Source organism: Lygodium microphyllum, chromosome 2 (assembly GCF_053477565.2).
Source record: "Lygodium microphyllum isolate KBCC chromosome 2, Lygodium_microphyllum_v1.1.10, whole genome shotgun sequence".
NCBI lineage: Eukaryota > Viridiplantae > Streptophyta > Polypodiopsida > Schizaeales > Lygodiaceae > Lygodium > Lygodium microphyllum.
Window position 1 is genome coordinate 109433401 of NC_141136.1, and position 144179 is coordinate 109577579.

Sequence of the window (144179 nt, forward strand, 5' to 3'; positions counted from 1 at the left end):
CTGAAAGGCTTTGTGCGACAATGAGCTCGGCCAGAAGGTAGCATGGCCAAAGGTTGGTTGGTGTCAGAGGCATCAGTGCATATCTCACAATGGCTACCAACGGTGGAACCAGACAATGAAATGCTATGGACGCTGAAGGACGATGATAGACTGACTGGAGATGTGGTGGTTGGAAATGGGGTAGAAAAAAAAATGGATGCCTCAATGGAAGAGAAGGTGAATCGCTTTTGTATGTTGCATCATGCCTCCATGGAGACGTGGCTCGCCATGTACCAGATTGCAAGGCAAGATCGAGAGGAAGCACGAGCTGAATTCTGACGTAGTACGCGTCATCGACCGATTCGATATCCCGAAGGCATGGAGGAGATGCCACGGTTTTTGTCAACACGATAGTTGCATGGAGCCTTGACCGCAGCATCCAGCGAAGGGACAGAGGTCTCAATGGAGGAGTGGGAATTCTCGAGGGGATGTAGTCCAAAGGTGATGAGGGGTTTAGAATCTGTCGTATCTAAATTTTATATGCGGCATCTAATTTGAGTGTTTCAATGTACAATACAAAATATATAGTGCAGCGTGGTCGCACGGACGGCATTTTCGCGTGGAGCATATTGACAAAATGTGCTTCACAATGGACTGTGGTGTCATGGTAAGGTTCGAGCAAGAGAGCCGACGACGAGCAACGGATCCGAACACGGTTGTGGATGAGATGGAGTATATTGGGAACTTGCAAAGTATTATTACGGTGGATTACCGCAGCTTTTCCATGATACTATTCGATGTGCAGTGGTTCAAAGTGGTACTTGGAGGAGCTGGAGCAACAGTTTGACGAGGTCCATCAGGATTTCTTGAAATAGATTCCGAAAAAAAATGGACGGATTTGCGCGACACCTTTGTGTTGCCGGCCCATTGTGAACAGGTGCATGGAGTCATTTGCTTGCTAATTGTAATACGACATGCACTACAAGATATAGACCTTATAGCGACGTTTAAAGCGACGAAAATACAAACAACAAAATTTGCCCCCGTCGTCGCAAAAAGCGTCGTTATTGACGACGCCATGGAATCGTCGCTATTTGCGTCGCTATATGCGTTCGCAAATGCGAACGCATATAGCGACGCAAATAGCGACATTTGCGAACGCATATAGCGACGCAAATAGCGACGTATATAGCGACGGTTGCAGAGAGTTTGCGACGCTGATAGCGACGACAATAGCGACGCCTGCAGTAAATTTGCGACGCAAATAGCGACGGTAACAGAGAAAAAAAAAATTTGTGGCAGGGCAGCAAGCTGCCTTGCCACATATAGCACTGTGTGCTGTATGAGAGCCATACAAAATAGTTTCTGCACTGCTGCATACAAAGCGTTTGCAAACAAAAAGAATCTATACTGAAATCATAAAACTGATAGATGAAATAAATACATGATATCGCATAAAATGCGATTGGTACAATCATAAAACAATATCACTAATACATAGAAAATGTCTACATAGATCGGGCGACTAAAAACTAAAGGTATGTGAGCGCTAAGGATCCGAGGGCGAGCTACAAATCGTCGTCCCCCGAAAGCTCTTCCCGCTGTAAAGGAGCATCAAACGGATTCTGCAGAAAAAGAAACAACATATCAATCCACCATACAATAATGCATTCAAATATCTCATGGTAACTACGGACATGAAAGATGAGAGACTTACTGGGCCGCCGCGTCTGTACAATCGGTCGATCAATGATCTGAGACCGTGCCTCTCTGCATATTGAGTCTCAAGGCCTTGCGGATCACGATTTGTAATGGAGTGCTGCAAAGAAAACAAAATGCTAACTGTTAGAAACATGATTGTCAGTACAAATAATATCTCAAAAAAACAAATAAGCAAAACAAAAGAGAAACTTACAAAGTCCTCCAAATATGTCCTGTGGCCGCCACTCCCAAGATGATGTACCGATCCGGCCTCGATTCGTGCCCTCGCCGCCTCCCGCTGCTGACTCCAACGTCCTAGCGAATTTGTAGCCTCCTCCCTCAGTCGGCGCCAGTCCTCTGCATCTAACCACTCGGGCTTTGGAGCCCCACTCTTGATTGCCTTGCGTGCGTCGGATCGTCTATGTGACATGTATGCACGCATGCAATCCATCATCCAGCCCGTAGAGAATCTATCCACTGCGGCTGGCACCGGGAACTCCTCGTGCAAGGATGCTACTATGTACTCCTTGCTCCCCTCCGGTATGTTCCTCCAATGATCCAGGACGTTGTGCCGAAAAACTTGTTGGCACAACTCCCTCATGCGAGCCATCACCCTCCTCCCCTCATCATTCATGATGATAGCTCCTGACCTGCCATCCACTAGGTATCCATAATCCCTAGGAGTGTGCCTCGTATGGGCCCTCTCCCATCCTCTCCGGAGTGCCACTGAAAGGGGTGCCACCAGAGGGGGTGCCACCAAAAGGAGTGCCACCAGAGGGGGTGCCACCAAAAGGAGTGCCACCAAAAGGCGTGACATCTGCCGACGGCTGCGCAAAAGCCGGAGTAACTGGAGTGGACGTCCCCACAGGTGTGACAAATCCTGGAGGTGACCGAGCTCCAGCTGAACGACGAGACGGAGACACCGCGTCCGTGTCTCCACAGCAGCACCCCCCTGATCCTCCTGCAGTCGCAGTCCCTCCCTCTGGCCCAAGTCGCGAGCATCGAGATCGTCTGCTCGAAGCTGAAGCATCTGATCGCACTGAAGCTGATCTAGCAGAGCGCCCTGACGAAGAACGAGACAGCTCCTGATCTGCTATCTCTCTGAATCTCGCGAGCTGATCTGGAGACATACGTGCCATCATCTCCTGAAACTCCTCATCGCTCATCCCTCGACTCATCCTGAAAATATCGATACCTGCAGAGATAAAAAATAATGTTAGAATAATCAATTGAAACTATACAAACCGCATTAATATAAATCATTTTTGAAAAATCCATCTTAAAATGCATATCTTATCTACCTTTATGGAAGATCTAAACAACGAATTGAGTAATACAATTCTCCAAGAATGATGTATTCTATGGTCCCATGTTAATCTCCTGACATAACTCTGCATACACTGGAAGGTCGATAGACATGTCACCACAAAAGAACGAGTCTGCCTCGTTCTCAAAAAATTCTACGACTTCTGTATTTCCATCATTGTTAGCCGATGCGGGCTCCAAGCTTGCGGTGGCCTCCACCCCTTGTAATTTCGATCCCTCTATTTGCATATATTCTTCATCTATGCCTGGAACATCGCTTTGATCGTATACTCTCGCACCTCGAGGAGTTGAAGGTATAACATACCACCATCGAGGTTGTCGGGGATTTGGATAGAAGATTACCTGTTCACAAACACTTACAAACCGTCTTCAAACCATTGTGACATAAAGCATGTCGTATTACAATTAGCAAGCAAATGACTAGAAGATTACCTGTTCACAATGTGCCGGCAACACAAAGGTGTCGCGCAAATCCATCCATTTTTTTTCGGAATCTATTTCGAGAAATCCAGATGGACCTCGTCGAACCGTTGCGCCAGCTCCTCCAAGTACCACTTTGAACCACTGCACATCGAATATTATCATGGAGAAGCTACGGTAATCCACCGTAATAATACTTTGCAAATTTCCAAAATACTCCATCTCATCCACAACCGTGTTCGGATCCGTTGCTCGTCGCCGGCTCTCTTGCTCAAACCTTGCCATGACACCCCAGTCCATTGTGGAGCGCATTTTGTCAATACGCTCCACCCGAAAATGCCGTCCACGCGACCACGCTGCACTATATATTTTGTACTGCACATTGAAACACTCAAATTAGATGTAGCAAACAAATTCAGATACGACACATTCTAAACCCCTCATTACCTTTGGACTACATCCCCTCGAGAACTCCCACTCCTCCATTGAGACCTCTGCCCCTTCGCTGGATGCTGCGATCAAGGCTCCATGCAACCATCGTGTTGACATAAACCGCGGCATCTCCTCCATGCCTTCGGGATATCGAATCGGTCGGTGACGCGTACTGCGTCGGAATTCAGCTCGCGCTTCCTCTCGATCTTGCCTTGCAATCTGGTACTTGGCGAGCCACGTCTCCATGGAGGCATGGTGCAACATACAAAAGCGATTCACCTTCTCTTCCATTGAGGCATCCATTATTTTTTCTACCCCATTTCCAACCACCACATCTCCAGTCAGCCTGTCATCGTCCTTGAGCGTCCATAGAATTTCATTGTCTGGTTCCACCGTTGGTAGCCATTGTGAGATATGCACTAATGCCTCTGACACCAACCAACCCTCCGCCATGCTACCTTCCGGACGAGCTCGTTGTCGCACAAAGCCTTTCAGGGTTTTCATGAAGCGCTCCAGGAAGAACATCCATCGCGTATGGACAGGTCCGGCAATCTCCACTTCGTCCACAAGATGCACAAGAAGGTGAACTTGTATCGTGAGCATGCTAGTGGGCAGGTATTTCTCAAAGAGACAGACCGTCTCAACTGCTCCCCGCCTTGCGGATTCAATAGAGGACGTCTTAATCTCTTTCTGTGAGATCCATTGCACCAAAGTCGACAGCTTGTAAATGGCCCCGCGAATTTCTGGAGTTAGGCATCCCGCGATCGCGATCGGTAGGACAAACTGCCACAAATGAGAAAGCATTAAGAATAATGGTCACTTTTCAAATTTCAAAATATCCACGCTAATTAAAATCCATTCTGTTCACAAACCTGACATATCTTATGCCAATCATGGGATTTTAGCCCAGACATTTGGTCATCTTTAGAAAATGCGGACCTGAGAGAACGCATCATACCCGTCGGAGTGCGGATAGACTTGATTACTTGCTTCACAATGCGCTCTTCTTTGGTAGACAAAACCCAGGGAGCGCGAGGAAGTTGCACTCCCCCTTCAGCACTCGACTGCGGCCAAAGCGCCTCCATCTTACCTACCTCATTTAAATCCATTCGTGACCCTATAGTGTCTCTCTTTCCTGTGATGTGGTCCCATAGCAAGCTGCCCACATTTTTGAAAATATGCATGGGATCCAACAAGTGGTTGACCTGTAAGTGGGTCCAATATGGCAACTCGTAGAAAACTGAGAACCGTCGCATTCCATTTGGATGTGATTCCAGGTTTACCATTTTCAGCTCGTACCAGCTTGCAGCGTTCATACGTGCTGGAGGTCGTCCAAGAAAACCTTCCCTGAGTTCATGATCCTCCGGCAAGAAAGTGGCGTGTCCTTGATATACCATCTTCTTCATGGTTCGCGACCTTCGGGAGTCTAACTGTGGCCCACACAATGGACATGCATGATAACCTGAGGTAACGAGACCTGCAAGGCGATCCACGACCTAGTGAATACTTGATTGAATGAAATAAAATATAGATATTACCGGCGTGAACAAAGGTTTGCTCACCTGAGCACTCTCCCAATCCCGGAAAGTCATGCATCGTCCACATGAGAATGGCTCGAATGTTGGCTGACCGCCGACCATCGCGCCTGCTCATATCTTGCACCGTGACCCCCTCCTCCCACAAAATCTTAAGCTCATCGACTAATGGACGAAGATACACGTCCATATTTTTTACTTTGTAGCGGCCCGGGACGAGCAAGCTAAGGATGAGATGTCCTTTCTTCGTAGAAAGCCATGGAGGAATGTTGTAGTTGACAAGCACTATAGGCCACACACTGTAAGAAGTCGAGCGCAAACCGAATGGGTTCACACCATCCATGGCGAGACCGAGCCGAAGATTCCTTGGCTCTCGTGCAAAGCCTGGGAAGGTAGAGTCAATGTGGCTCCATGCGCGCGAATCTGCTGATACTCGTTGCACTCCATCCGTAGACCTATTCTGCACATGCCACGTTGTCAAGCTTGCCATGGCAGACGTGCGAAACATGTGGTTTATGCGGGGGATGAGCGGAAAGTGTCTAAGGACTTTTTGAGGGATGGTCTGCCCTTGCAAGTCCTGTCGATACCTGTGAGCACCACACTTTGGACATGTCTCCATAGTCTCGTATTCATCTCGAAACAATATGCAGTCGTTGATACATGCATGGATGTTATTGTAGTCCATGCCAAGCTTCCGTAAAACATGTCGTGCATTATCACGAGACTCAGGCATGGTGTTTGCAGGTGGCAATATATGATATTTCAATAACCTGAAAAAATCATAAAACACCTTGAAAAATCCATCCATATTTATAATAATACTGTTTAAAAAAAAAACAATGAAGTCTGTGTGCAAGGTACCTGAATAACTCAGTCACACTCGTATCGCTCCAACCGTATTTTGCTTGCACACTTAAGAGTGCAAGCAATGTCTTCAATCGAGATACTCGGCACCCATCATATAATGGTATGGATGCTTCCTCTCTAAGCGGGTCAGATGTCTCAACATCCATGGGAATCAATGCATCGATCATTGCCTCCATCTCAGGCTCCAAGATTGTAGGCAAGTCGGGAAGGTTGTCTGTCTCCTCTGGCATTGACGATATAGATGGGCCTTGCGAGTGGTCTATTGGCTCCTGCCATCCATCCATCGCATGTCCACGAACTCTTCTAATTGGCCGCAAATGGTGCACTCCCCCTTGGGTCGAGACATCACCCCCCTGGACACAAAATTTGCCAACAAGACCCAATCTTATTGTGTATGGTTTTCAATTAGCTTGAGAGTACAATGCATGAAAAATGCTAACTTGAAAATACCGTTTGCTGAAAATCTGCAATCGCCTGATCAATAATCTCAGGTTGAAACTCGCCAAATCGTCGTACGTGTTCTATAGACAATCGGCGTTTTCGTCTAATTGCCAACTTGCATTGAGAGCAAGGACATGGGACACGCTGATTAAGATACGACTCGCGGTCTTGAACAATAGGACCTTCTTCGTTTGCCATCTTATCTACATTACAGCAAACGAGGCTTAAATGGATAGCTTTATGGAGATGTACGTCAACTTGCAAGTTGACCATAAACCTTGCATTGTATATAGTAGTCGAGAGATTTTCCGATGTTATATCTCGGCCTTGTATCATGCTCAACGATTTGTTTGTCCCGGTAGATAATTTTTTGTTATATCTCGGCTTTGAGTATAAGTAATCCATTTTAAAATTAATGCGCGCCATCTATGAAATTTTACAACTATAGTAATAAAATTTATTTCAATCAATTCTACTCATAGTCATAAGACCTGAGAGAAATTATCCTATACTCAATTTAAGGGATCTCCACTTCTATAACAATAATTTTGGGTTAATTTTGATGAAGTACGTGGCCGTATGCAAAGCACATTGCATACCATTATCGATACGTATATTATCTTAAATTTCATTCCCTTCCCTCTCCCTCTCCCTCTCTTCCTCTCTTTCTCTCACCCTCTCCCTCACCCTCTCGTTCTCTTTCTCTCCCTCTCTCATTTCCTCCCTCCTCCTCCCTCTCCCTCTCCCTCCCTCTTTCTCCCTCTCCCTCTCCCTCGCTCCCTCGCTCCCTCTCCCTCCCCCTCCCTCTTTCTCTCCCTCTCTCATTTCCTTCCCCTCCCCCTCCCTCTCCCTCTCCCTCTCCATCTCCCTCTCTTTCTCTTTTTCTCCCTCTCCCTCTCTATCTCTCTTTCTCTCTCATTTCCTAAACAAGCAAAAAATAAAGTGATTTAAACATCCTCCAAGCAAAAGGGAGAGGGAGAGATACAATGCACTCTCCCTCTCTTTCTCTTTCTATCCCTCTCTCATTTCCTTCCCCTTCCTCTCCCTCTCACTCTCTTTCTCTCTCATTTCCTCTCCTAAATAAGAAAAAAATAAAGTGATTCAAACATTAAACAAGCAAAAGGGAGAGGGAGGGAGAGAGAGAATGCACTCTCCCTCCTTCTCCCTCTCTTTCTCTTTCTCTCCCTCTCCTATTTCCTCCCCCTCCCTCTCCCTCTCCCTCTATTTCTCTTTCTCTTTCTTTCTCTTTCTTTCCCTTTCCCTCTCCCTCTCCCTCTGTTTCTCTCTTACTCTCTCGTTTCCTCTCCTAAACAAGCAAAGAAGAAAGTAATTTAAACATTAAACAAGCAAAAGGGAGAGAGAGATAGAGAATGCACTCTCACTCTCTTTCTCTCCCTCTCCCTCTCTTTCTCTCCCTCTCTCTCCCTCTCCCTCTCCTTCTCTTTCTTTTCCTCTCCTAAATAAACAAAAGAGAACGATTTAAACCTTCAACAAGTAAAAGAAAGAGAGAGGGAGACTCACCAATGAGATATGGCGAGCGTGGGCGGCTTCTCTTTGCAACGAGGGCTCCTCCTCTCCTTCGCGAATAACGACGGTGGCGGTGGCGGTGGCGGCGGCGGCGGCAGCAAGTCTCTTCCTCCTCTTCTCTCACAAAGCCTTGGCTCTCTCCCTCGCTCTCTCCCTCGCTCTCGCTCTCAAAAGGCGAAGAAAACAAAATGAAAACGGCGCTCTGGTTTCGGCCGCGCTTTTTTTCCCTGCGGCGTCGCTATTGGCGTCGCTATATGCATCGCTATTTGCGTCGCAAATGCGACGCAAATAGCGACGCATATAGCGACGCCAATAGCGACGCCGATAAACGCCGTCGCTAATCGGCGTCGCTATTGCCCCAGTCCCTTGTAGTGATGGTTTATGTCACAATGGTTTGAACTCACTTTGTACGTGTTTGTGAATAGGTAATCTTCTATCCAAACCCCCGACAATCTCGATGGTGGTATTTTATACCTTCAACTCCCCGAAGTGCGAGAGTATATGATCAAAGCGATGTTCCAAGCATAGATGAAGATAATATGTAAATAGAGAGGTCGATATTACAAGGGGTGAAGGCCATCGAAAGCTTGGAGCCCACATCGGCTAACAATGATGGAAATATAGGAGTCCAAGAATTTTTTGAGAACGAGTCGAACTCATTCTTTTGTGGTGACATGTCTATCGACCTTCCAGTGTATGCGAAGTTGTGTCAGGAGATTAACATGGGACCATAGGATACTTCATACTTGGAGCATCCACTTACTCAATTCGTTGTTTAGATCTCTTATAAAGGTACATATGATATGCATTTTAAGAGGGACTTTTTAAAAATGATTTATATTACTGGTGCTTTGTATAATTTAAATTGATTATTCTAACACCATTTTTTATCTGTGCAGGTGACATTTTCAGGATGAGTCGAGGGATGAGCGATGAGGAGTTGCAGGACATCTTCGCGTGCATGTCTCTAGACCAGCTCGCGAGATTCAGAGAGATAGCAGACCAGGAGCTGTCTCGTTCTTCGTCAGGGCGCTCTGCTAGATCTACTTCAGCGCAATTGGATGCTTCGGCTTCGAGCAGACGATCTCGACGCTCACGACTTGGGCCAGAGGCAGGGACTGCATCGGGATCAGGGGGATGCTGCTGTGGAGACACGGATGTGGTGTCTCCGTCACGTCGTTTAGCTGGAGCTACGTCACCTCTAGGATTTGTCACACCTGTGGGGATGTCTACTCCAGTTACTCCGGCTTTTGCGCAGCTGTCAGCATGGTACCCCTTTGGGTGCCACTCCGAGAGAGGTTACCCCCGTCAGTACACCGGATGTAGAGGGGTCTCCTAGATATGCCCAGGAGCGTGGACAGAGATGGGAGAGGATCCATCTTGGGAAGACTCCTAGGGGTTATGGATATCTGGTCGATAGTAGGTCAGGAGCCATCATCATGAATGATGAGGGGAGGAGGGTGATGGCTTGCATGAGAGAGTTGTGCCAACAAGTTTTTCAGCACAACGTCTTGGATCATTGGAAGAACATACCGGAGGGGAGCAAGGACTACATAGTAGCATCCTTGCACGAGGAGTTTCCGGTGCCAGCCGCAGTAGATAGATTCTCTACGGGCTGGATGATGGATTGCATGTATGCATACATGTCACATAGACGATTTGACGCACGCAAGGCAATCAAGAGTGGGGCTGCAAAGCCCGAGTGGTTAGATGCAGACGACTGGCGCCGACTGAGGGAGGAGGCTACAGATTCTCCAGGACGTTGGAGTCAGCAGTGCGAGGCGGTGAGGGCATGACTCGAGGCCGGAGTGGTCCATCATCTTGGGAGTGGCGGCCACAGGACATATTTGGAGGACTTTGTAAGTTTCTCTTTTGTTTTGCTTATTTGTTTTTTTGAAATATTCTTTGTACTGACAATCATGTTTCTAACAGTTAGCATTTTGTTTTCTTTGCAGCACTCCATTACAAATCGCGATCCGCAAGGCCTCGAGACTCGATATGCAGAGAGGCACGGTCTCAATGCATTGATCGACTGATTGTATAGATGTAGCGGCCCTGTAAGTCACTCATCTTTCTTGTCCGTAGTTACCATGAGATATTTGAATGCATTATTGTATGCTCGATTGATGTGTTGTTTCTTTTTTTTGCAGAATCCGTTCGATGCTCCTTTGCGGCGAGACGAATAGGCATGACAAAATATAGGCGTGGCACCTATCAGAATATAATCCATAAATCGAATACTCGCTATCCTCCAACGCTTTCCTCCGCCACTGCTGCTATCTCTACACATCAACTGAAGCATTCACAATCGTTAGTAAAATAATACAATTAAACCGACAAAAGTGAATATCTAGCAGTCTTCAGCTATATAAATAAATCAACTGGTTAGAAATAAATCCTAACCTTAATTTATTACGAGTGCACACTCAAAACTCATAAACGTTTATTAATTTAATATGCACTTTGCGGAATCACCCGCTATGGAATCACCCATGTACACACTAAATTAATGAAATGCCCGAAAGGACAGGCGTCCCCATCAACTTCTCGCACAAAGAATCCACTTTGTGTATGAGCCCCGATCATCAAAGTTTACGGAATCCACCGTAATTTCTAACCTTAATTTATTATGAGTGCGCACTCAAAACTCATAAACGTTTATTAATTTAATATGCATTTTGCGGAATCACCCGCTATGGAATCACCCATGTACACACTAAATTAATGAAACGCCCGAAAAGGACAGGCGCCCCCATCAACTTCTCGCACAAAGAATCCACTTTGTGTATGAGCCCCGGTCATCAAAGTTTACGAAATCCACCGTAAAACCTCACGGAATCCACCGTGGCATGGAATCCACCGTGAAATATGCCTCCTGGCATCAGAGGATCTATATATTCCTGGATCATACAAAACAAGAAAAGAGTGGAGTTTGTATGTTATGTTTAATATGTTGGAGCGATGCATCTTGGGGCCAATCCCAAGGTGTAGGAGAGTCCCAGTGGAGCCACAACAATCGAGAGGAGCTTCCTTATGTGTGTGATACGAGGTACTATCCCTATATGTTATGGGATCTCCCTCTGAGGACAAGGAAAGGTAACCGTTGGACTACATATCAGCTACAAATGCATAATTAAGTCTATCTAGTGTACATCGGTGTATTACAGATGCTCATGGCCTACAAGGCTGTGTGGTGGGATTTTCTATTGTGTGCATGAGGTCCGGCTAGTGCCATAGCGAGTGTCAGTCCATTTTGGGTCCCATCATCAGTTTAGGACTAAGAGAAAACTACAAGACTTTCCAGATCTTCTTAAGAACTATGTATCCCCTCTATAATTGAGGTAAACTGTTTAGAAGCCAGAGGGATGTCACTAAAATGATTGCTTATTACACTGTGAGACGGCTCTAGGATTCTTGTCTCACAGGTCGATTGCCGAAAGGCGCCGAGCCTCTGTTTACTCTAGATCGCAAGCTGAAAGGAAGGAAACACTCAAAGAACTCAAAAATATTTGATTCACAAAATTTGTTTACCCAAATTTGAATTTGTCCGGCTACTCAATGCTCGAAACAAATTCTAAACACAATTCAGAGCTGTGCTTGCACTCCATGATGCTCGCTCCAACTCTTTGACTACAGTGCACATACCATAGTAGTCCACTGCAGTCACACGATTATAATGCTTCAACTTGAAGCGATGAATCAACACATGATAGGCACTCAGAATCAGTACAATCAAAACCGGTGTGTATTGGAGGTAAACTCTATTCCAAACCCAATATGCTGAAGGCCCTTAACAATACCAAGACTTCAGAATGTATTCATGTTTAAGACAAGATGAAGAACACTTATGTAAGAGAATGCCAAAGTGATGATGTGCCAAAACTGCCCTTCTATTAGGACCGAGTCATAGCTCATTCCAATATCTGCTTACCCCAATGTTAACTTGCATTCTCTACATTTTTCTGCAAATCACCCTCATTATAGCATGTGCTACCTTATGGTTCATCAACATGAATGCGTTAAAGCTTTAAACGATTGTAAGAACTCGAAAGCCTTAAGGTTTAAAATTTAAAAGCCTTTCAAATAAGCTTCCGCTCCCTCTGGCTATAAATCATTCTCATCCACAAAACAATGAAACAACACGAAAGATGCAATCCATGCCATTTCTCATAATCAACTATGATGTTACCTATCAAAATGAAATCACAGCCCTCATGTCAACCTTCCTTAAAACACCTCTATGGACGTAAAATTCTTAGCACAAAGAATGCGATAAGCCATTCTGATTAATCTTCCATAGTCTCTTTACGGATAGAGGGTCGAGAAACTACGTGTCCAACTTCAAATCTTTTGACTCTTAACCCCTTAATTCCGACTATTGCCACCTGCATTCCTGGTTTCAAATACATAATCTAAATTTCCACCAGATGCAAAATCGTCGATGAGGATGACTTTGAAAACATAATCCAACTTCTGATTGTAATCGTTGTAGCTGGCCATGCTGCAGAACTGGTGGAGGACGATGCCACAGAACTGGTGGAAGACGATGAATGGAACCAAAAGCAGGGCCAACAAACTTTCTACTACAATTCGACCTCGAGAGCATGTCACTTTACAAAGAAGTTCCCTAGTTGATGAAAACGTAGATAGCCTTGCGGCTGTGTGACAGATGATGGATTTGAATGAAGGATCTCTCGGATGGCATTCGTTGCTAGCTCTTGGAAGAGAAGGAGAGAGACAAAGTGGAGTGGAAGATGAGCCTCAACTCATTGTTGTTCTTCTTCCATTATCCTTCCATCATACCAACTGAAAGAGACTTACACACATAGGTATGACTAACCAAGACTAATTGTGGTTAAGTCATTGACTACACTAACTTATTGAATGTCACACACGTGTATAGTTGTATCCAGCTAATGTTGGTCATACACATAAAGATAGACTGACTGAAGAGTAACGGGAGCTTGATATTCTAATCCCCCTCAAGCTCAAACCATCTGATAAACTCCAAGTAGTTGTCTGAAATATATGAACTTTTCTTTACCAAGAGACTTAGTAAATATATATGCTACTTGGTCTTCAGTCTTCACATGAATCAAGTCAATCTGCCTTGTAAGAACCATTTCTTTAATGAAATGGTAGTGAACCTCAATATTTTTGGACCTAGCATGGTAGACAAGATTGCTAGCCAACATAAATCCACGACCTAAGAAGGATTATTGAGAGTTATTATGAGAGAATTTTAGTGAGGATATGATGTACTATTGATAGAGAGAGAGAGAGAGAGAGTCAGAGATAGTCAATTCTATCAAAACAGTGTAACTATATATGAGAGATTGAGAGAGAGAACTATGAAGACATTGAAGATGAATATTATGTGATTTATTTCCATTCAAAGATAGTGTATTCTTTTGTGTTCATTGTTATATTGAATAATTCTATGAAGATGTTGAAGATTATGGTTGATTCTATCAAATCCGTGGGAGAAATCTACTATGATGCTGCGAGAAGAATTGTTGTTTTCTTTGTTTTGATGATCAAAAGAATGAAATAAAAGCTTGTTGATGTTACAAGATAGATTTTCTTGCAAGAGAATTCACTTTTCCTTGGTGTTCTTCTTGGGGCTCCATGTTTTTGGTGCACAGCCGGGGAAACTTGCCATCAACAAGCACCAAAAGAGGCTGAAAATGAAGGAAATGGCATTGCCAAGAAGAGAAGAATTCAATGGATATTTGTAAAGTTTCTTCTTCCACTGAAGAGTTGGAATTTCTCATAATCAAAGCCACTTTCCACAAGAATTTCATCCCACAATGGCGGAAACATATTACCATCATGATGCATGCTCTATGTGGTGGACTGTTTCCTCTTCTTGTTGAAGCAACATAAACTTGTATCTTAGTGGCAGACTGTTTGTGGTGCGCAGATCGGTCGCAGTATGCTCACGTAGTGAATCCCGGAAGGTCCCCAAGAACAATGAACTCTACCTTTTTGCACAAAAAACAATTTAAAAAGCATGAACGACAAGACCAAGAGACCAATTGGGTTCAATCTCCCCCCATGCCTTGTGTGAGCGCTTCACAAAGCATGTATTTTATGTATATTTCCATCTTCATGCTCAATAATAGCCCAATTTACAAAAATATGACAAGCTTTTAGCTTTTGAGTTTGCTTTTACAAAAATAGGAAATAAAGCTAATGGATGGTGCCCATGGAGTCTGGCATGCCCAACATAATGTCCAAATAGAAATAACATATCCGTGCGCATAGGCGCATACAAAATAATAATAAATAATCGATGCCTCAATAGACATGACAAAATATAGGCGTGGCGCCTATCAAAATATAATCCATAGGTCGAATACTCGCTAGACTCCAATGCTTTCCTCCGCCACTGCTGCTATCTCTACACATCAACTGAAGCATTCACAATCGTTAGTAAAATAATACAATTAAACCGACAAAAGTGAATACATAGCAGTCTTCAGCTACATAAATAAATCAACTGGTTAGAAATAAATCCTAACCTTAATTTATTACGAGTGCGCACTCTAAACTCATAAACGTTTATTAATTTAATATGCATTTTGCGGAATCACCCGCTATGGAATCACCCATGTACACACTAAATTAATGAAACGCCCGAAAAGGACAGGCGTCCCCATCAACTTCTCGCACAAAGAATCCACTTTGTGTATGAGCCCCGGTCATCAAAGTTTATGGAATCCACCGTAAAACCTCACGGAATCCACCGTGGAATATGCCTCCTGGCATCATACCCCCGGGGTGGGATAGCAATTGACCTCAATTGCTATTAGCTCAATGTGGAGCTAACAGAGTGGGGAAAGCATTTAAGTCTCTAGCGTGCATCCATTGTGCTTCCTCTACAGGATGGTCCTTAAATTTTACTAGATATCTAGAATACCTTCGGCCAGTTCTAGTGGTCATAAAATCAGTGTCTATGATAGCTTCTGGTTCAAGTATTTCAGTCTCTTCCTCTAATAAAGGTGGGTTTTCATAAACAGGGTGGACAGGTAATTGGCCTCTAAATGGTCTCAATAAACTAATGTGAAATGTATTGTGAATTTTTCAATGAGATGGTAATTCTAACTTGAATGCATTATCATTAATTTTATGAATGATTCTAAATGGTCCATAGAATCTGGGAGCTAATTTGACAACTGGATGTCTATCTACACTTTGCAGTCTACGTTTTTCTATTCTTAGCCAAACATAATCATCAACTTTGAAATTCATGGCTAGTCTTTTCTTGTTGGCTTGTTTGGTATATGATTGCTGGGCTTTAGCAATCATATCTTTAACCTCATCAAAAATAGTGTTATGCATACTAGCAATATCATCAGCACTCTGAATTCTATTAGACAAAGATGCAACAGGTGTAGATAATCTATATCCATAAATGACTTCAAACGGTGCTTTCTTTGTAGATGTGTGCGGTGTATTGTTATATGCAAACTGTAATAAATGCAAATGAGTGTCCCATGTCTGAGGTTTAGAGATAGTATATGCACGTAAAATATCTAGAATGGTATTGTTTGTGGCTTCTGTTTGTCCATTAGTTTCTGGATGAAATGCAGATGAGAAATCAATCTTTGTGCCTAGATTAGCAAATAGTGTAATCCAAAAATTGTTACAAAATCTAGAATCACGATCTGAAATGATAACTTTTGGCAATCCATGGTTAGTAAAAACAGTTTTCAAAAATAATTGTGCTGCTTGTGATGCTGTTAAAGTTTTCTTACATGGAATGAAATATGCTTGCTTACTAAATCTATCTACAACTGTCCAAATCATATTATGGTTAGATTTAGTATTTGGTAAACCAGTAATGAAATCCATAGAAATTTGTTCCCAAGGTTTAGATGGAATAGACAAAGGCATGAGTAATCCATACTGTTTACCATGATGTCTCTTAACTCTTTTACAAATCAAACATTCAAAAACGAAATTAGATACATCTGCATCCATATGCGGCCAATAAAAATCTTTAGTTAACATACGTAATGTAGATATGATACCTCTATGACCTTGATATGGGGGACAATGAATTTCATTCAAAACAAAAGATCGGAATGGAATAGTAACACACAGTCTCTTTTCATAAAACATAAATCCATCATTATATGACAATGAATCAACAGGAATGAAATTATTTTGTACTAATTTATTCCAATCAGAATGAAAAGTAATATCCTGGTGATATGTATCTTTCATAGCAATCAAAGAATCAAAAGATATGACAGAAATATTATGAATTGCAGGTCTTCTACTCAATGCATCAGCAACTACATTTTCTTTTCCAGGTTGGTATTGAATGATAGGATGAAAACTTTGAATAAAGGAAGCCCATTTGATATGACGGTCAGAGATTTGGGGTTGGCTAAGTAAATGTCTAATACTTTGCTGGTCGGTCTTTATCATAAATTCTGAATCCATTAAGTAGTGTTTCCACTGTCTTAATGCTTGTACAACTGCTAATAGTTCTTTGTCATATGTGGAATATTTTAGCTCAGAGGGTTTCAGCTTACAACTAGAATATGCTATAGGATGATTGTCTTGCATTAGTACGGCTCCTATTCCTGATCCGCTAGCATTGGTCACAACTAGAAAGAATGGTCTATTAAAGTCAGGCAACTGTAAAACAGGGGCATTGGTTAATGCATGTTTCAGTAAGTCAAAGGATTTATGTTGATTTTCGGTCCATTGATAAACAATTCCTTTCTTGAGAAGTTTGGTTAATGGTAAAGCAAGTAATGAAAAATTAAGTACAAACTTCCTATAGAAACTAGCAAGACCAAGGAATGAGCGTAACTCATGCACGTTTTTAGGAACAAGCCAATGCAATATTGCATCAATTTTCTTAGGATCAACTTTAATTCCTTCAGATGATACAATATGACCTAAATACTCAATTTCTGTCTTAAAGAATTCACTCTTTTCAGGATTTGCAAACAATTGATTTTCTTTCAATAATTGAAAAACTAATGACAAATGCTCATAATGCTCTTTCTCATTTTGACTAAACACCAAAATATCATCAAAGAAAACAATCACACAGTACTGATATTTCAAAAAGATACGGTTCATCATTCTACTAAAGGTAGCAGGTGCATTAGTCAATCCGAATGGCATGACTAAGAATTCGTAATGACCAAACTGGGTTCTGAATGCAGTCTTAAATATGTCAGATTTATCTAGCCTCACGTGATGATAACCAGACTTAAGGTCAATTTTACTAAATATAGAAGATCCTTGCAGTTTGTCGATAAGGTCATCAACTCTAGGTATAGGATACCTATTCTTTACAGTGATCTTATTTAAAGCTCGATAGTCAATGCACATACGATAGGTATTATTCTTTTTCTTAACTAAGAGTACAGGTGCACCGAATGGAGAACTGCTAGGTCGAATCAAACCTCTATTTAGTAATTCCTCAATTTGACTCTGGATTTCTTTTTGCTCTATCTGGTTGTGCCTATATGGTGCTTTGCAAGGTGGTTGCGTGCCAGGAATCAAATCAATCTTATGGTCTTCTGGACGTGAAGGAGGTAAACCTGATGGTAGGTCTTCTGCAAAACAATCCTTAAAATATGCAAGAAATTCCTTATGCCTAGGGTGCATATGATTTTCCTTTGCTTGCAATTCATTCACCCAAATGAGATAGGATTTACTACTCTTGCGTAGTGCACGTTTTGCTTGAGTATGTGAAAGTAGTGGAAAAACATTAGATGCATGCATACCATATAATATAATAGATTTTCCTTGAAAATTAATATTCATTGTGTGTGTGGAATAATCTATATCTGGGTTATGCTGGTGTCGCCAAGGCATTCCTAAAATAATGTCACTCGACTGTAATGGAACAACTAAGAAATTTCTTCTTTCAGTGTATGAACCAATTTGAATCTCTAAATCTTGCACTTCCTGTGTACCATTATACCTAATGCCTAAAAATGCAGCTTTTATGTGATAATGCGTAGGTACAGTCTGTAATTTCAATTCCTTTACCAATTTTGCTAAAATAAAGTCATGAGTACTACCATCATCATGCAAGATAGTCTTTTCCTTTCCATGCACCAAACATTTCATAGTCAATAATGAATGTGGAGTAGGCATACCTGGTAAAGTGTCGGAAGTAGTAGTAGTGTCGTCCTCATCTTCAGTGAAATCAGGCATATCCTCATGTTCGTCTTCGTCCATGGCTCCAAGATAGTTAATACGTGCTGGTGGCTTCTTTGAATGACAATTTGCTACGAGATGTCCAGGCTGGTGACATTTATAGCATACTATTGGCTTGGCTTTGGTTACATTATTTGCAATGGCGGGAAGTCTAGGTACATTTGGATTTGCTTGTAGAATAGGCTTAGGATTTGGATTGACATTGGATGGTAATACAGGTGGTTTAGCCCAATTCTTGCGGAAAGATGATGAAGAGAAACGACCTGGATTAAATCTTCTAAAATTGGAATTGAATTGTTTAGATCCATAATTACCATTGGCTTGGAATTGCTGTGGTCGTCTGTCTCTACCGTGTAGCTTATCTTTAGTGTCGTGAGCTAGTGAAATGGCGTCTTCAAGGGTGGTAGGCTTGAACATGTTCACTTCAGCGTAGTAATGCCCAAGAAGTCCAGACATATACTTCCGCTTATGTGTCGTCTCTGGTACGTCTTCAAGCATGCGTAGCTGTAGGAGTGCATTCCAAAAACGCTCTGTATACTGAGGTATAGGCTCACGATCCCGTTGTTGAAGTAGATCCCATTGCTTGATAGCCTTCTCATGAAATTGCGGTGGAAGGAAATTCTGCATGAACTTCTTCTTGAAATCTTCCCAAGTAGCAGGACATTCTATGCTCTTGCGTACTACAGTCCACCAAAGTGATGCTCTGTCTACCAAATGATTAGTAACACACTTGATTTTATCTTTTTCTGGATAGGTTTCCTCATGGAAATAGTCATCAAACTGACTAATGAATGATAAAACAGTCTTTCCTTCTCGTATACCATTGAAAGTTCGAAATTTGAAACTTCATTTACTTATCTTTGATTCCTTGCGAATGGTTTAAGCTTCAAGAGTGGCGTCGATGGTACGTCGAATCAAATCTTCAGCTTGAGGTTCTTCTTTGTCGGTAGAGGCTCTTTGTAATTTTGCCAATTGCGCTTGCAATACTTGCCTAGCCCTTCGTTCTTCTTCCAATTGCATCATGATTAGGTCCAGCTTTTGCTCCATCGCAGGCTCAGGTAGGTCGTCTTCAGCCATAGGATCATCCATATGTGGTTCCGTCATCCTGTAAAACTCAAAAGACCTTTCTCACTCAAAATCGGGTTAGCGGGATGAGCGTAGCTCAAGTTCGGGGTTACAAGGCTATGTATTTTTGGGTATTTCTTTCTCAATCTTTAGAAAATCTGCGATTTTTCCTTCTTCGTATGCTGAAAATGCTTCAGCAAAGCTGCATATGGGTAGAATACCTTGCCACGAACAACTTTGCAGTTCGGAGTTTCTGCGCAGGAACAGCCCTTCTAGGAGTTTTGAGCACAAGTCAGTTCTGACTCCAGTTGACTAGTCTGACTTGCAGAGTTGCAGACTTATGTGACTTGCAGAGTTGCAGACTTAGCCGACTTAGTGAACTTTTGATTACGGTTGACTTGCAGAACTTGATTTTTGGAGTGCAGGACCTGGAGTTGCTGACTTGGAGAGTTAGGAGCTTTGAATGACTTAGTGGATTAAGAAGCTTTTAGCTTCTTAATCCGTCGTTGATTTTTAGGACAAAAATATGTCCTTGACGGATTCACGCCGCCCTGAACAGCCTCACGCCGCGTTGATTTCGATTTGATTGGTAGAAGCCTTCTTAAGCTTCTAATCAAGTTGATTAAGTTTTAACTTGAAGCTTTGAAGCTTAATGAAAAAGGAAGTTACTCTTTTTGTCTGTTATCCACGATTTTGGTGAAGGAGATGAATGCGTAGTCCTCCGCCTGTACAGCCTGGTCCTTCGCGATCTGATAGCAGAAACAGGGGTTCTTGATCACCAGAAGTCTGCGTGTATCGACGGTTCGCGACGAGATTGACTGTAGAGCCCGATCGTTCCAGGAGCTCCGCCTTCGCACGAGATGGGTAGCGATTGGAAGCTCTTGATCTCAGCTCCGCTCTGATATCACTGGTGCGCAGATCGGTCGCAGTATACTCACGTAGTGAATCCCGGAAGGTCCCCAAGAACAATGAACTCTACCTTTTTGCACAAAAAACAATGTAAAAAGCATGAACCACAAGAGCAAGAGACCAATTGGGTTCAATCTCCCCCCATGCCTTGTGTGAGTGCTTCACAAAGCATGTATTTTATGTATATTTCCATCTTCATGCTCAATAATAGCCCAATTTACAAAAATATGACAAGCTTTTAGCTTTTGAGTTTGCTTTTACAAAAATAGGAAATAAAGCTAATGGACGGTGCCCATGGAGTCTGGCATGCCCAACACAATGTCCAAATAGAAATAACATATCCATGCGCATAGGCGCATACAAAATAATAATAAATAATCGATGCCTCAATAGACATGACAAAATATAGGCGTGGCACCTACCAAAATATAATCCATAGGTCGAATACTCGCTTGACTCCAATGCTTTCCTCCACCACTGCTGCTATCTCTACACATCAACTGAAGCTTCACAATCGTTAATAAAATAATACAATTAAACTGACAAAAGTGAAAACCTAGCAGTCTTCAGCTACATAAATAAATCAACTGGTTAGAAATAAATCCTAACCTTAATTTATTACGAGTGCGCACTCTAAACTCATAAACGTTTATTAATTTAATATGCATTTTGCGGAATTACCCGCTATGGAATCACCCATGTACACACTAAATTAATGAAACGCCCGAAAAGGACAGGCGTCCCCATCAACTTCTTGCACAAAGAATCCACTTTGTGTATGAGCCCGGTCATCAAAGTTTACGGAATCCACCGTAAAACCTCACGGAATCCACTGTGGAATATGCCTCCTGGCATCAGTTTGGGAACAAACTGAAGAGCAAAAACAGAGAGAATGACCATCCATGGAAGATTTGGCATTCATTGAGAATTTTCCAGACATCATCAAGTGGGAGATTGTGAAGAAGCTTCAGGAGTCTTGGTCTGTAGAGGTTCACGAAGACAAGAAGGAAAAGAGTTGGAATTTGTTCGTGGATGCTCAACAGCAAGATACATGGGATGCTTGGTGCACTGATAATCTTCTGTTTGTCCAATTAGCAACCCACTGGAAGTTGGTAGACAGAGTGTTTTTCACAACATACACTCTTGAAACCCTCAGAAGCTGACATTATTATAATGATGCAACAACAATCCTAAGAAGAATGAGTTTTGATACTTTCAGAACAGAATATCTTCCCCTCTGTAGTGGTTTGAAAGCTGAATTCAGAGATGTTGAAAAGAAGGAAGTAGAGGAGATGTTAGCCAAAGAATCTATCAAAGACTGAAGTCTCCCTCTGATACTATCCTATTGAGTCCATACCAACTGGTTGAATCCAACCCCCTGATGAATGGCGCAATAAAGAGACAAACGTTGGAACGAGTCCAGAGGTACGTGAGAAGAGAGAATGCAAAAATCAAAGCTGAGAACGAGCTCGCAGCAGAAGCCTCCTTTGACGCCCTAAAAGCACTCTTTACAGAAGTCCCTATGGCAACTCAAGGTCCCCTTCCTAGTCAGATTTATCCTAGAAATATTGATGATAGGCCAGCAAATGTAGTCCCATTGCCAGTTTTTAAGGGAGAGTACAATGAAGACTCTGATCTTCTTGTAGTAGAGTTCATGGTAGCATGTGTGGCTAACAATGCCAGAACCCCTGAGCATTGGTTAGCAATATTCCCCGCCACTTTCAAGGGCGTGGCGTTTCAGTGGTATGAGAGACAAGCAACATGAACTTTTGGCAAGTTGGCCTTCCTCACTAAATTCAGACGTGAAGGTTTTGAAGAGCGGATGCGAGAGGAGTTCATGAATTTAAGTCAGTCCTCTGGAGAAAGAGTAGAAGCTTATGTCTCGCGAATGGAATCCATCGTGAAGAGATGGACTAACCATCATTTGGACGAAGGTATCCAGAAAGGAGTATTTCTTAGGGGCCTACAATTAGAAGTTTGTAAGTTCATGGAATTGAGAAGACCAGCAAGCTGCAGTGGAAGGTGCAAGATTGTATGACGAAGCTGAAGCAAGGCTATCAATGACTCCAAGAAGAGGAGTCTTACCCCCTCATATTCTTGGAATGGTATACCCACCAAATGCAGTCCCAGGGATAGTTCCCTACCGCTATCCCTAAATGCAAACAGTGCCGCAGTATAGTGCACCTAATCCAGTGTGGTCACCGCAGACGACAGTGTCTCAAATGATGGTTCAACCACAACAACAGTGGCCTCAAGCAGTTTCTCCAATGGTGACTCAACAACAATGGAATCCTACCAACTGGAATCAACAACCCCAAGTCTCAACAGGAGCTCTGAATCAGAGCCAGAATAGAGGACCTTTTGGATCTACCCAACCAATGTATGCAATAATTACAGAAGCTTCCCAAAACCCTTCCACAAGCACTTCAAGAGGTGAAAATCTGAAGAACTACTTATCCAGCTCAGTTGCAAGTATCAAGAAAGAGCTTCTGGATGTGATTACAAAGCAGCTACAGATGCTGAAGGTGAATACTGCCAATATATCCACTCCTGTAGGAGCTGGAAGAGATGTGATAAGCTCTAATACCTGGTGTGGAAAGTGCCATCAAGCGGGACATTTAGCCACTGAATGTACCCGAAAACCAAACATTCCTGGGGCTTTCTATTCCTACTGTTTGCAGAAGAACCATACAGAGGATATTTGCTCTCTGAAAGAGATACATGAACGAAGACAGAAGGATGAAAATGCAAGATTCAACTTATTGGAATCCAAAATGACAACACAGGATATTGGACCAAAGCCTAGGGAATTTGGTCCTAATTTTGGTCCAAGGAGGTTTCCCTCTCAAAGTTACAGAGGACGACAGTCTAGCGGTGGTGGTCAGAGATCAGAGGTGGAATGTTATAGGTATGGAGAAAAGGGATATATCTCCCCAAATTGTCCAAATCCTAGAAGATCAGTGGATTATAAGCCCTTATGCAGCTGATGCAAAGGTGAAGACCACACCGCAAAGGACTGTCCCAGTCCAGCACCTGTAAAGGCCAATGCCATTGATAGCCAATAGAAGGTACAAAAACTTGCTTCCAATTTGGTAGAGTTGGAAGTTGCAGCTGTTACGCACACCAAGAACAAGGAACCAATGGTTCAGAATGGAAATGACTCTCCTGCAAAGACTGTGAAGTTCAACCTACCTACAGAGGGACAGAGCAGTATAGAACATAACAGTGCAGTACAGAGCACTACAGTGCCATAGAAGGCTACAGAGATAGTCCCAGAGAAAGGACCAGAGGCCCAAAAGATAGAAGATACAGAAGCACTTCCAGAAACAGAGGAAGTGCCGATGTTGCAATTGTTAGAAGAAAAAAGAAAGATGAAAATGGGTGTAGCCCCATTCCCCAGCCCATTGAAGAAGCCTATGGATCCTGTTAAAGATTATGACTTGGTCAAGGACCTAGACACTTTTAAACCAAACTTAACATTTCGGCAGTTGCTGATGCTGTCTCCCAGCTGTCGAAAGAGATTCAAAAGCATCTTGAAATGAAGGCGTGGACTAAGGATTGCTCCTTCAACAGCAGCCAAGACCAATAAGGCCCCGGAGCCTGTAAAGGAAGTAGATGTGGCTAATGCCTTCCTAGATCCTGGAACCCCAGAGATTAGTGTATGGATAGAAGGATGTTTCATTTCAGATGCATTGATTGATAGAGGCTCATTAGTAAACATAATAACGGATGTCACAATGAAGGACTTAGGATTGCAAGGAATTCAACCTACACAGTGGCTTATCAGATTGGCAGACCAAAGTAGAGTCAAATCGTTGGGCATCCTCCCATATGTAAAAACAACCCTTACAGGAAGAGACTATTGGCTGACATATTTGGTAGTCAAACCAAATTCTTATGGGACCTCATACCCTCTGCTGTTGGGAAGACCTGGGCTTTTTGAAGCAAGAGCCAGGCTGGACTGGTTCAAAGGAACTCTAACCCTAGGAAGAGGACCCAATAAAGTGGTGTTAAAGCTGTATGGATCGCAAAAAGGCAATGGATCCACATCCATTGAATTCATAACTGACTCCTCTAACAAGGTAATAGATGGTACATCAGGAGATGAAGAGGCTGTTAAGCAGACCTTTCCTAAGAAAACAAAGGCACAGTCCCTAATAGTGGACACTGTAAGCCAACTACCACGAGATGTAAAATCCTTGTTCATTGGTAAATACCTCCTACCTCAACTAGAATTAACTTCTGAAATCACCTCTGACAGTGAAATAGAAGCATGGATGTACTGTTCTCCCTATTATATGACAGTCGCAGAGACAGAGCAGAGTCAGTACAGATACAGAGCGACTACAGAATAGAGACAAAGCGGATACAGAGGCAGTTACAGAGACAGTAATATATACAGAGCCAGAGCCAGAGCCAGAAGCAGTGTCAGAACTGGTGACAAAAGCAGAAGTAGATGCAGAGGCAGAAGATCTGTTCTTCTCCTAACAGAGCCTCTATAGAAGCAGAGTCAGAGCCTCCAGAGGATGAGGATGAAAATGATGAGGAAGAAAATGAAGTAGGCTATGAAAGTGCAGATGAAGAATTCCCTCTGATAGAGAATGATCTTGTTGATGTCCCTACAGAGACCTTAGAGGCCGAATATCTCAGGGTACTGGATGAAATGACCATGATTCCATTTGGGTTGATCAATGGACCACAAAGTATGCAGAATTTGTATAAGCAATGGATTAAAAGCATAAAAATTAAGTTCACCAGTGGCTCCTGTCACCCTAACTGTTTAGTCCAAAGAGAATATGATGATGATGCCCCCTGCCAATAGAAGCCCAAGCCCTCAAAGCCACGGCCTCTAGCAAGTCCGTGCTATGTGACATTTCTGGACGCATCCTCTGAAGATGAAGCCTTGAGTCTTGAAGAAGTTACCACTCACAATGAAGCAAATAAAGCTCTGATACCCTTCCAGCAACTTAAATAAAAAAATGAGTCATCTGTTCAAAAGGAGGACACTGGTTCTAGTGGGACATCAGATGAGGATACAACTCTCTTGAAAGAGTCAGACCTCTACCTAGAAGCAATCCGTGGGACATTTATCTATGAAGTGGAGGGTGAAAGACAAGTAACGTTCCTGGATGTTGAGGGTACTGAACGTCACCTGAAAGTTTGTCTCAATCTTCCAGAAGAAGAATTAGTGGACTTGCAAGACCTGCTCAAGGAGAACTTAGACGTGTTTGCTTGGTAATATAAAGACCTAAAGGGGATTGATCCCACAGTATGTCAACATCACATTGATCTAGAGCCCGATGCCAAACCTGTAAGGCAAAGACAAAGACGGATGAATCCTAATTATTCCACTCTGGTGAAGGCCGAATTATTGAAATTGCTTGAAGCTGAGTTCATCTATCCCATGGCTAACAGTGAATGGGTTTCGCCCATTGTGGTAGTACCCAAGAAGAATGGGAAACTTCGAATATGTGTCGACTTTTGAAAGCTTAATTCGAAGACGAAGAAGGATCATTTCCCTATCCCTTTTACAGACCAACTATTGGACACAGTGGTAGGCCATGAGCTGTATTCCCTCTTGGATGGATTCAGTGGATATAACCAAGTCTAAATCGTAGAAGAGGACCAATCCAAAACAACCTTCACCATAGAATGGGGGACCTATGCCTATAGAGTGATGCCATTCGGACTCTGTAATGCTCCTACCACCTTCCAATGAGTAATGATGGCTACCTTCTAGAATCATCTGCATGATTTCATAGAGGTGTATCTTGATGACTTTTGTGTCTATAGCTTGATCTGTGAGCATTGGGGACACCTAGAGCAATGTTTTGATAGATGCCGAGAGTATGGGATTTCTCTCAACCCCGATAAATGTGTCTTTGGTGTCTCCTCAAGAGCTCTTTTGGGCCATATTGTCTCTGCACAAGGAATTGCAACAGACCCGACAAAGATTGAAAAGATTGCCGCCTTAACAGCACCAACAAACCTCAAGCAATTGAGAGGATTTCTTGGCCATGTGGGCTATTATAGAAGATTTATTGCACATTTTTCAACTAAAGTAGCCCCTCTGCACAAGCTCCTAAGGAAAGAGGTGGATTTCCTTTGGATGGATGACTGTGAAGAAGCCTTTAATACCCTAAAACAATGCCTGATCCAAGCACCTATTTTGCAGCCTCCTGATTGGACAAAGGAGTTCCATGTGCACACAGATGTATCAATTGAAGGGCTAGGTGCTATCCTATGTCAAAAGAGCACCTCTAAATTAGATCAACCAATATATTATACAAGTTGAAAGGTCACTGATAGGGAACGAAACTATACAGTGACAGAGCTTGAGTGCTTGGCGATGGTGTTTGCGCTGGAGAAGTTTGGACACTATCTATTGTCCACACATTTCAAGTTCTATGTGGATCATGAGGCCTTGTCCTTCCTGATGAACAAAGTAGATGTTAAAGGATGACTGATGAGATGGTTGCTCCTATTCCAGGAGTTCGACTTTGAAGTAGTGACTAAGCCTGGCCGCTTCCATGTTCTAACCGATCATCTATCACAGATTCCTCAAACAAAAGAAGAGGAACAGGATGATCCAGACCTTCCTGACGCTTCCTTGTTTCTAGTTGAAACAGTTACTCCCTGGTATGCAGACATAGCCAATATTCTAGCAACTCAACAATATCCTCCTGGCATCTAAGTTGTGAGCAGAAGAAGCTTCTCTTAGAATCAGCCCCCTACACTTTGCTAGGCGGTGGACTGTACAAAAGAGGCAAAGATGAAGTGCTGCGAAGATGTGTTGTAGGAGATGAAATCGGCATAGTATTGAAAGCATGCCATGACGAACCATGTGGTGGACACTTAGCAGGAGAAGTGACAGCCAAGAAGGCTCTATTAGCAGGATACTGGTGGCCGACCCTCCACAAGGATGCATATGATTACTGCAAGAGATGTGATGCTTGTTAGCGAATGGGAAAACCCACCAAAACAAGTGCCATGCCACTTCAACCCATTCTTCCCCTAAAGCCGTTTGAGAAGTGGGGGATTGATTTTGTGGGTCCCATTGATCCACCTACCAGACGGAAGCATAACAGATACATCTTAGTATGTAGGATTATGTCACAAAGTGGTGTGAAGCTAAAGCCCTGAAGCGGGATGATGGTAATAGTGTCGCACTGTTCATGTACGAGAATATTATCACCCGTTTTGGTAGTCCCCTTGAGCTGGTAAGTGACAGAGGGACTCATTTCCTTAACAAAATCATGGCGGAGCTAATGGAACTGTATAAGATCCACCATCGTAAGTCCACTCCCTATTACGCCAGAGCCAATGGCCAAGTTGAAGTCACCAATCGTATCCTTTGCTCAATTCTGACAAGAACAATTGCCGCACATCTTTGCGACTAGGACGATCAGCTTACAGAGGCCCTCTAGGCATACAGAACCTCCCATAAGGCAGCTACAGGATAGACCCCTTTCCAGCTAGTGTATGGTACAGAAGCCATCTTCCCTATTGAGCTGGAATCTCCCTCTTTGCGAGTGGTCGTTAAAGAATACTTGGGAGATAGTGAGTCACTGCAACGCCGTCTCCTGCACTTGGAATGCTTGGATGAGATCCGACGGATGGCCCTACAATGCATGGAAACCACTCAAGCACGATGCAAGGCCTATCATGACAGTTTCATCAAGCACAAGGAGTTCAAAGAAGGTGATCTTGTTCTAACCTATGATTCGAGATTTGGCAAGTTTCCTGGCAAGCTCCAACAATGGTGGATGGGCTCGTAAAAGGTACTGGCCATCAATCCTAACGGCTCTGTTCAGGTGCAGACCGTTGATGCCTCTAATGATCCTTTTCTGATCAATGGCTATCACCTGAAAAAGTACTTCCCTCCCTTAGGATCTTGACAATCACAGTCGACCTACCCTTTCCCTTTTGGGCGTTATCGTAGAGTTCGTGCAAGAGCTGCTGAACACGGGGTTCAAGATGTTGCAAGGCAAGAGGCTAACAAGAAGATCTCAATTTTTGATGCCAAAGATCACTATATTGCTTATCAGGTGAATTACAACAAAGAAGCTACCAACTATTCTTGACAAGAAGTTGCAGTTATAGGCATACCGCCTTAGAAAAATAACTTGTGATCTCCATGTATATCCAAGAAGACTGGCAAGTTCAGTTGAAAGGAAGCACTCTGGGTAACAAAGCCACTTTTGATTTCAATCACCATCACATTAACTCCATGTGAGAACCAACTCAAGGGACAATTTGCTTTATAATGAAGAAATCACCATGATCATCCAAGGTGTCCTCAGAAACGTGAGTAGATATCTGGATCTTCACAGGAGAGAACACCAATTGAGGAAGGTAAACTTGCTTCGCTGACCACCATGAAGGCGATCTTGCCAATGCCACGAGTGCTGTGACAGCATCCGCAAATCAGCACTGTCTGGTCCTTCAATTCCTTTGAGAGGTTTCGGATATCAGTCCAAGTACAGCCGCTCTTGCAAAGATTCTACAGCATCATTATGAGTGTCCATAACCATTCTCAAATTCAGAGGCGCAGTCGGTTGCATAATCCGGTAGCATAGCTATGACAAACCCATGTTGGTGCCAACTGTCTACATAACAGCCCCCAGGAAAATCTCCTCCCCTCTAATATCAGCGCTACATCTCTTAAGTTACCACCTTTGTTGCTTCATTGTCCCGCATGTTACGTTGGCCTTGTTCACGTGCAACCTTTGTCTTCGTAGCTTAAATATCGGCTTCTACATGGCTTCCTTTGATTCCACAGTTTCCTGCACTTTTCTTGGAGTTCTTCATTGAAATTGACAGCATGATAATATTCTTTGGCATCAATTTTTCATATTTTTCTGAACACACACAACAGGCACACAAACAGAAACACACGCAAACACAAACACACAAGTGGAGTATGTACATTGGATGCAGGTACAGAAAAGGACGGAAAGATAATGCAGCAATCAAACACAATGAAACACACGTGAAAAGATAACACAGATGCACAACAAAAATGGAGGTGTTTATGGCTCGGATGCGCAGCAGCACGACATCCACCCCCTCTAAACCTGCGCATCCTCCGGATGAGCCAACTATCCATGATCATCTAAGTCCACAAACAGGTTCAGTTCTTCATCAGTTTTCGGTAGACTTGTTTCTTCATCAGCTACTTCATCCATATTCTCTGCTTCTTCTGCTAGAATTTCTTCTGACTGCTCTTCTTCTGCCAATGCTTCAAGTGCATACTCTTCATCTTCTCTTCTCTTGAAAATCTTGACTCGTTTTCTAGCAATGGGCACCCTCAATACCGTCCCATCCAATTCAGCCAACTCATAGGTAGCATTGTCAAAAACCTGTTTCACTTCATACGGTCCAAACCATCTTTGAACCATTTTTCTCATGCTGTTATGCTGATTCTCTAGGCTACTGTCGTAGACTAGAACCCAATCTCCCTCTTTTATGGCTCTAGGCCACAAGCGATGCCTCAAATCAAACCTGTCCTTGTTTCTGAGTCGAGCTGCCTTCAAACGATCAACTGCTAACTGCACATCTTCTGCCCTTCTCTCTAGTTGATGAATCCGAAGAGCTAGAAGCTCCTCTCTTGATAAATTCTCATGCCAAGGAAGAGCACTCCAAGTGAGAGCACAAATTTCAGTAGGCATGACAGGTTTTTGCCCATACATCAACTCTGCAGGCGTATATCCAGTAGTGACGCTATGTGTAGAGCGGTCTGCCCACAATGCAAAAGGTAGTAATCTCGGCCAATCTCCATTACGACCTCTATAAGCTTTTGCCAATGCCTTAACTATCGGTGGATGCCCTCTTTCCCTCTTGCCATTCCCCTCTGGATTATAGGCAGTAGTAAGAGCCAACTTAATCCTAAGCCGTGAGAAAAATTCTCTAGCTTCATTTGCATCTAGCTCTCCACGATCAGCAGTAATCTTGCCTATACATCCATACCTGCAAAGTATTTCTTCCATCAAGAATTTACATACTGTAGTGGTGGTCTTTGTCCGCAAAGATCTGCCTTCAACATAGTTTGTAAGATCCTCCCTGGCCAAGACAAGATATCTCATCTGCCAAAGTCCCACTGGCAAAGTAAGCAAGTCAACCACCCACTTATAATGCATACATAGCAGATAGGTCGGATGCAACTCATCACGATGCTGCACTAAAGAGTAGAGCTGAGAGTCCCTGCAAGTCTCCACAAAGTGGGAAACATCCTTATACATCCCTTTCCACTAGTATCTTTCTTTGATTTTCTCATAGGTAGCCCACACACCTCTGTGTCCAGCCCAAGAACTCTCATGAAACTCTCGCATAATCTGTATCTGTGTCGCTGCCTCATAAACTACTCTCAAGGGTAGGCCGCCTCTCTTCTTTGGTTGCTTCCAAAGAAAACCATCTTTCAAGAAATAACCCATAAGATTTTCTTGTAATTTTCTTGAATGCATCATCTGAACAATCAGCTCTTTGAGTCAATGAACTCAGATACTGACCAATTTGCAGCCACTCGCCAACATAGAGTTCTTCAGTAAAGGCTTCAACAGTAGATACATGACAATCATGTGAACAAGGACAGAAGCTGCAAACTTTGTCTCATCATCTTCTGCAAGCAACGACTCCTCATCCTCATATCTCGCTCTAGATAGCATGTCAGCACTGGATTATCTTTTCCTGCTATGTGTCGAAATTCTGGATTCAATGATTTGATGTAGGCAATCCACCGAAGCATCGCTATATCTGGAGTCGAACAGCTAGTAATCATGCCAAGTAAAGGCAAGCAATCTGTTTTCACAAAAACTGGAGCACCAATACAATACTCTTTATCACACTTCCGTGCAGTGACTACTCCCCACAACTCTCTTTTAATCTGTGGATATCTTCTCTACCGCTCATTAAGAACTTTAGCTCCAAAGCGGATTGCATATCTGTTTCCATCAGCATCATCCTGTCCCACTACCCAACCTATGCCAATACGGCTGGTATCAACTATCAACATGATTGTCCGTCGACACTGATAATCCGCCTTGCAAAGAGTAGGAGCTGACTGCAATAGCTTCTTGAGTTTACGCATGGCTTTCGAATGCTTCTCATCCCAATGAAACTTCTGCCTCTTTCGAAGCAGCTGATAGAGAACATCTACTATGTGAGCAAAATGAGGAATCCAAATCATGTAAAATACACAAGCTCCCACAAATCTTCGCACCTTTGAAGTAGTCGAGCAATACTCTGCAATCCTGCTTATGGCATCCACCTTTGCAGGTGAAGGCTTCCTGCCATAATAACCAACCATATGCCCAACTATGATGACTTCATTAACACCAAAGACAGATTTCAGCCCTGAAAGAGTCAAATTCACCTCCTCTAATCGTGTCAATATTTTCTCACAAGCAACCAAATGTTTAGCCACAAACTGTCTACATCCTCGCAAATCAAGACTCTCATTCTTTTCTTCTTCTACATAGCCTTTAATAGGCACATCATCTAAGAAAGGCATGGTCTACTGTGGAATATAGACTCGCAGAACTTTATGCATAGCATTCATCATATGAGCAACTGAGTTGGTGGCACCTTGAGGCAAGGTACACATCCTCACAAGACCAATAGGTGTCCGCATAGTGGTGATATCCCTGCTTTCCAAGGCAAGTCACCTAGGGAATAGATGGCTCGTCCTGCAAAAGCCTTGGCAAACTCATCCACAATTGGTCCTGTTCCGACATTCCTGATTATCACTCTATTCACGGGCTGCATATCCTGAATAAATCTCAAGGTTCCATTCTTCTTTGGAACAGTAATCCACCTGTTAGAATAGGGCGCAAAAGAGGGTTCCAAAATCCCCATCTTAATTTTCTCATTCAGCAACTCTATCAGCTTTGGCAAGTGTGCTCTAGGCACAGGTATAGGACGTATATTCCATGGCACATGAGGAATGGTGAAGATGACCATAGGCGTAACCAATTCAGGACTAATGCAGCCAATTTCATGAGGAAAGAAAGCAAATGCCTTACCACGTCATCCAAGCATCTCTCTGAAACATTCTTTTTCCACTGGAAGCAAGAAATCATCATTTTCAATCTTCAATTCTGCAAGAGTTTCAGCTGTAAATTCATGGCCAATATTTGCAGGATCTCTCAACATAGGCTGCTTCATAGCTTTTTCCATCTGGTCATCACTATCAGGAGGAAGAGGCCCTGCAATCGGCTTAACCTTCTTATCAACTGTTTTATACTTTGTGTCAACCTTGGCATCAGTCAGGCACTCTCTTCTTTGCTGCAATTTCTGCAATTTTTCAGCAACTCTCAACTCTGTTGGCTGAAAGATTTCAGCCCTTTGCTCTATGGACTGCATGGGTGCAGCCTGAAACTCTGTATGCTGAAATTCTTCAGCATTAAACTGTGTTGGCTGAAAGGACTGCTAAGATGCAGCCTCATACTCTGTATGCTGAACTATTTTAGCATTTAACTCTGTTGGCTGAAAGGTTTCAGCCCTTTGCAACTCTGAAAGCTGATCAAGATCAGCCATAGACTCGGTTTGCTGAGTTTTCTTAGCCTCTGACTCTGTTTTCAGCATAAAATCAGAAATTTCCTGATACATATCCAAGGTTTGCACAGGTATGATCCTTGAACCCTTACATACATCAGTTTTCAGCATATTTTCCATCTCAGACAAAGTATCTGCATAAGACATTCCATCATACAGCCCATCCACATGCTCTTCTACTTGCAAAATACCTGCACTCTTCAACTCTTTCTCCTTACGACCAATGTACTGCCTGGCAGCTCTAGACAAATCTGAAATTTTCTGATAACTCACTGAACTATCTGAAGAAAAACCAAAAAAATTAGTGGAGAAAAACTGGCTGCCAGGAGGCGAGATCTCCTCTTTTCTCCGCTCTGTACCACTAGTGTCTCGCAAGACAGCGGTACCTAATGAAAATCCAGCTCCTTCGCAGGTAGTGGTGCCTCGCGCAAGGAGTCCCTGTTTCTCGGATGATTTACTCCAACAGTCATAAACTGAACAGCCCGCATACCATCCTTTTTGTGTATCCGTGCATAGGCTGAGCCATCATCCATCACTTTCGTCTCCATTCTTGCTTCTGTAATGAAAGGCTGTCCAAGAATAATCGGATAAGAGCAAGAATCCTGAACAAAGCAATGATAATCCTCTTCAACATTGCCAATAGAAATTCTGATGCTCGGACAAGCAGCATACATATCACCAGAAGTATTATTGGCTGCTCTCATGCGCCAGCCATGCTCCGCATCCATAGGCCACTTGCCACTCTCATAAACACCTCGAGCAATAAGATTAATCTTCGAACCATGATCGACTAAAGCGACCAAAGGAATCTGTTTCTCTCCAATCCTTACCACCGTCTCAGTGGTTGCTCTAGCCCAATGACTACGTGAAAAATGGTTGCGAGGAATGAGGATAGGGGTATCATCATCCTCATACTTCAACCATCACTGCATCATCTTGCTCTTCCCCAAGAGCTCCATGCCATAATCCCTGTAAAGCAGGTCCTTCAATTGCATGTCGTTTCCTCCGCAAAAGATCCTGCATTTGATCCTGTATTTCTCTTCTAGCAATCCCAAGAGCTTCACCAACAGTAAAAGTGACTTCATTATTTAGAATTCTTTTATGAAAAATCTTATTCATATCCGTCTGCATGTCAAGGTCTGACAAGAGCTTGAATCCTGGCTCCTTTCTTGGTTGACTCTTTTCTTTCATTTGTTTGTCTGCCATAGGTTGTTCAGGACCTGATTGTGCTGGAGAACTCATCATAGGTAGAGCTATAGCACGTGGTGAAACAAAGTCACCCCCTCTAGTCTTTTTGGAGGTGCTGAGACCCTCCTCATCTCTTCTTCTCTTTTCCTCAACCATGGCATCTAAACCCTGTGTTTTCACCATATAAGCAAAAATAGAATACCTGTCAACAGGAGAATCCCATCCCGTTTCTCCTCAGATACTGGAGCCCACACAAGTCATAGTGGATGCATGAACTTTCCCTCTTCTCGCTATCTCTAAGGCAGAGGACCATAAGGCAGAGTTTCCATCTGATTTCTACTCAAGCTGGACTCCATAAGCTGAAGCATCTCCTCTAGCACTCACATAAGCTGATTGCGCAGCCATATCATCAACGAGCTTCTTCATGCCTTCCTTACCAAAGTTCATGTCAAGAGGAGCACCAGTCTCTGTCAGCCATATCTTCCCATCTTGTCCCCAAAACACTACGTTCTTCTTACACGCTTCCTGAAAAGCATCACAATCTCTGCAGTGTTGGTGCTCTGTACTATCGCACCAAATACATCGTCTCCCTTTTCTTTGGCCAACTGGGAAATCAGTCACTGGAGCAGGTGCTACAGCAGGTACTGACATAAGTTGCTCTTTTAACTTCCCAACTTCAGCTTTGACTGCCTCTATCATCAAATCTACCAAGGCTTTACTAACATCATCTACTGAAAAGGGCACTGGAGCAGTAGGAATTGATGGATTTACAACAGGAGGAGTAGGCTTAGGCATAGAACTTGCAGCAGGGGTAGAAGTAGAGGTCTCCAAGGATTTTTCAGAAGCAAATCCTGTATTACGATGCAATCATACCCTCCTGCGCTGCTTCTTAACAAGCGCATTCACAGCATCAATGACATGTCTCCACTCAATCTTTAAGCCTGTATCTGTAGCTTGATCCTCCAAAAGATCATCCAACTTTTCCTGTAAATCAGCATCAACAGCTTGTAAAAATAATTCCACCTTCTGCATCTCCAAAGCTTGCTGCTCAGTCCCATCCAACTGATCATAGCGGCTCTCAAACTCTCGCAGAAGGGCGGTAGCTGAAAGTCCCTTATTAGGCATAGAAACCCATGCTAAGAAATTCCTGTGGTTCATAAGACCCGTATCCTCCAGGAAATATTCATCTTTTAATGCCTTCTTAAACTTTGTCCAACCAGCATGTGTTCCTTGAATTTCTGAAATTCGGACCTCAAGCGCGCGAACCACGATTCGCAAGAAGTAGCGGCTCCAAACATCTTGAGAAACCCCAAAAAACTTCATCTTTTCTTCATACAGATGCAGGTAACTTGAAACTTGTTGGCCGTTGAACTGCTTCATCTCCTGTTGGACAGCCTTCAAGGCATCCATGGCATCACTATCACGTTTCACGTGTGCTTGCTCCTGCATATAGGATGTAAACGACTGAAACAGATGCTGCATGACATTCTCGTCTGTCATCTCTTCTTGCGAGTCTCCCATCTTGCTGGAAATTGACACAGCACTTCACGTCGGGTTCACCAGAAATGTCGTAGAGTTCATGCAAGAGCTGCTGAACACGGGGTTCAAGATGTTGCAAGGCAAGAGGCTAACAAGAAGATCTCAATTTTTGATGCCAAAGATCACTATCTTTCTTATCAGGTGAATTACAACAAAGAAGCTGCCAACTACTCTTGACAAGAAGTTGCAATTATAGGCATACCGCCTTAGAAAAATAACTTGTGATCTCCATGTATATCCAAGAAGACTGGCAAGTTCAGTTGAAAGGAAGCACTCTGGGTAACAAAGCCTCTTTTGATTTCAATCACCATCACATTAACTCCATGTGAGAACCAACTCAAGGGACAATTTGCTTTATAATAAAGAAATCACCATGATCATCCAAGGTGTCCTCAGAAACGTGAGTAGATATCTGGATCTTCACACGAGAGAACACCAAGTCTGGTCCTTCAATTCCTTCGAGAGGTTTCGAACATCAGTCCAGGTACATCCACTCTTGCAAAGATTCTACAGCATCATTATGAGTGTCCATAACCATTCTCAAATTCAGAGGCGCAGTCGGTTGCATAATCCGGTAGCATAGCTATGACAAACCCATGTTGGTGCCAACTGTCTGCATATCCATCATCCCTGGAAGAGCAGCTCCCTGGTATGCTTCAGGAATACTAGTCATCAAACCCAGCATTGCAGAGCCTGAGTATGGTGCCGTACCAAGTGGAGCCATTGTGTTGAGAGGGTTGTTCTATACTCCACCTAAACTCCCTCTGTATGGTTGCCCTCCATTCAAAACAAATCCACCAGTTTGCAACCGATTGACAGAGTTAGCGCATCCATACTTCGGTGAGACATGTCTATTCAACTGCCCCAGTCCATCACAACTAGTAAACTAACTGCGATCACTCTTGATTAGGTATCTGAGGGAGCAATTCACCCCAGTAGCCGGAAGACAACATTTCCTTAGATTCCCTCACCATCGGCCTCGACAGAACACAAGCCGCCAAGATTTTCTACCACATCTATGGTACATCTCATATTAGTCATCCTCGGTATCTTCTTCAGTTGTTATGTTGTCACGTCCTCATTCATTCTTCCGTTATCGTGTAGTTTTGGCATCAAAACCAGTTCATCCGAGTGGAACAGGCGGAGCCCTATCGAAAACATTGCTCTGCGCCAAGGAGCCCCCGATGTAGACAGGTTCTCCCCCCATAAGCAGCTGCCAATCGGTCTAAAAAAAAACAGCCCCCAGGAAAATCTCCTCCCCTCCAATATCAGCGCGTCATTTTTCTCTAGAAGCTCTTGTAAGCTTCTTTTGAAGCTTTTACTCAATCATTGGAAATGATTTGATAAGGCTTGAGCTCTCTTCTTGCTTTCGGAGTTACTCACTAAGAGTGAGAGTGAGTAGAACTCGTTCTTGTGGATGTTCCCATCCCATATGATCTCCCAATGGTGTGGCCACTGTAGTAGCCACAACACGATGCTCCTTACTTGTTACAAAAAACTGAGCTACAGCTCTTAAGTTACCACCTTTGTTGCTTCATTGTCCCGCATGTTACGTTGGCCTTGTTCACGTGCAACCTTTGTCTTCGTAGCTTAAATGTCGGCTTCTACATGGCTTCCTTTGATTCCACAGTTTCCTGCACTTTTCTTGGAGTTCTTCATTGAAATTGACAGCATGATAATATTCTTTGGCATCAATTTTTCATATTTTTCTGACACACACACAACACGCACACAAACAGAAACACATGCAAACACAAACACATAAGTGGAGTATGTACATTGGATGCGCGTACAGAAAAGGACGGAAAGATAATGCAGCAATCAAACACAATGAAACACTTGTGAAAAGATAACAGAGATGCACAACAAAAATGGAGGTGTTTACGGCTTGGATGCACAGCAGCACGACAGCGTCGCACTGTCCTTTTTGTCGTGCTTCTGATAGCCATGATGATTCTCCTCATGAGGCGGTCTCATTTTGCTACCCCCTCGCAAAAACATCTCAACCCGACATTATTCTCTTCTCGTCTGATCTGACAACGGTGGCGAGGTGGGTCCTAATATATGGTATTTCTACCATTCCCTTTATTAAGAAAAAAAAAAGTAAAAGTAAAAAAAGTAAAAAAGAAAACAAAAGACAAAAACAAGGAGAAAAGAAAAAACAAAAGAAACAAAACAAAGAAAAACAAACAAAACTGTTATGGGAGAAAAGGAAGAAATTCCCTGTCATAACAGGCCTCGTTCCAAGAAAAGGTGGAAACACCCTTGGGTGAGAAGCTGACTATGGAAAAGGTGGTAACACCCTGCAATTCAGGATAGCTGACTCACCAGCAGAATCTCTTCAGCAAGTAATTTAAAGCCACCTCCATTGGTGCGCTATCTCTACAATATCAATCCGTCTGCCCTTCTTAACAGACGACTCTTCTTACCAATCATTGAAGTACGGGATTTGTAGGCTGCCTCCCTAGGTACGTCTCGGCTTTGAGATCCTGATGACACCAACAGTCGACATGATCTTCATCACCAATCCCTTGAGTGTTGTGAGCTTTCATCCTAATAGGATGGGGATGTGAGTATGGGCTCTCCTCTGTATCTATCAGAGAGTGAGACAGAGAGTGGGGTGAGTGACCAGTCTTTCCCTTCAGATCAAATGAGAGGTGAGATGTGTGAATGGAGTGTTGCACGCACGGGATAGGCCTCTCAATGCACAACGCACGATTTGTTCTTGTGCACTGCACTATAAGGTTCCCTGGCCTTCCTTCTTGCACTGTATGCCGGCATTGGGTGGGATATACAGTTGCACCATCAAATGTGCACAAGGCATACAACCTTTACACAAGTGACCGTGAGGATTACATCAACGGGTTTTAAGATATGTCTGCCCTCTGTATCTTTCAACAGAGCATGAGACACAGGGTAGGCTGAGTGTGACTGGAGTTTCTTCAATCAATTACCGAGAGGTGAGGATTGAGGGACGTTACGACCTTTGGAGTCAGATACGTTCCCGTTTCCCTATGCACCCATGGACTGGGTTTCTGCCATCAACAAATGATACATCATTCTGCTTTATACACTGCCCTACAAGGCTCCCTTGCCTTTCTTCTTGCACCTATGCCAGATGAGTTGAATGCACCGATGCACCATAATTGTGCACCCTGGCATACTCCCTCTGCACCCTTCCTTTGTCAATTCCTAAAATTGGGTGTGAGCTCTGGGTTTTCATCCTGATTTTCTCGAGTGATATTAGTCATGGGGTGAGTGACTGCTCTTTCATTCCATATGAGTGATTGTGAGTTGAATGCAATATTCCTCATCATCGACGAATTTCCTGTGATTCCTTCAACCAGCTACCTCCCTGGGTGCTGCCGCGTAGTCCCTGCCACGAAGGATGTGTGGTGTGAAGATATCTTGGTACCTCCTGCATTCGACAACGACAGTGGACGTGCCATCGACAGTCAACCTTGATTCTCGATAACATGGGCCAAGTTCTCTAACCCTACACCTTCTGTTGTCAGTGACGGTCATGTTTTAAGTGTGGGGACGTTAGCGGTTGGTCTGTTATGTGGTACTAGGTCCCTGTTGCTCGGTCAACCCTATCTGTTGAGGTTTTAAGTGTGGGGACGCGTCCCTGCACGTCTACATTGCATATCCCTCTGCATTTTCCTTAACCTGATAATGCATCTATGGCTGCCCTACTTTTACCTTGATGGGGTCCCTTCCCCACTCACCCATCCATTTTCAATCTACCCTTGGGGCCGTTTCCTTTGCAATTTTTCTTCATTCCCTGATTTTGCTGTCCTTCCATTTAAACGCACCCTACGATCACCAAAATTCCGATCCAAACTTATAACCCTGATCATCCCTTTGAACTGCCCATTTTTCCTTTTTACTGACCCCTATTCTGACAGATGATTTTCAAGTTATTAATTTTTGAAGTATTTTACATAAATTGGACCGTTTTCCATGTAAACGCGTCTTGCTTGCTTCGGAACGGTAATCTGACGTGATAGCCGGGTCCTACCCTTTCTCCCTGACATTTTTCCTTTTTACTCCGTGTCATTTTGATGCACGATTCATCCATTATTAATTTTTGCGGATTTTCGAGTCTTTTTCGTGCTTATTTTTCACAATTTTCCATGTGAACCTGCCCTATTTTCACCGGAATTCCAGTTTGATTTGACAACCGTGTACTTCCAGCCTTCCCCCCACTTTTTCCTTTTTTTCTTCCCCCTTTTTTGACTGCCGAATTTTTAGTTATTAATTTTTCCGAGTGTTTTTAATGCATTTTTGGAGTTTTTTGCATGTGAACCCCTCCTAATTCCCCCGGAACTCAGTTTTGATGTGACAGCCTTGTGCAACCCCTTTCCTTGCACATGTTTCCTTTTTCCTACCCTCTGTTCTAGTGAACCGATTTTTTGTTATTAATTTTCGACTTCATTTTCGTACGCCATTTTTTTGTTTCTCCCATGTGAACGTATCCTATCTCAGTCGAAACTGTGTTTTGACGTGATAGAGTTGTTGGAAACGTTCTTCTGGACCTTTTTCCTTCTTTTCTCCCTACATTCCGGCGAGCGGATTTTTCGATATTAATCCCCGTATGTGTTTTCCGGCTTTTTTTTTGCATTTTTCCCATGTGAACACCCTCATCTTCCTCCGGACACCCCGTCTTACTTTTCCATCATTTTCCCTCCTCTCTCGGCCCATTTTTCCTTTTTACGGATTCTCGTTTCGACGAACGGTTTATGAGTTATTAATTTTTCTTTGTTTTTTCGTATTCTCGCATGTGTTTTCGTTTTTCTGTATCTCGAGACGCTTCCGTCGCGTCCGCAACTTGCGTATCGACATCCCCGCTCTGTGGGATCCCACCACCGCAAATTTTTTTACCCCCGCCGCGCGTATGACGGGGGCGTGCCACCTTTCCCTCTTTTTTTATTCTTCATTAATTACTTTATTAATTAATTAATTAATTAATTAATTAATTTTTAAAATCCTACCCTCAACGGGCACCTCTCCGCCTTCTAACCACCCCCTCTCTCTTCTTCTTCTTCTTCTTCTTCTTCTTCTTTCTCTCTCCTACCCCTCTTTCTCTCTCCCCGACCCTCCCCCACCATCTCCCCCACCTTCACCTCCTCCCTCAACCCCCACCCCACCCTCCTCCTTCTGCGACCCTTCCACCATCTCCCCCACCTTCATCTCCTCCTACCCCCCCCTCCATCCCCTCCTCCCCCCCTCCCTTCCCCTTCCTCTCTTCTTCCTCCCCTCCCTCTCCTCTTCGGCCCCCCAGCGCTACCACTGTCGGCCCCCCAGCGCTACCGCTGTCCGCCCCCCAGCATTGCCCACAGCGCCTCCCCCCGACGCTCTCCTACGCAGGCTCCCCCAGCGCCGCGGGTGCTCTCTTATTTGGTCCCCCCAGTGCCGCGGGCGCTCTCTTACTCGGCCCCCCAGTGCCGCCCACAACTGCCTTCCCCCCTCGGCTGACTCCCCCCAGCACTCTCCCCCTTTCTACGGCACCACCGCCCATAGTCTTTCTCCCCTTCTCCACCGGCTCCCCTATTTTGAGCCCCAGCTCCACTCCGTCAACAGCCGCCACCGTCAAAATCCGCGCGCCTCGGCCAGTGCCACCCGCCGATTGACGCGCCGCCGCCCTCGCTGCAGCCACTCCCTCCCTCCTCCTCCTCCTCCTCCTCCTCCTCCTTCCTCCCTGTCACCACAGGTAGGTTAACTTAACCTAACCCTAATTATCATTAACTAATCCTAATTAACTTAACCTAACCATCATTAACTAAACCTAACCCTAATTGGCTTAACCTAATCCTAGTTAGGTTAAACTAACCTCCCTAGGTTGACCCCCCCAATTAACTAACCTTACTTAGATTAGGTTAACCCCCCTAGTCAACTAACCTTACTTAGGTTAGGCTAACCCCCCTAGGTCAACTAACCCCCCCCCCAGTTCACCTAACCCTACCCTAGGTTAGTTCCATTAACCCTACCTAGGTTAAACTAGCCTAGGTTACTTAACTCTACCCTAGGTTAACTCACCCTAGACTAGTTGACCTCACCCTAGGTTACTTAGGTTAACCCTACTTGGGTTAACTAACCCTACCCTAGTTACACTAACTTTAGCCTAGTTAAACTAACCCCCCTTAGGTTAGTCCCCATAGACTTGACTTAGCCTACCTACCAAACTTAGACTAACCAAGACTAACCTGATCTGACGGGACTTAGCATACTTACCTGACTTTGACTAACCTAGACTAACCTAGTTCCCTTTGACTAACTTGACTTGACTTAATATGACTTACATGATTTACACAGACTAGCAGGACTTAGCTGACTTGCCTTGACCCTACTTACCAAACTAAGCTGATTTTCCTGATTTAAGTGATTTAATTAATTTATAAATTCATTTCCACTCAGAAAAATTTCAAAAAAAATTCTAAAAATTCCCTTAGATTTTTGCCAATTTTTTGAAATTTGTGAGCTAGAAATTTCCACCTCCAAAATTACATAAAATTCCATATTTGCCAATTTATTCCAAAATTACCTAAAAATGCAAAAAATCATTTCAAATAAGTAAAAAAAATTAAAAAAATTAAAAATTTTCAAAAAATTTCACCCATCCCCTGACATTTTTCCATTTATTTTTCACTTTAAAATATTTTCATACCTGACACCCATATTTAAAAAAAAAAAAACAAAACACACAAAAAAACCCAACAAACAAAACTTACCCATAAAAATCCCCATCTTATTTTCATACCTAAACTGTGGATATTTCCTAATTGGCTGAAATTTTCTTTTTCCTTCATCCCATATCCATATTTAATTTATCTTCCTTTTGAAAAAACAAAAGAAACAACCAACCACATACAATTTATTTTTATTTTTTTAAACAAAAAAAACAAAACAATATAACTCCAACCACCACACATAATACCCCCTAAAATACCAAACAAAAAAAATATAAAATTCAAAAAAATACTAATATATCATAATAAAATAAAACATAATCATAAAAATCAACACATCCACTAAGGTTTTGTCTTTGTTGTTCAGTCAGTGGTCTTTCCTTTTGTTTTACTGGATTCATTACTTTTGGGAGACTCTTCCGTGCGCCTTCCGGCATTGCATACACACCCCTTTTAGGTATTTATTTTATGTGCTTTATTTATTTTTATTTTTTCCTTAATCACAAATTAATTGCTAAAATGAATTATTTATTCACCCACATTTTCCACGCGCATTCGCGCTAAACACACAATTTAAAAATCAACCAGTCGTTCACTTTGCATGTGATACGTGCACTTAAGAGGCACTTTAATTTGTAATAAAAATGAACCAGCCGTCCCTCACAAGAGCACGCGCTGGTAAAAAAGCGCTCCACATCACTCTTAATTTTTAATTAAGGAATTTTCATTTAGAGACCCAGTCTGGGCATCAAAATCCGAGTTGCGCTAAAGCACCGTTTCAACTTAATAATTTGTAATTAAAATTTTAAGAAGGAACCGCCGTTTTCTTATTAAGGTTTATCACCTAATAAAATGTCAACCATTGTTAATAATTTATTAAAATGAACCCTTCATTAACCTAATTCCCCCTCACTGCACTTTTTTTCCTCTTTTTAATAAACTCACTTCGTGGGATGGGCGCGTAACAGCCTACTAGTTGACACTGATGGCCATGTGTTACGATTACAGGTACGGTGTGTAGTTTTTTTTTCTTTATTGCTTGATACGGGGATTTGGGTGCTTGCATGTTGCTTCGCATGAAGCCTTCGGTCACATCTGTGTAGAGGTCATGCCAAAATTTTTCCAGGATGTGTATTGTCTGGGATGTTAACTAGGTTAGTTACGTCTATGTTTGTATGAGTGTCTTTCTTTTTTAATTGATTCCTTTTTGATAGCCCTTTGGTTATTTTGCAGGCATTCTTTGTGACTGTCTGTGTTGTGGTGTGTGTGTTTACCATCTGAATGGCGCCTCATGCTCCTCCCCCTATCCAGTATGTCCCACTGGTCAGTAGGGATTACTCTTCCCTACTCACTTTTGAGCCTCTCACGAAGGCAGGACTCGCGACTTTTGTGGCTGCCTCCTTTCCCTTGCTTCTAGAGGATCCATCCATGTGTGATGAGTTCCTGGCCTCCTACAGCAAGAAGTCGAGACTGATCCAAGGTACTTCCATGACTTTGACACCTCGAGGATTAGGGAAGGCTGTGTCTCTTTCCTACAAAGGTGAACCCTTCGTTACAGCTCACCAGCTATTCTCTAACGATGAGATTTTGAAGTTGTTAAAAAAACAGACCAAGGAAATTCTGGATGTCAAGAAGGTGATCAATACTTCAGGAGTCTCCTTTTCCATTATCACTAATCCTATGTGGAAGTTGGTCTGTTAGTTCCTCCAAGACAGGTTTATGCCTGCAAAAATGTCGTGACTGTCTGTGTTGTGGTGTGTGTGTTTACCATCTGAATGGCGCCTCATGCTCCTCCCCCTATCCAGTATGTCCCACTGGTCAGTAGGGATTACTCTTCCCTACTCACTTTTGAGCCTCTCACGAAGGCAGGACTCGCGATTTTTGTGGCTGCCTCCTTTCCCTTGCTTCCAGAGGATCCATCCATGTGTGATGAGTTCCTGGCCTCCTACAGCAAGAAGTCGAGACTGATCCAAGGTACTTCCATGACTTTGACACCTCGAGGATTAGGGAAGGCTGTGCCTCTTTCCTACAAAGGTGAACCCTTTGTTACAGCTCACCAGCTATTCTCTAACGATGAGATTTTGAAGTTGTTAAAAAAACAGACCAAGGAAATTCTGGATGTCAAGAAGGTGATCAATACTTCAGGAGTCTCCTTTTCCATTATCACTGATCCTATGTGGAAGTTGGTCTGTTAGTTCCTCCAAGATAGGTTTATGCCTGCAAAAATGTCATCCCATTACTTGTCAAAAGAGCTTTTCACAGCTTCAAGGATGGTGTTAAAAGGAGTAGCTATTGATTGGAGCACTTACCTACTCACTAAGATGGATCAACATTTTGTAAAAGTAACAAGGGCAATGTTACCAATGTCACGTATGGATCCTACTTGTCTGCCTTCTTGACCTACTCAGGTTTACAGAAGAGTGTGCCTCCACCTCCTCCATCTGATCCAATACCTCCTCCTCCACCTTCAGATGAGTCAGAACCAATTGATATAGAGGATCTGGATTCTCCTCCTCCCCTGGTCATACAGTGCAAACGCTTGAAGCGGATAGCAGATAAAGCTCCTTCAGTTCTTCCTTCAGTGCCCATTCCTGCTACATCTGGCAGTGATCTCCCTGCTTATCTCACCTATAACAACCTGTTCAGAGTACATAGAGAAGGTTCGTTGGACATATCAGTCCCCTCACTGAACAGTTTAGTCTCGGGAGATGCCATTCCTTTCCTATGTAAAGACATTCAGAGTTCCATTGAACTGTTAGTGACAACCTGTGTGTTCAACAACTGTATGCTTCCTTTTATGAGGAATTGATGCAGTCTAAAGACCAGTTGCATAAGGCAACATCCGAGTTAGCCTCTGCTAAAGATACCCTGGCAGATCTGTTTAAGCAGATGGAGCAACAAACCCAACTGATTGAAACCCAATGAGATGAGATATCTTCTTTGAAGATTCAGTTTACAGAGGATCAATCAGAGGTTACTAGAATCTCAGAGGAGAAAAAGAGGATATCCAAAGAAGCGCAAGAGTTTAACACTCTCTTAGATATCAAACTTTCAGCCTTACAGACTACTATTGACACAGTGGAATCACAAGCTTCCAAATCAAGCAGTTGCAAGACCAACTAGCAAAGTCACGGCCTGTTCCTCCAAGCCCTAATGTTCCTCTGATTCCTTCTCTCTCACCACAAGACTTGGCAGTTCTTCAAAAACAAGCTACCGTGTGTCCTCTCTTCCAAGATAAAGTGGAAAGATTGCAGTCCAGGATGGATCTGCTATGGTCTACATTTGAGCATTTCCAGGAATATGTTCCTCCGGACCATTCTTTCTTTGTCCACTATCAATTATAGAAGATGGCCTTTTACATGAAGCTTTCAACGATGGATCTTCCTCTTCCAGAGAATGGTTGGAGTGGGGCTTGGTCTCCTGTGTTGCTGACAGAAGTGGTCCGCATGGTGTTTGAAGATTCTATCACAACAGATACCATGTTGATGTCATATATGTATCTACGAGGAGACTTATTGATTCCAGATGAAGTGGATATGGCCTGGTATGTGGGAGACGTGGTTTTACAAGATTTTTTGTATGTCAACTATTTGGAGTTGCGAATAGATGACATGTTCCAGAGTTACTCCTCAAAAGTGGCTACTTGGCTTGATAATTCCTGGCATTCCATGATTGATTCTGTGATCCTGAATCAATGACAGAACACAACTTCTGTCTATGTACAGAGCACTAACCAACTGAGGGTGGATCTCTTATTTTACCTTTCCAAAAATAATACATTTGATTCTATTTTTTTTAATGCCTATCAGAGAAGATCTGTTCCTACCCTACTGTATTACCAACAACTGGCTCACTATTATGATACATATCTTTCCCTCTATCAAACCAATTCCACAGCCATCTTATCCCTTCTTTTCCAACCTCAATCTTTTCCTCAAATTTCCATATTTACATATTGCTCTTTTATCGAAGATAGAGCATTTTTCCCTTCTCCACCATGTCCTTCTCCATCCATTCATGTACCTTCTACCTTTCCTATTTATCAATTAACACCCTTTCTAAGTGATTCCCTAAAATTTTCAGCCACTCCTTCTTTAACCTATTCTTCCTTTTATGATTTTTCCTACCCATCTCTTCATCCACTTTTCCTTATTCCACTTCCATCTCCTGCCACTTCTATCTCTCAACCCCCTCAGTTGGTTAGTGAATATGATGGGTTTGATCAGCAGATTCCAAGAAGAAGAGGATGGAGCTCGAATGATTCTCTTAGAGGACCTCAGATCAACTGGCCAATTATTCCAGGAGATTGGACAACTGCCAGTTAAGCATACCAGAACTATATTCATTTTGCTCACCAATATTCACAGTTTCTGGATCCTTCGGTGAGATTGACAGCTCATTTTGCTTGGTATCTACCATACATGCATAGGCATTCCCATAATGATCAAAATGCCATTCCAAAACTTTGTATGAATGTCAATGTGAACATTTACTCCCACCAATTGGATGTCCTGTACTTTCATGCCCTATGTCTCCCTATAGCAGATACCTTGTCTTGCTAGAAAGGATGTGCTGCTTGCAGTTTTTTCAAAATCCTCCAAAGACATTTGTAGATGAATCCTTCTCCATGGATCGCTTCCGAAACCACCAAGCTTTTAAAAGGGATCATCTTCATTGATGCCTTTGCAATGTATCTTGGAAGCTTTTTAATGATATATCTCTTTTTGGAGGTGTCATTCAGATGGTTGTGTTAGTGTTAGTGTATGTGTTATCTTACTTGTATGTGATGAGTTCGTGTTGATTGCGCATACTTGTTCGAGAGCTCTTTTCAAAAGAATGCTGGTGGACGGAAAGCCTATGGTGGAAAGTTGAAGAGAAACTCTTATATCCTTTAAAAATTTGTTTTGGTTTTTTTAAAATGATTAATCAAATGAGTTAATGAATAATGGAGTTTTCCTTTAGTAGTAGTTTTTTTCTATCAGATACAGGTGATAAGTTGGGGTCCTGTTTTGGCAAGATTATTAAAGATCTGACGAAAGACAAAATTGAGCTCTTTAGTGAACTTATATTCTTATTTTCCTTGGGTTGCGAGGATGCTTCCTTTCTAAGTGTGGGGATATGTTGAGAGTGAAAAAAAACTGAATTTTTGATTGATTTTTGTTGTTTTTGAGGATTGAATGATTGATTTTTGATGGATTTAGAGTGATGTATGATTGTTAGTGGGAGTATTTGAGAGTGTTTTGAATTATATTAATTATTTTTGGAAGTTCATGATGATTCTCAGTGGAGATATGAGGTTCTGTGATGTTCTGATAGGTTCTGATTGGTTCTGTATACCTTCTGTATAGCTTCTGTTTTGTTCTGATTGTCTTCTGTATGAAGCATAGATTGATGATTGATGAAGATTGCGATCTTTTGAAATCTTATTGAATAGTTTTTGAGAGTTTGGAATGGTTTGAGTATGAGTTATGAGGTTTCTATGACCTTCTGTAGACCCTCTGTAGAGCCTCTGTCTCTGCTCTGTCTCTGTACTGTAACTGTACTGTAGTTGTTCTGGTGTTGTACTGTGACTGTTCTGTAGACCTTCTTTAGGTGTTCTGTAGAATGTATGTGTGACTTTGGGAAAGTTTTCTAACCTTTGGAAAGGATGAGTCTAAGTTAAAAGAGCTAAAACAAGTGGAAGAAGCAGCTGTGCTGAAGACTGAAGAGAAGACTAAGTGACAGTGACAGTAGCGAGCTGTGAAAAGACATTGTAGTGGCTCTAGTGACTCTTTATATCAGACATACCTCTTGGGAGGTGAATCCATAACCTAAGAAGGATTATTGAGAGTTATTATGAGAGCATTGTAGTGAGGATATGATGTATTATTGATAGAGAGAAAGAGAGAGAGTCAGAGATGGTCAATTCTATCAAAACAGTGTAACTGTATATGAGAGATTGAGAGAGAGAACTATGAAGACATTGAAGATGAATATTATGTGATTGATTTCCATTCAAAGATGGTGTATTCTTTTGTGTTCATTGTTATATTGAATAATTCTATGAAGATATTGAAGATTATGGTTGATTCTATCAAATCCGTGGGAGAAATCTACTATGATGCTGCATGAAGAATTGTTGTTTTCTTTGTTTTGATGATCAAAAGAATGAAATAAAAGCTTGTTGATGTTACAAGATAGATTTTCTTGCAAGAGAATTCCCTTTTCCTTGGTGTTCCTCTTGGGGCTCCAGACATTCTGATCAAGAGGTGTTTCCATAGGCTTGCATTCAGCCATACCATACTTCTATAACATGTCATGAGCATACTGCTTCTGTTAGTAGCAGCCATATACCTTGAGGCATAGAGATTACCTCAATCCCAAGAAAATACTTTAGTTCACTAAGGTCTTTGACTCTCAATTCAGCCTGTAAACACGATTTAATTTCAGCAATGCCCTCTTCATCATCTCCAGTGATGATAAGATCATCTACATATACCACTAGAAACACATATCCATGATTTGTCTTCTTCGTGAATAGACTGTGATCTGCATCACCCAATCTAAATCCCTATTGCTGTAAATAGATGTTGATCCGAGCATTCCATGCTCTAGGTGCATGTTTCAGTCCATATAAAGCCTTTTTCAACTTATATAGATGTGTAGGAAAGTCCAGGTGAACATAGCCTTTAGGCTACTCCATATATACTTCCTCAACCAAATCACCGTTCAAGAAAGCATTCTTGGCATCCATTTGCCATAATTTCTATCCTTTGCATGCTGCCAAAGCAACGTCAGTTTTGACTATTGCCATTTTAGCCACTAGACTGAAAATCTTCTCATAGTCAAGGCCATACTACTGCACATACCCTTTTGAAACCAGCCTAGCCTTATAGCATTCTAATGAACCATCTGACTTGCACTTAACCTTGTACAACCATTTGAAGCCAATGGGGACTTTGCCTTTAGGCAACCCAACCAAATTCCATGTCTCATTTTCAGCCAGGGTTGCATACTCCTCATCCATGACAACACACCAATTATCATCTGTAACTGCATCATCAAACTTTGTAGGTTCTTTGTAACCTGTCACACTAGCCATATGTGCATAATGGCAGGCTGAATAACCAGTGTATGTAAACCTATCAACTAGTTTTTTGACTCTCTCAGTTCTTCGTAACTATGGCTCACTCTGAGCTTGCCTCTCATGAGGCGGTACATAACAACTCTGCCTTGCTCTAGGAGTCATAATAGACGGAATGCCCAACTCATTATCCAAATTGTCACTGTTAGATGACTCATAACCTACTGTAAGTGGACCTATCACATCCTCAAGCATCTTTTCTTTTTCCTTATCCAATCTCCCCCTCACTGACATATCCGTGTCAGTGGACATAGGAGTACAACTCTGCAAGCATCCTGACCAAGGACTTACTGTAGGTGACCCATCACCTGTAGGACCACTCATAGATGTACTCACTGTAGGTGTATTTTTAGCATTACTAGTGCTCGTTGATCCACTAGTAGCCACTACAACAGGATTACCACACCACAATGCCAGCTCATAAAAAATAACATCTCTGCTAATCAATGTCTCATGTGTAGACAGTACATAACACTTGTAAGCTTTTCGGTCTTATGCATAACCAAGGAACACAATCTTGACAGCTTTAGGATCCAATTTCTTCCTTTTTTCATCAAGAACATGCACATATGCAATGCTTCCAAATACCTTCAAGTGTGAAATGTCAGGCTTATGACCATACAACCTCTCACATGGAGTTACATCATGAATCCCTACTGTAGGGGTTCTATTCAACACATAGATATCAATCATTACTGCTTCATCCCAATAACCATTTGGCAAACTCTTCTCATTCAGCATAGCTCTTGCCGATTCCATCAGTACCCTATTTTTCCTTTCTACTACACCATTTTGCTGCAGTGTATAGCTGCAAGTTAACTGTCTTCTAATCCCATGTTTAGCAAGGTACCTATCAAAGTAATTAGAGACATATTCTCCACCTCCATCTGATCTAAGACGTGAAATTTTACAGCTCAACTCATTTTCAACATGCTTCTTGAAGTCCTTGAATGCATCAAACACATCATCCTTATGTTTCAGTATGTAAAGCCAAGTATACCTGCTGAAATCATCAATGAAGGATACATAGTAACGAGGACCACCAAACAAAGCATTATGAGACGGACCCCATACATCTGAATGTACCAACTGTGAGCGTCATGAGCTATTCTGTACATGTCTCATAAATGGAAACCGTGCTTGCTTTCCAAACTGACATGCATCATATACATGTCCAAAGTCATGATACTTGAACTTAGGTAGTCCAAGCACAATCTCCTTCTGCTATATAGATTTCAGCTTTTGTATATTCACATGGCCAATCCACTTATGCCATATCTTAACATCCCATATAGCACCATCAACATGTGCAAACATGGTTGCTTTCAATTCTAGAATTGATGCATCAAGAGTAAACATTCTGCCATCTCTTCGGCCTCTAGCAATCAATTTGCAGCCATTACCATATTCTTCAACAAAACATCCATCTCTATTAAATCTCACCTACTACAGATTCTATTCTGCTATTTGTCCAACTAACAAAAGATTCTTGGTTATTGTATGTACATGTAGTACATCATGCAAGTTCTTTTTCTTGCCATCAGGCATCAACAACGGAACAATTCTTGTGTGTTGAATGTCATGTTGGGTGTCATCCCCAGTACACACATAAACATGTGAACCTGTAACCATCTCATCAAACCATTCTCCATGGGGTGCCATATGATTTGAAGCCCCTGAATCAATGTACCATCTCTCATCTGTGTTCTGCCTAGATGTATTCTTAGATACATGTTGCATGGCAAACAATCTGTCAACCTGCTCATCATGAGCACCGCTAGAAGATGCATAGTGCCCATGCTGTTTGCCATTTGCCTTCATATCTCCCTGCTTCTTGTAATAATCCCTTGCAATGTGTCCATATTTGCAACAATAATGATAGTCCTTATCTCTATTTGACTGATCATTTGACTGCCATGAACTAGATCCACTATCTCTACCATGGGGTGATCTCCTCCTACCTCTAAAGCCACCAGATCCATGCTGGTCATGTGTATTTGTGACATGCCAAGCATTCTGCTGATGCTATCCATAAGCATTTCAAGTGTCTACTCGACCTCAAAAAGAGCCACAGCCTCTACCACCTCTACCACGCTGGCTAGAGTAAAGAACAATGTCTCTGCTTTGAGACATACTAGAACCCGTATTCAAACCAAGCTTAACTTCCTCATGTAGTAGCAAAGCAATCAACTCATCCCACTTAGGGGATTCAGCTCTCACCAAAATAGAAATATCAAATGCTTTATACTCTTTGCCAAGTCCATTCAATATCGAGTCAATATCACTACAATTATATCATCCTCAAACACTGAAGATCCAATGGTGGCAAGTTGATCCGCTATGTTCTTGATCTCTATAGTGTAGGCCTAAATGCTTTTGCCATTCCTAGACATGTTATTGAATTGTTTCTTTAGCTGAATCTTTCTTGCATGTGTTACATTTCCATATTTTTTCATGAGTATGTCCCATGCATCCTTTGGGAACTTAGTCTAAGTGCTTAGTTATGCGACCAGAAAAAGGAACTCCTATTAGCACCACATCCGTGTCTTCCACTACTCTACCAACTTTCTCCTGTTTAGAGAGGCTTGCTCTGACTATTAACATTCGATTGCGACCTCTTCTTCCTCATTTGAGTATATAGGCTTATCACATATTGATGGTATTATTCCCCAATCCAAAAGCATCCAAAAACCCCAAAATGACGTGCATGGCCATAAAGATCCACTATGCATGTGTAATGCTCTAAAGTTGGAATAATCCCATAGGATGTGTTCATAGTTCCAAACTGTCATCCAAAAGATGTGAGTGATTACATGCATGTAGCATAACTGTGAGTGTGACAAGATTTGGCATTATACCTTCACTTATCATTTTATTGAAGAAATTAAAAAAAAAACATCATCCTTTCCAAACTGAACATACCCAGCAACTAGTGTATTCCATGAGATTATATCATGGATTGGAAGCTCATCAAACACTTCTTGAGCTCTTGCAATCATGCTTGCCACATTTGGCATACATATCCACTAACACATTGCCAATGAAACAATATTTATCTACCAAACCCTCTCTCACTATTTCAGCATGAATGACTTTTCCCTTTTTGTGCATATCCTGTAATTAATGCATTCCATATCACAAGGTATGGACTAAGCATTGCATCAAAAACCTTTTGAGAATCTTTCATATTGTGAAAGTTGCCATACATGTCTATTATAGTATTTACGAGAAGCAGTTTATCAAGATCCAAAGTTGGAATTTTTTTATAATCCTTTTCCATGTAATACCCGTGGAAATTTAAGAGGTCCCATTTCACAGCTTTGGCATGTATTTCCCAGCCTCTATCAATCATTCCTTTCGTAGTACAAGCTTTCAAGATAAAACATACATAAGTGCATCCACAATGTCATCTTCCAACTACATTTCTTTGAAAACCATGAGCACCTCATCATAAAAAACATGTTCAACATATCCTACAATCAATGTAGTCCATGAGACTGTATTTTGAATTGACAACCTCTCAAGCACACAGTTTGCTGCTTTAAGCAAACCACATTTGCAATACTTGTCTAATAATGAGCTTCCATATAAAGCTCTCTATCAACTCCTTTGCTGGATATTTTAGCATATAAAAGATGGCCTATCTCTAAATCTTTTGTAACACCAACAACTTTTAAGCACAAAAGAAAAGTGACAGAATTAGGAGACTTCAAAGTGACTTCACAATGGTGAATGCGCAGCGTCACGACAACACATTTTCTATTTAGTAAATTTATATCAATAAACTAATGAATTACTTTTCTTAAGTGTTGATGATGATCTAGCATGGCCATGATACTATTTAGAGACCAGTATTCCTAGTACATCACTTAATGGGGTGATCAAAGCACTTTGATGGGGATATCTGGTACATGCAATACAAGTTATGAAGGGGGAAGGAAGTGTCTGCCAAGTGTAAGAGTGTACACAAGAACCAAGGAGTTACACATAAATGAAGATGGATTGAGTTCTAAGAAGAGGAAGTGCATTAGCATTGAGTATATGTATTTATGCGTGCATCCAGGGATGCCTGGGAATGTTTACTTATGTGTAATGAGCATTTCATTCATTTGGGGTCATCCTCTCCCTTACAAGTCAAGGTTTAAGGTCAATTAAGAAAGACGAGAGAAGTAATTCTCTCACTAAGAAAAACGAGAGATGTGATCCTCTAGAAGTGAGGAGAGAAGTGATTTTCCCTTTCTAAGGTCTAAAATGACACAAGCTTTTATGTGGAAGTGAATCTTAAGGTTGAGGCCCAAGGAAATCAAATGAACTCTCCTTATCCATGGCTCAAGGTGGTTGCATGGACCATAAGTTAAGAATAGAGTTTGAAAAGGTGCTTTTCTTAAAATAGACATGGTGAATCCATTTTTTAAATATCTCACGATAGAAATCCAATCTCTAAAACGACCTGCGAAGATATCAGAAATGGTGAGATCTATAACTTTCGTATTGGACATTTTTTCCATCCGAGCAATGCACAAAGAGATTTTTCAAAATTGGTGTTGTAGAGTAGGTCTTGGAATAGCCACATCTTGCATGAAGATCAACCTTTCCAATCTTGGCACTCAAGTCTCTCTCCAGGAAGAGAAGTTTTTGGAGCCTATAAAAGGGGAGGCTCTCCTTGGGTGTGGGAGAGGTGAAGGAAGCATCACTTTGCATGCATGCAAGAGGAGGAGAGAAGGCGGTTCAAGTCTCACAAAGTGCTGCAGAAGCTCTGTTGAAATCAAGTTCCAAGAGGAGACCCCTACACATATTGTGTAGGAGAGAAGGTGCAAGTGCTGTGGAAGCTCTACTGAAATCAAGTTCCAAGAGGAGATCCCTACATATATTGTGTAGGAGAGAAAATGCAAGTGCTTCGGAAGCTTTGTTGAAATCAAGCTCCAAGAGGATATCCCTACACATATTGCATAGGAGAGACTCAAGAAATATCAAAAGATGTCAACTTCCAAGTTGTGCAAGTGTTAGCCGGTTGTAAACTGTGCAAGGAACTACAAGTTTAGAACTCGTTTATGTGTAACGGAGGATCTTGCTCCTTGTCAATAATATAACTCCACAAGGAGGGGGGTTTGTTTGGCCCATCTTCCAGTACCTAGTGTGTTGTCAATCTCTCTCTCTCTCTCTCTCTCTCTCTCTCTCTCTCTCTCTCTCTCTCTCTACATCTTTCTTTTCTCTCATCGGTTCTCTCTCTGTGCTAGCATAATATTCACCATATATCTTTTAAGTGTATAAGAAGGTCGAATGTTTATCTCGGATCTTATAGCATGTAGCAAGGCCCATGTCTTTCTCTTCTAATATCAACATAGATATTAGATCCAAATAATCAATGATAGTGCCTCTTTCATTGGAGGTTCAAAACCTCGTGTTTGAAGTCTAGGGTTTGTTTAATGTATTGTGAACACATAATAATTTTCTTTAATAAATAAAAGGAACTATTTTTTTTTTAAGATTGATCACCTAATAAAATAATTCATCCCCATTGATAATAACCTGTAAAATTTACCTACCATTAAATTTGAATCTATCTACACTACACATCCATCACCTCATTAATGAATGCACTACATGGATATGAGGGCAACACAATCTCTTAATGAGTCCCTGTTTTCATGTGCAATCTGGTCTTGGTTTTGTGATGTCAATGTGGTGAAGTTTGTTCTATTTCTAGTATTTTGATAGTTATGCTAATGTAGTCTGGGGTATGATGTATATTTTTTTAATTTTCTTGCTTGATATACGGTGATCAAGATGCATATATGTTTGCATCTCACAAAGCTATTGGTCGCATGTGTGGAAAGGTCATGTCAAATTTTTTCTAGATGTGGTTTGCTTGGGGTAGTCATTTATGTTGTGTACGAGTTGATACTTTGTCGATTTTTGTTTTTTTGTTTTGCAGGCCTCATTTGTTTCTATCTATGTGGTATATGTTTTGTTTTCACCTGAATGGCACCTATCAAACTCCTCCCCTAGTCCAATATCTTTCCCTCATCTGAATGGCACCTATCAAACTCCTCCCCTAGTCCAATATGTTTCTTTCGTCAGGCATGTCTATTCTCAATTATCATAATCAGACCTTATTACTAAGGCCAGCCTATGCCATTTTGTGACTCTCTCATTGCCACTCATTCCTCATGATCCTACTGTATGTGATGAATTTCTAACCTCTTATAGCAACAAGTGGTTTTCTTCTATCTATGTGGTACCACTATCTTGATGACACCTCAAGGGTTGGGGAAGGCTTTGTCTCTTCCCTACCATGGAGAAACCTTGAAACTATCTCACCAGCTCTTTTCCAATGCAGACATTATGAAGCTCCTACAGAGATAGACCAAGGACTTTTTGGATGCTAAATGGGTCATCACTACATCTAGAGTTTGTGTTTCCATGATCTCTTATCCCTTTTGGAAACAATTATGTTAGTTTCTTCAGTAAAGGTTTATGCCTACCAAAACTCTATTTAATTACATGTCCAAAGAATTATTCACTGCTTCCACAATGGTGCTCAAGGGCATGACCATTGATTGGAGTTCCTATCTCCTTGTTGCCAAAATGGTTCAACACTTTATCAGGGTTACTAGGGAGAATGTTACTAGCGTCACTTTTAGTTCTTATTTTTATGTTTTCATGACATAATCTTCCCCTACAAAGGACATTCCACCACCTCCTAAAAATTCTCCAATGGTTCCCCCTCCTTCTATTGAATATCTTGAACTTATCCCTGAAGATCATGACTCTCCTCCTCCTTTGGTCCTTCAAAGGAAGTGCTTAAAGCATGTGATTGACTGCCTCAGTTCCTCTAGTGTCAATCCCTACTATATTAGATAACACCCTTTTTGCATGCCTAACATCTACAAATTTATTTAAGGCACACAAAGATGGTAATTTAGACATATTAGTTCCTTTTTTGCATCTCCTATTATAGGAGACACCATTCCTTTAATCTTGTATAAGGACATTTAGAGTTTTATGGAAATATCAGTTATAGCTTGTGTTTAGTAGTTGTAGTCTCCTCTCTATGAGGAGATGTAGCAATCTAAGTAGGAGTTACATGAGGCAAATACTGACCTTTCCTCTACTAAGGAAACCCTTGTTTATATTTATGCAATCACACTCCTAAGACAACCTCTATGTATGGATCACTAAGGCAAGGAACATACAACGGTCTAGAAGAACTGTCCTTTATCCCATAGACACAGTGAGAAAAAGTGGTACTATCTTGCAACTATAAAAGAGTGTGCTTGAAAATAATTTGAATAAGAATGCTATTTGTACTTTGTACTTTCAATATTTTCCATGTCTACTCAAGATCATGTTTATGACTCCAAGCTAATCTACATTGGAACCCAATTCACTTGAGTAACAATAAGTGTGTCTAGTCTCAGTCATCATGCTTCTTATCATTGACTTTCGTCCTCCATAGCTAAACCTTGCTCAAGGATCCGTGTTTCTCAACATGGTATCAGAGCCATGGTGAGCTTGGTTTAGCTTAGTTCAATGTTCTTCAAGCTCTCCTCAATCTCAACTCAGATCAACTCCACCAAAACTCTTCACTCCATCTTCACTCTACTCTCTTGACTGCAATAGCTAGCAATACATACTTGTCTTGGAGCTCCTAGATATCTCCATCCAAGTAGGATATTAAGTAGCTTTCTTCTAGGGATTTGTTTCTTGACTTCATTGCATTGACCACTTTTAACAGCCCGGCATTGCGTGATCTTCTGGTTACTATTCAAATTGTACCTATTGTTGGTTGTATAGGAGCATGTACTATCTACATGCACTACAATTAGTCTAGCTACCTTAGGTATTTTCAAGGTAATGCTATGGGCTCTCAATTGATGGATTTTGAGCTCAAATAGCCCACTGTGGGAGCTGCCATAAGTAAAAAACCACCTAGGCCCAGGAAACCCTTAAGGGCAGCCATAGTTAGTTTTACCTAAGCTCATATTTCACTCTATTTTCTCACTCCTCTTAGTTCAACCAACTCATCGTCACTCTGATCTACTATATCACTCAATATCTAGCAAGAATAGCGCACCAAATCAACAACAAGGAGGGAAGATTCAACCATCAAAGTTCAACATCAAGTGCAACAAGCATTGTACCTGTTAATACTCATTAGTACTTCTTGGCACTTGTGTCTCTTGATACATCCAAGAAACTCATTTGCTAGTCTAATTATCTAAGATTTTTTGTACTGATTTGTTGTTGCTCCTACCATCGAGTATGGGGAAAGATTCAGCATCATGCCACTTCAAAGGAATAGGCTTCCACACTTGGCAAACAAGGATCAAGTTGATCATTATGAAGAAGGGACTTTTTGATCAATAACCAGTGGCCAAGAGAAGAAACCTAGAGATGTTGATCTTGTAGGATTATGGCAAAAGAGTGATGACAAATCCTAAGCTATTATTAAGATCGAGCTTAATGGCAACTATATCCACCATGTAGACACATGTGATACATCTCATTCCACTTGAGAACATTTGGACACACTTTTTGGTGCCCAATCTAAATCTTCAAAATATGGATTGTTGATTGAGTTTCTCATGTTGGATTTAACTTAAAAATCAAAGAAGACATATGCATTGGAGTCTTTCTCAAGAGTCTTCCTCCAAAATTTGGTAATGTCTCTACCATAATAATTAATATGCCAAATCCAAAGCTAGTAGACATCAAAGCATCACTCCTTAAGGAAGAGAAAAAGCACAAAGGCAAAGAGAAAGCAAGCACTTCAAAGAAAGAACAAGTTTTGTATGTCAATAACAAGTACAACGGGAAGAAAGACACTATCTATGACTTGTGTAAAAGAATGGGACACATTTTTAAAAAATTTCATGCTAAGAAAAGATCACAAAAGGCCTACCTAACAATTTCCAAAGAAGAAGAAGAAGAAGAAGAAGAAGAAGAAGAAGAAGAAGAAGAAGAGGAAGAAGGCACTCAAGAGTAGAAGGACAACTAGTCCTTCTATTCCCACTATTTAGAAGACTTTTTAAAGCCTTCTATGTACTTATATGGATGTTCCAATCATAAGCCTAGTATTGGACCTCAAGTAACTTGTCACTACAGCCTCTACAAATTTAGTGAGGCCTTGTAACAGTCTCTAGCTTTATATAGTTGGTTTTTCCATGTCTACACTTAGCAAGGTTCTACTCATGATGATAGCCTCTATACACTCAGTACTTTCATGGTTGTGATTGAGGAGGGGTGTTAAGATTTATGCAATCACACTCCTAAGAGAGCCTCTTTGTATAAATCAGTAAGGCAAGGAACATGCAACAATCTAGAAGAACTGTTCTTTATCCCATGGGCACATTGAGGAAAAGTGGTACCATCCTGCAACTATAAAAGAGTGTGCTTGACAATCATTTGAAATGAGAATGCTATTTGTACTTTGCACTTTTAGTCTTTTCCATGTCTTCTCAAGATTGTGTTTATGAGTCCAAGCTAATCTATATTGGAACCCAATTCAGTTGAGTAATAGTCAGTATGTCTAGTCTTAGTGATGCCAGGAGGCACATTTCATGGTGGATTCCGTGCCACGGTGGATTCCGTGAGGTTTTACGGTGGATTCCGTAAACTTTAATGACCGGGGCTCATACACAAAGTGGATTCTTTGTGCGAGAAGTTGATGGGGACGCCTGTCCTTTTTGGGCGTTTCATTAATTTAGTGTGTACATGGGTGATTCCATAGCGGGTGATTCCGCAAAATGCATATTAAATTAATAAACGTTTATGAGTTTAGAGTGTGCACTCGTAATAAATTAAGGTTAGGATTTATTTCTAACCAGTTGATTTATTTATGTAGCTGAAGACTGCTAGGTATTCACTTTTGTCGGTTTAATTGTATTATTTTACTAACGATTGTGAATGCTTCAGTTGATGTGTAGAGATAGCAGCAGTGGCGGAGGAAAGCATTGGTGGATAGCGAGTATTCGATCTATGGATTATATTTTGATAGGCGCCACGTCTATATTTTGTCATGTCTATTGAGGCATCGATTATTTATTATTATTTTGTATGCGCCCATGCGCACAGTTATGTTATTTCTATTTGGACATTGTATTGGGCGTGCCAGACTCTTTGGGCACCGTCCATTAGCTTTATTTCTATTTTTGTAAAAGCAAACTCAAAAGCTAAAAGCTTGATATATTTTTATAAATTGGGCTATTATTGAACATGAAGATGGAAATATACATAAAATATATGCTTTGTGAAGTGCTCACACAAGGCATGGGGGGAGATTGCACCCAATTGGTCTCTTGCTCTTGTCGTTCATGCTTTTTACCTTGTAACTTGTGCAAAAAGTAGAGTTCATTGTTCTTGGGGACCTTCCAGCATTCACTACGCAAGCATACAGCGACTGATCTGTGCACCAGTGGTATCAGAGCGGAGCTGAGATCAAGAGCTTCCAATCGCTACCCATCTCGTGCGAAGGCGGAGCTCCTGGAACGATCGGGCTCTACGGTCGATCTCGTCGCGAACCGTCGATACAGGCAGACTTCTGGCGATCAAAAACCCCTATTTTTGTCATTAGATCACGAAGGACCGGGCTATACAGGCGGAGGACCACTCCTTTATCTCCTTCATCAAGTCTGGACAACCAGAGAGATAAGTCATCAAATCTATATTTTTAAGCTTTAACCTTTAAAGCTTAGAGACTATACAAGAAGCTTTAAGCTTCAGAATTCAATCGTGAGGTATCAAAAGACCTCCGAAAATCACGCGCGATGGTTCAAAATGGCCCCCCCCACGAAATTCGTCGTTTCTTGATCCTTAAGCCTCCTTAAGCTTAATCCATTAAGCTTAGTCTACTCAAGCAAGTCAATCCTGCAAGTCACCAAACTTCAGGTCACACCACAGAAGTCAAGTTTTGCAAGTATTTCCTGATCAAGTTCTGCAAGTCCCGTAAATCGAATAAGTTCTGCAAGTGTGCAACTCTGCAAGTCAGACTAGTCAACTGGAGTCAGAACTGACTTGTGCTCAAAACTCCTAGAAGGACTGTTCCTGCGCAGAAACTCTGAACTGCAAAGTTGTTCATTGGAAGGTACTCTACCCATACACAGGTTTGCTGAAGCATTTTTAGCATATGAAGAAGATAAATTGCAGATTTTCCGAAGATTGAGAAAGCTATACCTAAAAATACATAAGCCTTGTATTCCCGAACTTGAGCTACGCTCATCCCGCTAACCTGATTTTGAGTGAGAAAGGTCTTTTGAGTTTTACAGGATGATGGAACCACATATGGATGATCTTATTGGCTGAAGGCGACTTACCTGAGCCTACGATGGAGCAAAAGCTGGATTTAATCATGATGCAATTGGAAGAAGAACGAGGGCTAGGCAAGCATTGCAAGCTCAACTGACAAAATTACAAAGAGGTCTACCGACAAAGAAGAACCTCAAGCTGAAGATCTGATTCGACGTACCATTGATGTAACCCTTGAAGCTCAAACCATCCGCAAGGAATCAAAGATAAGTAAACGAAGTTTCAAATTCCGTACTTTCAATGGCATACGAGAAGGAAAAACTAGAATCTTCTCCAACAACGGGATCGTGAGCCTATTCCTCAGTATACAGAGCGTTTTTGGAATGCACTCCTACAGCTACGCATGTTGAAGACGTACCAGAAGCGATACATAAGCGCAAGTATATGTCTGGACTCCTTGGGCATTACTACGCTGAAGTTAACATGTTCAAGCCTGCTACCCTTGAAGATGCCATTTCACTAGCTCACGACACTGAAGATAAGCTACGCGGTAGAGACAAACGACCACAGCAATTCCAAGCCAATGGTAACTATGGATTTAAACAATTCAATTCCAATTTTAGAAGATTTAATCCAGGTCGTTTCTCTTCATCATCTTTCCGCAAAAATTGGCCAAAACCACTTGCATTACCATCCAATGTCAATCAAAATTCCAAGCCTATTCCACAGCCAAATCCAAATGTACCTAGACTTCCCGCCATTGCAAATAATGTAACCAAAGCCAAGCCAATAGTATGCTATAAATACCACCAGCCTGGACATCTAGCAGCAAATTGTCATTCAAAGAAGCCACCAGCTCATATCAACTACCTTGGAGCAATGGACGAAGACGAAAATGAAGATATGCCTGACTTCACTGAAGATGAGGACGACACTACTACTACTACTTCCGATACTTTACCAGGTATGCCTACTCCACATTCTTTATTGACTATGAAATGTTTGGTGCATGGAAAGGAAAAGACTATTTTGCATGATGACGGTAGTACTCATGATTTTATTTCAGCAAAATTGGTAAAAGAATTGAAGTTACAGACTGTACCTATGCATTATCGCATAAAAGCTGCATTTTTAGGCACTAGGTATAATGGTACACAGGAAGTGCAAGACTTAGAGATTCAAATTGGTCAATACACTGAAAGAAGAAATTTTCTAGTTGTTCCATTACAGTCGAGTGACATTATTTTAGGTATGCTTTGGCGTCACCAGCATAATCCAGATATAGACTATTCCACACACACAATGAATATTAATTTTCAAGGAAAATCTATTACATTATATGGTATGCATGTATCTAATGTTTTTCCACTGCTTTCGCATACTCAAGCTAAACGTGCATTACGCAAGAGTAGTAAATCTTATCTTATTTGGGTGAATGAATTGCAAGTAAAAGAAAATCATATGCATCCTAGGCATAAAGAATTTCTTGCATATTTTAAGGACTGTTTTGCAGAAGACCTACCACCTGGTTTACCTCCTTCACGTCCAGAAGACCATAAGATAGATTTGATCCCTGGCACACAACCACCTTGCAAAGCACCATATAGGCATAACCAGATAGAGCAAAAAGAAATCCAGAGTCAAGTTGAGGAATTACTAAATAGAGGATTGATTCGGCCTAGCAGTTCTCCATTCGGTGCACCTGTTCTGTTAGTCAAGAAAAAGAATAATACCTATCGTATGTGCATTGACTATCGAGCTTTAAATAAGATCACTGTAAAGAATAGGTATCCCATTCCTAGAGTTGATGACCTTATGGATAAACTGCAAGGATCTGCTATATTTAGTAAAATTGACCTTAAGTCTGGTTATCATCAGGTGAGACTAGATAAGTCTGACATATTCAAGACTGCATTTAGAACACAGTTTGGTCATTACGAATTTTTAGTCATGCCATTTGGATTGACTAATGCACCTGCTACGTTTAGTAGAATGATGAACCGTATATTTCTGAATTATCAGTATTGTGTAATTGTTTTCTTTGATGATATTTTGGTGTTTAGTCAAAATGAGAAAGAACATTATGAGCATTTGTCATTGGTTTTTCAGTTATTGAAAGAAAATCAACTGTATGCAAATCCTGAAAAGAGTGAATTCTTTAAAACAGAAATTGAGTATTTAGGTCATATTGTATCATCTGATGGAATTAAAGTTGATCCTAAGAAAATTGATGCAATATTGAATTGGCCTGTCCCTAAAAACGTGAATGAGTTACGCTCATTCCTTGGTCTTGCTAGTTTCTATAGGAAGTTTGTATGTAATTTTTCATTACTTGCTTTACCATTAACCAAACTTCTGAAGAAAGGAATTGTCTATCAATGGACTGAAAATCAATAGAAATCCTTTGACTTACTGAAACATGCATTAACCCATGCCCCTGTTCTACAGTTGCTTGACTTTAATAGACCATTCTTTCTAGTAGTGACCGATGCTAGTGGATCAGGAATAGGAGCTGTACTTATACAAGACAATCATCCCATAGCCTATTCTAGTTGTAAGCTGAAACCCTCTGAGCTAAAATAATCTACATATGACAAATAACTATTAGCACTTGTACAAGCATTAAGACAGTGGAAACACTACTTAATGGGTTCAGAATTTATGATTAAGACCGATCAGCAAAGTATTAGACATTTACTTAGCCAACCTCAAATCTCTGACCGACATATCAAATGGGCCTCCTTTATTCAAAATTTTCATCCTATCATTCAATACCAACCCGGAAAAGAAAATGTAGTGGCTGATGCATTGAGTAGAAGACCTGCTATTCATAATATTTCTGTCATATCTTTTGATTCTTTGATTGCTATGAAAGATATATATCATCAGGATATTACTTTTCATAATGACTGGAATAAATTAGTTCAAAATAATTTGATTCCTATTGATTCATTGTCATATAATGATGGATTTATGTTTTATGAAAAGAGATTGTGTGTTACAATTCCATTCCGATCTTTTGTTTTGAATGAAATTCATTGTCCCCCATATCAAGGTCATAGAGGTATTATATCTACCTTACGTATGTTAATTGAAGATTTTTATTGGCCGCATATGGATGCTGATGTATCTAACTTTGTTTCTGAATGTTTGATTTGTCAAAGAGTTAAGAGACATCATGGTAAATAGTATGGATTACTTATGCCTTTGTCTATTCCATCTAAACCTTGGGAACAAATTTCTATGGATTTCATTACTGGTTTACCTAATACTAAATCTAACCATGATATGATTTGGACAGTTGTAGATAGATTTAGTAAACAAGCATATTTCATTCCATGTAAGAAAACTTTAACAGCATCACAAGCAGTACAATTGTTTTTGAAAACTATTTTTACAAACCATGGATTGCCAAAAGTTATTATTTCAGATCGTGATTCAAGATTTTGTAACAATTTTTGGATTACTCTGTTTGCTAACCTAGGCACAAAGATTGATTTCTCATCTGCATTTCATCAAGAAACTAATGGACAAACAGAAGCCACTAACAGTACAATTCTAGATCTTTTACGTGCATATACTATCTCTAAACCACAGACATGGGACACACATTTGCATTTATTACAGTTTGCATATAACAATACACCACACACATCTACAAAGAAAGCACCGTTTGAAGTGATTTATGGATATAGATTATCTACACCTGTTGCATCTTTGTCTAATAGAATTCAGAGTGCTGATGATATTGCTAGTATACATAACAATATTTTTGATGAGGTTAAAGATATGATTGCCAAAGCCCAGCAATCATATACTAAACAAGCCAACAAGAAAAGACAAGCAATGAATTTCAAAGTTGATGATTATGTTTGGCTGAGAATAGAAAAACGTAGACTCCAAAGTGTAGATAGACACCCAGTTGTCAAATTAGCCCCTATATTCTATGGACCATTTAGAATCATTCATAAAATTAATGACAATGCATTCAAGTTAGAATTACCCCCTCATTGGAAAATTCACAACACATTTCACATTAGCTTATTGAAACCATTTAGAGGCCAATTACCTGTACATCCTGTCTATGAAAACCCACCTTTATTAGAGGAAGAGACTGAAATACTTGAACCAGAAGCTATCATAGACACTGACTTTATGACCACTAGAACTGGCCGAAGGTATTCTAGATATCTAGTTAAATTTAAGAACCATCCTGTAGAGGAAGCACAATGGATGCATGCTAGAAACTTAAATGCTTTCCCCACTCTGTTAGCTCCACATTGAGCTAATAGCAATTGAGGTCAATTGCTATCCCACCCCGGGGATATGATGCCAGGAGGCATATTTCATGGTGGATTCCGTGCTACGGTGGATTCCGTGAGGTTTTACGGTGGATTCCGTAAACTTTAATGACCGGGGCTCATACACAAAGTGGATTCTTTGTGCGAGAAGTTGATGGGGACGCCTGTCCTTTTCGGGCGTTTCATTAATTTAGTGTGTACATGGGTGATTCCATAGCGGGTGATTCCGCAAAATGCATATTAAATTAATAAACGTTTATGAGTTTAGAGTGCGTACTCGTAATAAATTAAGGTTAGGATTTATTTCTAACCAGTTGATTTATTTATGTAGCTGAAGACTGCTAGATATTCACTTTTGTCGGTTTAATTGTATTATTTTACTAACGATTGTGAATGCTTCAGTTGATGTGTAGAGATAGCAGCAGTGGCGGAGGAAAGCATTGGTGGATAGCGAGTATTCGATCTATGGATTATATTTTAATAGGCGCCACGTCTATATTGTATAATGTCTATTGAGGCATCGATTATTTATTATTATTTTGTATGCGCCCATGTGCACGGTTATGTTATTTATATTTGGACATTGTATTGGGCGTTGTCGTAGACTTCACGCAAGGGCTACAGAACATGGGGTTCAAGATACAGCAATGAAAGAGACTAACAAGAAGAAAATTGAATTTTTGATGTCAAAGTACACTATAATCCTTGTCAAGGGAGTTACATGATGTTCATGTTCAGAAAAATCTGAACATATTCAGTTTTACATTCAGATGCTTGAGTTCAGTTTTTCCATTGGCACTTGATAAATTCTGCTGGGTAATAATTCCTGTGAACAAATTTTCAGGAATCCATACAAAGTAGGAGTTTAGTAGGCAACAAAAGATGTATGCTCAGGTAAGCACAAAATGAGGAACATTCTGATTGTATCTCCAAAGCCAAAGCAGGGTATTAAATTGTCTTCATAAAAAGGTGAGAGTATTCATTTCTGAGAGAGGATAGGCAGGCACTTTTCTTAAGCCACAAACATGTTGCTACTCTGCTGGTCTTTCTGGCCTTGTGTTGTGGCCATGCAGCCACCCATTCCATAAGACCTGTTGCAAGGATTTCCAAGACCTGCTGTATCCTGCTTCATAGATTTCAACTATTTCTGAGGAGAGAGTCCACCAGGGGCTTCTTGAGAGAGGTTAGGGCACTTTAGAGCATATACAGCAAAGATGCAAACAAGCGAGAGAAGACCTAAACACCAAAGGACAAGATTTACTATCAATGGTATATGAAGAAAACTCATGGAGGGGCTTGTAGCCAATGCCTTCCAAAGGATCACCTCACTACTGAGTCCAAGGCATATTCCAAAGCACCCTATTGAAAACCGTGGGAGAATTGGCCAGCGTTCATCTTGTGGAAGTAGCAGCTCCTCTAATTCCTTCAATATTTCCAGCTCTGCACCTTTCAAAGCATCAAAGTAGCGCCCTGCAGGCACAGAATGTACTTGGATTTCACAAGTGGCATGAAGTAGGGTGAATTGGAGATAATCTTCAAAACCTCCACCCTAGGCACATCGCCACCTTCGTGCAGGCCAGGAATTCAGCAATCTGAGCCAGACCGACAGAGATAAATGTTATCTGTCAAAGAGGTTATCTTGTCCGATGCATGATTTGCAACATATGCACCTGTGCTGGTGCGTGAATCCGCACCAAGGACCACACCGCCATTGTACTACACGGCCATTATGGTCATCCCCATGGAGTGGGGCGCATTCATCTAGTCGGCAGTCCAAGGCTCCATTTTCGCTGGGGCTCAATCGACAACAGAATACGCTCTCTACCCTTGCCTCCGTGAACAGCACTCCAAGTCTCCAACAGCCCAGGCTACGCTTCCAACAAAATATGTCAGCTTTGATAGATTACAACCAGACAGAATAGATTTGAATCATCACCTATCCTGTACAGCCCTGTATCATAATTGCAAGGAGAATATGTGATCACACGGAACCCTGTAGCCCACACTATACATGATTCAGAACAGAGCTGGCCCAGAACTAAAGATCCTCACTATCCTGAAGGGGAAGCAAGGTTCCAGGACGTGGCAATCATCTCAGGATCTCGATTCCTCCTCCCTTCGTTCCGTCCTCACTGAATGATCCTCTTTTCCCCCAAAGGCACCTGAAAAATCCCTTGCTTTTTTACCAAAAGATGCTTTTTTCCCTCCAAAAACAGTTTTTGAAACCAATTTAGTCTCCCCTTCTCCTCTTTTAGTTGAGCAGGGATTAAAAAAAAACCTCCTCTTTGACAAGATAGTTTCTTTACACCCTTACAAGATCTAAACACCAACATTGATTTTGACTTTGAGGTTTATGTTTGAAGTCATGCATTGCCCCTTTGACAGTCAGCTTTACAATGAGTAATCTGCGCATAAACTTCGACTTCGGCCTTGAAAATTGGATGGCAAAATACTCCCTTGGTGCTTCACTAGTGCTTTGCTCGCTTAAGCAGCTTTTGAGAAACTCCCTTCAACTCTATGTCATGGGAACTTTTGAACTTAGATGATCGCTTCCACAAACCTTCCTTTGATTCCATAATTCCCTGCACTTTTCTTAGAGATCATCATTGAAATTATCAGCTTGATAATGTCCTTTGGCAACATTTTTACATATTTTTCTAACACACACACATCATGCATTCAAACAAAATCATACACACACACTAACGGAATATATACATTGGATGCGGATTATCATAATGCATCTCACACACAATGAATCACACACAGAAAATAACACAAATGCACAACAAAAGAAATGAAGGTGCATACGGCTCGGATGCGCAACAGCACGACATCCACCCCCTCTAAACCTGTGCATCCTCTGGATGAGCCAACTATCCAGGATCATTCAAATCCACAAACAGGTCGAGTACTTCTTCTGTTTCTAGTAGACCTGTTTCTCCATCAGCTTCATCATCCATATTCTCTGCTTCTTCTGCTTGACTTTCTTCTACCTGCTCTTCTTCTTTCAACGCTTCAAGTGCATATTCTTCATCTTCTCTTCTCTTGAAAATCTTGACTCGTTTTCCAGAAATGGGCACCCTCAATATTGTTCCATCTAATTCAGCCAACTCATAGGTACCATTGTCAAAAACCTGTTTCACCTCATACGGTCCAAACCATCTTTGAACCATTTTTCTCATGCTACTATGTTGATTCTCTAGACTACTGTCATAGACTAGAACCCAATCTCCTTCTTTTATGGCTCTAGGCCTCAAGCGATGCCTTAAATCAAACCTGTCCTTGTTTCTGAGTCGGGTTGCCTTCAAACGATCAACTGCTAGCTGCACATCTTCTGTTCTTCTCTCTAGTTGACGAATCCGAAGAGCTAGAAGCTCCTCCCTTGATAAATTCTCATGCCACGGAAGAACACTCCAAGTGAGAGCACAAATTTCTGTAGGCATGACAGGTTTTTGCCCATACATCAACTCTGCAGGCATGTATCCAGTAGTCACACTATGTGTAGAGCGATCAGCCCACAACGCAAAAGGTAGTAATCTCGGCCAATCCCCAATCCGACCTCTACAAGCTTTTGCCAATGCTTTAACTATCGGTGGATGTCCTCTTTCACTCTTGCCATTTCCCTCTGGATTATAGGTAGTAGTAAGAGCCAATTTAATCCCAAGCTGTGAGAAAAATTCTCTAGCTTCATCTGCATCTAGCTCTCCACAATCAGCTGTAATCTTGCCTATACATCCATACCTGCAAAATATTTCTTCCAACAAGAATTTACATACTGTAGTGGTGGTCTTTGTCCGCAAAGATCTGCCTTCAACATAGTTTGTAAGATCCTCCCTAGCCAAGACAAGATATCTCATCTGCCAAAGTCCCACTGGCAAAGTAACCAAGTCTACAACCTACTTATAATGCATACATAATGGATAAATCGGATGCAACTCATCACGATGTCGCACTAAAGAGTAAAGCTGGCAGTCCCTGCAAGTCTCCACAAAGTGAGAAACATCTTTATGCATTCCTTTCCACCAGTATCTTTCTTTGATTTTCTCATAGGTAGCCCACACACCTCTATGTCCAGCCCATGAGCTCTTATGAAACTCTCGCATAATCTGTATCTGCATCGCTACATCACAAACTACTCTCAAGGGCAAGCTGCCTCTCTTCTTTGGATGCTTCCAAAGAAAACCATCTTTCAAGAAATACCCATAAGCCTTCCTTCTGATTTTCTTGAATTCATCATCTGTCCAATCAGCTCTTCGAGTCAATGAACTTAGATATTGTCCAATTTGCAGCCACTCGTCAACATAAAGTTCTTCAATAAAGGCTTCAATACTAGATACATGATAATCATGAACAAGGACAGAAGCTGCAAACTCTGTCTCATCATCTTCTGCAAGCATTGACTCCTCATCCTCATATCTCGCTCTAGATAGCATGTCAGCAACTGGATTATCTTTCCCTGCTATGTGTCGAAATTCTGGATTCAATGATTTGATATAGGCAATCCACTGGAGCATCACTATATCTGGAGTCAAGCAGCTAGTAATCATACCAAGCAAAGGCAAACAATCTGTTTCCACAACAACTGAAGCTCCCATGAAATACCCTTTATCACACTTCAGTGCAATAACTACTCCCCACAACTCTCTTTTGATCTGCGGATATCTCCTCTGTCGCTCATTAAGAACTTTAGCTCCAAAGCGGATTGCATATCTATTTCCATTAGCATCATCCTGTCCCATTGCCCAACCTATGCCAATAGGGCTAGTATCAACTGTCAACATGATCAGCCGTCCACACTGATAATCCGCCTTGCGAAGAGTAGGAGCTGACTGCAACAGCTTCTTGAGTTTATGCATGGCTTTCGAATGCTTCTCATCCCAATGAAATTTCTGCCCTTTCGAAGCAGCTGTGATAGAGAACATCTGCTATACGAGCAAAATGAGGAATCCAAATCATGTAAAATACACAAGCTCCCACAAATCTCTGCACCTCTGAAGTAGTCGAGCAATACTCTGCAATCCTGCTTATGGCATCCACCTTTGCACGTGAAGGCTTCCTACCATAATATCCAACCATATGCCCAACTATGATGACTTCATTAACACCAAAGACAGATTTCAGCCCTGAAAGAGTCAAGTTTACCTCCTCTAATCGTGTCAATATTTGCTCACAAGCAACCAAGTGGTCACAACCACAAACTGTCTACATCCATGCAAATCAAGACTTTCATTCTTTTCTTCTTCTGCACAACCCTTAATAGGCACATCATCTAGGAAAGGCATGGTATACTGCAGAATATAGTCTCGTAGAACTCTATGCATAGCATTCATCATATGAGCAACTGAGTTTGTGGCACCTTGAGGCAAGGTACACATCCTCACAAGACCAATAGGTGTCCGCATAGTAGTAATATCCCTGCTTTCCAAGGCAAGCTGAAACTGATCATAACCTGAATACAAGTCACCTAGAGAATAGATGGCTGGTCCTGCAAAAGCCTCAGCAAATTCATCCACAACTGGACCTGTTCCCATATTCCTGATTCTCACTTTGTTCACGGGCTACATATCCTGAATAAATCTCAAAGTACCATTCTTCTTTGGTACAGTAAACCACCTGTTAGAATAGGGTGCAGAAGAGGGTTCCAAAATCCCCATCTTAGTCTTCTCATTCAACAACTCTATCAGCTTTGGCAAGTGTGCTTTAGGCATAGGTATAGGACGTATATTCCATGGTACATGAGGAACAGTGAAGATGACCATAGGTGCAACCAATTCGGGACTAATGCAGCCAATTTCATGTGGAAAGAAAGCAAATGCCTTACCATGACGTCCAAGCATCTCTCTAAAACATTCTTTTTCCACTGGAAGCAAGAAATCATCATTTCCAATCTTCAATTCTGCAAGAGTTTCAGCTGTAAATTTATGTCCAATATTTGCAGGATCTCTCAACATAGGCTGCTTCATAGCTTTTTCAATCTGCTCATCACTATCAGGAGGAAGCGGCCCTGCAATCGGCTTAACCTTCTTATCAACTATTTTATACTTCGTGTCAACCTTGGCATCATTCAAGCACTCTTTTCTTTGCTGCAATTTCTGCAAATTTTCAGCAACTCTCAACTCTGTTGGCTGAAAAATTTCAGCCCTTTGCTCTATGGACTGCATGGGTGCAACCTGAAACTCTGTATGCTGAAATTTTTCAGCATTCAACTCTATTGGCTGAATGGCTTCAGCCCTCGGCTCTATGGACTGCATGGGTGCAGCCTCATACTCCATATGCTGAATTTTTCCAGCATTTAACTTTGTTGGCTGAAAGCTTTCAGCCCTCTGCAACTCTGTTAGCTGATCAAGATCAGCCATAAATTCAGTTTGCTGAGTTTTCTCAGCCTCTAACTCTGTTTTCAGCATAAAACCAGAAATTTCCTGAAACATATCCAAGGTTTGCACAGGTATGATCTTTGAACCCTTACATACATCAGTTTTCAACATTGCTCCCATCTCAAACAATGTATCTGCATAAGACATCCCTTCATACAATCCATCTACATGCTCTTCTGCTTGCAAAATACCTGCATTCTTCAACTCTTTCTCCTTAGGACCAATGTACTGCCTGGCAGCTCTAGGCAAATCTAAAATTTTCTGATAACTCACTGAACTATCTGAAGAAAAACCAACAAAATTATTGGAGAAAGACTGGCTGCCAGGAGGCGAGATCTCCTCTTTTCTCCGCTCCGTACCACTGGCGTCTCGCAAGACAGCGGTACCTAATGAAAATCCAACTCCTTTGCAGGTAGTGGTGCCTCACGCAAGGAGTCCCTGTTTCTCGGATGATTTACCCCAACAGATAAACTGAACAGCTCGCATACCATCTTTACTACGTATCTGTGCATAAGCTGACCCGTCATCCATCACTTTCGTTTCCATTCTTGCTTCTGTAATGAAAGGCTATCCAAGAATAATCGGATAAGAGCAAGAATCCTGAACAAAGCAATGATAATCCTCTTCAACATTACCAATAGAAATTCTGATACTCGGAGAAGCAGCATACATATCACCATAAGTATTATTGGCGGCTCTCATGCGCCAGCCATACTCTGCATCCATAGGCCACTTGCCACTCTCATAAACACCTCGAGCAATAAGATTAATCTCAGAACCATGATCGACTAAAGCGATCAAAGGAATTTGTTTCTCTCCAATCCTTACCACCGTCTCAGTGGTTGCTCTAGCCCAATGACTTCGTGAAAAATGGCTGCGAGGAATGAGAATAGGGGTATCATCATCTTCATACTGCATAGGCTGAACTATTTTCTCCAATTGCGGATTAACAGAAGCATTCTCAACCATCACTGCATCATCATGCTCTTCCCCAAGAGCTCCATGCCACAATCCTTGTAAAGCAGGTCCTTCCATCGCATGTCGTTTCCTTCGCAAAAGATCTTGCATCTGATCCTGTATTTCTCTTCTAGCAATCCCAGGAGCTTCTCCAACAGTAAAAGTGACTTCACTATTCAAAATTCTTTCATGAAAAATCTTACTCATATCCGTCTGCATATCAAGGTCTGACAAGAGCTTGAATCCTGGCTCCTTTCTTGGTTGCCTCTTCTCTTTCATCTGCTTGTCTCCCATAGGTTGTTCAGGACCTGATTGAGCTGGAGAACTTGACATAGGTGGAGCTATAAGATGTGGTGAAACAAAGTCACCCCCTCTAGTTTTTTTGGAGGTGCTGGGACCCTCCTCATCTCTTCTTCTCTTTTCCTCAACCATGGCATCTAAACCCTGTGTTTTAGCCATATAAGCAAAAATAGAATACCTGTCAACAGGAGAATCCCATCCCGTTTCTCCTCGGATGTTGGAGCCCACACAAGTCATAGTAGATACTTGAACTTTCCCTCTTCTCGCTATCTCCAAGGCAGAGGACCATAAAGCAAAGTCTCCATCTGATTTCTGCTCAAGCTGGACTCCATAAGCTGAAGCATCTCCTCTAACACTCACATAAGCTGATCGCGCAGCCATATCATCAACAAGCTTCTTCATGTCTCCCTTACCAAATTTCGTGTCAAGAGGAGCGCCAGTCTCTGTTAGCCATATCTTCCCATCTTGTCCCTAGAACACTACATTCTTCTTACGCGCTTCCTGAAAAGCATCACAATCTCTGCAGTGTTGGTGCTCTGTACTATCGCACCAAATACATTGTCTCCCTTTTCTTTGACCAGCTGGAAAAGCAGTCGCTAGAGCAGGTGCTACAGTAGGTACTGACATAAGTTGCTCCTTTAACTTACCAACTTCAGCTTTGACTGCTTCAATCATCAAATCTGCCAAGCCTTTAATAACATTATCTACAGATAAGGGCACTAGAGCAGCAGGAACTGGTGGATTCACAACAGGAGGAGTAGGCTTAGGCAATGAAGTTGCAGCAGGGGTAGAAGAAGAAGTCTCCAAGGATTTTTCAAAAACTGATCCTGTATTACGATGCAATCGTACTCTCCTGCGCTGCTTCTTAACAAGAGCATTCACAGCATCAATGACATGTCTCCACTTGGTCTTTAAACCTGAATCAGTAGCTTGATCTTCCAAAAGATCATCCAACTTTTCCTGTAAATCAGCATCAGCAGCTTGTAAAAATAACTCCACTTTCTGCATCTCCAAAGCTTACTGCTCAGTTCCATCCAACTGATCATAGCGGCTCTCAAACTCTCGTAGAAGAGCGGTAACTGAAAGTCCCTTATTAGGCATAGAAACTCATGCTAAGAAATTCCTGCGATTCATAAGACCTGTATCCTCCAGGAAATATTCATCTTTTAATGCCTTCTTAAACTCTGCCCAACCTGCATGTGTTTCTTGAATTTCTGAAATTCGGACTTCAAGAGCGCGCACCACGATCCACAAGAAGTAGCGGCTCCAAACATCTTGAGAAACCCCAAAAAACTTCATCTTTTCTTCATACAAATGCAAGTAAGTTGACACTTGCTGGCCATTAAACTGCTTCATCTCCTGTTGGACAGCTTTCAAGGCATCCATAGCATCACTATCACGTTTCGCGTGAGCTTGCTGCTGCATATAAGTGGTAAATGACTGAAACAGGTTATTCATGACATTGTCATCTGTCATCTCTTCTTGCGAGTCTCCCATCTTGCTAAAAAGTGACGCAGCACTTTCACGTCGGGTTCATCGCAAGGGCTGCAGAACACGGGGTTCAAGATACAGCAATGAAAGAGACTAACAAGAAGAAAATTGAATTTTTGATGTCAAAGTACACTTTAATCCTTGTCAAGGGAGTTACATGAAGTTCATGTTCAGAAAAATCTGAACATATTCAGTTTTACATTCAGATGCTTGAGTTCAGTTTTTCCATTGGCACTTGATAAATCCTGCTGGGTAATAATTCCTGTGAATAAATTTTCAGGAATCCATACAAAGTAGGAGTTTAGTAGGCAACAAAAGATGTATGCTCAGGTAAGCACAAAATGAGGAACATTCTGATTGTTTCTCCAAAGCCAAAGCAGGGTATTAAATTGTCTTCATAAAAAGGTGAGAGTATTCATTTCTGAGAGAGGATAGGCAGGCACTTTTCTTAAGCCACAAACATGTTGCTACTCTGCTGGTCTTTCTGGCCTTGTGTTGTGGCCATGCAGCCACCCATTCCATCAGACCTATTGCAAGGATTTCCAAGACCTACTGTATCCTGCTTCATAGATTTCAACCGTTACTGAGGAGAGAGTCCACCAGGGGCTTCTTGAGAGAGGTTAGGCAGGCACTTTAGAGCATATACAACAAAGATGCAAACAAGTGAGAGAAGACCTAAACACCAAAGGACAAGATTTACTATCAATGGTATATGAAGAAAACTCATGGAGGGGCTTGTAGCCAATGCCTTCCAAAGGATCGCCTGACTACTGAGTCCAAGGCATATTCCAAAGCACCCTATTGGAAACCGTAGGAGAATTGGCCAGCGCTCATCTTGTGGAAGTAGCAGCTCCTCTGATTCCTTCAATATTTCCAGCTCTGCACCTTTCAAAGCATCAAAGTAGCGCCCTGCAGGCACAGAATGTACTTGGATTTCACAAGTGGCATGAAGTAGGGTGAATTGGAGATAATCTTCAAAACCTCCACCCTAGGCACATCGCCACCTTCGTGCAGGCCAGGAATTCAGCAATCTGAGCCAGACCGGTCGCACCAAGGACCACACCGCCGTTGTACTACACGGCCATTATGGTCATCCCCATGGAGTGGGGCGCGTTCATCCAGTCGGCAGTCCAAGGCTCCATTTTCGCTGGGGCTCAATCAACAACAGAATACGCTCTCTACCCCCTGCCTCCGTGAACAGCACTCCAAGTCTCCAACAGCCCAGGCTACGCTTCCAACAAAATATGTCAGCTTTGATAGATTACAACCAGACAGAATAGATTTGAATCATCACCTATCCTGTACAGCCCTGTATCATAATTGCAAGAAGAATATCTGATCACACGGAACCTTGTAGCCCACACTATATATGATTCAAAACAGAGCTGGCCCAGAACTAAAGATCCTCACTATCCTGAAGGGGAAGCAAGGTTCCAGGACGTGGCAATCATCTCAGGATCTCAATTCCTGCTCCCTTCGTTCCGTCCTCACTGAATGATCCTCTTTTCCCCCAAAGGCGCCTGAAAAATCCCTTGCTTTTTTACCAAAAGATGTTTTTTTCCCTCCAAAAACGGTTTTTGAAACCAATTTAGTCTCCCCTTCTCCTCTTTTAGTTGAGCAGGGATTAAAAAAAAACCTCCTCTTTGACAAGATAGTTTCTTTACACCCTTACAAGATCTAAACACCAACATTGATTTTGACTTTGAGGTTTATATTTGAAGTCATGCATTGCCCCTTTGACAGTCAGCTTTACAATGAGTAATCTGCGCATAAACTTCGACTTCGGCCTTGAAAATTGGATGGCAAAATACTCCCTTGGTGCTTCACTAGTGCTTTGCTCGCTTAAGCAGCTTTTGAGAAACTCCCTTCAACTCTATGTCATGGGAACTTTTGAACTTAGATGATCGCTTCCACAAACCTTCCTTTGATTCCATAATTCCTTGCACTTTTCTTAGAGATCATCATTGAAATTATCTGCTTGATAATGTCCTTTAGCATCAGTTTTACATATTTTTCTAACACACACACATCATGCATTCAAACAAAATCATACACACACACAAACGGAATATATACATTGGATGCGGATTATCATAATGCATCTCACACACAATGAATCACACACAGAAAATAACACAAATGCACAACAAAAGAAATGAAGGTGTATACGGCTCGGATGCGCAACAGCACGGCAGCGTGCCGGACTCTTTGGGCACCGTCCATTAGCTTTATTTCTATTTTTGTAAAAGCAATCTCAAAAGCTAAAAGCTTGATATATTTTTGTAAATTGGGCTATTATTGAGCATGAAGATGGAAATATACATAAAATACATGCTTTGTGAAGCGCTCACACAAGGCATGGGGGGAGATTGCACCCAATTGGTCTCTTGCTCTTGCCGTTCATGCTTTTTACCTTGTAACTTGTGCAAAAAGTAGAGTTCATTGTTCTTGGGGACCTTCCGGCATTCACTACGCAAGCATACAGCGACCGATCTGCGCACCACTTAGTCATCATGCTTCTTATCATTGACTTCCATCCTCCGTAGCTAAACCTTGCTCAAGGATCCATGTCTCTCAACAACCCTTTCTGATCCTTTCAAACAAATGGAGTTAGAGACTAGATTGCTAGAAGCCTAGAATGTGGAAATATTCTCGTTGTTGCAGGCCTAATTGACCGAAGCAAAGGATCAAGTAGCTACTATGAATGAGGATAATATCATAGTTTTAAGGAGGAGTTAAAAGAACAATTGGCTCAATCATGCTCTATTTCTCAAAGTCCTAATGTACCATCAGTACCTTTCTTATGAACTATGGACTTGACTACTCTCTAGTGTAATGCTACCTTGTGATGCCCCTTATTCCAAGCTAAGGTGGAAAGGTTTCAATCTAGAATGGACCTTTTGTGATCTTGATTTGAGAAATTTATGGAATACATCTTGCCAGATCATTCTTTCTTTGTGTATTATCAACAACAAAAGCTGGCTTTTTATATAAAGTTATCCACTATGGATTTGCATCCCTCTAGAGGATGGATGAAGTGGTTCTTGGTCCTTAGATATCCTAGTAGAGGTTGTATGAATGGTCTTTGTGAATTCAGTTATACCTGGCACCATGATGATGTCTTATATGTATCTTAGAGATGATCTTTTGATTCCAGACGCGATGAGGATATGTCTTAGTATGTGGGGACGTTATTTTGCAAGTTGATCTTTATGGCCAACATTTGGAGTTGTAGGTGGATGAGATTTTCCAAGGCTATTCCTCCAAATTGGATGCATGTCCTAAAGTTTCTTGGCATTCTATGATAGATTCTGTTGTATTGAATTAGTGAAAATTGAAATCCTCTACATATTTACAAAATGCTAACTGAGTGATACAAGAGCAAATCTGTGTTCTAGGTCCATCAATGCATTCTCTCACTTGTTATCAATAGATGGCCTATAGATTTTATTCTTATTTATCCATACTTCAATCCACTTCCCATGTTATTTCTCCTCTTCTTTTCCAACCGCAAGGTGCTCCCCAAATTTCTATTTTTACTCATTGCCCATTCATTGTGGATCGTGTTTTCTCTCCTACTTCTCCTTATTCTCCACCTTCTTCCACACTCCTTTCTACTTTTCTAGCATATTTCTTAACTCCTTTCTTATCTAATTCAGTTAAATTACATAAGTATCCATCTTTAACCCTTTCTTCTTTTTATAATTTTTCCTATCCCTCACTTCATCCCTTGATGCTTGTTTCCCTTCCTCCATCCACATCTTTTATTCATAGTCCCTCTTAGTTGGTTAGTAGCCACTCAAATTTTGATTTGCAGATACAGAGACATAGAGGGTGAAGTCAAATTGATTCATTGACATGACCTTAGATTAATTTTCCTGCGATTCTAGGGGATTGGCAGACTCCTATACAAGCTTATCAAAATTATTTGCAGTTAATTGCCATATCTATCATCAATCTACTAATCCTTCAATTAGATTAATTGCTTATTTTTCTTGGTACCTAGCATGCATGTATCATCATTCTCATAATGATCAAAAGTCAGTATCAAAGTTGTCTATTAATTCCAATGTGGATGTTGATCCCTATTAGTTGGATATCTTTTATTTCCATGCTCTTTGTCTTCTGAGCAGATATCTTGTTCTTATAGAGAGGATGCATTGTTTGCAATTGTTTCAAAATCATCCCAAGATATTTTTGGATGAATCCCTTTCCATGGATAGGTTCCAAAAATCATCATCCCTTAAAAGAGAATATCTTAATTGATGATTTCTTTCTCAATGTAATTGGTTATTAAGTTTTAATTAAATTTCTTTTTTCCTTCTTCCTTGTTGGGGTATCATTTAAATTTCTATGTATAATGTGTTTGTATGTGGATTTGTTTGATTTCTGTCCATCTGGGGATATGGTTCGAGAAAGTGAAAAAGATATGGTTTGAGAAAGTGAAAAAGATTTGAAGATGGCGATTTATGGATTTAGTTAAAGTTTTGAAGACTTGCAAAGGAATATAAGAACCTCTTATATCCTTTATTAAATCTTTTGGTTGTAAGCTAAGAATTGGTTTATGCTTCAAGGTGTTTTCCTTTCATCAATCTTTTTTATAGATCCAGGTTATTTTGGAGCTTCAAGCTCATGATGATTTTTGGTTGAGATATGATGTTCTGATAGGTTTTTCTAATGTGTTTGTTTGGTTCTGATAGGGTATTTTGCCTCAATCTTGGTCTATTTTCTTTCTATTTGTGAGGTTGAGATTATGAATGAATCTTTTTTGAGAATTATTGAGAGTATATTGGAAGTTTTTTGATGGTTTGAAGTGGTTTTTGTTTGAGCTATATGGTTTTAATGTCTTCTATAGACCTTCTCTAGAGCTTTTGTATCTAGTTTGTAAGCCTCTGTTTGCTCCTGTAAGTGTTTTGATAGATGGATTTTTAGCTTGGATATTGTTTTGTAATCTTAGAAGAGGAATAATATAAGCTTGAAATAGCTTGAAGAAGTAGAAAAAGTAGCTGAAGAAGACTTGAACTAAAGACTGAAGTGATAGTGACACTAATGAGCTTCCAATGGACATTGTAGTGGTTCTGGTGACTCTTCATATCGAGCGTACCTATTGGGATGGGTATATAAGACCAAGAGGGGATTATTGAGAGTTATTACTTGTTATTTAAATGTACTATTGAGAGAGAGAGAGAGAGAGAGAGAGAGAGAGAGAGAGAGAGAGAGAGAGAGAGAGAGAGAGATTGAGAGATAGCCAATTTTCTATGAAAAACATTGTATCTACATGAGAGAGATTGAGAGAAAGACTATGAAAACTGTACAGATGATCAAATATGAATACTATGTGATTAATTTCATTAAATTTTGACCCTTATTTTTTATTATTTTGGTTCTTTGACGGTTTTAATGAAGAACATGTTAAAGAGACAACTATGCATTGTAGCCTCCACTACTGCAACAACATTGCACATTCATGTAGTCATGGTGGTCTCCTTTGGGTTGTCAACTATAGTTATGTCAATCACTCTTTTCTATCTAACTTTTCCTTTGTTGGCTCTTTTAACACTAGAAGGACATCACCTCCACCAAAAACTTGTTAGCAACCTAATATGATCACTGTCTTCTTAGCAATCATTTTTATCCCCTTCACGTTGTTGGATCCTTCTATGTTGGTTCTACATAGCCTTCTTCATGATCACACTCCCCCATCTTTTATTCAACAACAAATTGCTAGCCTTGATTCATTGTAGCTTCACCACCTCATAAGCATTCCATCCTTCTCCCTCAATCAATGGTGAATTTGTCCACCCAAAAACAAAAGCATTAAGCATCATTTCCCTTAGCCTTCTAATGGCTAATAATAGCCTTAGTTCTCAAGATCTGTTTGTAACTATTTGCCTTGTAGACAAAACAAAAAAAAATCCCGATGCACTTCCACATATGCAAGACAAAAAACCACTCAAGAATTCACCCTAGGGAATGATATACTGATACTTTTTTGCTAGTGGATGCTCAACATCGTGTGGCAACCACCCCCTTCAAATCTCCACACCCTCTTCATGTGCCAATGATGCAACTACCTGGATCAAACATCTAGATAGTCCATTATGCACTAATCATGCACTTAAGGAAATTATTACATACATATCCTCTACATCACATGCGTTCAAAGCCTATTTATAAATATCCTTATCTGTGAAATTTTTCTGAATAAAACATAACCCTTTTATATTCAACTTGTAAATAACCCCTTTATATTATACCCTTCTCTATGTAAAAAATGTATAAAAATGGTATTTTAAAAATACCTTATTTTGAACCCACGTGATGCACACATATACTCATGAGTAACTTACCCGAGATCATGCACAACATTCGTCCACTTGGATCATAGATCAAAGTCATAGTCATCGACACAACTCAAGTACCACACCAAGCACCCCCTCCAGGATCATAAGGCCTTTGGTGTACATCATACACTAGAGGCTATGAAACATCCATATACATGCTAACAATGCATCCATCGACACATGCATAGCAACACGTCAACTCTTTCTAAATCATGCATATGGGAAGTTGCTTCTGATGACCTTGTCAATCTATATCCAATATAATCAATGCATCCAATACACTCAGAACATCACTGAAACTATTGAAGCATGCCAAGTCCTGAAACATCTTTGCACTTCTTGTCAAAGCATCAAACAAAGTATCCAAAGCATTTTCTACATGCGGAGCATCACATCTAGTATCCTCTATAGGCATATCCTCGAGCTCATGAACTGTCTTAAAAATTACAAGTATGTCCTATAAATCATGTGTATCTAGCAAGTCACTAATCTCCCTCTTGATCCTTGCATCAAGTAAAACATGAGGTTTGTAAGCACGGGGGGTTCACTCATAGTAAAGAAGACACCTCAACTGCATGCAAGGACTTCTAAAAAAATCCCTATTTATGAAGCTTGTAAGACTAATATATGCCCCTATTTAATCTTATAAGATATATACATGTATGACTTTTTATGTATCCCCTTTCTTAAATGTAAGTCTTCATACAACATATGTAACCAATTAAAAGTATCAAAATGGTTATATCACAAAGTGATTTATGTAGTGGCACTTGGATACCATCGAAGTATGTGTCGCAATGTTTTTGAGTGCCGGTACCCCTTACCACATGAGGAAAGAGAGTAGGGGAATTGAACCCCTTTATACTTAAAGTGACTACACCAAGCGGACACCAAGCTCTCTTTGGAAGAAGGGGAGTTGAATCTCTCTACCAAAACCATGGGAGAGTGCCAACTCTCCCCCTCCCCCACTATGATTAATACAAATCAAGAAAACAAATTTTAAAAAAATTAAAGATTTAATTATTTGCTCTAAGAAAAACTTCGGTTTAACTTCTTACCAAGCACCTTGAAACTCCCGATACTAACATCTAGTTAGTAGTCATAAATTACAGTACACATGAATGAGTGAACTTAGCAAAGAGTAGCAACAACACAAGCATCACATGTATGTGTTTAAAAGTACTTCCTTTGTTGCCCTTGGTTAATACACAAATTCTATGTTTTCATCTCTACAAAGGCACTATTTGTTCTGGCTTAGAATGACCATTACCTAGCGTAAGAATTCTACTTACTAGTGAAAACAATTGTTGATCTGTGACCCAAGGAGTGAGGCATTCTCTTTTTGCAAGTCTAAAGTGCTCACGCTCAAGCTGGTAGATGAAGAAAAAGAACCTGGAGCTGTGAAGGATGATGATCCAAGTTGTGGCGGGAGGAGAAACAACAGTCGATGCTTATTCATAGTTTGCCAATGTTTTTTTTTTGTTAGAAACCTTAGGTTCAATAACCTTGCTATGTGAGGGTTTAAGGTTTTAACCTTACATGTCAAGGTCTCTTGTATGCCATGGAGAAACCAATCTATGGAGAGACGTGATCAAATGCATCCCCCCTTCTTTTTTCCCTCTATCCCCTCCTTAAATTTAAGTTCAATAAAGGAAATTAAGAGGGGTCTATCTCTAATGTATATGCTTAAGTGCCCCCTTCCAAAAACCTCCGTCCCTTACACTCACGTGATACCATACAACATCTATAGTGAACCCCCCGAGTTTGTAAGTCTCTTTATAGGCACTAAGAAAATCTATATATGCCATGGCCAACTCCTCAACTACATGCTCTTCCAAGGCATCCATCGTATGACTAGTTAGCACATCATTAGTCTCTACTACATGCAGTAATACATAAGACTCATAAGCTTCCTCATAAGCACTCAAAAAAGTTACATATACTTTGTCCATCTCATCCACTTTCGGCTCTTAAAGGTATCATCTGCATGGGTACTCACAATGGCAATAGTAGCTGGATAAACATCATCTATGTGGAGACTCAAAGCATCAATAGTATCTATTAACACTATAAATTTAGGGAATTTTAAAATTCTTATATAGTTTGGAAAATCCCAATATAGTTCATTTTTGGACACATGGTCAAATCTTGTCTCCTTACTTGAAAGTGGAGTCTACCTTAATTATATGTAGGTTGTCTATCCAAATACCACTTTGAAGCATGGGTTAAGATTTAGCCACATGGCCAAGTCTTTACCCCTTAGTTGAAAGTGGGACATGGGAGATTCCCAAAATCTCTAATATGGTGTTTGTAGAAATATCATTTGAATGGTGACTCCAAATATGACTAGTCTCAGTAGAGACGGTATCAATAGAGATATCATTGGTATAGCAACTTAAAGCATCAGAAGTCACTACATAAGCTTATAACCTTCCAGTAGATGGAAGAAGGTTGATCCTTCCCCCTGCTCCCATGACAATCTTTGAGGTGCTTCCAAAAACAAAGAAGTATTGGCCCCCATGGGATCCGAGAGAGAAGCTGAATTGCATAAACACACGGGATGCCCCTAGCACTATATGTATGTTTGATTCCATATCCCTTTACAGAATGCCATGCCTATGTCTTAATAGCTTGCATATAGCCATCCACGAGCAAGGTCTCCTATTGTATCCTTTGAACAAAAGAAGAAGATATGATGTAAACTGCCAATAATCCGAAGTGCTTCATTTAGCAGTTTACATTGATCTCTTATAGAGCAACAAACTTTGAATTATCACCTCTGAAATCAAAGGTATTGTTTAACAATGATCGAGTTAAACTAGTGGATTGTACCTTTAGTGATGATATCACCATGCCATTGATATCACCAATTAACTCTCTCCCTTAGCACTGATTGTGCTAAAACATGCATGTGTTTCTTCGTATCAGCTCATGCTAATCCTTCCAAAACCAAGTCTAACATGCATGAATCTTCCTTCCTTTTTCATGAGGTTGACCAATTCAGTTCTGTTGTACAACCCTAGCACGTATCTCCCCAACACAATGCACCATGCATCTACATAAGTAGTGTTGTCTTGTATTGTCATGTCTTCATGCTCCTTTTCATCCTGCTTCGACTAGTTGCCACCCTGTTGTAGAACTCTGCCATAAAACTCTGGTCATATTGACGGGTTGACTGCACATGCAAAGATAGTAAGAAACAACTGTGTACTACAGTCTCCAGCAACACTACACCTTCACACATGTAGTCATGGTGGTCTTTGTAGAGAAAGAGAAAGAGGAGATACATAGTACAGATAGGCACTCGCTTAGAGATTTAGAAGGAAGAACCAATTGATTATTCATAGTGTGAGAAGTTATACAATATGTCATGTGACTGTTTGTCTCACAACGTTTGCCTTTTCGACTGATAAAAATATTTTAATTATAAATTTTATTTATACAATTAAAAATTCTATTTTGGGCACAATTATTCTTCATCACGCTCTTTAATTGCAAGACCATGAAATAGAACTTTTTGAAGTCCCAATTTTTTGCAGCAAGCTTCAAACTTTTGAGAGGGTGCAGGCTTAGTGAGGAAGTCAGCCCACAACGTTTCAGTTTGCAGTGTACTCAAGCTTCAGCTTCTTTTCTTCAATCATGTGGTGTGCAACTCCTCGATCAAGGTCTGGATCCACAAACCTTCCTTTGCAGCCAAGGCAATAGCTACGTATTCCACTTCAGCAATGAGGAAAGTGTGACAGTAGTTTGTTTCTTTGATTGGTGCTAAGCAATGGCACCACCCGCCATCACAAAAGTAAAACCGGTAGTAGATCTTCATGTATCAATTTTCCCCCCAATCAGACCAACCAAGCAAAGTTGTTAAAGGATTGTGAAAATGGCATCGAGAATAAACTAAGGAAAAATTATGGGAATAATTTAAATAATTGAGAAGATGATGAAGACATTTCCAATGACGAAGGCCAGGATTAGGCGTGGAAGCGGGAGACAAAATTGATGCTATGACAAATATCTAAGCGAGTGCATGTAGCTAAGTACCAAAGTTTGCTGATAAACGGCCGATAGGGAAATTGGAGCATAAATTATTTATCCTTAGCAGTTGTGGGCAATCTAGAAGGGAAAGTTTGCATGTGACAGGAAGGGGGGTCAAAAAAGACTTACTACCCATAAGACCATAGTCTTTTAACAACTGATCAATATACTTAGTTTGATGAAGATAGAGTTTCCCAGGTAAGGGGTCATGAGTGAGATTGGAGACGAAGGGTGTTGTGGAGGAAAGCTGTCTGCACATGCAAGTGATGGAGTTCATGATTGAGAGCAGCAATGAGAGCAAAACGGATGTAGATAGATTCCATGCAAAGTCTATGAGAAAAATGTTTCATGGTAGTCAACGCCAGGTAGTTGACTAAAACCGCGGGCTTCCAAGTGAGCCTTATAGCAGGAAATGGTGCCATCAGGCTTAAATTTCTTTCGCCAGACCCATTTACAAGAAATTGGTTTGCGATCAGAAGGCTACTAGGGAACCAAGGTCCATGTGTGACTGGTATGAAGGGAGGAAAGCTCTGACTCCATAGCTTAGCGCCAAAGATCAGCATTATGACTTGAAAGAGCGTCCGCACAGTCCAAAAAAATCAGAATCATCATCCATAAGGTCAGGTGGAAGATTGGGAGAATGAGTAGAAGAGAAAGCACAGTTGAGTGGATCCAATTCTGAGAGGAGGGCAATGGGAAAATTTGTGCATAAAGTAGGCGATGGGTTTGATACACCCAAATTAGAAGAGGAGGGGTCCGCAAAGTAGAGGACATGGAGGGAAAAGTGGCCACGTCACAAGGATAAGAATGAGTGACATGGTTAGAAGGAGGTAGAGGGGAGGTGTGGTCCACGCGAGGAGAGTCAAATAAATGCATGCCAGGTGGAGGACATAAGTCGAGTGGTGGAACTGGGAGAGAGAGAGAGGGAAAGTGTCACTACATGGACCGGTTGGAAACCCACGAAAAGTATGTGGGTGACGGGCTCCCCAAGAACGCGAATGAGGAGGGAAACTTGAAGGCGTTGCTTTTGAATAATCTAGGCAAGTAAAACGTTTGCTTGGAAAAACGGGATCAAAATGCAAAGAGCGCCCACGTGTGGAGGAGTTGTGGACTATATGAGATGAGGATAGATAGGCAGGTGCGGCGGGAGGTCAAGCCACTGCATCAGGAGTAGCAACAGGTGGTGTCAAAAGTTGCTACGTCGCAGGTAAGGGTAAGATAGGGGTCGCATTTGCAAGTCTGTAAGCGGGAACCTGCCAGGAAGGTGCGCCTAAACAACCATCTGAATGGCACCTCCAAAAGAGAGATATCATTATGAATCATCAAAAATTACATTCATGGGTATCAGTGAAGATGATCTCTCTTAAAAGCTTGATGATTTACAGAAGTGATCTATGGATAGAGATTCATCTACAAAAGTCTTGGGGAGACTTTGGAAAAACCACAAGCAACATATCCTCTCTCCACCAATACAAGATATCTGCTGGGCAGACAAAGGGCATGAAAGTACAAGATATCCAGTGGTTGGGCATCAATAGTCACATTCACATTCATACACAGCTTTGAAATTGAATTTTGATTAGTATGCGAATGTCGATGTATATACGCTAGATACAAGAAAAGTGAGTAGTCAATCTCACTTAACGATCTAAAGACTAAGAATACTACTGAGAAAGATATAGATATTTCTGAAAAGCTTGGCTAGCAGTCATCCTTTCCCCTGGAATCAATGGGGCCAATTAATTTAAGATCTTGGAAGTGAATCTCCTGAACACTATCCCCATCGTCTAGGAATCTTTTGATCAAAGCATGTATAGCCACTAACCAATTGAGGGGGATGAGGGATAGAAGAGGTAGGAGAGGGAAGAGAAACAAGTGAGATAGGATGAAGGGATGGGTAAGCAAAATCATAAAATGAAGAATGAGCTAAAGAGGGATTTAGCGAAGAATTTAGGGAATTCACTTTTAAAAAGGGTAATAATAAATATACCGAAAAAGTGGAAGGTACAACTATGGATGGGGAAGGATAAGAAGGAAAATGGAAAAATACACAATCCTCAATAAAAGAACATTGAGTGAAAATAGGGATCTGAGGAGCACCTTGGGGTTGAAATAGAAGAGATAAAATAACTTGTGGATTAGATTGATAAAGGGAAATATAAGCTTTATATCTATGGGCCATCTATTGATAATACGATAAACAAGGTAATGATGGACCTAAGACAAATGTGCGATGATAGGTAGCAAAGAAAGATGAATCAAAATAAGGTTGTTTTGATAGATGGCCTAAGAGGTCCACCCTCAATTGGTTAGTATTCTGCACATGAATAGAAGCTTTGTTTTGGCTAGTTCTTCAAGCTCATCGAATCAATCATGGTATGCTAAGAAGTCTCAGGACAATTAGCCAATTTGGAGGAATATGTTTGGAACATCTTATCTATTTGCAACTCCAAATGTGTGATATACAAAATAGCTTGTAATACCATATCCCCCATATACCAAGCCAAGTCTTCCTCATTTGGAAGCAACAAATTACTTAGCAAGTACATATAAGACATAAGCATAGTATCTATAGTCACAAAATCCTCAAAAACCATTCTAGCCACTTCATTCAACAAATCAAAAGACCAAGCTCCACTCCAACCATCCTCTAGAAGAGCCAAATCCATTGTTGAAAGCTTAATATAAAAGGCTAACTTCTGTTGCTGATAATTTACAAAGAAAGAGTGATCTGGAGGAACAAACTCTTGAAACTGCTCAAATGAAGACTATGAGAAATCCATTCTTGGCTGAAGCCTTTCCATCTTGGCTTGGAATAAAGGGCATAATGTGTCATTCCCTTAAAGGATTACTAAATGTGCAGGGGATAAGGAAAGAAGTGGTTGCACATAAGGACTCTTGAAGTAAAACGGGACTGAGCCAATTGTTCCTTAAGATGTTGAATCTAAGTATTGCTCTATTCTTGGATAGTATTAGCTAACGTAAGCACTTCTGTTTAGGTAGCTATCAAAGATTTTAGTTCTTGAGACTCCTTCAACAAGCTATCCCTTTCCTCAGTCACAATAATAACTTGGAATTTAGTCTTTGCCAACTGAGTTTGCAAATTATAAATCTCCTATTTGTGGGTATTAATGACCTTAGTTTGCTGCTCCATCTGTGTATAGAGGTCAAAAAAAAATTCTTGAGCAGAGGCTAGCTCATTATTAGCTTTATTCAACTCCTCCTTGGACTGCTGAACCTCTTTTATAACAAGAATAATAAAGCTACTGGATATTGGCAGTAATCGAGAGTTCAATAGAGCTCTGGATATCTTTACATAAGAAAGATATTGTGTCTCCTATCCCAAGGTGTTGCATAGAAGGAATGGAAATTTCTAGAGTACCATCTCTATGTGCTCTGAAAAGATTTGTCATTGTGAGGAAAGCAAGCTGACTGCTAGATTGAACAGGAATTGAAATTGCAGGAGGAGGGACTAGCCACTCATTTAAGTCACTTCCTTTGAATGACCACATGAGGGAGGGGATCAACATCCTCAATGATGGCATTAGTATCTTTAGTAGGAGGAGGAACCTCTGGAGGATCAACTAATAATGTAGGAACTTCCTTTGCAAGGGTAGCATATGCCAAGAAAATAGAAAGGTAAGAACCAAATGTGACATTAGTCACATTACCCCTCATGGCTTTGATAAAATGTTGATTCATTTTTGCTAGAAGATATGAACTCCAATCAATGGTAATTCCTTTCAATACCATACGAGAAACTATGAATAACTCCTTAGAAAGGTAGTTAGAAGGGGTTTTGGTAGACATAAATGTGTCTTGATGAAGGAACTAGCAGTACAATTGCTTCCAAAAAGGATTGGAGATCATGGATACACTAATTCTTGAAGTAGTGATAACCCTCTTAGGATCCAAGTCATCCTAGGGGTTTTCTTTTGTAATAACTTCAAAATATCCTCATTAGAGAACAATTGATGAGCAATAGGAAAAGGTCCCCCATGATATGGTAAAGACATAGCTTTGCCCAAGCTCTTAGGCGCCATATGGATAACTTCTCCATGAACACGATATACCTCTTATTGTAAGAGGCTAAAAACTTATCACACATATCAGAATCCTCCGAGATAGGTGGCAATGAAAGTGTCACAAGTTTGAATAACCCCACCTTAACAATAAGGTCTGAATCTAGCAACAATGAGTAACCATGATATACCAAGGGAACTTAGTGGACCGGGGGAGGAGTACGAAGCGCCATTCAGATGGTTTACAAAACACACCACACTCACACACAGACATCCACAAAGAATGCCTACAAAAAAACTAAAATAATAGTAAATAAGATATCAATCACAAAAACTCACACGGACTTGATCGACTAAATAATCACCCCAAGCAATCCACATCCTAGAAAAATTTCGCCATGACCTTTGCACTTATGCGACTAAAAACTTCATGCTATCCATACAAAAAAGCACAAAATATCCCCATTGTTATGCTGCTATGTAGACACAGTGTGAAAAACTCTAGAGTACATCGTCATCCAACTTTCTTATTAATCTAGAGAGTTAATGTCATATTGGTCATTAGTGTTAGTGTCCCTAGTATGGATGGTTCAAAAATACAAGATTTTTGGACAATTTTAGACTATTTTTGATATTTTGGATATTATTTCTTGTAAATATCCTAAAAAGTTGTAGAAAATGTTTAGAATAGGGTGATATGTAAAAAAGAAAGGGGCTTTTCAGCTGGTTTGGGAGATCTCATGCAAAAAGAAGGGCTTTTGAAATCATGCGACGTGCAATCACAATTTACAAGCAAGAAAAAACACTTGAACTCGAAGAAGAAGAAGAAGAAGGAGCGATCTGGGAGAATTCTGAGCAGGCGTCTTGGTGTCCTGGGGTTTTATCTCCCTTTTGGAGCCAATGGAACCAACCGATTTGCGGTTTGAGTAGCAAAGAAGAAGCTAATATTTGGTGCACATTTTTGGGTCTACCAGGGAACTCCAGCAAATTTAATGCTTGGAGATTGCTTCCAAGTATTTCTTAGCTAACAAAGATTTTGTTTATCTTCTCAGGTTTTATCAATACATGGTGATTTGATTCATAATTGAACTTTGTCTTTATCTTGTGTACCTCCTCTTGTCGATTCTTTTTCTTCTCTTCTATCTCCTATTCTCTACTTCCTTTTCTCTCAGATCCCCCGTGGATACGACCTTTGGACTACTAAAACCCCTTCGACATTGGTAAACCCGATGTGAAAGATTGTCACAAGGAAAGACATGATGAGAGAACCTTCAAACACAATTTCTAGTGATGTTTTGCAATAGTTAGTGTAGAATATGAACATGCTTATGCAAGTATAACAATAACAATAGGTGATGTAGCCTTTTACTCAAACAAATTTTTTTGTGATGAATACTTTGCAAGAAGTTGAGTGTGAGATGAAGTTGTTTAATGGCAAGAATGTATCTGCATATTTGTATATCTATGCTTAGAAGATGGATTTCTTTGGGGTGGCTCATCAACTTGCATGGAGCCAGTATTTTGTACGAGTCAATGTACACGAATTAAAAGCTCGAGTTACTGAATTGTACATACATGATGCTGACTAGGTAGCTTTCAAGAAGACACTCAGGGAAGAATTTTACATTGAAGACACCAGTCTAATTACCCACAAGAATTTCCAGAAGTGGGTTCTACAACCCAATAAGGGTCTTGTGGTATAGAGTTATTAAGAGTATTTGACAGTTCGTTTGAGCAGTTAGATCTTGCATAACAGCAAGCTCTTCAAGTCAAAAAATTGAATTATTTCTACAAATGGCAGTTATCCTGAGCTTCGAGAGAAGCTTGATGATTTGTTAGAGGATCTGACTACAGAGATAGGGCTTAAAACAAAGTGGAGACATGTTAAGGAAGCTATTACTACAAGGGTGAAAAATCATAGAAGAAGAGAAAGATTGCATGTATCTAGCTTGCCCACTGTTATGGGCAAAACAATTGATGTATCTAATAAGCCACCTACTTCTATGGCTAACCCTATGGTTGCACCTACTGTTGTTTCCACTGTTAGGGAAGATGTATTACATGAATTGGTTAAATGCATGCAAGATCTTCAGTTGAAGGTTGCAAAATTGGATGAGAAAGAACAAGAGGAAAGGGGATGGGCAACAGTTCCTAAACCAAGGAAAAGATATAATATGTGGTGTGATAGTTTGCAGCATGAAAGGAAGGATTGTGCTGCTTATCAGGAGGCCTTGGCATGTCAACTCATATTTTGGAAAGATGGCAAGATCCATGCACAAGAAATGGGATTGCCTCTTTCTTTGAATTTTGGAAACAGAGATATGCAAAATTTGTTGGAAGACTAGGATGTTTAAAATGCTTATGTAGTTGTACATGCTTCTACTTTTGCTTTACAGTTGGATAGAATACCTACACGATAAGATATAGACCTTATACCGACATTTAAAGTGACGAAAATACAAATAACAAAATTTGCCCCCATCGTCACAAAAAGTGTCGTTATTGACGCCGCCATAGAAACGTCGCTATTGGCGTCGCTGTTGGCGTCGCAAACGACACAACCAGTAAATTTACGACGGGCATAGCGACGGCAATAGCGACGCGAGCAGTAAATTTGCGACACTAATAGCGATGGTAATAGGGATTAAAAAAATTTTGTGGCAGGGCAGCTTCCATAAAAAATAGTTTCTGCACTACTGTATACAAAGCGAGGGCAAAGAAAACAAAATGCTAACTGTTAGAAACATGATTGTCTGTACAAAGAATATTTCAAAAAAATAAACAAGCAAAACAAAAGAGAAACTTACAAAGTCCTCCAAATATGTCCTGTGTCCGCCACTCCCAAGATGATGGACCACTCCGGCCTCAAGTCGTGCCCTCGCCACCTCGCGCTGCTGACTCCAACGTCTTGGAGAATCTGTAGCCTCCTCCCTCAGTCGGCGCCAGTCGTCTGCATCTAACCACTCGGGCTTTGCAAGCCCACTCTTGATTGCCTTGCGTGCGTCGGATCGTCTATGTGACATGTATGCATGCATGTAATCCATCATCCAGCCCGTAGAGAATCTATCTACTACGGCTGGCACCGGAAACTCCTCATGTAAGGATGCTACTATGTAGTCATTGCTCCCCTCCGGTATGTTCTTCCAATGATCCAGGACGTTGTGCCGAAAAACTTGTTGGCACAACTCTCTCATGCGAGCCATCACCCTCCTCCCCTCATCATTCATGATGATGGCTCCTGACCTACTATCGACCAAATATCCATAATCCCTAAGAGTCTGCCTAAGATGGGTCCTCTCCCATCTCCGTCCACGCTCCTGAGCATATCCAGGAGACCCCTCTACATCCGGTGTACCGACGGGGGTAAGCTCTCTCGGAGTGGCACCAAAAGGGGTGCCACCTACTGACGGCTGCAAAAAGGCAGAGTAACTGGAGTAGACGTCCCCACAGGTGTGACAAATCCTGGAGGTGACGCAGCTCCAGCTGAATGACGAGACGGAGACACCACATCCGTGTCTCCACAACAATATCCCCCTGATCCCGATGCAGTCCCTCCCTCTGGCCCAAGTCGTGAGCGTCGAGATCATCTACTTGAAGACGAAGCATCCGACTGCGCTGAAGCAGATCTAGCAGAGTGCCCTGACGAAGAATGAGACAGCTCCTAGTCTGCCATCTCTCTGAATCTCGCGAGCTGGTCTAGAGACATGCGTACAAAGATGTCCTGCAACTCCTCATCGCTCATCCCTCGACTCATCCTGAAAATGTCACCTGCACAAATAAAAAATGGTGTTAGAATAATCAATTTAAATTATACAAAGCACAGTAATATAAATAATTTTTTAAAAATCCCTCTTAAAATGCATATATTATGTACCTTTATAAGAGATCTAAACAACGAATTGAGTAAGTGGATGCTCCAAGTATGAAGTATCCTATGGTCCCATGTTAATCTCCTGACACAACTCCGCATACACTGGAAGGTCGATAGACATGTCACCACAAAAGAATGAGTCCGCCTCGTTCTCAAATAATTCTTGGACTCCTGTATTTCCATCATTGTTAGCCGATGCGGGCTCCAAGCTTTCGACGGCCTCCACCGCTTATAATATCGACCCCTCTATTTGCATATTATCTTCATCTATGCTCACAACATCGCTTTGATCATATACTCTTGCACTTCGGGGAGTTGAAGGTATAACATACCACCATCGAGGTTGTTGGGGATTTGGATAGAAGATTACCTGTTCACAAAAACGTACAAAGCGAGTTCAAACCATTGTGAAATAAACCATGTCGTATTACAATTAGCAAGAAAATGACTCCATGCACCTGTTCACAATGGGCCGGCAACACAAAGGTGTCGTGCAAATCCGTCCATTTTTTTTCGGAATCTATTTCGAGAAATCCCGATGGACCTCGTCAAACTGTTGCTCCAGCTCCTCCAAGTACCACTTTGAACCACTGCACATCGAATAGTATTATGGAGAAGCTACGGTAATCCACCGTAATAATACTTTGCAAGTTTCCAAAATACTCCATCTCATCCACAACCGTGTTCGGATCCGTTGCTCGTCGTCAGCTCTCTTGCTCGAACCTTGCTATGACACCACAGTCCATTGTGGAGCGCATTTTGTCAATACGCTCCACGCGAAAATGCCGTCCGCGCGACCATGCTGCACTATATATTTTGTACTGTACATTAAAACACTCAAATTAGATGTCGCATATAAAATTTAGATACGACAGATTCTAAACCCCTCATCACCTTTGGACTACATCCCCTCGAGAATTTCAACTCCTCCATTGAGACCTCTGTCCCTTCGCTCGATGTTGCGGTCAAGGCTCCATGCAACCATCATGTTGACATAAACCACGGCATCTCCTCCATGTCTTCGGGATATCGAATCGATCGATGACGTATACTACGTCGGAATTCAGCTCGCGCTTTCTCTCGATCTTGCCTTGCAATCTGGTAGTTGGCGAGCCAAGTCTCCATGGAGGCATGGTGCAACATACAAAAGCGATTCACCTTCTCTTCCATTGAGGCATCCATTCTTTTTTCTACCCCATTTCCAACCACCACATCTCTAGTCAGTCTATCATCGTCCTTCAACGTCCATAGCATTTCATTGTCTGGCTCCACTATTGGTAGCCATTGTGAGATATGCACCAACGCCTCTGACACCAACCAACCTTTGGCCATGCTACCTTCTGGCCGAGCTCGTTGTCGCACAAAGCCTTTCAGGGTTTTCATGAAGCGCTCTAGAAAGAACATCCATCGCGTATGGACAGGTCCAGTAATCTCCACTTCGTCCACAAGATGCACTAGAAGGTGGATTTGTATCGTGAGCATGCCAGTGGACAGGTATTTCTCAAAGAGATAGACCGTCTCCACTGCTCCCCGCCTCGCGGATTCAATAGAGGACGTCTTAATCTCTTTCTGTGAGATCCATTGCACCTAAGTCAACAACTTGTAAATGGCCCCGCGAATTTCTGGAGTAAGGCATCCTGCGATCGCGATCGGTAGGACAAACTGCCAGAAATGAGAAAGCATTATGAATAATGGCCACTTTTCAAATTGCAAAATTCCCACGCTAATTACAATCCATTCGTAGCACAAACCTGACATATCTTATGCCAATCATGGGATTTTAGCCCCGACAATTGGTCATCTTTAGAAAATGCAGACCTGAGAGAATGCATCATACCCGTCGGAGTGCGGATAGACTTGATTACTTGCTTCACAATGCGCTCTTCTTTAGTGGACAAAACCCAAGGAGTGCAAGGAAGCTGCACGTGACCATCAGCACTCGACTGCGGCCAAAGCGCCTCCATCTTATCTACCTCCTTCAAATCCATTCGTGCCCCTATAGTGTCTCTCTTTCCTGTGATGTGGTCCCATAGCAAGCTGTCCACATTCTTGAAAATATGCATGGGATCCAACAAGTGGTTGACCTATAAGTGGGTCCAATATGGCAACTCGTAGAAAACTGAGAATCGTCGCATTCCATTTGGATGTGATTTCGGGTTGACCATTTTCAGCTCGTACCAGCTTGCGGTGTTCATACGTGTTGGAGGTCATCCAAGGAAACCTTCCCTGAGTTCATGATCCTCCGGCAAGAAAGCGGCATGTCCTTGATATACCATCTTCTTCATGGTTCGTGACCTTCAGGAGTCTAACTGTGGCCCACACAATGGACATGCATGATAACCTGAGGTAACCAAACCTGTAAGGCAAGCCACGACCTAGTGAATACTTGATTGAATGAGATAAAATATAGATATTACCAGCGAGAACAGAGGTCTGCTCACTTGAGTACTCTCCCAATCCCGAAAAGTCATGCATCGTCTGATGCCAGGAGGCATATTCCACGGTGGATTCCGTGCCACGGTGGATTCCGTGAGGTTTTACGGTGGATTCCGTAAACTTAGATGACCGGGGCTCATACACAAAGAGGATTCTTTGTGCGAGAAGTTGATGGGGACGCCTGTCCTTTTCGGGCGTTTCATTAATTTAGTGTGTACATGGGTGATTCCATAGCGGGTGATTCCGCAAAATGCATATTAAATTAATAAACGTTTATGAGTTTAGAGTGCGCACTCGTAATAAATTAAGGTTAGGATTTATTTCTAACCAGTTGATTTATTTATGTAGCTGAAGACTGCTAGGTATTCACTTTTGTCGGTTTAATTGTGTTATTTTACTAACGATTGTGAATGCTTCAGTTGATGTGTAGAGATAGCAGCAGTGGCGGAGGAAAGCATTGGAGTCTAGCGGGTTTTCGACCTTTGGACTATATTTTGATAGGCGCCACGCCTATATTTTGTTATGTCTATTGAGACATCGATTATTTATTATTATTTTGTATGCGCTTATGCGCCTGGATATGTTATTTTTATTTGGACATTGAGATTGGGCGTGCCAGACACTATGGGCACCGTCCATTAGCTTTATTTTCATATTTTTGGTAGAAAGCAACTCAAAAGCTAAAAGCTTGTCATATTTTTGTAATTGGGCTATTTTTGAGCATGAAGATTGGAAATATACATTAAATACATGCTTTGTGAAGCGCTCACACAAGGCATGGGGGAGATTGAACCCAATTTGTCTCTTGTCTCATGTCGTGCTTGCTTTTACATGGGTTTTTGTGCTAAAAAGTAGAGTACTTTGTTCTTGGGGACCTTTGGGAATTCACTACGTGAGCTACCTGCGTCCGATCTGCGCACCAGTGGTATCAGAGCGGAGCAGAGATCAAGGGCTTCCAATCGCTACCAATCTCGGGCGAAGGCGGAGCTCCAGGAACAAACGGCCTCTACAGTCAATCTCGTCGCGAACCGTCGATACAGGCAGACTTCTGGCGATCAAGAACCCCTATTTCTACTGTCAGATCGCGAAGGACCACTCTCTGTCGGCGGAGGACCACTCATCAATTCTCTTCATCAAGTCGTGATAAACAGTAAGAAAGCCATATCTCTATCTTCAAAAAGCTTAGTGTAAAAGCTTAATACAAAGCTTAAGAAGCTTAAAAAGCTTCTAATCAACAAATCGTCAAGTCGTGGCAAGAGGAGGATCAGTCCGAAAAATCCGCGTGAAGAAAAACGGCCCCCCCCCCCCCACGATTGAAAAAAACGGCGGCCTGTAGCTTTCTTACTTAAGCTTATTAGCTTAAGCTTAACTAATTAAGCTTAAGCCATACTATACTCTGCAAGTTCTACTGGGCAGACAAGTCGACAAACTCCGGGTCACGCACTCCAGAGACAAGTTCCGTAAGTCGACACTAATCAAGTCCTGCAAGTTCTGCAAGTCGGCTAAGTTCAGCAAGTTCACAACCCTGCAAGTCTGTTAAGTCTGCAACTCTGCAAGTCAGACTAAATCAGAACTGACTAACGCTCGAAACTCCTAGAAGACTTGTTCGTTTGCAAAAACTCAGAACTGGAAAGTTGTTCGCAGCAAGCTGTTTTACCTATCTGCAACTTCGTTGAAGTACTTTCAGCAAACGGAGACAGAAATATTTCAGAATTTCTGAAAATTGAAGAAGAAAATACCCAAAAAAAAAATACATAGCCTTGTAACCCCAAATTTGAGCTACGCTCATCCCGCTAACTGATTTTGAGTGAGAAAGGTTTGTTGAGTTTTACAGGATGACTACCCCACATATGGATGATCCTATGGCTGAAGACGACCTACCCGAGCCTACCATGGAACAAAAGCTGGATCTTATCATGTTACAATTGGACGAAGAGCGAAGAGCTAGGCAAGCCTTGCAAGCGCAATTGACAAAGCTACAAGGAGCGTCCACTGATAAAGAAGAACCTCAAGCTGAAGATCTGATTCGCCGTACCATCGACGCCACTCTTGAAGCACAAACCATTCGCAAGGAATCCAAGATAAGTAAACGAAGTTTCAAGTTTCGCACTTTCAATGGCATAAGAGAAGGAAAGACTGTTTTATCATTCATTAGCCAGTTTGATGACTATTTCCATGAGGAAACTTATCCTGAGAAAGATAAAATCAAGTGTGTTACTAATCATCTGATAGATAGAGCATCACTTTGGTGGACTGTCGTCCGCAAGAGCATAGAATGTCCTGCTACATGGGAAGATTTCAAGAAGAAGTTCATGCAAAACTTCTTACCACCGCAATTTCATGAGAAGGCTATCAAACAATGGGATTTACTTCAACAACGCGATCGTGAGCCTATACCACAGTATACAGAGCGTTTTTGGAATGCACTCCTACAGCTACGCATGCTTGAAGACGTACCAGAGACGACACATAAGCGGAAGTACATGTCTGGACTTCTTGGACATTACTACGCTGAAGTGAATATGTTCAAGCCTGCTACCCTTGAAGACGCTATCTCCTTAGCTCACGACACTGAAGATAAGTTACGTGGAAGAGATCGACGACCACAACCATTCCAAGCAAACGGTAATTATGGATCTAAACAATTCAATTCAAATTTCAGAAGGTTTAATCCAGGACGTTTTTCATCACCATCTTTCCGCAAGAATTGGCCTAAACCACCCGCATTACCATCCACTGTCAATCCAAATCCTAAGCCTATCCAACAAGCAAATCCAAATATACCCAGACTCCCAGCCATTGCAAATAATGTGACCAAAGCCAAGCCCATCGTATGCTACAAGTGTCACCAGCCAGGCCATCTCGCAGCAAATTGTCATTCAAAGAAGCCATCAGCACATATCAACTACCTTGGAGCTATGGACGAGGACGAGCATGAGGATATGCCGGATTTTACTGAAGAAGAAGATGATCCTACTACTACTTCCGACACTTTACCAGGTATGCCTACTTTACATTCATTGTTGACTATGAAATGTATGGTGCATGGAAAAGAAAGAACTGTATTGCATGATGACGGTAGTACGCATGACTTTATTTCAGCAAAATTGGTAAAGGAATTAAAATTGCATACAGTACCTACGCATTATCGCATAAAAGCTGCATTTTTAGGTACTAGGTACAATGGCACACAAGAAGTTCAAGATCTAGAAATTCAAATTGGTCCATATATTGAAAGAAGAAATTTCTTAGTTGTCCCATTACAATCTAGTGACATTATTCTAGGAATGCCATGGAGACACCAACATAATCCCAATATAGATTATTCCACACACACAATGAATATTAATTTTCAAGGAAAATCTATTACATTATTTGGTATGCATGCATCTCATATGTTTCCACTGCTTTCGCATACTCAAGCAAAACGTGCACTACGCAAGAACACTAAATCATATCTCATTTGGGTGAATGAATTGCATGCAAAGGAAAATCATATCCACCCTAGACATAAGGAATTTCTTGCATATTTTAAGGACTGTTTTGCAGAAGACCTACCCCCAGGTTTACCTCCATCCCGTCCAGAAGACCATAAGATTGACCTAATACCTGGCACACAACCACCTTGCAAAGCCCCATATAGGCACAATCAAATAGAGCAAAAAGAAATCCAGACTCAAGTAGAAGAATTACTAAATAGAGGTTTAATTCGGCCTAGCAGTTCTCCATTCGGTGCACCTGTGCTCTTAGTCAAGAAAAAGAATAATACTTATCGGATGTGTATTGACTACCGAGCATTAAACAAGATCACTGTAAAGAATAGGTATCCTATACCTAGAGTTGATGACCTTATGGACAAACTGCAAGGATCTTCTATATTTAGTAAAATTGACCTTAAATCTGGATATCATCAGGTGAGGTTAGATAGATCCGATATATTCAAGACTGCATTCAGGACACAGTTTGGCCATTACGAATTCTTAGTTATGCCATTCGGATTAACTAATGCACCTGCCACTTTCAGTAGAATGATGAACCGTATTTTTTTAAAATATCAATATTGTGTGATTGTTTTCTTTGATGATATTTTAGTGTTCAGTCAAAGTGAAAAAGAGCATTATGAGCATTTATCATTAGTTTTTCAATTACTGAAAGAAAATCAATTGTTTGCAAATCCTGACAAGAGTGAATTCTTTAAGACAGAAATAGAATATCTAGGTCATATTGTATCAGAAGAAGGAATAAAAGTTGATCCTAAGAAAATTGACGCAATATTGCATTGGCCTATTCCTAAAAATGTACATGAATTACGCTCATTCCTTGGTCTTGCTAGTTTCTATAGGAAGTTTGTACGTAATTTCTCATTACTTGCTTTACCACTGACAAACTTCTTAAGAAAGGCATTGTTTATCAATGGACTGAAAACCAGCAGAAATCCTTTGATTTACTTAAACGTGCATTGACCAATGCCCCTGTCCTACAATTGCCTGACTTTAATAGACCATTCTTTTTAGTTGTGACTGATGCTAGCGGATCAGGAATAGGAGCCGTGCTAATGCAAGACAACCATCCAATAGCATATTCTAGTTCTAAGCTGAAACCCTCTGAGCTTAAATATTCCACTTATGACAAGGAACTCTTAGCAGTTGTACAAGCATTGAAACAATGGAAGCATTATTTAATGGGTTCAGAATTCATGATAAAGACTGACCAGCAAAGCATTAGACATCTACTTAGCCAACCCCAAATTTCTGACCGCCATATCAAATGGGCTTCATTCATTCAAAGTTTCCATCCTATCATTCAATACCAACCTGGAAAAGAAAATGTAGTTGCCGATGCATTAAGTAGAAGACCTGCAATTCATAACATTTCTATCATATCTTTTGATTCTTTGATTGCTATGAAAGACACATATCACCAGGATATTACTTTTCATTCTGATTGGCAAAAATTAGTTCAAAATAATTTCATTCCTGTTGATTCATTGTCATATAATGATGGATTCATGTTCTTTGAAAAGAGACTGTGTGTTACTATTCCATTCCGATCTTTTGTTTTGAATGAAATTCATTGTCCCCCATATCAAGGTCATAGAGGTATCATTTCTACATTACACATGTTAACTGAAGATTTTTATTGGCCGCATATGGATGCAGATGTGTCTAATTTTGTTTCTGAATGTCTGATTTGTCAAAGAATAAAGAGACATCATGGTAAACAGTATGGATTATTAATGCCTTTATCTATTCCAACTAAACCTTGGGAACATATATCTATGGATTTCATTACTGGATTACCAAATACTAAATCTAACCATGACATGATTTGGACAATTGTAGATAGATTTAGTAAGCAAGCATATTTCATTGCATGTAAGAAAACTTTATCAGCATCACAAGCAGCACAGTTATTTTTGAAAACTATTTTTACTAACCATGGATTGCCGAAAGTGATTATTTCAGATAGAGATTCTAGATTTTGTAATAATTTTTGGATTACACTGTTTGCAAATCTAGGCACAAAGATTGATTTTTCATCTGCATTTCATCCAGAAACAAATGGACAAACAGAAGCCACAAATAGCACCATTCTAGATCTTTTACGTGCATACACTATCTCTAAACCTCAGACATGGGATACTCATTTACATTTATTACAGTTTGCTTACAATAATACACCGCACACATCTACAAAGAAAGCACCTTTTGAAGTTATTTATGGATATAGATTATCTACACCTATAGCATCTTTGTCTAATAGAATACAAAGTGCCGATGATATTGCTGTTATGCATAACACTATTTTTGATGAGGTAAAGGATATGATTGCTAAAGCCCAACAATCATATACCAAACAAGCCAACAAGAAAAGACAAGCCATGAATTTCAAAGTTGATGATTATGTTTGGCTTAGAATAGAAAAGCGTAGACTGCAAAGTGTAGATAGACATCCAGTTGTCAAATTAGCCCCTAGATTCTACGGACCATTTAGAACCATTCATAAGATTAATGACAATGCATTCAAGTTAGAACTGCCATCCCATTGGAAAATTCATAATACATTTCATATTAGTTTATTGAGACCATTTAGAGGACAATTACCTATCCACCCTGTCTATGAAAACCCACCTTTACTAGAAGAAGAGACTGAAATACTTGAACCAGAAGCCATCATAGACACTGACTACATGACTACTAGAACTGGCCGAAGGTATTCTAGATATCTAGTGAAATTTAAGAACCATCCTGTAGAGGAAGCACAATGGATGCACGCTAGAGACCTAAATGCTTTCCCCACTCTGTTAGCTCCACATTGAGCTAATAGCAATTGAGGTCAATTGCTATCCCACCCCGGGGGTATGATGCCAGGACGCATATTCCACGGTGGATTCCGTGCCACGGTGGATTCCGTGAGGTTTTACGGTGGATTCCGTAAACTTAGATGACCGGGGCTCATACACAAAGAGGATTCTTTGTGCGAGAAGTTGATGGGGACGCCTGTCCTTTTCGGGCGTTTCATTAATTTAGTGTGTACATGGGTGATTCCATAGCGGGTGATTCCGCAAAATGCATATTAAATTAATAAACGTTTATGAGTTTAGAGTGCGCACTCGTAATAAATTAAGGTTAGGATTTATTTCTAACCAGTTGATTTATTTATGTAGCTGAAGACTGCTAGGTATTCACTTTTGTCGGTTTAATTGTGTTATTTTACTAACGATTGTGAATGCTTCAGTTGATGTGTAGAGATAGCAGCAGTGGCGGAGGAAAGCATTGGAGTCTAGCGGGTTTTCGACCTTTGGACTATATTTTGATAGGCGCCACGCCTATATTTTGTTATGTCTATTGAGACATCGATTATTTATTATTATTTTGTATGCGCTTATGCGCCTGGATATGTTATTTTTATTTGGACATTGAGATTGGGCGTGCCAGACACTATGGGCACCGTCCATTAGCTTTATTTTCATATTTTTGGTAGAAAGCAACTCAAAAGCTAAAAGCTTGTCATATTTTTGTAATTGGGCTATTTTTGAGCATGAAGATTGGAAATATACATTAAATACATGCTTTGTGAAGCGCTCACACAAGGCATGGGGGAGATTGAACCCAATTTGTCTCTTGTCTCATGTCGTGCTTGCTTTTACATGGGTTTTTGTGCTAAAAAGTAGAGTACTTTGTTCTTGGGGACCTTTGGGAATTCACTACGTGAGCTACCTGCGTCCGATCTGCGCACCATCGTCCACATGAGAATGGCTAGAATGTTGGCTGACCGCCGACCATCGCGCCTGCTCATATCTTGCACAATGACCCCCTCCTCCCATAAAATCTTAAGCTCATCGACTAATGGACGAAGATACACGTCCATATTTTTTACTTTGTAGCGGCCTGAGACGAGCAAGCTAAGGATGAAATGTCCTTTCTTTGTAGAAAGCCATGGAGGGATGTTGTAGTTGACAAGGACTATAGGCCACACACTGTAAGAAGTTGAGCGCAGACCGAATGGGTTCACACCATCCATTGCGAGACCGAGCCGAAGATTCCTTGGCTCTCGCGCAAAGCCTAGGAAGGTAGAGTCAATGTGGCTCCATGCGCGCGAATTCGTTGATATTCGTTGAACTCCATCCGTGGACCTATTCTGCACATGCCACGTTGTCAAGCTTGCCATGCCGGACGTACGAAACATGTGGTTTATGAGGGGGATGAGCGAAAAGTGTCTAAGAACTTTTTGAGGGATGGTTTGCCCTTGCAAGTCCTGTCGATACCTGTGAGCACCACACTTTGGACATGTCTCCATAGTCTCATATTCATCTCGAAACAGTATGAAATTGTTGATACATGCATGGACATTATTGTAGTCCATGCCAAGCTTCTGTAAAACATATCGTATATCATCACGAGACTCAGGCATGGTATTTGCAGGTAGTAATATATGATATTTCAATAACCTGAAAAAAATCATAAAATACCTTGAAAAAGCACAAATGTTTGTAATAATAGTGTCAAAAAAAAAAATCAATGAAGCCTATGTGCAAGGTACTTGAATAACTCGGTCACACTCATATCGCTCCACTCGTATTTTGCTTGCACACTTAAGAGTGCAAGCAATGTCTTCAACCGAGATACTCGGCACCCATCATATAATGGTATGGATGCTTCCTTTCTAAGCGGATTAGATGTCTCGACATCCATGGGAATCAATGCATCGATCATTGCCTCCATCTCAGGCTCCAAGATTGTAGATAGGTCTGGAAGGTTGTCTGTCTCCTCTGGCATTGACGGTATAGATTGGCCTTGCGAGTGGTGGATTGGCTCCTACACTCCATCCATTGCACGCCCGCGAACTCTTCTAATTGGCCGTAAAGGGTGCACTCCCCCTTGGGACGAGACATCACCCCCTGGATAGAAAATTTGCCAACAAGACCCAATCTTATTGTGTATGGTTTTCAATTAGCTTGCGAGTACAATGCATGATTAATATTAACTTCAAATTACCGTTTGCTGAAAATCTGCAATCGCCTGATCAATGATCTCAGATTGAAACTCGCCAAATCGTCGTACGTGTTCTATAAACAATCGGCGTTTTTGTCTAATTCCCAACTTGCATTGAGAGCAAGGACATGGGACATGCTGATTAAGATACGCCTCGCGATCTTGAACAATAAGACCTTCTTCGTTTTCCATCTTATCTACATTACAGCAAACGAGGCTCAAATGGATAGCTTTATGGAGATGTATGTCAAGTTGCAAGTTGACCATAAGCTCTTTCTTGAGAGGTTTTAGTCTCTGCAAGAGCTTTAGAAGCAAATTTTGTAAAACATTGAGGTTGATATTGATGCATCCATCGTGTTGAAATCTAAACTTCAAGATATAAGAAATGCTTTACTGATTAATGTAAAGAATGCATTGTACATAGTAGTTGAGAGATTTATTGATGTTATATCTCAGTCATATACCATGCTCAAGGATTTGTTTGTCCCGGTAGATAATTATTCGTTATTGTAAAAAAAAAACATTGGTTCATAAGGTTCATGAGTCGAAGACTAAATGTTTGGACTTGACTAAAAGATTGGATAATGGCTTACATGCTAAAAGGAAAAGTGACGAATATGTTACTTCATCATTGCAACAAAAAGATTGGTGACAAGGATGCTATGATTAATGAAGTTCTTCACGAGGTGAATATAGAGTTGAAGGGGATGGAACACGATTCTTCTTTGGGATTTAATGGTGATAAGTCAATTATTGAGGTGTCTTCTTGTACAACCATTATACCTTATATACCTAGCTACGATCTCTAGGTTATGTACTTTGAGTATCTTAGAGGGGCTCTACTAGGATTACTTATACAACTGCACTAGAGGGCTTTGAGTATAAGTAATCCATTTATGAGCATCATTGAGGATCTCTTAGTCTAATAATAAATCAGTCTCAACAAAAAGCATCTTAGAAACATCTATGAAATTTATCAACTATAGTAATAAAATTTGTTTCAATCAATTCTACTCATAGTCATAACATTTGAAGAAAATATCCTATGCTCAATTTAAGGGATTCTTCTTCTATAACAATACTTTTGGGTTCATTTTGATGAAGTACCATAATGACCATTAGCTAGGGTATCATTTTCTTTTAGTCCTTTCGTTGACTAGTTGGCATGATTTCTAATTTGTTATGCCTATAAAGTTAATACAAAAACAATGAATTATGCATATCACAATTAGATCCCCTACTTGGACATTATGAAGGATATGATCAATTTTAAGCCATCTTAAAGAGTCACCAATGTACGTGGCCCATGGCAAAGCACATTGCATACCATTATCGATAAGTCTATTATCGTGCATCTTAAATCTCCTAATTAGACTTTATAAAGTGTATGACTAATTTTTAGCCCTCTTAAGGAGTCGATGTAATGGTACCCATAAAAAAAAGCAAAGTGGATACCATTACCATAATCATGGATATGCTATCGTTCTAATATATGTTATCTTTCTCTTTCTCTCCCTCTCTCTCCCTCTCCCTCTCTTTCTCTCGCATTTCCTCTCCCTCTCACAATATATCTTAACACTCTCCAAAAGCAAAAGGGAGAGGGAGAGAGAGAATACACTCTCCCTCCCTCTCCCTCTCCCTCTCTTTCTCTTTCTCTCCCTCTCTCATTTCCTCCCCCTCCCTCTCCCTCTCCCCCTCCCTCTCTTTCTCTTTCTCTCCCTCTCTCTCCCTCTCCCTCTCCCTCTCTTTCTCTCTTTCTCTCTCATTTCCTCTCCTAAACAAGAAAAAAAGAAAGTGATTTAAACCTTTAACATGCAAAAGGGAGAGGGAGAGAGAGAATGCACTCTCCCTCCCTCTCCCTCTCCCTCTCTTTCTCTTTCTCTCCCTCTCTCATTTCCCCCCCTCCCTCTCCCTCTCCCTCTCTTTCTCTCTTTCTCTCTCATTTCCTCTCCTAAACAAGCAAAAAAGAAAGTGATTTAAACATTAAACAAGCAAAAGGGAGACGGAGAGAGAGAATGCACTCTCCCTCCCTCTCCCTCTCCCTCTCTTTCTCTTTCTCCCCCTCTCTCATTTCCTCCCCCTCCCTCTCCCTCTCCCTCTCCCTCTCTTTCTCTTTCTCTCCCTCTCCCTCTCTTTCTCTCTTTCTCTCTCATTTCCTCTCCTAAACAAGCAAAAAATAAAGTGATTTAAACCTTAAACAAGCAAAAGGGAGAGGGAGAGAGAGAATGCACTCTCCCTCCCTCTCCCTCTCCCTCTCCCTCTCCCTCTCCCTCTCCCTCTCCCTCTCCCTCTCTTTCTCTTTCTCTTTCTCTCCCTTTCTCTCCCTCTCCCTCTCTTTCTCTCTCATTTCCTCTCCTAAATAAGCAAAAGAGAAAGTGATTTAAACCTTAAACAAGCAAAAGAAAGAGAAAGGGAGACTCACCGATGAGATATGTCGAGTGTGGGGTGGCTCCTCTTTGCGATGAAGGCTCTTCCTCTCCTTCGCAAACAACGGCGGCGGCGGTGGCACAAGTCTTCTTCCTCTTCTTCTCTCACGATGGTTGCTCTCTCCCTCGCTCTCGCTCTCAAAACACAAAACGTGAAAACACGAAATAAAGCCGCGCTCAGTTTCGGCCTGCTTTTTTCCCTGTGGAGCGTCGCTATTTGCGTCGCAAATAGCGACGCCGCTACCTGCGGTCGCTAATCGCCATCGCTACCAGCTCAAATCCTTATAGTGCTAGCCCAGTGTGGTCTGAAGGCTACAATATGGACACATACTTTGCACGTAGCTGAAAAGTGGGGTGTTACGAATATTGAAATGTCTCATATAAGACAAGATATTCATGACATAACTATTTGGGAATCACCAGTAGATGCATATTCAATGTATGCATATATAGCAAAGATGCAAAATATAGATGTACTTGTAGAAGAGAAATGAAAGAGAGATGAAGATAATATAGGGACATCTAAGAGAGAGACAAGAAGAAGTGTGGATCAACCTCCTAAAGTGGCAAATTAGCCACCTCCCGAGCATGTTATGAAAGAGGTTGGGTAGGAGTATAAACATGATAGAAAACAAGAGGGCAAAAATAAGAGCAACCTGCCATGATATAAGCCATAGTTTGATATTGAGATAGCCATGGATCTTAAGAAGGTTCTTGAAGAATGGATTTTAAAGAGTCGGGTGGAATTCACCTTGGGAGAGGTGCTTGGCATCGCAAGCTAGAATTTCATGACAAAATTATTGACATAATTAAGAGGAAGAATTAGTTTCTTTGTGATACCACTAGTGCATTGCTACAATTTGAAGAGGAAACTAGTTTGTTGGATATTCAAGTTGAATATGAGCATGATGTAAGTGTTGGCTTATCTATAAAGGATATTGCTAATCAATGGTAGACAACATGTGAAAAAGCGAAGAAAGTGGCTAAAAATGCATTGTCTTGTAGCAATATGCATGTTGGAGTAAGGTAGATGCAACCATATGGGGAAGAGATTCCAGGATTTATTCCTTGAAGTAATTACACAAGAAATCACTTGGCCATGGCTACCACTGAAATGGTAGTGAAAATAGGAAAGCATAAAACTCCTTGTGTTGCTTTGCTTGACCATGGGTCCGAGATTAATGTCATTGAGTGTGGATTGTATGAGAATAGTTTATGGCCTGTGGACACTGATCATGGTTGGCATGAGGGTTGCAAATATTTCTTCAGCCGAGCTCTATGTTGCATGTTCTAGTGTAAAAGTGATGATTGGTGATGTACAAGAAGAGCAACACTTCTTTGTGCAAGATAATTCCTCATATGCAGTCATTTTGGGATAACATTATATTATAGGAGTGTATATGGAAACAAAGGTGCTTGATGATGGTCCTACTTATGCAAGAGTTAAAAGCAAGGATGGAAGGAAAGTAGTCCAATTTCTTACCATTTTTGTTAATCATCGTAGGAATTAGGATATGCTTTTAGAGTCTCCTTTGCCTCCAAATGCAAGGGAATTAAAAGACCAGGATTTTCATTAAGCATTGTTGTAATGCGATGCTACATTAGTGATGTTCAAAGAGGATGTACTCACTTCTTGATGGAATGAAGCATGTATTTACTATTGGTTATTCTCATTTTACAACAAACAATTCATGTTGATTTAAGCCTATGTAAGCTATGTGCAAGGTTGAATGCATATCTATGAAACAAGCTACTAAGGAACTGAGAGTACTGGGGTTGCTAGCAAAAAATGAAGGCATTTTAGGTATATTTTATGGGATGAATATTAATGACACTATGGCTGAAATTTTAGTAACTATACATGCAGAAAAATGAGGCTAAAAATAGAGTGTTGTTAGTATGTTCTTTGGACATGTATGATGTTATAGCATTGTTTGCTCAGTAGGAAGGATTTCAATGGGCTAAAGCAATTGTGGAGACAAAGTATTAGATGGTTGACAAAAAGATGAAACTAGTTGCTTTGCCGCTTCCACCAAAAAGTGAGGATGTGTATGAAAAATTGTCAAGGCAGCCAAGCTTATAGGATCCTAAAGATATAGGTCATCAGTTTACAGCAGAAACATTACAGGAATGGAAAGTTGGTGTAGAAGGGTTTCTTTTGCATGCTGAAAGAGACTATTTTATGCAGATGTTGGCTAGGCATGGAAAAGCATTTGCATTTCAATCAATTGAAATAGGTTGTGTGGATCCGAATGTTGTCTCTTCTATGGTAATATTTACTGTACCACATGTACCATGGAGCTTGATGCCTATTCTAGTGCCTAAAGCTTACTTGCCAAAGCTAATGGATTTTCTAAATGAAAATATTTGCATGAAGATCTTGGAGTCCTCTTCAGCCTCGTACTCAAATTATTGGTTTATTGTACCCAAAAAGAATGGGGCTTTGAGATTTATTCAAGGCATGAAGTTAGTCAATAAAGTGACCATAAAAAATGTGGGTGTTGGTCTTATGGTTGATGAATTTGTAGAGGCTTTTGCAAGTAGAGCGATCTATTCTTTGGGTGATCTTTAGTTGGGGTATGATCAGTTTCAACTTGTAGTTGAGAGAAGGGATATCACAACCATGAAGACTCCCTTGGGGTTTGTATGGATGTGTACTCTCCCACAGGGTGCAAGGAACTCAGTGGCACACATGAAAAATTCTATGAATAGGGTACTTGGAGATTTTATACCACAAGTGGCAATGCCATTTTTAGATGATATTCGAATCAAAGGGTATGCAGTGGATGAAAAGAATGAAGAGATAAATGCTCATGGGTGTAGACAGTTTGTTGCAAACCATATTGTTGATTGTGAATGGTTTTTGATGCATTTAGAAGAGGTGCATTTAACTCTTTCTAGACAAAATGTAGTCTTTGGAGTTGAAGAGGTTTTAATTGTTGGGCACATGTGTAGGCCCTATGGGCGAAGACCATTACTAGCAAAATTAGATAAAATTGATAGAATGCAAGATGTATGCATGAATGTATCTGAGGTTCATAGATCATTGGGTGCATGTGTGTTCTATTTGATATGGATCCCTCACTTTGCACATGTAGCTAATGCTCTATATCAGCTCTTGAGGAAAGGTTAGAGGTTTCACTGGGAAAGGAAGCATCATAAAGCAACAAAGAAATTGAAGCAGCTCTTGAAATCTACTCCTACACTTAGAAAGGCTAATTGTTCACATGGAAAGCCTATCATTATTACTATTGATATGAGCCTAGATGGACAATTGGGCAAGATGATGAGGAAGGGCAAAGATATGCAATTCAATTTGGTACTAAAGTATTGACTGAAAGATAGAGAAGGTATCCACAGGTAAAAAGAGAATTATAGGGAATTGTGACAGCCCTTAAATGTGATAAGGAGTATTTTATGGATGCTTATGTAGTCATTGAGACTTATTGTTTGTTAGTATTGGGTATGATTACTTGTTGTGCTACCCCCCAGACATTACTCTACTCCGATGGAAATCTTTGAACCCTGAATTTTAGCATATTGCAAGAAGAGATAACCCAGGTGGCTGACATGTTATCTCGGGTATGCTATGAGAATGAAGATGGAATGATGACTTTCTTGTAGTTGAAGCTGATGTTGTAAGAGTGAATTAAGCAATGCAAAGAGTTTCTACAACACTAACAAAAGCTTGGACAACAAAGAGAAGACACTTTAGATATTATATATCTTGTTTAGAAGTGTTTTGGAAGACAAATCTACAGAAGAGTGGATGAGAATTGGTCAATACCTCAGTACATTAACAAAGAGAGATGAGTGGTCGCATGAGGAGTTTAAGAAGATCAAGAGGAAAGCCTATGTGTTTTTCTTAAAATATGGATACTTGTGGAAACATGCTAAGAAGAAACAAGGTATGCCATTGCGAGTTATGAGTGACATAACTTCACAAGTAGACATTATGCAAGAATTTCATGAAAGCTTATGGGTTGGCCATAGAGGTGTTTGGGGTACTTTTGCAAATATCAAAGAAAGATATTGGTGTGTGTGGTAGGACATTTATAAGGATGTTGCTCACTTTGTGGAAATATGTACAACATGCCAAATGTATTTATATGTGAGACATCGAGATGGATTGTAGCCCACATATCCCTTGTCTCTTCATTTTAAGTGGGTGGTGGATTTAGTCAAAATGCCTACAAGTATTTGACAAATGAGATATATTGTACTTGCCTATGAAGAATTGACTAATCAAGTGGAACAGAGAGCTGTATGTAGAAAGACAACAAATGCAGTGTGTATTTTTCTCTTAGAAGAGATTTTTTGTTGGTTTGGATGTGTGGGAAAAATTACAATAGACAAGGGTGAACTGGATGCAAATGAAGCCCATGATTTCTTTGCATAGCTGGGGATAAAACTTGCTTTAACTTCAGCTTATAACCTTGAAGAAAATGGCAAAAGTGAAAGAGGTCACCCACCTATTGTGAAGGCATTGGCAAAATCATGTGGAGAGAAGGTAAAAGAGTGGCCACGATTGCTCCCTTATGCTTTGTGAGCTGACAAAACAACTCATAGTGGCGTTACAGGATATATGCCTACTGGATTTATGTATGGTCAAAAACCTATCATATCGATAGAATAAATGACAGTCACATGGAGCGTGCTACATTGGGAAGAGGAGTTGAATTGAGAGGAGTTGTTGGCCCTACATATTAGACAGTTAGAAAGAAAGTTAGAAGACATAGAGACAATAGCAAGGTTAAGGGCAGCAAGGATATAGAATAAGAAACGATTTGACAAAAGATATAGATTGAGGCCAAGAACCTTACAAGATAGGGGTTGGGTAGTGCTGGTTTTTGATAGCAATTTAGACAGCTAGTATAGTGACATGTGTAAAGTCTCCAAAAGATGGTTCATACCCTATGTGGTTAGATAAGTGTTTGGTGATAATGCTACTTATGCGTTAAATGAGCTCGATGGGATAACCATAAAACTTCCAGTATGCCGAGAAAAAAATCAAATTATTCAAGAGGTGGGAATCTACTGCGTATGAGTTGCCAGAATTGGAAGAAAATAGTGGCTATAATACAAGGGCTAGCTAAGAAGATATGGAAGATGAACAAGCAAAGGATATGGTTGTAGAGGATGAGGACTGAGAATTTGGTGAGAACTAGGACTTTGGCATATACTAGAGGATGTGCAGATTTAGAGGGGGTGGATGTCATGCTAATAATGCGAACACAGTGTGAAAAACTCTAGAGTGTATCATCATTTGACTTTCTTATCAATCTAGAGAGTCAATGTCAAATTGGTCATTAATGTTAGTGTCGGTAGTATGGATGGTTCAAAATTACTAGATTTTTAGACATGTTTAGCTTATTTTTTATATTTTGATATATTATTTCTTATAAATATCCTTAAAAACTATAGAAAATGTCTAGAATAGGTTGATATGTAAAAAAGCAAGGGGCTTTTCAGCTAGTCTGAGAGATCTCATGCAAAAATAAGGGCTTTTGAAGTGCACAATCGCAGTTTATAGGTAGGAAATAGCACTTCGTAAGAAGAAGGGGCAATCTGGGAGAATTTTGACCAAGTATCCTCGGGTTTTACCCCCCTTTTCGAGCCAACAAAACCATCAAATTTGTGGTCTGAGCAGCATAGAAGAAGCTAATGTTTGATATATATATTTGGGTCTACTAGGAAGCTCCAAGAGATCTAATGCTTGGATATTTATTTCTAGTAGTCCTAGACAGGGATTCCCGAGCCCCTACACATACCTACAATACAAAAATGATTTACTATAAAGTTTTCTTGAATACAATGATACATATTGCCTCAATCAGTGAGACAAGAACTTGGAACAATACCAAGTGCATGTCTTAATGAACTAAAGTGAGATTCACTAAGAGCTTTTGTGAAGATGTCTACAACCATTTGATCACTGGGACAATGCTCCACCATAATGGAACCTTTCTTGACTTCATGTCAAACATAATGATAATGAATAGCAATATGCTTTGATTTACTATGTTGTATATAGTCTTTGGTAAGACTAATAGCACTTTGGTTATCGCATTGAAGAGGTGTACTAGATGATGAAGGTTATCCCAAATCTGCAAGTAGTTGTCGAAGCCAAACTAGCTCGCGAGCTGCTACTGATGCATCAACATATTCGGGCTCAGTTGTAGAAACCGCAACACATCGTTGTTTCTTGCTGGACCAAGAAACCAAACATCCATTTACAAAGAAACAATTCCCACTTGTAGATCGCATAAATAAGTGTGAACTTGCCCAATCAGCATCTGTATATCCAATAAGGTCAAGAGAAGTTGAAGAAGATAAAGAAGAATCCTCTCGACGACGATAAATAAGACCAAATTCCTTAGTACCCTTGAGGTACTTAAGAATACATTTTGCAGCACTCCAATGAATAGTGGAAGGGGAAGAAAGATAGTGTCCCAAAAAGTTAGCGGCAAATAAAATATCTGGTCTTGTGTTTAAACCAATAAATTGAAGACAACCAACAAGATTAGCTAAAGGTTGATGAATGGCTGATTCTTCATTGTGTGTTGTAGATGTACCCTTGGTAGAACTCGAAAGAATGGGAGTGTTGGTAGAGTGCGCATTTGTCAACCCAAACTTCTTAACAATATCATTAATAAACTTTGTCTGGCGAAGAAGAAGAATGCCTTGTTGTCGGTGTCGTTGAACTTGAATACCCAAACAAGAATGTATCTCACCAAGATCCGCCATTTCAAATGCAGTCGATAAAAGCTTCTTCATAACATCCAAGAAAGCAATATTATTTGACACAAGAATAGTATCATCAACATATAGAGCAAGAATAATAAAACATTTGTCCTCCCTTTTGATGTAAAGATTTGGGTCAGCAAAACACGCAACAAAACCTTTAGATGTGAGGAACTGATCAATCTTAATATACCAAGCACGAGAGGCTTGCTTCAATCCATATAATGCACGATGAAGCTGGCATACAAGATGCTCCTTTCCTGCAATCATAAAACCTTCAGGTTGCTCCACATAGATTTCTTCTTCAAGATCTCCATTTAGAAAAGCCGTTTTAACATCCATTTGGTGAATTTCTAGATTAAATAGTGTTGCAAAAGCCAAAATCATACGAACAGTTGTGGAGCGCACAACGGGAGAAAATGTTTATTGATAATCTACTCCTGCAATCTGTGAGTAACCTTTTGCAACAAGTCGTGCTTTGAACTTATCAAACGAGCCATCAGCTTTGGTCTTGGTTTTATAAACCCATTTACATTTGATAGGAACACGATTTGGGGGGAGTTCAGTAAGAATCCATGTACCTTTGGAGATTAAAGAATCATACTCAGCTTGCATAGCTTCTTGCCATTGATCCCTTTGAGACGAATTGATAGCTTCCATATACGATATTGGATCCTCTTGGACAGACATAGCATCATCAAAGACATCATATTCAATAGAATAGAATCCATGCTCTATCTCAATAGGAAGATCGACATAGATCTCCAAATTTTCATCAATCTTCTTTGGAGGTGAAGGAGGTTTATGATCATCAGAATTAGTAGACTCACAAAGCAAGTAAGGAAATGCACTAAGCAAAGACTGTGTATCATCTGAAACATCTGACGACCATGTGCCACCCATAGTCTTCTGATCAAATATAGCATCACGACTAATGATAACCTTTTGAGTAGAAGGATCATAAAATTTGTAACCTTTGGAATGATCTGAATAACCAAGAAAAATAACCTTCAAACCTGGAGGATCCAACTTATGTTGAGTGTCCTTGGGCACATGAATATAAGCAATGCAGCCAAATGTGCGAAAGTGAGAGACTGAAGGTGTCTTCCCTGTCCAGCTTGTTATAGGATTTTTACCAGAGGTGCAGTAGTTGGAAGATGATTTTGAATAAAAACGGCTGTTAGAAGTGCTTCAGTCCAAAACTTTTGAGACAAACCAGAGTGTATAAGCATGCAACGTATAGCATTAAGAATAGTGCGATTTTTGCGCTCAGCAACACCATTTTGCTAAGGAGAATAAGGAACTATAAAGTCATGATGAATACCTTGATCCTTACAGAAGTCATCAAATAGATTGGACACATATTCACCACCATTGTCACTGCGAAGCGTCTTTATAGAGAATCCAGTTTGAAGCTCCACACTTATCTTGTATTGTTTAAATATAGATAAAGCCTCAGACTTATGTCGAAGAAGATAGACATGTGTGTACTGTGAGAAATCATCAATGAAAGTTATAAAATATCGATATTGAGACTTTGAGGCAAGAAAATGACCGCAAATATCGGTATGAACCAAATCCAAGAGAGCACAAGAATGTGATGAAGTAAAAGTGTGGAAAGGCGAATGATGGTGTTTTCTAAGTGCACAGTACTCACATATTCCCATACGTGGATGAGATTTAAGATCCATACCTTGCACAAGACCATGACAATGAAGATCAAGAATTTTGGCAAAATGGGAGTGTGCAAATCCTTGATGCCATAATTTGCAATCTGCATCTCCAGGGGCAGTAACAACATTTGCAACTGTATCGTTCAATGATAGCTCAAATAGATTACCATGTCGAGGAGCCACTGCTATAGTATGTCTGTCTTTCTCTATACGACATTGATTATGATCAAAGCCAACAAACAAACCAAGATCAACTAGACGAGCAACAGAAAGAAGATTTCTTTGCAAATCTGGAACATGAAGAACTCCTCTTAATATTCTAGTGGATGAAACAGTCCCTAGATATAAATCACCCACTCCTTTGACTTGACAAGTCGTATTATCTGCAAGGTAAACAAACTTCTTGACAGGAAGATAATGATAATTGTGAAGCCACTGCGATTGGTATGTCATGTTTCCAGTGGCACCTGAATCAAGGATGAATAGATAACCATCATGAACATGAAGTACCTTTTCTGGAGAGATATCATGATGGATGAAATTGAGCTCCTGATGAGTATGATCATCATCAGTTGTAGTTTGTTGAACAATATAAGCTCGAGAACGTTCTTCATCATATCTGCGTTTATAACAACGACGAGATGGATGATCTGTATGTGCACAATAATCACAAGGAGGAAAACTTTTGGACGAGCGAGGTTGCTTTGTAGTAACTCCATGCTCCTCATCATATTGATGTGCCCAGCAATTAGAAGCCACATGGCCTTTCTTATCACAATAAGAACAATGTTTGTTAGGATAAGCAAGATGAGAAGATTTACTACCTTGATTAGGGTATCCACCCTACTGAAAACGTGAAGCGGGATGCTTGCGAGCAACAAAAGCAGCATCAAAATCCCTTTGTTCGCGAGTGACCAAAACAGCATCAGATTTTTCCAAATGATGCTCATGACATTGAGAATATTCAATAAGAGATATACATGATTTGTCAAAGTGGATATCATCCTTGTTAGACAAAATAGTGATGATATTGTCATATAAAGGATCTTTGATGGTATGAAGAAGTTGAGTAACAATCTAGTTTTTAGCAACAGGAGTGCCGGCAACACCAAGTTGATTGATAATGTCTTTAAAAGCCTCGATATGAGAATGCATAGAAGTACCAACCTTATATTGAAGATTCTTCAAACAAGTTTGGAGATATAAAATTTCGGTGACCGATTTCTCCTCAAATGTTGAGATAAGATACTCGCAAATAGCATGAGAGGTTTCCAGATGAAAGACATCCAACATAAGTGAGTCAGGAAGTGCAGACAATATATAACGACGAGCCGCTTTGTCACGACGAATCCAATCAGTATGATCAATTTTCCATTGTTCAAATAATAGGGAGATGCACGTAAGAACGACGAAAAGTATTGAGTGACTAAAAAGAAAGCCCGAAATAGAGAGACGTAACGTGTAAGACAAGATGACACATATAAGAAAAGTGCTATTTCAGTCGAGCAAAGAACGTGCACGATAATAAAACATCGCTAAAAATAGCAAGATGTTTGCTTGTCATAATCAACGTCATTAACGAAGACGAGCGATTAACGAACTGTAATTGGGAATTAACAAATTGTAATTAGAATTACAATTTTAAATAAAGAATCCCAGATTCGAGCAGAATTGTTGTCTTGAACCCTGAACTGTCATAACTTCTAATTTGAACAAGTTCATGTATCAAATCATCACTTGTGCAAAGAATTCAATCAATTATAAACAATAAAACAACTTATCTTCCTTGTTGTTGCTACGCATCCATAGCTCTGATACCATGTTGAGAGAGAGAGAGAGAGTACGAAAGAGAGAGTACGAGAGAGATACACAAGACATGCTCCCAAAGAATGATTCATATTGATGTAGAGTTAGTATATATAGGTGAGACCCAAGTCAAGTGAGAGATGATATATATAGTTGTAACACTTCACTCAATAATCCATTTCTTATCTTTCTCTCTCCTTTTTTCCCTCTCTGTTTCTATTTTTTTCTTCTCTCTCTCTATGCCTTCTATTTTAGTTTATTTTTTCTCCTCTCCTGGTTCTTTCTTTCTCTCTCTCTCTCTCTCCTTTAATTCTCTCCTTGCTTTTCTTCTCTCTCTCTCTCCCTCTCTCTCTCCCCCCACTACAAGATATAGGCCTTATACGGACGTTAAAAGCAACGAAAATATAAATAAAAAAATTTATCCCCGTCATCGCAAAAACCGCCATTATAGGCGACGCCATAGAACAGTCGATATTAGTGTTGTTATCAGTGTTACTATTTGCGTCGGTATGAGCATCACATTTTGCGACGCTGATACCGACGCCAATAACGATGCTGATAACGGCGCTTTGTGATGCCAATAATGATGTGTGCAGGTAAATTTGTAATGCTAATAGCAATGGTAACAGGGAAAAAAAACTTGTGGCAAGGCAACAAGCTGTCCTGCCACATATAGCACTATGTGCTTTATTTGGGCCATACAAAATAGTTTCTGCACTGTGTACAATACTCGTGTAAATAAAGACAAAGTGTACTTAAATCATAACACTGATACATGAAACAAATACTTGATCGCATATTGAAAGTGACTGGTACAATCATGACAAGATATCACTACTACATAGAAAATGTCTACACAGATCAGACACTACAAGGAATTGGGCAATTAGCGATGGCGGATATCGGCGTCGCTATTGGCGTCGCTATTTGCGTCGCATTGCGTCGCATTTGCGACGCCAATAGCGACGCCGCAGGAAAAAAAGCGCGGTCGAAACCCGAGCGCCGTTTTCATTTCTTTTGCTTCGACTTTTGAGAGCGAGAGCGAGGGAGAGAGCAAAGGCTTTGTGAGAAGGAAGGAGAGGAAGAAGACTTGCTGCCGCCGCCGCCACCGCTGTTGTTCACGAAGGAGAGAAGGAGCGCTCATTGCAAAGAGAAGCCGCCCCACGCTCGCCATATCTCATTAGTGAGTCTCCCTCTCTCTTTCTTTGCTTGTTGAAGGTTTAAATCATTCTCTACAACAACAGGATAAACTGTGGAGACTTTCTAATGAATGTCTTGACCTACATTACACATGTAGGCATTAACCTCATGACATGGACCATCACGCCCACTTGGAGTATAATCCAAACTTCTACAATTGGCTCATAACAAAGTAAAGCACATCACTCATGCACTTAAATGCTCTTAACCCTTCATCCTTTAACCTTAGGAAAGATTTTCATCATTCTCAAGGAGGAGGAGGTAAGGTGGAAAAGAAAACATGACTTGAACTTCCAAACTTCAAACCGAATTTCAAAAGAAAAAAAGGATGAATAAAGGGAACTTGTACTTAAAAAAAATCTTTTATGGAATTCGTGCTTGGAATGTGTGGAGTTTCCATTCTTTACTGAAACGTGGCACCATTCTATAATATTCAATCTTAAACTTTTTTCTTTTTTGGAAAAAGTGCCCTCAAAGGAGCTAATTGTAAGCTATTGTGCCATAACAGGAAATCGAGATGGTAAGCCAACTTTTATGCTTAGAGAAAGAGCATAAAAAATAGGTACCGACTGGCCACTAAAACACAAGTCTACAATGAGCTGAAGTACCACAACATCAGCAATTTGGAAGAGCTTGTAAATAAGGAAGGAGTGGTGAGACAAATAGTTAACCCCAGTGCAATCTCTGTAGATACGTAAAGAAGGTGGGATAGAAGATTGACCATGGCAGATGTACAAAATTCCTAAGAACCTTCAACACAAGAAGAAAGAATAGTGACATGGTAACTATTAGGAGAAAGGATCCCCTAAAACGATAGAAGTTGTACTTAGCCCAAAGATAGTGGAGAAGGCCTTAGAGTTGACCAACACAGAGCAGAAGAGACCAAAGAGCGATGTTTATAGCATGTTAAAGATGCTCAAGAGAAAGGTTCACACCTATGATGAGATCAGTCTAGTAGACAACCTTGACCTTGCCATCCAGTTATAGGTCAAGATCGTGCATCCCCTGTTTTCCATTCACTAATACAATACCCTCATTGCTTGGATTCTAATGTCGATGCTTAAAAGTATTGCAATAGGGGCCTTAGACAAAGTAAATATGAATGCCTATATCTACAAGATGATTGAATCATCATCCAAGGCATTGTCATCTAATGAGAGACCTACAGGAGGGGAGTCACCAACCACCATAGCCAAATTGGACCAAAAAATGCCTACATCAAAAGCATCCCTAATAGGGTTTGGAGGGGTGCTGATCACCATCATCCAAGAACCTGTGGAAGAGATGGGAAGGGAAGAGGAAGTAGGGGAGTCTCTGGAGAGATCTCCCATCCAAGAGTAGCATCTCTCCCCAGTCCCACAAAGCCTATCAACATCTCTGAAAGCAAGAAAGGTGGGAAACAAAGAAATGAGCAAGCCATAGAAAGAGAAGGTAGAGCAAGCCTCAAGAAAGAAGGGAGTTCAACCCCAAGCTGAACAGCAACATGAGGCGTCCATTGAAAGGACAGTGAGTGAGCAAGGTGAGGAGGTTTTGGTCCCATCAAGCTAGGGGGAGTAGAAGAAAATCTTGCTAAAAATTCCAAGTAAGAAGAAGAAGCACGAAGAAGAGGAGGAATGCCTACAGAAATGAAGAATCCCAAACAATGGAGGAAGAATGAAGGAAGAAGTGACAAAAGGAAGAGAAAAGGCTAAGGAGAGAAGAGGATGAGCAAATGGCTCTCACCATCAGGATGTCGATAGAGCAACCTTCATGCACCGAAGAGCTAGCCAAAGAAGGACCCTAGATGATGCGCTTGTTGGAACCAGCCTTGCAGCAGTAGTAGAAGTGGCCAGAGGACCCATTGGTGGAAGGCAAAGGGAAGTCCCCATTAGAATTTCCCTTGCCCGTCATGGTCACCACCACCACTACCACCCAAGAAATAATGGATGTCACACTCGACGAAAGCAATGTGATGGCTTGGGTGCAATACCTAGTCAACACGATGTAGCATCTTGGACCACCACCTAGTGAAGGAGCCCCCATACCAAGAATAAAGAGGCCTGCCCCCATTGTGGATGCTGAGTCGAAGAAGGACCCAAAGAAGGCCAGGGTGGAAGCCATGACCATGTCCATATCCTCGACCATGCCAAGGTCGGCACAGTACTTACAATGAGTATGTCTTCTAACTGCTAGGTCAACTGGAAAGAATAAAAGAGGAGAGGAAGGCAGAACTCGCAAAGCTAGAAACTGAAAAGGAAACATTCTCAACCTACCAACTCGAAAAAATGTACCAAATAGCCATCCAGCAAAGGCGACAAACAAGTGACTTGAGGGAAGCGTTGGAAGCCAAAAGGCAATAAAAGAAAAAATGGAGGAGAAAGTTTCAAAAGAGCCCCATTGTGAGGGAAGTGAATAATAGGTGATGATGGAGGAAGACTTTTTGGTCCTCCTACAGTAGAATGAGCAGATGCAAGAGTTCCTCAACCAACTAAAGAGAATTGGAGACGAGATCACTGAGGGGCTAGAAAGGGTTTTGACCCAAGTCTACAAAGAGTGCAAAAAGGAGAAACAACAAAAGGAAGAGTTTCTCAAGGAACTACATGAGGCCAAGGCACAAAGAGATGAACTGGCAGCCAAAAAACTAACAGAGATGAAAACCAACTTTATATGGCCCTCTTAGAATGAGAATGACTAGCAGAGCAACTAAACTGCCTCAAACAACAGAAAGAGAAAATGCTTGGAATCTGGAAGGGGCAAGAACAGATGGTCATGATGCCATCTCAGTACTAGAATTAGGGGGTAGAGAGGATGAGCAAAAAGGCCAGAGTGTTGGAGGAAAAAACCACTGGAAGACTCACAGATCTCATTGAATGCCTCACCTTGGCAGAAAGCAAATGAATCGTGACACTGGAAATAGTGGAAGAAGCAAAGAAAGGTCTTGAGGTCCAACAACAAGCCTATCTAAACACAGTCTTGCATATCTGACTCAAGCCGAGGGTGAAGATACTATCGAAGGGATGCATAGGAAGCTAGAACTTACAAGATGAGCCCTAAGATATGGCCTTCATGAAAAAGTACTAAAAGAGAGCACTAGCCTAAGCATGGAGCAACAACAACAATACCTAATGCACATTGGGCTTTGAAGGAAGGGACTAGAGAAGTTAGGGTTTGGAGAGCTAGAACAACCAGCTTCACCACCTATTACAACTCCAACGGAACCACCAAGACAAGGAAGGGCTAGAATTTGAACAAAGGCAAACACGAGGAAAAACAAAAAGCAAGAGCTGAGCCTAGCATAGCATGTGCAAGCACACACAAAAGAAAAAAAGGTGAGGAAGCTACCCCTTTGAGAGGGTTGTGGAAAGAAAGTGCAGGCAGAGAGAGCAGGTAGGGTTGGCACGAAGGAGACTGCAAGCAAGGCCGCAGTAAGTTTCTAAGGTCTAGGTCCCACAAAGAGAGGGATGCCACCTTGTAAACTGGGCCCAGGAACTAGCTGTTTGAGAGCAATGGAAAAATCAAAGCCGACCTTCGAGTTCTCTTTTCCAAGGATCTACAATATGAATGCAAAAATCCTAGAGGAGTGCCTAATCTTCATTGAGCAGGACATCTGCCCATCCATCATGCTTTTCCTTGGCGAGTTCTCATTTTGCCATGACCCTGCCTTTATTACACATGTAATTATCTTAGGGTACTTAGGATTTTTCTCAAACAAAATCCCATGGTAGAAGAGGCCCGACTCTCGCCACTCTTTTTTTTTAAAATAACTAAATGCAAGTTTTCATAGTTGCACAATGGCCTACCATCTAATGATCTAATGATGAGGGTCGCGCTAGAAGAAGAAGAAGAAAGAGGAAAAGAGAAAGAGAGATAGGGGAAAAGAGGAAAGAGAAAAGTTTTTAAATTTAAATATGTTTTGAGAGACAGGGGAAGAAAGACAGAGAGAGATAATATAATTTTAAAAGAGAGCTCACCCTTCTCTCTCTCATGTGTAGGGCCTTGGTTCTCTCTCTCTCTCTGTGTTGAAAATTAGAATTTTTAATTGAAACTTTTCTTTTAATTAATTTTTTTTGCACATAGTTTTTCACACACTTTGAGAGGGAGATAGAAGAAGAAGAAGAAGAGGAAGAAGGATAATGATTTTGTTTTTCTTTTTAAGAAGAAATAGAAAAAGGCGAAAAGAGGGAGGGAAAGAGAAAAGCAAATAGCCTTTTTTAAATTAAACCTTTTTAATATAGTTTTTGACTTAGAGAAGAAAAAGATACAAAGAGAGAAAAAAAGGTACAAGGGGAGAGAGAGGGAGAGAGGGGAAAGAGAGAGAGAAAATATAATTTAAGAGAGAGAGAGAGAGAGAGAGAGAGAGAGAGAGAGAGAGAGAGAGAGAGGAAAAGAAAAAAGGAAAAGAGGGGGAAGATGAAAAGAGGGAGAGAGTATAATATTTCCATGCAATTAAAAGTTAGTTGGTTAGTTCGAAAGTTAGTTAGTCAATTAATAAGTTAGTAAGGTTAGTAACTAAAGACTAACTAAGTTAAAAACTAACTAACATTAATAACTAATAATTCTTGTTCAATAAAAAATATTTTATTTAGAAAAATAGAGAGTCATAAATTCGATATTTTTCTCAAATTGACAAGGACTGTAGCCACCCTTCACGGAAGTTACAATGTGAACGAGACTTATGAGCTATATTAATCACTAATATTAATGTGTATAGTTTGGATGGCCCAAAAATATTAGATTTTGGGCAAAACTACTATATTTAAGATATTATCCTAGAAAGATTCCTTCTCTTCCTCACTACAAGATACATGGCTCATATCGATGTTCAAAGTGACGAAAATGTTCATTAAAAAAATTGCCCTTGTCATTGCTAAACATGTCGATATTAGCATCTCCATGAAACAGTTGCAATTTACGTCGGTATCAATAGTTGCAATTTACGTCGGTATCAACATTGCAATTTGGGTTGGTTTTGCAACACAAATATTGACAAAAATACCGACGCAAATTGCAGCAGTTTGTGATACGTATTGTGATGCCAATAGCGATGCGTGTAATAAATTTATAACGCTAATAATGATGATTACAGAGAAAAAAAATTGTATAGCACTATGTGTTGTATTTATATTTTACAAACAGATTACATGTAGAGTGTGCAATGATCGTCAAGATGAGTTCAAATTATTTTTTCCTCTCTCAATTTCTTCTCTCTTTGCTTTTCTTTTCTTTGTCTCTCTCCCCCTTTTCTTCTTCCCTCATTTTTTCTTTTTCCTTTTCCTCTCTCTCTCTCTCTCTTAAATTTTATATTTTCTCTCTCTATAATTATCTTTCTCTTTGTTCCTCCTCTCTCTCACTCTCTCTACTCTTCTTCCTTTTTTGCTCTCTTTGTATCTTTCTCTTGGTTTCTCTCTCTCTCTCTCTCTCTTTGTTAAAAGAAAAGACAATTAATATTTTAGTTAGATTTGAAGATTTTATAAAAAGAAAAATAAAGAAAAGTGATTGGTGAAATCGCACACGCCATGATCACAGTCTACAGATAGAAAACAACACTTCGAACAGAGAAAATGAGTGAACTAAGAGATTTTTAATTAAGTGTCTTAGAGTTTTATCCCCCTTTCAGAGCCAATGGAACCATCAGATTTATGATCTGAGCATCAGATCACTGATTTTTCCAAGATCCCCCTCCACAAAGAGCTCCTCTTCTCAGCCACAAGCCTCTTCTCTATTTCACTATAAATATAAGGCATGGGGAGGCACAAGAGGTATAAGGAGACTCAGAGAGGCTGTGAGAGAGAAGTAGAGAGAAGGATACCCCTCCAAGAGATTGTGAGAGAGAGCTTGAAAGAGAGAGAGAAGAGAGAGAGAGAGAGAGAAGAGTCACCTTGAGAGCCTGAAAGGAAGAGAGTTAGCTCAATTCCCTTTATCTTGATCCTCGACTTAACCATCTTCTCTTACACTCTTCCATCTCGAATCTATCATGCCTTCTTTATCTCTTGAATCTACTTGCAGGTGATGGCCTCCAAGTGAAGAATGTTGCATGCGGATGGCAATCCTACAACCAGAAACAAAGCTTCGGGCAAATGCATCACTGTCAATCCAACTGCGGTTTCGGTCATAAGTAATGTATTTTCAAATTGGTAAATGCTTGTTTTGATCCTCGTATGAGATATGTTAGGCACTATACTATGATGCACGAGTGTAGGTCATTTCATCTCACGTATTCAAAAGATCGAGCTTGCAAAGTGCATGTATCAAGGAAAGTTAATTGCACCTAGTTACGTATGGCTTATTCGTTGATAGAGCAATTACAAGGAAGAATTGGTTAGGGATTATGGATGGCATAATCATGACATTAAAAATTGTGCATACAAGAGTTAAGTGAATTTTACATAGAATCGCTCTTTGATCCCAAGGGAAGAGCATATATGCGATGGAAATATTATTGCGATTATTCTTGCATTGTTTGGGAAGAATACAATTGGTTTTTTTGTTGGTTGATCGAATAACATCCTAAATGCTTTTACATTCAACTGGTTGTTAGTTTATTGTTGGATGATTATTTCAAGTGCTTGTGATTTATGCTAAATGCATGGCAAGGGGAGGAATATTTTCCTAGAAAATGATATTAGAGCTAAATGCCTTGTTGTGTTGGATTCTTAAATGATTTAATTAAGGAAGGATATTAAAGCTGAATGCCTCCATGATCGCATCGTAGATTAACCCGAGAGGGCACTACTCGATTCATGGGCCGAAGGTCGAGTGGTGAAAAGGCCAACCACAGGAATGATGTTTCGCTCCTAGACAGCTTATGGGTGACAGATGATTTTTGATGCTGAGAAGTGCTTAAAATAGCCAAAAATTATGAATATCAGGGAAAAAATAGACTTTGTCGAAGGCGGCGGTGGCAATCTGTACGATTTTAAGTGGCAAGTCCCTAAAGTGCTAGTGCTTATTTTCATGGAAGTCAAATGGTCGCGGATGGCCGAGATGGAGTTTTTCGAGATGCAAAACGATGTCAGGAATCCAATCCAAGTCTTAGATCTCCATTCTGAGGTCGTTTGGTTCCCCATTTAATCCCCGCAAGGTTCGGGATTGTGAAACAGCTCTATTGGATCTGGAAGTGGAGAAGAGCGTGACAGGGCCCAGCTTTGTAGATTTCGATGCCACGGAACCATCCGTCCAGACGGATCTCAAATCCGATGCTATTTTCCCCTTCAAAAGTGAAAAAACCATTTGCCGGAAGTGTGAAAGCAAAAGGCATGAACTACATAATTTGATTAAGAGCTTAAAATCTCTTAACAAAGAGCTTAATGCTCACGAAATGAAATGTTGGGGCGGGGCGGGGGGGGGGGGGGGGGGGGCGTCACTTTTTTGTGCCCCATTTTTCCCCCATTCTTCATCACTTTCTGATCGATGGAGGTAGGAGGAATCCTCCTGGCCGTGAGATGCTTCTATCCTTCGCCCTCCATCACCACAAACGGATCAAGGAATGATGCACTGAGCAAAGAGATAAAAAAGCAGTCTTTCTCTCTCCTACATAGAGGCAATTCCTGTGCAAGAAATCAAGAAGAAGAGGGGCTGAAGAATGCTTATCCGGCTGTGATCGGATTGCTTCAAGATGAAAAGAAGGCTGAGGAAAGAGGTTGAGAACTGAAGAATGGTTGTTGGTTGGTCCGTGGGCTGCCCAAAATAATTATTAAAAACCCCGCAACACGCAAGACCGCGACGCGATATGCTCCAATTTTATAAAGAAATTTACTTGTTTTTGTTATTTTATAGTCCAAATGTTGTTCATATGTGATGATTTTTTGTTTGAACCTTGTTTACATCATGTTTGAGGTCTGTAACTACAGAAATACAAAACTCGTAATGATTTAGAGCCGTTATTAATTCTTTAAATCCCGTGAAATGTCATTTTCAATGGAAATTAGTGGTTTTTTTCGATTTTGAGTTGGGAGAAAGGAGTGGAAATGGGATAAAATCAAAGAAAATGTTAAGTTTCAGTCAAAATAATAAGCCAACACAAATAAAATAGAAACTACTTATTTTTCATGAATAATAAATAGAAAAAATAGTGAAAAATAGAGTTTTCGTGCTCAAAAAATATGGAAAAATAAGATTTATGTGTGTGAATGTTTGGCGAGGTTAAAGCTTGAGGTTAAGCCTTAGTTTGGCCTCGTCCTTTGTGTTATAGTACGTATTTATTATTTTCTACATACAAAAATGATACAAAATAACCATTTACACCTATGCACTGCAGCAACATGACCTAAACGATGAGGGGAGGAGGAAGTTTGTGCAACGATCTAATTGCTGAAAAGATAAAAATTTTGATTTCCCTCTTTATGCATAGCATTTAGGGATCATGTCATAATTAAATATAGGTGACTAGTAGCACGGAAGTTCCAGTCCTAGTCCCTAAAGCAGTGCAGCACATAACGCTTAGTTAAAATTCATGAAAATGATATTTTTTGCACCTCACATGGCTAGTTTTTTAATCATAAAATGGTTGTGCACAATCATCATACACCTTGCATCAAGCATGACACGTGGTATCTCCTGGAATGCATTGCAATTGATTGATAAAATTTGATCAACGTTGAGAGGACAGGAAACCCAAGCTATAGGTCTAAACGGGTGCTTCCGTTGGGGAAAGTTTTGTGAGGCAAATCAAAATCTCTTGGAATACTAAATTATGAAAGAGTGGAGTTTGTGTGAATGTTGTGTGTTAGCCATGCATCTTGGGGCCGATCCTCGAGGTGTAGGAGAGTCGTAGTGGGGCCATGGCAATCAATCGAGAGGTGCTTCCCTATGTGTGTATTACGAGACATTACGCCTATATGTTATGGGATCTCCCTCTGAGTAGAAGGGAAGATGAACGTTGGACTACATAGTGGATACAAACGCAGAATCGTCATAAGCATTTAGTGCAAAGTGAGTTTTAGACGCTCCTGGCCTGCGAGGCCGTGTGGTGGGGTTGTATCTCATATGCATGAGGTCCGCTAGTGCCATAGCTAGTGCGGGTCCATTTTAGGTCCCATTAGTGGTGTGTCTACCGGGAGCTGCCTATAAGTGTTGGTTTTCGAATCTTGGTCTTATAAAGGACCTGTTAGCTTTATTATATAGTTGATGGCCGCCTTGAAGCGATGAATGCTAAAATAGGTGGATTGAAGTTTCCACCATGAGCATGATGATGAAATCAAGGAATCCTCGAAACCCTAAAGATACCTTTTCCATTCTAAATGGTTCAGTGGGATCTTTGGCTAGAAATGTGATCGATTACTTTACCCTTTGCCCTGAAAGTGACACCATGCTAGAGTTTGTGTCACTATGGGAAAATACCCATGGAGCAATCATGAGAGATAGTCCATAGGAGCTAGAGGAAAGATTAGGGAGAAAAAGTGATGTTAGGATGGCACAGTCATTTGTGATCCTCAAAAGCGATAAGTTTTTGAAGGAAAAGACTGTGATGCCATTAGTCAAAGTAATATATGCATATGAGTAGGAGATAACTCCGATGCTAGGGCCTGGTGCAATTGGATTCCAAAGCACAATATTACAGATCTATAAAGCATTAGACGATATCTACATATGTGGAAAACCCTTATCAGAAAAGAAGGTTCTATTAGGACCTATCTCTGATTCTAGGGAAACAATAGAAAATGAGGATAGAATTACTAAAACACCAACATCAAGTGATGGAGTAGACTCCTTAGTGCGTAGCATAGGACTCCTTAGACCACTCTGTGAGTTGGCAAAAAGGGATAGCAAGGATAATATTAACCTTCCTACACTAGTAAAGGTGGAAATGGAAGAGGTTGGAGACCCCAAGACACTAGAGTTGGGTTATGATTACGAGGATTTTAATGCCCCAGTGCTGATCCCGAAGGAAAGGACTAAATGCCCTCCTCCTTATAGGGATCTCCCAGTGTTTCATGGCTCGTTAATGAGGATCCGATGGTGCATTTATGAGAATACGGCCTAACTTGCCTTGCAAGTGGTTCAATGATATTCATCGGATGCTCATATTCTCAAGTACCCTAAAGGGAGAGGCTAGAAAATGGTACTGGAGCCTCTCACGGGGGTCTATTAAATCTTTTGAGGAGTTGAGTGATCGATTTTTAGATGAATATGAAAAGAAGGTGCCTATGACCCAAGTTTTAGGGCAACTGATGTAGATTAGGCAAGAGTCCTATCCTTCTGTTAAAGAATACGCTAGAGCCTCTGATTATATTATGAGGCTTTGGCCAAGAAGAGCTACTGCATTGCCAAGTGATGTGCTATAAGAGCTCTTTTTGAGTGGCTTAGAGATTAACATGCAAATCCAAGTGGGATTGCAGAATCCTAAGTCATTAAGGGAAGCAAAGATGCATGCCATTGATTATGAGGGACATATTCAAAGATGTTGGGAAAACTTTTGGAGTTTTTCCCACTTAGTACAAGTGCATCCTAGCTTCAAACCATTTCTACAAGGAGACAAGTCACTTGTTGATACCAAGGCAGCCTATGAGAGGAACCTTGGTAGCCAAAATCTAGTCCAACAGAAAATGGAAATAGTAGGGATACTATACCCTCTGGGGATAAAAATATTCCAAGCCCAGTAAGTCCCATCAAGGCTTGCAACACTTCCATGCAAGGTAGTTGTGATGGTGGAATTGATAGAACCATTAGGTCTACAAGATTAGATGAGCATTCTATGAGTGGTTCCAGTTGTGCTCCTAGTAAGGCTCTTGAGAGACCTTTTCAATTTATAGATGAATCATGCTTTCGAGTAGATGCTATTCCTTTTAGTAAAAGCATGGTTCCTATGGCTAAGCAGTGCAGAGTGGACAAAGGGAAGACATCTCATATGAAGAAGATGCAGCATGCCAAAGGTCCACCTGTACTAAATAGAAGCCATAGGGCTGTGAGGCCATCTGGTAATGGTGATAAATCCACTGTGAGTCCATTGGACCAATGTGGGTAGATGATATAGTCTGAGAATATGAAAAGGAATATGAGATGGGTTTGGAGGCCCAAAACCCCTAAAAATAATGTTTGTGTGTCAGATGAAGGGCCAGGATTTGCATGTGGAAATGCTTTGATGGATTCTCAAGAGGATGCAACTAAAGGCCATAATGTGACATCTGATAATAGGGACCGCCACCCTGAGATGCATCTATGTGATGGGTCTAGGCTTGAAGCTCTGTCTACTTTGGATCGTATCATTGACATATGGAATGGTCCAATTAGAGAAGAGTTGAATGATCATAAATCCATGATTCTCCCTGTAGGAGGAGTTACTAGAAAGTTGGGACAAGCGATCCGTTTGAATGACAACCAAGGGGATGAGATATATCAACCTAATGATGTCATTCATTCAGCTCACAGAACCCAAGAAAAGATGGCCATTATTACTAAGATATCAGTAGAAAGGCTTGGGCTAGGTGATCTACAAAGAGTATAGATCAAGCTTTTAGCTGACTCACATGAGGAGCATGAGGCTAGTCCTCATATTTTATGCTATCCTTGGTATCCTCATTAGTTTGATAGGATGCGCTATATATGCCAAGGAGATCATATATTGCATGGATTAGAATGAACTATCCATTTTAGGCCAAGAGGGCTAGTTGCTTTAAGTAGTTAATGTCTTATTTCATTAGGCCAAGAGGGCCAGTTGTTTTCAGGCCAGTTGTTTTCGGGTTTAAATAATCTATTTCTTTAGGCCAAGAGGTCTAGTTGGTTTGCAGTGAAATGCTTTATTTCATTAGGCCAAGAGGGCCAGGTGTCTGTTTAGTATGGGTGCAATTAATGGTTTCTTGTTTTAGTCCTGTGCTAGCCAGGTTCAAAGAAGCGCTTGGAAGGAGCCTTTGTTGCATGGAAGCTTCTCGTGGCCCTATCCAGGTGATATCTCTCCTTTACGAGTGCCTGTTCTTTCACGTTATATGTATGTGTGTACTTGAAGAGGGTTTTCTTTCTTGTTGGGGACTGGCAATCAAGGCATGAAGTCCCAAGTTTAGGTTAGGTATGTCTAGGGAAGGTCTGAGTAGTCATTGCCTCCTGCAAGGCATTGCCAGACATTGAAAGACCTGTTTTAGATGGGAGTTCTAGTGACCCTATTCTGCTGACTTGCTAGGCGGCTGTTCTAGGAGTTCTTGTTAGTTGTGAGGCAGTTAGAGAAGCTGACTAAAATAATGATGGAAAGAGACAAAACCCTAAAGATTTGAAAGACAATATATGAATATACGGAGGTGTGTAAAAAGGGGTTTTACCCCTATAAAAATAGAAAATGAAGGAAAGAAAAATCCTTGAGCTGTTGTTTATCGCCTTGCGAAGGCCTGGTAGGTTCCTGGGGACGAGTAAGACCCGGGGCCAATGCCTTGTCTTCCTTGGATGGCATATTGCCATAAAATAAAGAATATAAGAAGGTTTGAGTGAAAATAAAAGTGAGCATTAGAAAAGGATTCAGTGTTTCCTTGCGAGGTTTAGTAGGTTCTTGGGTACCAATACAAGACCTGAGGCCGATGTCCTGTTCTCCTTGGGTCACTACGCTCAACTCCCTCCTTTTTACACGCTCGAGTATGGAAAAATAAAAGCCTAAAAGAAGAAAAAGTGTGCTAAAAGAAAATATTTCTTGATCAGGCTATAGGAGTCCTCGCCTAGGAGGAGCTCCTGGTTAAGTTGTCCTTAGTTAGGTAGGTAGTTCAGACCACCACTTAGGGCGACCTCTTTGATATTTCTTTTTAGCTTGGCTATGTTGGAGCAGTTGGTTAATGACTAGCTTTAGACTTTTTGCTAGATTATGCTAGGCCTACTCCTCATGGAATCATGCCTTGGTTTTGTCAGGGGTAGAGTATGAGCTGTGATGTGTTGTGTTGTGTATTTTTTGTATCAGCTTGATGCTCCTTTTTGTTGTTTATGTGTAGATCTCTTTGTGGGATTCGACGAGCTGCGTTGCCCTATCCCGTGGTCGCCAATGATAGATGATTTGTAATGCCGAGAAGTGCTTAAAAATAGCCAAAAAGTTACGAATATTAGAGAAAAAATAGACTTCATCGACGGTGGTGGTGGCAATCAGTACAATTTTAAGCGGCAAGTCCCTAAAGCGCTAATGCTTATTTTCATGGAAATCAAACGGTGGCAGATGGCCAAGCTGGAGTTTTTCTAGATACAAAAAGACGTCAGGAATCCAACGCAAGTCTCTAATCTCCATTCCGAGGTCGTTTGATCCCCCATTTAATCCCCGCAAGGTACGGGGTTATGAAGCAGCTACTCGATCTGAAAGCTGAGAAGAGCATGACGGGGCCCAGTTTTGTAGATTTTGATGCCATGAAACCACCTGTCCAAACGGATCTGGAATCCGATGTTGTTTGCCCCTCCAAAAGTGAAAAAAACATTTACCGAAAGTGTGAAAGCAAAGGGCATGAACTAGATAATTTGATTAAGAGCTTAAAATCTCTTAACAAAGAGCTTAATGCTCACGAAATGAAATTTTTGGGGGGAGGGGAGGAGCATCAGTTTTTTGTGCCCCATTTTCCCCCCATTCTTCATTATTTTCTAATCGATGGAGGCAAGAGGAATCCTCCTAGCCGTGAGATGCTTCTATCCTTCGCCCTCCATCACCACAAACAGATTAAGGAATGATGCACTGAGCAAAGAGATAAAAAACCAGTCTTTCTCTCTCCTCCCTCTCTCTCCTGCATAGAGGCAATTCCTATGCAAGAAATTAAGAAGAAGAGGGGCTGAAGAATGCTTGTCCCGATTGCTTCAAGATGAAAAGGAGGCTGAGGAAAGAGGTTAAGCACTGAAGAATGGTTGCTGTCGGTCCGTGGGCTGCCCAGAATAATTATTAAAAAACCCGCAACACGCAAGACACGCGGTATGCTCCAATATTATGATGAAATTTGCTTGTTTTTGTTGTTTCATGGTCCATATGTTATTTATATGTGATGAATTTTTGTTGAACCTTGTTTACATCATGTTTGAGGACTGTAACTATAAAAATACAGAACCTGTAATGATTTAGAGCCGTTATTAATTCTTTAAAACCTGTAAAATATCATTTTCAATGAAAATTAGTGGTTTTTTTCGATTTTGAGTTGGGAGAAAGGAGTGAAAATGGAATAAAATCAGAGAAAATGTTAAGTTTCAGTCAAAATAATAAGCCAACATAAATAAATCAGAAAATACCTATTTTTCCATGAATAATGAATAGAAAAAAATAGTGAAAAATAGAGGAAATTGGGATTTTAACACTAAAAAAATATAGAAAAATAAGATTTATGTACGTGAATGTTTGGCGAGGTTAAAGCATGAGGTTAAGCCTCAGTTTGGCATCATGCTTTGTGTTATAGTATGTGTTTATTGTTTTTTACATATAAAAATGATACAAAACAACCATTTACACCTATGCACCGCAACAACACCTAAATGGTGAGGGGGGAGGAAGTTTGTGTGACGATCTAATTGATGAAAAGATACCAATTTTGATTTCCCTCTTTGTGCATAGCATTTAATAGCTTGGAAGTTTCGATGCTAGTCTCTAAAGCAGCACAACACGTAACGCTTAGTTAAAATTCATGAAAGGGCTATTTTTCGCACCTCACATGGCTAAAATGGTTGTGCACAATCTTTATACACCTTGCATCAAGCATGACACGTGTGGTATCTCTTAGAATGCATTGCAATTGATTGATAAACTTTGACCAATCCTGAGAATAGGAAACCCAAGCTATAGGTCTAAACAGGTGCTTCCGTTGGGGAAAGTTTTGTGAGGCAAATCAAAATCTCCTGGAACACTGAATTATGAAAGAGTGGAGTTTGTGCGAATGTTATATGTGTTAGCGATGCATCTTGGGACCAATCCCCGAGATGTAGGAGAGTTACAGTGTGGAGCCATGGCAATCAGGCGAGAGGTGCTTCCCTATGTGTGCATTACGAGGCATTATGGCGCCTATATGTTATGGGATCTCCCTCTGAGGAGAAGGGAAGGTGAATGTTTGACTACATAGTGGATACAAACACAAAATCGTCATAAGCATTTAGTACAAAGTGAGTTTTAGACACTCCTGGCCAGTGAGGCCATGTGGTGGGATCGTCAGTCATATGCATGAGGTCCGGGTAGTGCCATAGCTAGTGCCGGCCCATTTTAGGTCCCATCAGTGGTCAAATGGAGCTATGGAGACTCCTTGCTAGGTTAAGAATGGAGTTGAAGACGTTCATGACCCCCAACGTCTGGGCATGTTGGGAGATCCTATTCTAGATAAAGGATTGAATTTGTGGTGCCATGTGATTTGAACCAATTACTTCTACAATGCACAAGGGATACTTTTGTTGGATAGAAGGGATAAATAATTTCTCCTGTATGTGTGGGAGACAAAGATTAACTTGAAAATAACTTAAGGAACTTGTTTGAACTTGTGTGTCAATAGATTGCTTTGCTCTGTTTTCGTGTCTATGCTATAAGTTTTGCGAACGAACCATGTTCCCTAAAAGTCTTAATTAATGAAGCTGACTTTAAGTGTCACACATAAATGTGGTAGGACTTAATTAGAAAACCAAAGCTATTAAGGGAAGCGGGTGGGCAGAATCCCCGACGGGGCTGTCCTACGGCAGGGTGGTCCTAGAGAATTGGAAGGCTTCTCATAAGATTTTATCATCGTTCGATCTTTAAGTATTGTTAGGTTACAATTCGATTCATGATGTTTTAGAGGACATGCCCTACGGGCAGAGAGGTTGAGCGGTGCATCCCTCTTGTTTCCCATTCTCTTTGAACCAAGTGTGGCATGGGTCTGCTTCGGCTTGGGTATCTCTGTGTAAAGTAGGATGTCCAGGATCTGATACCAAAATGCAGTTAGAAGACCTTGGCCACTAGGAGCCCAAATTTCAGGTCGATCCTAGTGGGTTCTTGGCCGTAAACATGCCGTTGCGAGGCAGATTCGGAAAACCCTAGGCGACAAAACTCGAAACATTCCATGGGAGTTCCGAGTAGCGATGCTGAGATTCGTTTCTTGATAGACCGCTAAAAGCATGCATGGACAGCCAATGGGTGGGGACCTCACAAAGAGACACAAAGAAGAAAATGCGAGAGAGAAAAGAAGAATAAGAAAAGAGAGAATCATAGAGAGAGAAAATATAAAATTTAAAAGAAAGAGAAAAGAAAAAAATTAAAAGAGATAATGAAGAGAGAGAGAAGAAGAGAAAAAAGGAAAAAAGAGGAGAGGGAGAGAAGAAAAAGAGAGGAGTGAGAAGAAAAGCAGAGAGAGAGAGAGAGGGAGGAGAAGAAGAAGAAGAAAGAGCAAAAGAAGAAGAGAGATGGGGGGGAAAAGAGCAAAGAGAAAAGTCTTAAAATTTTCATTTTTTTGAGAGGGGGAGAGAGAGAGGCAGAAAGAGAGAGAGAAAATATAAGATTTAAAAAAGAGAGGGAGAGAAGAAAAAAAGAAAAAAAGGATAAAGGGGAGGAGAAGAAAAGGGGACAGAGAGAGAGAGAGAGGAGAAGAGTGAATATGAACATAAAGAGAGAGAATTATATATAGAAAAAAGATAAAATTTAAATACTTTAAGAGAGACTGAGGGTGGGAAAGAAAGCGAAAGAAGAAGAAGAAGAAGAGAAAGAGAGAGGGAACATGGAGAGAGAATTATAGAGAGAGAAAATATAAAGAGAGACAGAAGGAAAAATAGAGGAGAGAGAGAAGGAAAAGAGAGGAGAGAGACGGAGAGAAGAAGAGAATATAAACTGAGAGAGAGAGAATAATAGAAAGAAAGAAAGAAAGAAAGTTATATTAACGTCTTCTAAAGACCAAAACTGGCCTATGAGACAAACTGTGATACAACTGATGAGGTCCAGCTATCCAAAATAAAACTGCTGAATGAAAAGCTAAAAACTGGAAACTGAAAATACGGTGCTGTGAGTGTGATAAGTGTTGTATATGTGTATGTGCGTATGTAGCTCTGGTACTCCAGATAATGGCTACAAAAGGGGAACAAATGTCGGCTGTAATAGGGGAACAACTGTCGGTTGTGATAAAGTGGTGAGATGTGTATATGTAACAGATGCAGGGAGATATACTATCCTGGGATGTAGTAGCAGTCGTCGAAGTCGCTAATAGCAGGTGATCCCTCCTAGATGCAGGATGTGGTACATCGGCGGTGGAGAAAGAGCAACCTGGAGATCTGAGATCCAATGTGTCGAGTGTCGTCGGATCTCAGTCTGCTGTCGATATAGATCAAGAATCCTCCGGATCTCCTGTCGGTGTGGCTGTGGGGTTCGAAACCCCCGGATCCTCGTGCAGCGTCGGGTACCCTGGTCCTCAGCCTGCTGTAGTGTGAGCCCGAAGGTCTGGCTGGAGGCTGGTATAGTAGCTCTCACTCTGTTTGTCTAAAAGAACTGTGTAATAGTCGTCTGGGTGGGCCCCTCTCTGACTGGGACCCACTGTGTGCTCTGCTCTCTAATGTGCCATGCCTCTCCCAGAAAACGGCCAAATGATCTCTGATCCATATCAGTCATACATCCCTGAAGTGAGCTGCTCAATGTGTATCTAGATCTCAACTCTGAGTATGCCGGGCATCTGAGAACAAAATGCTCCTCACTCTCCACCTCTGATCTGCAAAGGGGGCATATCCTCTCCTCCCGTGGGATGCCACTGGCTCTGCCACTCTCAATCATAAGCTGATGTGATGATACCCTGAGCTGTCCAATAAGAACTCTCAATCGATGTGGCATATAGATCTGCATATATCTCGGAATCTCTATGAATCCCTGCTCTGATATGCTCAAGAACTGTGTATAATAATGTGCCATCTTCGATGGCAGTGGCTGTGCAGGGCTGACCCATGTCCTCTGTATATAAATATGCCATATCTCCTGTCTAATGACTCTGTTCCTCTCAGAGAGAGAGAGGGTATAAGTGGGAGCCTGAGTATCATATAGAAGAGGTGGGAGTCTATCAACGTCCAGCCCATGTCTGTCAAACCAAGCTCTACTCTGTGCATACCATGATGTGGTATCCCCCGCTCGAGCCATCTCCTGAGATGCCATATATGCTCTATATGCAATGCGATCTCTGTCCATATCCTGAAATCTGTGTAGGAAGCAGACTGTCTGAAATAATGCCTCGACTAGCATGGGCGGTGTGGCAAGCTCTGCTCGCACAATGTCATGTGGGACTGAGGCCTTGCTGCGAATCAATCTAGATATCATGATCACTTGAGGTCTCTCCATCAATGTCCATATATAATCGGCAAGGCCTGGCCCCCATATAGCTGCTCCATACATCAGTGCTGGAGTGACTAGAGTATCAAAGAGCCACCCCTTGGTGCGGGGCTCCTGGAAGTGTGCCTGATAACACTGTCGCTCCATAAGAGCCAATGCTGAGTATCCTCTAGTGAGGCGGTCACGAGCTGCCTGTGTAATCGAGAAAGTCCCTGAAGCTGCTGTAAAGGTGACTCCCAAATATACATATAATCCAGTGACCTCAATACTCCCTCCTGCTGCCATGAAAATACTCTATCTGCGTATCTGAGCTGATGTATGGAATATAAGAACCTTGGTTTTACCAAGGTTCACTGTCATGCCTCTCTGTATGCAAAAATCATCCAATGCTAATAAATGCTACTGTAATCCCTGAGCTGAGTCTGAGACCAACACAATGTTATCTGCATATAGTAAGATATGAACTGTGGCTCCACTGAGATCTATACCTCCACCGGCTCGCTGTTGAATAAACTCTGCTATCTCATCAATGTATAGCCCAAATAGAGTCGGTGAGAGTGGGCATCCTTGTTTCACACCAATGGTGCTCACAAGGGGATCTGATATACCTCCCGGACATCTGACTCTGCCAGTAACCCGTTCATATAGTGCATAAATACCCCACATCATGTCATCATCCACCCCCAGATCAAGTAGGCGTCTGAAAAGCCTCTCTCTCGGAACCATGTCAAAGGCTTTGCGGAAATCCACAAAGCAACAGTACAATCTCTGTTTCTTCACTCGTGTTTGGTCGATCAGATAACGGAGAGTGAAGATGTGGTCTATGGTAGAAAATGCCCGTCTGAACCCTGCCTGTCTGGGTGTGCGCATGCACTCTCTCTCTGCTAGCGTGCTGAGCTCCTCCTCCATCACCATGCCATAAAGTTTGGACAAAACTGGCCCAATCATGATGGTCCTATATGTGTTAGGATCCATAGGATCCCCTGACTTGTGGATAGGTACAATGGTGTGCTCTGTCCACGAGTCAGGGAACCCCTCCGACAATGCACGGTTGAAGAGGTGAGCAATGAGTGGAGCCAATGTGTCTCTGCCATATATAATATGCTCTGCCTGAAGATCAAACTGGTCTCGAGCGCGGCCATACTGTAACCGTGAGATAGCATGTTTCACCATACTAGTGGTGAAAAAGGATGAAATACCCGGTCTTGGTATACATGGTGTGGGTATCAGCGGCTATGCGGGTACATGATATAAACTCTGTGCGTATCCATGCCATACTGCAGGGTCATGTATCGGTGTGGGTGAGCGTGGTTCTCTGATCTGCCTCCATGCCTCTGCACAATCTCTGCACATAAGAAGGTGGTATATATCCCAATATCTCTCCTCCTCCCATTCCCGCTTTTTACGGCGGGTCAAGCGGTGCATGCGTCTCTGCGCCTATCTGTGTGTGATCTCTCCTCTGGCCTCCAAATCGCGTAACTGTCGACGTAGATCTCTGCACTCATCATCATACCACCTGTTCTGTGGCATGGTACCGGTCGGAGGGGGGTGCGTGTATGTGTGATGTGGAAAACTGAGTGTAGCAGAATCATGCAGAATGCGTGTGATATCAGTGGTCAGTGTGTCAAGGGGTGCGTATGGATCAAGTGACGTGATGTGCTCCTCCAGATGCTGTGAGTAAATATGTGAGAGCTTATGAGTGAAGTGTATGGTAGTATGCATGTGGGGTATGATATCTGCAGGTGGTGATGGTAATGAGGTGAGGAGTGAGAAACTGAGAAAAGTGTGATCGGCACCGAGTGGAAGTCTCCCAAGGCCGAAGGACTCGATAGTATGCATCCCATCGAGAGAGGAAAGATAAAATTTAAAAGAGAGCGAGAGAGAGAAAAGAGAGGAGGGCGGAGAATAAAAGGGGGAGAGAGAGAGGGAGAGAGAGAAGTAAGTAGGGAGAGCAATATAAACATAGAGAGAGAATAATAGAAAGAGGAAAGATAATATGTAAAAGAGAGCGAGAGAGAAAAAACAGAGAAGGGGGGAGAATAAAAGGGGGCAGTACAAGGATATGGAGGTATAGCTATGGCGCTTTGCGATGCAAAATAGCGGTGTCGCATTTGTGACGCTAATAGCGATGCAAATAGTGATGGTACTTAGATGAAAAAAACGATGACCAAAACCCGAGCACGTTATTTTGCACGCATACATGAAAGAGAGAGCGAAAGGGAGAGAGAAAGAGAGAGCGAACATCTTGCATTTGAGAGGGAGAGGGAGAGAAAGAGAGAAAGAGGGAGAAGGAAAGCTTCTCACCACCGCCGCCGTTTGTGAAGAAGAGGAGGAAGTGTACGGAGGGCGAAGAGGAGCCGCCATACCCTTCTTCGAGCCTTTACGGTGGGTGCATTGTTCCTTCTTGCTTTGTTTTTGTATTTTCTCTTTCTCTTTTACTTGTTTTTGTTAAAATTCATGTGTATTGAGAGAGGGAGAGGAAATGAGAGAGAAAGAGAGGGAGAGGGAGAGGGAGAGGGAGGGAGAGGGAATGAGAGGGAGAGGAAGAGAGAAAAAGAAATGAGAGAGGGACAGGAAGAGAGAGAAAACATTAAACATAATAGGGAAAGAGAGGGAGAGAGAGGGAGAGAAAATGAGAGAGGGAGAGTAAGAGAGAAAATGAAATGCGAGAGGGAGAGGAGAGAGAAAAAACATTAAACATAATAGGGAAAGAGAGAAAGAGAGGGTGAGGGTGAGGGAGGGAAATGAGAGAAAGAGAGGGTGAGGGTGAGGGAAGGAGAGGAAATGAGAGAGGGAGAGGAAGAGAGAAAAGGAAATGAGAGAGGGAGAGGAGAGAGAAAAAACATTAAACATAATAGGAAAAGAGAGAAAGCGAGGGAGAGGGGAGGGAGAGGAAATAAGAGAGGGAGAGGGAGGGAAAAAATATTAAACATAATAGGGAAAGAGAGAAAGAGAGGGTGAGGGAGAGGGAGGGAGAGGAAAAGAGAGAGGGAGAGGAAGAGAGAAAAGGAAATGAAAGAGGAAGAGGAGAGAGAAAAACATTAAACCTGTTTAGGGAAAGAGAGAAAGAGAGGGAGAGGGAGAGGAAATGAGAGAGGGAGAGGGAGGGAGAGGAAAGAGAGGGAGAGGAAGAGAGAAAAAACATAAAACATAATAGGGAAAGAGAGAAATGAGAGAGGGAGAGGAAGAGGGAGAGGGAGGGAGAGGAAAGAGAGAGAGAGAGGGAGAAAACATTAAACATAATAGGGAAAGAGAGAAAGAGAAGGAGAGGAAATGAGAGGGGGAGAGGAAGAGAGAAAAGGAAATGAGAGAGGGAGAGAAGAGAAAAAAAAATTAAACCGGTTTAGGGAAAGAGAGAAAGAGAGGGAGAGAAAATGAGAGAGGGAGTGGAAGAGGGAGAGGGAGGGAGAGGAAAGAGAGAGAGAGGAAAAAAACATTAAACATAATAGGGAAAGAGAGGGAGAGGGAGAGGGAGGGAGAGGAAATGAGAGATGAAGAGGAAGAGAGAAAAGGCAATGAGGAAGTAGTAGTAGTTTTTTCTTCTTTTCTTGTATATTATTATTCTAGTAGTAGTAGTAGTAGTAGTAGTAGTAGTAGTAGTAGTAGTTATTGTTGTTGTTGTTGTTTCTTCTTTTCTTGTTTATTATAGTGGTAGTGGTAGTGGTACTAGTAGTGGTAATGGTAGTGGTAGTGGTAGTGGTAGTGGTAGTGGTAGTGGTAGTGGTAGTGGTAGTCGTGGTCGTGGTCGTGGTCATGGCCGTGGCCGTGGTCGTGGTCGTGGTCGTGGTCGTAGTAGTAGTAGTAGTGGTTTTCTTGTTTATTGTTGTTATTGTTGTAGTAGCAGTAATAGTTTTTTTTGTTTTTTTGTTTATTGTTGTCTAGTTTTCTTATTTGTTGTTATTGTTATAGTAGTGGTAATAGTAGTAATAGTTTTTTTTTTCTTGTTTGTAGTAGTAGTAGTAGTAGTAGTAGTAGTAGTAGTAGTAGTAGTTGTTGTTGTTGTTGTTGTTGTTGTTGTTGTAGAGAGAGAGATATGTTTTGTTAAAGAAAATGAGAGAGAGGAAGGAAGAGAAAAATGAAGAAGGAACGAGAGAGAGGGAATAAACATACAGCATAATAAAGAAAGAGAAAAAGAGAGAGAGATGGAAGGAGAGGAGATAATGAATGGATAAAAAACAAAGAGAGAGTGGTGGCGAGGTCCGGTGAGGTCCGGTGCAACACCACGAGATGGGAAACACTCTAACATACATTAATTTGTGGGTGGGTGGGTGGAGACTTTACATATGTTAATTTTTGTTGAGTTACAAGAGAAGAAATCCCTTCTCAAACAATTTAAGAAAGAAAAAAAGAATGATAACAAAAACAAATTGTTTGTTGCAAAGTAGACAAAATGGAAAATGATGAAGATATTTATGTTCAAAATCGTGAGCTGTATCTTAATCAGCGTGTCCCATGTCCTTGCTCTCAATCTAAGTTGGGAATTAGACAAAAACATCGATTGTCTATAGAATACGTATGACGCTTCAACGAGTTTCAATCTGAGATAATTGATCAGGCGATCTTGGATTTTCAGCAAATGGTAAGAAAAGTTAATATCAATCATTCATTGTTAACGCAAGCTAATTGAATACCATATACAAAAAGATTGGGTATGGTTGGCAAATTTTCTATCCAGGGAGGTGACGTCTTGTCCCAAGGAGGAGTGCATCCTTTGCGGCCAATTAGAAGAGTTCGTGGGCATGCGATGGATGGAGTGCGTGAGCCAATCCACCACTTGGAAGGTACTACCCAATCTATACCGTCAATACCAGAGAAGACAGACAGCCTTCGCGACTTACCTACAATCTTGGAGCCTGAGATGGAGGCAATGATCGATGCATTGATTCCCATGGATGTCGAGACTTCTGATCCGCTTACAGAGGAAGCATCCATGCCATTATATGATGGGTGTCGGGTATCTTGCCTGAAGACGATGCTTGCACTCCTAAGTGTGCAAGCAAAATACGGGTGGAGTGATACGAGTGTGACCGAGTTGATCAGGTACCTTGTACGTACAAGTCATTGATTTTTTTTCGGCACTATCATTAAAAACATTTGTGCTTTTTAAAGGTGTTTTATGATTTTTTTCAGATTACTGAAGTATCATATATTACCACTTGCAGATACCATGGCTGAATCTCGTGATGATGCACGACATGTTTTACGAAAGCTTGGCATGGACTACAATAGCATCCATGCATGTATCAACGATTACATACTGTTTCGAGGAGAATACGAGACTATGGAGACAATCTCCAAAGTGTGGTTCTCACAGGTATCGATAGGGCTTGCAAGGACAAACCATCCCTCCAAAAGTTCTTAGATACTTTCCACTTATCCCCTGCATAAACCACATATTTCATATGTCCGGCATGGCGAGCTTGACAATGTGGCATGTGCAGAATAGGTCCATGGATGGAGTTCAACGAGTATCAGTGGATTCACGCGCATGGAGCCACATTGACTCTACCTTCCCAGGCTTTGCCCGAGAGCCAAGGAATCTTCGGCTTGGTCTTGCAATGGATGGCGTGAACCCATTCGGTCTGCGCTTAACTTCTTACAGTGTGTGGCCTATAGTCCTTGTTAACTACAATATCCCTCCATGGCTTTCTACGAAGAAAGGACATCTCATCCTTAGCTTACTCGTCCCCAGCCGCTACAAAGTCAAAAATATGGACATGTATCTTTGTCCATTAGTCGATGAGCTTAAGATTTTGTGGGAGGGGGGATCATCGTGCAAGATATGAGCAAGCATGACGGTCGACGATCCGCCAATATTCGAGCCATTCTCATGTGGACCATGCATGACTTTCCGAGATTCGAAGAGTACTCAGGTAAATAGGCTTCCGTTCTCATTGGTAATACCTATCATAGCTTATTTAAGTTTGTATTTACTAGATAGAGGTGTTGGGACAGGTCTGGTTACCTTAGGTTATCATGCATGTCCATTGTGCATGCCACAATTAGACTCCCGAAGGTCACAAACCATGATGGTATATCAAGAACACGCTGCTTTCTTGGCAGAGGGTCATGAACTCAAGGAAGATTTTCTTGGATGACCTCCAACACGTATGAATGCCCAAAGCTGGTACGAGCTAAAAATGATCCACGCAAAGTCACATCCAAACAGAATGTGATGGTTCTCAGTTTTCTATGAGTTTCCATATTGGACCCACTTACAAATCAACCACTTGTTGGATCCCATGCATATTTTCAAGAACATGGACATCTTGCTATGGGACCACATCACAGGAAAGAGAGACACTATAGGGACATGAATGGATTTGAAGGAGGTAGGCAGGATGGAGGCGCTTTGGCCGCAGTCGAGTGCTGATGGTCGCGTGCATCTATCTCGTGCTCCTTGGGTTTTGTCCACTAAAGAAGAGCGCATTGTGAAGCAAATAGTAAAGTTTATCCACACTCCGACGGGTATGATGCGTTCTCGCAGGTCTGCGTTTTCTAAAGACGACCAATTATTAGGGATAAAATCCCATGATTGGCATAAGATATGCCAAGTTTGTACTACGAATGGATTGTAAATGGCCTGCGCATTTTGCTATTTGAAGTGTAGTCATTGTTCATAATGCTTTCTCATTTGTGGTAGTTTGTAATACCGATCGCGATCGCAAGATGCCTTACTTCAGAAATACATGGGGCCATTTACCGGTTGTCGACTTTAGTGCAATGGATCTCACAAAATCCATTCACTCCAGCTTTTGCTCAGGTGTCCGCAGGTGGTACCCTTATGGGTGCTACTCTGATAGATACTACCCCGGTCGGTACACCAGATATACAGGGGTCTCCTGGATATACCCAAGAGTGTGGTCGCAGGTGGGAGAGGACCCATCTTAGGTATAACCCACAGGGGTATGCCTACCTTGTAGATGATAGGTAAGGAGCCATTATTATGAATGATGAGGGGAGGAGGGTGATGGCTCGCATGAGAGAGTTGTGCCAACAAGTTTTTTGGCACAATGTCTTGGATCATTGGATAAACATACCGGAGGGGAGTAAGGACTACATAGTAGCATCCTTGCATGATGAGTTTCCAGTACCAGCCGCAGCAGATAGGTTTTCTACGGGCTGGATGATGGAGTGCATGCATGCATACATGTCACACAAACGATCGGACACACGCAAGGAACTCAAGAGTGAGGCTGCAAAGCCCGAGTAGCTAGACATAGACGACTGGCGTCGACTGAGGGAGGAGGCTATAGATTCTCCAGGATGTTAGAGACAGCAGCGCTAGGCGACGAGGGCACGACTAGAGGCTAGAGTGGTCCATCATCTTCGAAGTGGCGGCCACATGACATATCTGAAGGACTTTGTAAGTTTTTTTGTTTTGCTTGCTTATTTTTTTGCAATATCCTTTGTACTAACAATCGTGTTTCAAACAGTTAGTATTTTTTTTCCTTTGCAACACTCCATTACAAATCGCGATTCGACCGGCCTTGAGACTTGATATGCAGAGAGGCACGGTCTCACTGCGTTGATCGACCGATTGTATGGATGTGGCGGCCCTGTAAGTCACTCATCTTTCTTGTCCGTAGTTACCATGTTTAATTAGAATGCAATATTGCATGGTGGACTGATGTGTAGTTGTTTCTTTTTTTGTAGAGTCCGTTCAATGCTCTTTTGCAGTGGTACGAGCTTTTAGATATGGCGAGGATCTATAGCTCGCCCTTGGATCCTTGAAGCTCACACACCCTTCTTTTTTGGTCACGTCACTACAAGATATAGACCTTATAGCGACGTTTAAAGCGACGAAAATACAAACAACAAAATTTTCCCCCGTCATCGCAAAAAGCGTCGTTATTGACGACGCCATAGAATCGTCGCTATATGCGTCGCTATATGCGTCGCATATAGTCGCTATATGCATCGCTATATGCGACACATATAGCGACGCATATAGCGACGGTTAGAGAGAATTTGTGACGCTTATAGCGATACCAATAGCGACGCGAGTAGTAAATTTGCGACGCAAATAGCGACGGTAATAGAGAAAAAAAAAATTGTGGCAGGGCAGCAAGCTGCCCTGCCACATATAGCACTGTGTGTTGTATGAGAGCCATACAAAATAGTTTCTGCACTGCTGCATACAAAGCGTTTGCAAAGAAAAAGAATGTATACTGAAATCATAAAACTGATATATGAAATAAATACATGATTGCATAAAATGCGATTTGTACAATCATGAAACATATCACTAATACATAGAAAATGTCTACATAGATCAGGTGACTAAAAACTAAAGGTGTGTGAGCTCTAAGGATCCAAGGGTGAGCTACAAATCCTCGTCCCCCGAAAGCTCGTCCCGCTGCAAAGGAGCATCGAACGGATTCTGCAGAAAAAGAAACAGCATATCAATCCACCATACAATAATGCATTCAAATATCTCATGGTAACTACGGACAGGAAAGATGAGTGACTTACAAGGCCGCCGCGTCTATATAATTGGTCGATCAATGCCCTGAGACCGTGCCTCTCTGCATATCGAGTCTCAAGGCCTTGCGGATCGCGATTTGTAACGGAGTGCTGCAAAGAAAACAAAATGCTAACTGTTAGAAACATGATTGTTAATACAAAGAATATCTCAAAAAAACAAATAAGCAAAATAAAAGAGAAACTTACAAAGTCCTCCAAATATGTCCTGTGGCTGCCACTCCCAAGATGATGCACCGATCCGGCCTCGATTCGTGCCCTCGCCGCCTCCCGCTGCTGACTCCAACGTACTGGCGAATCTGTAGCCTCCTCCCTCA